The 121,896-nt window shown below is 36.6% G+C and overlaps 1 protein-coding gene across 2 annotated transcripts; it reads left to right on the top strand.

Annotated features, from left to right (window-relative positions):
* The first annotated feature begins 15,076 nt into the window (after nt 1-15,076).
* Nucleotides 15,077-80,528, top strand: SLCO4C1 (solute carrier organic anion transporter family member 4C1). Of its 2 annotated transcripts, XM_055299767.2 has the most exons (13): nt 15,077-15,854; nt 20,926-21,189; nt 42,597-42,779; nt 49,605-49,701; nt 51,343-51,464; nt 53,005-53,111; nt 55,539-55,683; nt 56,321-56,516; nt 64,467-64,617; nt 67,092-67,282; nt 73,775-73,839; nt 75,171-75,308; nt 77,530-80,528. In XM_055299767.2, exons 1-13 carry the CDS (start codon nt 15,500-15,502, stop codon nt 77,688-77,690), a joined length of 2,175 nt encoding a protein of 724 aa, XP_055155742.1. In that variant the 5' UTR covers nt 15,077-15,499; the 3' UTR covers nt 77,691-80,528. The 2 variants fall into 2 exon arrangements, with proteins under 2 accessions (XP_055155742.1, XP_063468908.1); XM_063612838.1 differs by lacking the exon at nt 20,926-21,189 and having other exon boundaries at nt 15,124-15,854.
* The last annotated feature ends 41,368 nt before the right edge of the window (nt 80,529-121,896 follow it).

Here is a 121,896-nt window from a genome sequence, read left to right as displayed (position 1 = left end):
CACTGTCTATATTCAAATTTTGTCAATTTTCCCACTAATATATTTTACATCTGTTTTTCCTGGTTCAGCATTCAGAATAAAATTCTGGTTTTGGATTTAGCTGTGATGTTTCTTTAGCTGCCTTCAATCTGAACAGTTTTTCAGTCTTTCTTTGCCTTTCCTTGACCTAAACAATTTTGAAGAATACAGGACAGTTATTTTGCAGAATGCCTCTTAATTTGAGTTTGATAATTTCTTATTATTTGATTCAGGCTATGCATTTTTGTCAAGAATGCCACACAGAGGCATGGTATCCTTCTCAGTGCATATCAAGACTCATCAATATTAGTTTGTTCCAATAATGTGATATTAATTTTGATAACTTGATTAAGATAATCACTATAGTATTTTTCCACTTTTTTTATAATTAGTATATAATTTGTGGAGGGATATTTTGAGATTATGTAATATCCTGTTCATCAATCTTTCACCCACTAGTTTTAGCATTTTCTAAGCCCATTTTTTTCTGTATTATTAATTGGCATTTTATTGTGCAGAAGGGCTTTCCCTTTTCCTTCATTTATTGTTTATTTACTTATTTATATTGGTATATATTCACAGATTTTATTTTTTATTGAATTATAACCCATTGTTAGAATTATTATATTGATATTTAAATGTTTCTCATGTTTTAAAAGGCTCACTATGAGTTTTGTGTGCAAAAACCAAAAACAGAAAAAAAAAAAAAAAAAACTGTAGAATTTAAGGAGCCATAAAAGGCTATTAGAGTAGTTTAAACAGAAGATGGGTAACTTAAAGAGTTTAATGGCAGTAAAGAGGGAACAAAGTATATGGATACAGGATATACTTTGGAGCTAGTATAAAAAGGGCTTGTTGATGGATTAATATATTAGTTAGGATTCTCTAGACAAAACCAATAGGATCTCTCTTTCTGTCTCTGTGTGTGTGTGTGTGTGTGTGTGTGTGTGTGTGTGTGTGTGTGTGTCTGTGTTGTGTATATAAAGAGGTTTATTATCAGGAACTGGCTCACACATTATGGAGACTGGCAAGTCCCATATCTGCCGGGTGGGTTCAGCAGGCTGGGGACCCAGGAGAGCTGATGCCCAGTTCAAGTCCAAAGGCAGTCTACTGGAGAATTCTGTGTTGCTTGAGATAGGACAGTCTTTTTATTCTATTCAGGCCTTCATCTGATTGGATGAGGCCCGCCCACATTGGGAATGACAATCTGCTTTACTCAGTCTACTGATTCAAATGTTAATCTCATCCGGAAACACTTTCACAGACACACTAGAATATTGTTTTTCCGAATATTTTGGCACCCCTTGGCCCAGTCAAACTAGGACATGGAGCCTCATAAAATTAACCATCACATGTGAGATATGAGGAAACATGAATAGTCAAGGGTTTTTTGTTTTTTTGTTTTTTTTTATCAGCTTTCTGGCTTTGGTGAGGCCATTTACTGAGATGACGCTACTGAGGGAAGACTTCACCAAAGTGACTGTTCAGCTGAAGCTCTTTTCTTATTGAAATGGGAAATGTAAAGAAGATGCAATTTTAAAATAAAGTGCCTAATAAATATTAGTTAAATTTTCTTGATTTTTAAGAGACTGAATTTATGGCTCTTTAGGCCTGACCTTTATCATGTATTTAAAAAGTAAATACTGAGTGTCCTTTTCTAGGAGTTTTAGTTCATGGGCCCAAATCATTTGCACATCTGTACCCCTGGTTTCACACTATTTTGGTTGGGGCATACTGTAAAACCTTCAGAACCTGGTAGAAAAAGGCAATATCCAAAGGAGTTCTTTCACCTGGAGGAAACTTTTCCCTTCTTTGTTCTTTCTTTCCTTCTTCGAAATGATGTTTTGCATGAGAATATTTAGCAAAAAGCCTTTGGAGTTTTGAAGTATCTTCCTCTTGAGCAATCTCAGAAATCCAGAATGAGATACAGAAAAGTTTGATTATTTCTCAAAACTGGTTCTAAACCAGTAAATATTAACTTTTGGGGGTAGAGATATAATCAAACTTTTCTGTATCTCATTCTGGATTTCAACACTTAAAAGTTTTGATGATAGGTACAAACCTGTTTTGAAAAAATTCACATAAATACAAAGTTTTTTATGTGACTTCAGGTATTTCCCAGACTTCTTGAATGCCTCTATGTACCTTGGTTACATAAGTCCATCAAAGGAAGGTGGAAGGCCTTGGAGCTAGGGTCAGCAGGAGGGCCTCTCCATTAGGAAGCCTGAAGGGTAATAGAGGCAGTAGTGGTAGAAACCTGCTAGAGCATTTAGCTGTTAGAAGGGCTACCAATAGGAACTGCATCCTTGGGTAAAGAAATGAATCCCAGTCCTCATTGTGGCGGGGAGGAAACTGACCTTGCTATCCTCTCTAAAAATATATTTTTGATGAAAGAGATCATTGTCAAAACCACTATTTAAAGAAAAGGCTAGCCCAGCAAGGCGGCTTATGGCTGTCCCAACACTTTGAAAGACTGAGACAGGCAGATCACTTGAGCCCAGGAATTCAAGATTTGCCTGGGCAACATGGTGAAACCCCATTTTTACAAAAAAAAAAAAAAAAAAATTAAAAATTAGCTGGGCGTGGTGGTGCAGACTTGTAGTCTCAGCTACTCAGGAGGCTGAGGTGGATCACCTGAGCCTGGGGTGGATGAGGCCACAGTGGACAGAGATTATGCCACTACACTCCAGCCTGGGCACAGAGTGAGACCCTGTCTCAAAAAAAAAAAAAAAAAAAAAAAAAAAAAGTGGAGGGGTGGGAGCAATCTGCTGTATAACACTATACAATCCCAAAGGAGAAATCTGCACACTACAGCATAGTTCCATTAGAAAGAAGAGGCCCACCCAGCAATCTTTCTTTCACCACCACTGTCAATCCTCCTCTTTTAGTCTAAGTTATTGTTATTTACCACCATCTTCTAAATATAATTTATCCTTTCTTCCTTTGTAATTGAAATATAGGTTATTAATGAGCCACATGGCTGCTTATAATAAACACTACCTTACAGGCTTTCCTTTAGCCAGGTGTGACTGATTTCTGGCTTAAACGATGTAAACAAATGTGGCGTATCCAACTTCCAGGTAGTGTCCTTTTTCATTTTTTTCCTTCTTCCTATTAGATGAAATTCAGATGTAATTTAATAGCAGGAGCTTCAGGAGTCACTTTGGGCCAAAAATTAATTTGGCAAGTGGAAACCACATATGGTAGAACAATAGAGTAGAAGGAGCATGAATCTCTGACTCCTTGGACTACCATACCACCATGAACTGGTTACATCTGGACCTCTTGAAAAGAAAATAAACTTATATTGTGTTTCAAAGTAATATGATTTTGTTTCTTTTCTGTAACTCACAGCTGAACCTAATACAATTTCCTGATAGATTCTTGGGCTTCCCAAATCCAGTGCCACGCAGGAGCCATGTTAGTATTCTAAAGCATGAATTAAATAGTCATTTATCTGCTTAAAAGCTTCCAAATGTTCCTGTGACCCTAATGGACAAAAACACAGTTTGCCTTGGCTAACAAATCCCTTCAGGTTTGTGCAGGCTGGCTTTAAATTTTCCCCATTCGGATCTCAGTTTCAGTGTTAGTTCCTAGACAGGCCTTTCCTTACCACTCCAACTAAAGAAACCATCTGGTCTCTCTCTACCATATGCACCTATTTCGATTGCCTGCCTAGCAAATACAGTTATCTTCAGGTACTTTCATTTTTACTATGAATAGTTTTCCCCCAAGCTAGGATATAGAGCTCCATAAGTGCAAGGACATATCTATCTTATCCTCCGCTGTATACCAAGGCCTTGGTAAAACAATTTCAATGTAGTAGATCATGAATTTAAGAGTGTATGAATAACTGAATGGAGTCCTTCTTATGTGCCAGATATTCTGCCAGGCATATTAATGAATTAACTCATTTAATTGTCACATCACGGTCCTATACCACAGCTGCTATTTTCTCCATTTTACAGAAAAGGAAATTAAGAGAAGTGGAATAACTTGCCCAATGTCACAAAGCCAACAAATGGCAAGGCATCAATGTTGTAGATATTGAGATAATGCATTAAGACCTTTTGAAATATATGTGCCTAGTTTGCCTTTTTTACTAAATTCAAACAGATTTTTAAAAATCTGTTTTATTTAGGTGTAATTTACACACAAAGCTCACCAATTTTATGGGTATAATTTGATGAAATTTGCAAGAATACAGCAGATCCTCGAATAAGGTCACTTTGTTCACCATCATTTTGTTATGACATTGATGAGAAACAAAGAAAAAAATAACTCCCTGCTGGAGCCCCTGTGTAGAGTTTGCTCATTCTCCCCTTGTCTGCGTGAGTTTTCTCTGGGCACCTCTGTTTCCTTCCACATCCAAAAGCTGTGCTGGTTAGGTGAACTGGAGTGTCTCAGTGGTGCCTGTCTAAGCGAGTGTGAGTGAACCTGCAAGCCCATTCTGCGGGGGGATGGGGTCCTGTCCAGCACAGGGCTGCTTCCTGCTTTGCCCCTGTGCTGCCAGGACAGGCTCTGCCCACTCACTACCCTGAACTGGAATAAGCTGTAAATAATTATCTTTTGTTTTTATTAATCTTTCTTATACATATGTATAACTCACTTTTTTTTTTCAGTATTTAACATTAGAAACATTTTGGTCTTTATTTAGAATTTTGTTGATGTTTCTGTAATCAGAAACATGGGCAGGAACTTACACTTGTTTATATCAACTAGCCTAAGGCAAAACTGGTTTCCTTATACCTCGTTTGGCTTACAGTCACGGTTTCCAAGGGCCCATGGACAACCCTAAGTGAGGATTTACTGTACAGTCATGTAACCACAATTATGACACAGAACATTTCCAACACCTAAGTGTATTGGTGAGTATTGATAAGTGTATAACTGCTAAATAAGTGTGTGTTATTGAATAGCTAGGCACAAAGACATGAAATTTCTTTCCTCCTTTTTTTATTGTTTAATTTTATTTTAAGTTGAAAATCAGTGAAATTGCTATTTGAGTGGTATATTTTACGTTCCTTGTGCAAATAGACCTGAGATTAAAAGAAAATTTTATTTATTAAGGTTTTTAAGTATTTGTGTTTTGCCTTCTATCAAAACAGCCATATTTTAAAAATCTTGACATTTTTATGTGAGGTTCAAATTATATGACGCCAAGTTGGTGTTACTCTCTTTGTTCAATCCGTTCTCTTAAAAATATCCAAACTGGTATTCTGGTCTTTATTCTTTTAGGACTCAAAAAACCCCACAACATTTCTGTATCTACTACATCAGAAACAGGGATCATAATAAATGGGTCCTTTTCTTTCTAAATATCCAGATACTAATTGCAAAAATGTTTGGAGATTATTGAAATTTTCTCCAGGGCACCTACTGGCAGTAGGAAACCATCTTCCAGGTCAGCCTCTCCTGGCTGCTATCATCCCAAGTATCCAGTGGGCAGTTTTATTTTGCTGCCTTAATTTCACTTTAGAATTTTGGCTACAGCCTTGATTTTTTTTTCCCCAAGGAAATACAGGTATAAACTTCTGAAACATGAAAACCATGAAAATCTTAAAACAGCATGTAATTGATTCCAAAACATTGACACAACAATCATGCTTGAATATTATGACAAATACATCACAACAATTAATTAATGTCCATGCTTACATTTTTTGTGCTCATAAAATTCTATACTCACTGATTTCCTTCGGAAGTCTTGCAGGACATCCATTTAGTATACCTTTTATATTCAGGCCTGTTATTTGGGAAAGTATTTGTTGGTGTCCAATTGTATGTGCCTTAGTGTTTTATGACATCTCATCCAATAGATCGGGGTCCCCAACTCCAGGCCAGGGACTAGTACTGGGCCATGGCCTATTAGGAACAGGACTGCACAGGAGGTGGTAGTGGCGGGAGTCCAAGCATTACTGCCTGAGCTCCACCTCCTGTCAGATCAATGGGGCATTAGATTCTCCTAAGAGCGGGAACCCTGAACCCTGTTGTGAACTGCATGTGAGATTGTGCGCTCCTTATGAGAACCTGATGCCTGATGATCTGAGGTGGAACAGTTTCATCCTCAAACCATCATCTGCACCCCACCCCCACCCACATTCATGGAAAAATTGTCTTCCACAAAACTGGTCCCTGGTGCCAAAAAGGTTGGAGACTTGGGGACCGCTGCCATGGATGATCTCAAAATTAGGTATTGTTTTCATTTGCTTCATTCTTGTTTTCTTACTTCCTACCCACCTCCCAGGACTGAATCTTTGTCTTTCTTTGCTAATATATACTTTGAATGCCTTGGATATACATAGAGAGCAAGAGTCAAGGTAAACAAACAGCACATCAGAAGACTGAGAGGTCTATGTTCGATTCAGTCAAGGAGTGCTGAGAAAGGAAGGTGATGGAAACCAACAAACATCTTAGACGCTGAGCTCATGAATGGTTCCAGTTAGGACAGAACAGTCTATTTGTTTGCCTGGCCAAGGCCTAGAGGTAGATGTAATGTTGATAACTAAAGGAATAAGATTTGGGGAAGGAATAAAAGTGGTGTAGTGGAAAGACAAGAGAATTCTAATTATGGCTCTGACACAGTAGATTTTTGACAAAAATTTTAACTAACTTTATGTTCTTATCAGTATTTTATAAAATGAATCAATGATTACAGTTTAAGCATCATTAAATTTTAGTTTTGGAGTAGGCTTCAGTGGCTTTCCAACCCAATTCCTATCGTATGCATGCCTCACACAATATCCCTAATAACTGACCAGCTAGCTACTCTAGTGATAGACAACTCATTATGTATTAAGGCAGTCAATCCTATTTTGTATAGCTCTACTTCGCTGGATTTTAGACTTTTTGGTCTCCATACCCCTTTTTACTCTTAGAACTTACTGAGTCTTTCCTAGCTCATGTTTTGTAAAGAAAAACCAAAACAAAACAAAACCAAAACTTATTGAAGATCCCAAAGAACTTTTGTTTAATGGAGTATAGCCATTGATACTTATTATATTAGAAATTAAATGAGTTGTTTTAATACTAAATTAATTAACTACTACTAATAAACCCATTATATATTTATACTTTTTAAATTAAAAAATTATATTTTCAAAAATTATAGCGAGAAGAATGGAATGGTTTACCTCTTGAAAAATCTTTTTAATTTCTGTCCTAATAAAGGGTTCTTATGTTTTCTTTTTTGTGACACAACATGTCAGGTAGCCTCTGGAAAACTCCACTGCACACTTGTAAGAAAGTGATTGTTTTGTTGTTTCTTTTTTTTTTTTTTTTTTTTTGAGACGGAGTCTCGCTCTGTTGCCCAGGCTGGAGTGCAGTGGCGCGATCTCGGCTCACTGCAAGCTCCGGCTCCCGGGTTCACGCCATTCTCCTGCCTCAGCCTCCCGAGTAGCTGGGACTACAGGCGCCCGCCAACACGCCCGGCTAATTTTTTGTATTTTTAGTAGAGACGGGGTTTCACCGTGTTAGCCAGGATGGTCTCGATCTCCTGACCTCGTGATCCGCCCGCCTTGGCCTCCCAAAGTGCTGGGATTACAGGCTTGAGCCACCGCGCCCGGCCTGTTTTGTTGTTTCTTAAAATTTTTTTTACTGCAGATACTACAGCGACTTATGTAAGAAAATGAGAGTCTAAAAGGCAAATAACATCCTAGTATTATTTTTAATATAATTATGAACTTGCAGACCCCTTGAAGGTCTTAGTTGCCTCAGGGGTTCCTGGATCACATTTTGAGAACAATTGCTCTATTTGTAAAGTAATTTTATTTATATTGAGCCCATATTTTCCTTCTATATACAAGGCACTTGTACTAATCTTAAGATTCATAAAAATATATGTCTGATAACTGTAATAAATGATGCCCCTACTCAAATATTTTACGAAAACTATCATGTTAACCACTACATATTTTCTTTAGGATAAAATTTCAAGTTATTTCAACTAATTTTCATATGACAAATTTCAATTTTTTTTCATTTTAACTACGTTATTATTGGGCTTGCTCCCATTAGTCAATGGTTCTTTTAGTGCAACATTTATAATTCAATATAATATTTTGGGATAGTCTGAATGGCACAGATAGAGAGAAAAATATTAACCTGGATTCGATACTTTAATTAATGTCCTTCACATTTATTTATTTTCGACCTATGTTTTAATTTGCTGATGTTTAGATAAATCTCTCTTATCTTACAGTTTTGATTTAAGTTGATTTGTAAAAATTTTTTAACCTATATCAGCTTGCTAGATATGAATCATGGCTTTAGCTTGTTTGGTCCTGATGCTGTCATACAAAGTATTCATAATATTTATGGCAGATACATTGCTATGTGTTGACCAAGTTATTTTACTTTCCTCCTGGCATACAGGACAACTACATAACCAACCCCTCTCATATCTTGGTAGGGCAAGGGACTAAGTTTTGGTCAGTGGCATATGGGCAAAAATACCATATGATATATTTCAGTGCTGGGCAGAAACATCTAGCATGAAGATCTTCACCCTGTTCCCAATTTACTTGCAGGGAGAAAATAACTCTGAAATGAGAGAATCAGAAAACGGGAAGAACATGGATCCATGAATTCATAATTTGAAGGAAAACGTTCCAGGAGAGCCATTATTTATTGTTTTTACCACATGGGATTGTTTGATAGCCTGTCCTTGAGAGCTTGTTTGGAGGTTCTAGCAGGGAAGCACAGCTACTCGTATATTCTTGAGGGAAGACCCGGCCTCCTCTACTGGAGACGGTTGTCCTCTTAGACCCAGGACACAGCTTCCAGAGCAACTCACATGGATCAGTGAGGGAGGAAGGGGACACCCCCCCAGCAAGCCACATCAGCCGAATCAACCCTGATGATCAATGGGGTGAAAGATGTTGCAGCCAGATGGCCCTCACATTCTTGATAGCTTATCCTAATACATGTTCTCAGCATTTATTAAAGTTCTTTCTCTATGTTGACACGAATCTGTTACTCAGTCATTGTTTTGTTATAGTCATTCAATCAAAAAGAATTATCTGTCTCAAGTATACTAATAGTTACTGTCAATTAATACACATTTATTTATCATAACCACAAGGATAAAAGGTAATTTGGGGTGGATACTATGATGAAGTCCAGACAAATGATGAGTAATTCTGGCACCATAGAATGAGTTGGAATCACTTCTGATTTTCTAAAAGAATTTGTTTAGAATTGGTATTAGTTCTTATATGCTTGGTAGAATTCACCACTAAAGTCATCTAGCCTAAGACTTTCTTTATGGGAAGGTTTTAAACCGAAAGTTCAATTTCTTTAGTAGATAAAGTCTTGTTTAGGTTCTATATTACCTCGAGAGATCTTTGTGATTTGTCTTATAAGAAATTTGTCCATTTCATCTAACTATCAAATTTCTAGGCCATTTTTAGTGTAAGCATGATTTCCCACTTTCTTTTACTTTTAGTCTATTAGCCTTTATATGTAAAATGTGTTTTTGTTGTTGTTGTTGTTGTTTTGTTGTTTTTTTTTTTCTGTGATGGAGTCTTGCTCTGTCATCCAGCTAGAGTGCAGTGGTGCCATTTCGGCTCATTGCAACCTTGGCCTCAGGGGTTCATGCAATTTTCCTGCCTCAGACTCCTGCGTACCTGGGATTACGGGCATGTGCCACCACCCTGGCTAATTTTTGTATTTTTAGCAGAGACAAGGTTTCACCATGTTGGCCACGCTGGTCTCAAACTCCTGACCTTAAGCAATCCACCCGCCTCGGCCTCCCAAAGTGCTGGAATTGCAGGTGTGAGCCATTGTACCTGGCCTAAAATGTGTTTCTTATTGGTAGTATTTAACTGGTTCTTGCATGTTATATCAGATCTGGCAATCCTTTCCGTTTAAATAAAATGTTTACACTGTTTACATTTAATGTGATTATTAATATGGTTAGGCCCAACTTATTGTCTTGCTACTGATTTTCTTTTTTTTCCAATACAGTTTTTGTTTCCTTTGTCCTCTTTTGCTGCCTTCTTTTGGATTACCTGAATATCTTTCATGACTCCACCTTATCTCCTTTTCTGACTGTTTTTTATTGTAGCCATTTTGAGGTTGCTCTAAGGCTTATAGTAACAATCATTATCATATTCTACCTTTGATATTATATCACTTCATTTATGAGACACATACATCACTTTCTGTAAAAGACATTTACAATAGCATACTTCTATTTCTCTTTTCCTGGCCTTTGCACTATTATTGTCACACATTTTACCTTTACATATCTTATAACTCCTGTAATAATTTATTATTATTTTTCAACAGTGAATTATCTTTTAAAGAGATGGAAATAATAAGAAAAAAATCTTACATATTTATCTATGCATCTTAAGCTCCATCTCCTCCTTTCTGATTCTCTTCATTCCTTCATATAGAAAAGTATTTCTACCTGGTATCATTTTCCTTCTGCCTGAAGGACTTCTTTTTAACATTTCTTGGTTGTAGGTGCTTTTGGTTATTTCAGTTTTTTTTTCAATGTCTGAAAACTTCTTTATTCCACCTTCCTAAGGCCCTGTGTGAGCCAGCACTAGCCACTATTCCTCTAATCTCTTAAGATGATTCTTTCCTTGGACTAGAACAGTCTCTTCACACCCATACGCTCTCTGTATCTGCTGAATACAGGAGGGGACACTCTGCACATCCCTCTATACAGCTTTCTCCTTTTAGGTACTCTGCTTTGCAAATTCTAGTTGTCTTAGTGTTGTTGGACTTTCAGCTCTGTCTGCTCAACTTGGAGAGTCTTCTGGGACTTCTGTAATTTTTACACTAGTGTTTTACTATCTACTTTGTTTGCTTTATTATAGGATTACTGTATTAAATGTTGACATGTTTTTGTTTCAGATAATTATTATCAGCCATGTTTATGTATGTATTTCTTTTTCTTTCTTTCTTTCTTTTTTTAGAGATCAAGTCTCGCTGTGTCACCCAGGCTGGAGTGCAGTGGTACAGTGGTGTGATCTTGGCTCACTGCAACCTCCGTCTCCCAGGTTCTAGCGATTCTCCTGCCTCAGCCTCCTGAGTAGCTGGGACTACAGGCACATGCCACAATTAATTTCTTGTATTTTAGTACAGATGGGTTTTCACCGTGTTGCCCAGGCTGGTCTCGAACTCCTGATCTCAGGCAATCCTCCTGGCTTGGCCTCCCAAAATGCTGGGATTACAGGTGTGGGCCACCGCGCCCTGCTTATGTATGCATTTCTTAATGATTTATGATTAATAAGATGAAAAGAAAAAGTACAGTTGCATTTCTTCTCAATATGATTATATATTTCTGTGTAAATGCAATTTAAAACAGTATTAAAAACAGTACAGTTCAGTGTTCATTTTTTTCTTAGATTTAACTTATTATTTTTAACTATATGTTTTGTGAAACATTTAAAATTGAAAAGATAAATCAATAATACTAAGATGGTCACTTAGACTGGTTGCTTTTATTCAGTTAATGTAAGCTGCTGTGATATTAATAAACCTTTAATACTAGGATTTGTAATTAACCTTAACAATATTCACATTTGACCATGTTTGTAATCAGCCACTGTCAAGATCCCTCTAATTTTAATATTCTATGAGCTTATAATGTTATACTGCTAAAGGGTTCACATTTAGTCTAAAACCAGAAGGGAACTAATAAAGCATTAACAACACAGAGGGGAAAATGATGAAGTACTCAAGATAGGCATATCAATACATTTTCATCCAGTATACATATCTACATGGAAGGCCCAAATCATAAGATCGCTCTTAAGCATGGAATCAGAGCAAGGGGAGTTAATAGGACAATCTTGAAAACTTCTGTCATTAAGCCACTTCACCTTGTTTCATCCAATTCCTGAAAGGAAAGACCTACTGCACATCCCAGAGAATGATATCCAGAGACAGGGACTGCTTCTGTTTACAGTGTTGTAGCCTTACCATAAATTTTGGACATTTTCTTTCTTCCATTCTCCACCCTTTAAAAACATAGCAAATAAAATGTACTATAAGAAGAGTAAACTATCAATTACCTTCTGAAATTTAAGATGGTATATTTTGACTGTGTTCATTAGAGGCAGATTTAACCTAGATTGACCAAATAATTAATTTTAAAATGTGCATTTTTCCATAGAATTATCAGAGATGAAAACTACCAAGTTTTCTTTTCTATTTTTGTTTTTTGGTTTTTGTTGCAAACCTGAGCCCCTTCCATCCCTGCAGCATAAAGAATGTAAGGGAACAGGAAATTGAAACTTTCAGTAAGAGCAAGATGTATTTAAGATGAAGCAATAGCAGTTTTGCTAATCTTTAACCAAAATTCTCTCTCTAACACTGTGAGAGTGGAGATTTCTCCTTAGTAAGAAATTAAGTGCACGATGATTACACTACTCTGATTTTGATAGTATAGCATGGATTTATTAAGTCACAGCTGCAAAATAGTCTTAAGCCATGATTGTATGTAACCACATCTCATCAAAACAAAATTTGCTGGTTGTGTAAATTACTTCGTATTCCATAGATAAAATGGTGATCAAAATAGTTACCTACTTTGAGTCCATTTTTGTAGAAAGCAAGCCCAGGAGGATTACATACCATGCTTAATTTGAATACCTCCAAAATCTGAGGTTTTCAGAGCAGCATTAATCTTCTAAGCCTCACAAATATCAGAGAATTTTGAATTTTGATCTCTTAAAATTACTATGCAATAATTTAACCTGATGGAGATACACTGTAGTTATTAAAAGACAGAAAATGCAAAGTTCAGGGAAGACTTCTGGCTAAGAGAGCTGAGTTCAGATCCTTAAGTGGCAGTTCACTTATTAGCTATGTGACTTTGGGACAGTTACTAATTCTTTATGAGATGTGGTTTCCTCAGTATGTAAACTATATATAACAGTGCAGCTGCTTTTGTGAAGATTTTAATAATGGGGCATATAGCAGACATTTTAAATGTTAGCTCCTACTCTACTCTTTCCCCATGTTTTAGGCCAATCTAGTATTTATTTTTATTTTTAATTCTTATTTTTTTGAGACAAGGTCTGGCTCTATGGCACAACTAGAGTGCTCATTGCAACCTCAGCCTCCCAGGTTGTAAGCGACCCTCCCACCTCAGCCTCCCAAGTATCTGGGACTACAGGTGTGCACCACCATGCCAGGCTAAGTTTTGTATTTTTGATAGAGACAGGCTTTTGTCGTGTTGCCCAGGCTGGTCTCAAACTCCCGCACTCAGGGCATCCACCTTGGCCTCCCAAAGTGCTGGGATTACAGGCCTGCACCTCTGTGCCCGGCTGGCCAGTCTAGAGTTTTTTCAATTGTGAGGGAACAGGCAACAGAATGTACCTCTGTCCAAAGTAAGATACATATTTTATATCTGTCTCTCAACCCAGTAAACACAGCATATATAATTGAAACAAAAGTTTCACGAAATAGTATTAATCATACTATGTGCCATGTACTATGTATTATTACTGTCTGTTTCCTATTAAAACACAAGCACCATAAGGGTAGGGGTATTTGCCAGTTTTTGTTCACTTGTGTACCCCTAGAACTTAGAACAATGTTTGGCACCCAGGACACAAGAATTTTTTGTGTCTGTGTTAAGTGAAAGAATGAATGACTAAATTGTACCTACCATGACACAATGGTGTTAAGCTCTTCAAAGTGTTTTTCTTATTTATTCCACAGGTAGAAATGTATTATTATTATTAAGAGACAGAGTTTCACTCTTTCGCCCAGACTGGAGTGAAGTGGCACAATCTTGGTTCACTGTACCCTCCACCTCCCAAGTTCAAGTGATTCTCCTGCCTCAGCCTCCCAAGTAGCTAGGATTACAGGCCTGCACCACCACACCTGGCTAATTTTTGTATTTTTAGTAGAGACAGTGTTTCACCATGTTGGCCAGGCTAATCTTGAACTCCTGACCTCAGGTGATCCACCCGCCTCAGCTTCCCAAAGTGCTAGCATTACAGGCGTGAGCCACCGCTCCTGGCCCAGTAGAAATTATTTACATGATTGTCGGGCCCGGTGCAGTGGTTCACGCCTGTAATCCCAGCACTTTGGGAGGCCAAGGAGGATGGATCACGAGGTCAGGAGATCGAGACCACGGTGAAATCCCGTTTCTACTAAAAATACAAAAAATTAGCCAGGCGTGGTGGCGGGCGCCTGTAGTCCTAGCTACTTGGGAGGCTGAGGCAGGAGAATGGCGTGAACCCGGGAGGCAGAGCTCGCAGTGAGCCAAGATCACGCCACTGCACTCCAGCCTGGGCAACAGAGCGAGACTCCGTCCCAAAAAAAAAAAAAAAAAAAAAAAAGAAACTATTTACGTGATTGTCATCACTGTCTATCTTGGATATGCAATATACAGCACAGAGACAATTTCTTGTCCTTCAGTTTCGAAGGAAAAGCAAAGCGGTGGTTATGCTGTGGTGTTCATCCTGGTAGTGATGGGGGTGGGGTGGGGTGCATTTCTTTTTCTAAGGAGGACTGAGGCAGGAAAATAGGGTCTGGAGGCAGGAAACATAAGGCCTATTCACACTTCCGCTATAACAGGAAATATCCTCTCCATAGGGCGTAGGCCATAAATGACTTTGTAACTTTACTTCATCTTCTCCCTTTACATAGGGCATACCCAAAGTAACCAATGGAATCCTCTAGGGGGTATTTAAACTCCCCAAAATTCTGTAACCGGGCCCTTGAGCCCCTATGCTCGCCCGCTCCCACACTGTGGAGTGTACTTTCATTTTCAATAAACCCCTTCATTCCTTCCTTGCTTTGTTTGTGCGTTTTCTTCAATTCTTTCTTCAAGATGCCAAGAACCTGGACATCTTCTACCAGTAACAGGATGACAGGCAAAAGTCTTATCAAGATGCTCATGAACCAAAGTATACCTCTGACGTCTTGATTCTTGTAGTCCAAGCCTAGCCTGGTTTGGTAAGCAGCAAAGGAAGAAAAACGCAAGATAGTTTCTTGAACAATCTCCTGATGCAACTGTTTACAGGTTTCCTGTCAGCACCCAGGGGGAGCTTTTGGCCAGAGACTCTCACAGTCTCTGGGTGTTCCCAGTGCTTGGGCTCAAGGGAGGCGCGCTGCGGGCTGAAGGCTCAGGTCAGAACCGCAGGGGCTCGGGCGGAGGCGGACTCCGGTCGAAGGCTGTGGGGTGAGAACACTCGCCCCCTCAGCTGCCGCCGGGTGGCACGCCCACGCCGCGCCTTCCGGTTGGCCCCTGAGGCGACGGGTGAGGCACAGCTGAGAGCCAAAGCCACAGGCTGGGGCGCTAACGCCCCCACTCCGCGCTCTGCGCTCCAGACAGCCGCGAGCTGGAGTAGGAAGGTTCAGGCCGTGGCGGAGAGCGCGCTGGAGGCTGGAGGGCCAAGAGGCGGGAAGCTTCCCGCCCGGGGGCGCTGTCACCTGCCTATGGGAGGAGCCAGAGAGGGACCTGGCTCTGCTGCTCTGAAGCACCGGAGTCGGGAGAACCCATCCAGACATGAAGAGCGCCAAAGGTATTGAGAACTTGGCTTTCGTCCCCTCCAGCCCAGACATCCTGCGCCGCTTGTCTGCGTCCCCCTCCCAGATCGAAGTCTCTGCCTCGTCCTCTGACCCCCAGAGAGAGAATTCGCAGCCACAGGAGCTTCAGAAGCCCCAGGAGCCCCAGAAGTCACCAGAGCCATCTCTGCCTTCAGCCCCTCCCAATGTCTCCGAAGAGAAGCTCCGGTCACTGTCGCTGTCCGAGTTTGAGGAGGGGCCTTACGGCTGGAGGAACTTCCATCCTCAGTGTCTCCAGCGGTGCAACACACCTCGAGGCTTTCTGCTTCACTACTGCCTCTTGGCCGTCACACAAGGTAAAGTCCAGCGCCCGCTCGAGGCTCGGGCCAGTGGAGAGCGAGGTGGGCACGGCGAGCCAGCCGGGGGAGAGGGCAGGTGAGCGGGGTACGTGGGGCGGTGGACGCGCCCTGCAAGGTGGCCCCGGGTTTGGAACTTGCGTGCGTTCTCACCAAGGTCAACCTACCGGCCCCAGCCAGCCTTCCAAAGTTCAGCTTCTCCTTTATCGCTGCAGTTCAAACTTGCTATACAAGCCTTTTTCTCTTTTGTATTTTACCTCAGTTTAGCGGATTCAAGACTTTCAGGGAAGATTACAAGAACCTTCCTTTGGGAAAGGTATACCCTGGGGGAGTTTATTTTACATTATAAAGACAAAAATTTACCTAGGCCCTCTTTAAAGGTATTTTACTTTTACATTTGTTTCATTGCCTCAGGGGAAGGAGTAATACCTTTGCAGGTGGGAGTGGGATGCCTTACAAAGAAGAAAGCTATGTAAAATCTATCGTATAAATTAGATACAAACATTCATGTTTTGTGAGTGTATTTAGTTTGGGAGTATGTGGGCACCAGAAGAGCCCAGTGAGTAAATTAGCAAAGGCTCCCAACTTTGTTGAGCCTTAACCTTCATTGTGTTACATTAGTTAGCCAGCATCTGTTTTGTTCTAGGATCTCTTTTAGGTTCTCTTGGGAGTTACAGATTCAGTTCAGATTTATACCCTCAGGGGTTTGCAATCTAAGCTCAGTTTGGAGGAGTGATATCCTGGAGGGAGAACAGCTCCCTTGAAAGAAGGCACAGAGAAGGTTAAAGCTGCTTCTGGTGTGTTCAGTACAGAGGTTGAACGAAAATAGGAAGTTAACCGGAGTTGACTTTAAGGAAGGGTGGAGAAGAGGTGGAGAGGAATCATGAAGGACATGCCGAAGCTTAGTTGAATTGGCACGTAGATATTTTTTGGTCACTTGAGGCATAGTCCCAGAATATTTTCTGTATAATCAGTCAAGGATTAATTGGAAGAAATACAACCTTAGAAATATATTTTTTAGAGGGTTGGAAACAGCTCATTTTTTAAAGTTAATAGAAAACTAAGTCAAAGCTTAAGTATACTTTTTGTTCTTATTCCTCCTCTTCAAGGAACCCAGGGCCCCTTGTTTTGCTAAGAAACCATTTATTGATTGCAAGTCAGCTGCAGGTCTTCTACTGAAGGTAGATTTGTGTTGAAGAATTATTTCCCTGTCCACTTTTCTTGTCCCTACCAAAGTTCCCCTCCATTAATGTCTTGATCATAGTTTTACAAAACTGGTAATTGTGAAGCATCACAGTGTCAAAGGAATGCGAAGATAAAAAAGTTGGACACAAGTAAAAAAGTCTTATCTTGTGTATTATCTTAAAATTCCTCTGAAATTTCTATATTATTCCAGAATATATCATTTTATATTTAATATAAAATATTGCCTAAAATTGTTGTCAAATATAATTGTCACTCGTGGAAAATTTGTCAGGTTTAGTCTGGAGCAGCATCTACCCAGAGGTCCCCAATTTAAGAAGCTTAATCTGAGATAAAAGTGACCTAATAGGCCGGGCGTGGTGGCTCACGCTTGTAATCCCAGCACTTTGGAAGGCTGAGGCTGGCGGATCACTTGAGGTCAGAACTTGGATACCAGCCTGGCCAACATGGTGAAACCCCCTCTCCACTAAAACTACAAAAAATTATGGCCGGGCGCTGTGGCTCACACCTGTAATTGCAGCACTTTGGGAGGCTGAGGCAGGCAGATCACCTGAGGTCAGGAGTTCGAGACCAGCCTGGCCAACATGGTGAAACCCCGTCTCTACCAAAAATACAAAAACTAGTTGGGCATGGTGGCACATGCCTGCAATCCCAGCTACTTGGAGGGCTGAGGTAGGAAAATCACTTGAACCCAGGAAGTGGAGTTTGAAGTGGGCCGACATCGTGTCATTGCACTCCAGCCTAGGCAACAGAGCGAAACTCTGTCTCAAAACAAACCACAAAAATTAGCCGGGTGCGGTGGCACACACGCCTGTAGTCCCAGCTATTCAGGAGGCTGAGGCAGGAGAATCACTCCAACCCGGGAGGTGGAGGTTGCAGTGAGCCGAGATGGCGCCACTGCACTCCAGCCTGGTGACAGAGTGAGGCAAGGTCTCAAAAAAAAATTATAATAATAAAAAGTGCGACCCAATAAATTATTAGTTTACATTTCAGTTTAAGTTTGAATGCCTGAAAACTATTGCCATGTTTCTCAAACACGATCCTTAAGATCATTTCCATGGTATATTTAAATATACATTTAATTGGAAAGAAAAACAAAATTTGTCAAATGGGTTTATTTAACCCAGCATTTCTCAAAGACAAACAGGGGTTCTCTAAGTACTTAATTTTCTTTTTTTTTTTTTTTTTTTTTTTTTTTTTTTTTTTTTTCTGAGACGGAGTCTTTCTCTGTCCCCCAGGCTGGAGTGCAGTGGCGCGATGTCGGCTCGCTGCAAGCTCCGCCTCCCGGGTTCACGCCATTCTCCTGCCTCAGCCTCCCGAGTAGCTGGGACTACAGGCGCCCGCCACCGCGCCCGGCTAATTTTTTGTACTTTTAGTAGAGACGGGGTTTCACCGTGTTAGCCAGGATGGTCTCGATCTCCTGACCTCGTGATCCGCCCGCCTCGGCCTCCCAAAGTGCTGGGATTACAGGCTTGAGCCACCGCGCCCGGCCAGTACTTAATTTTCTAATGTGCTTCCTATTGTCATTCATTTACAATAGAGAGTTGTAGTACGGAGCATTTCCTGATTTTTTTGTTTTTGTTTTTTTAAGTAATGTTCTTAGAACTTGTATAGCATAGAATTCACTCTGTAGTCCCAGCTTCTCGGAGAGGCTGAGGCAGGAGAATGGCGTGAACCCGGGAGGCGGAGCTTGCCGGGAGCCGAGATTGCGCCACTGCACTCCAGCCTGGGCGACAGAGCGAGACTCCGTCTCAAAAAAAAAAAAAAAAAAAAAAGAGTCATTGGATTAATGTGCTATCCTTCCTGAGGAGTTTACAAATTTTTTTTTTTCAAAGAGAAGTTTTACCATGAAGACAATGCTTTCTATTAACTAATTTTTAATCAGTATGGCAAGTGATAGAGAAGTTGATTTTATTGGATGCGGAAAATTTTGTATTATTAGATAACGTATAAAAATGTCATCCTAAGATATTTTAGGTACTTTATTTTGAAATCCCAAGAATTGTAAATTGGCTTATAGTCTTATGAAACTGGTACAAAAGTAAAAAATATGAGTTTTGAAACTTATTAAATTTGTTGAATTTATTTTTTTGAAATATATTTTAAGCTACGGTCTTAATCAAAATTTAAAGAGATTTGTGGAGATCATGACTTGTATGTATATACTCATTCTGGTATTGAATGAAAACAATTTATCATACCTAAATAAAAAGAGTATCTAGTTAATTCAATCAGATGTTTTTTATTTTCAATTTATAGTAATGTTTAAACTCCTGTAAGTTTAATCTATATCTGGACTGTTAATAAATGAAAACAATTTATCATACCTAAGTAAAAGGAATCTCTAGTTAATTCAATCAGATTTTTAAAATTGTCAGTTTATAGTTATGTTTAAAACTCCTGTAAGTTTAATCTATATCTGGACAGGACATTTTTAAGTAAGTCAAAATTTTCAGATTTTTCAGTCTTACCTTGTTTACCTTCTATTCCTTCGCTATAGTTATAATAAATGTATGTTTTTTCTTTTACTTTGGATATAATTTAGAATACAAATGGCTAAAAGACTTATGTTTACTTTTGCTCTAGAATCCTTTGCATGGTAACTTTAATATCTGTAAGAATGTTAGAAAAAAATAGGGGTTTGAGAGCTCAATTTCTTCTTCCTAAGACTAAATCAAGGTTATCTCTTTTTTTGGAGTTGGGAAGAGGAGGGAAGAGACAAAGTAATAGTCAAAGTTATCTCTTGTCATAGATAAATATGTTTAAGGATTGAATAATTTGGGAAGCAATTGAGCCTAACTGTAATGGCCTATGGGGTCTCTTGTACCTTTTGTAGTCTTCTGAGTGAGGTCCCTGGGAGTATGATATATTAATACTTGGAAACTCTAGCAAACTGGCTTCATGGGACTTTACCAGTTTGACTTCATCATTTAAAGAAAAATGAATTAAGGCTAGTTAACTATAATTTAGTATGCAGCAAGCATCAGTTTTGTTGGACACCTGAAAATTCACAAGTGTACAATTTAAAAAGCAAACTGGGCCAGGCGCGTTGGCTTACACCTGTAATGCCAGCACTTTGGGAGGCCAAGGCGGGTGGATCACCTGAGGTCAGGATTTCAAGACCAGCCTGGCCAACATGGTGAAATGCCATCTCTACTAACAAGATACAAAAAATTAGCCAGGTGTGGTGGCGCATGCCTGTAATCCCATCTACTCCAGAGCCTGAGGCAAGAGAATCACTTGAACCCTGGAGATGGAGGTGGAGGTGGCGGTGAGCCCAGATCGTGCCATTGCAGTCCAGCCTGGGCAATGAAAGTGAAACTCTGTCTCAAAAAAAAAATAAATAAAATAAAAATTAAAAATAAATAAATAAAAATAAAAAGCAAACTGATTTTCAAGGAAATATGTTTAGGTTGCCTAACTTTGAAACTTTGAGACTTTGAAAACTGGTACATTTAAAAAAACAAAAGAAACGAATAATCAAACTCTACTTCATTGTGTTAATAATCTTAATCGGCCGGGCGCAGTGGCTCACGCTTGTAATCCCAGCACTTGGGAGGCCGAGGCAGGCGGATCACGAGGTCAGGAGATCGAGACCACGGTGAAACCCCGTCTCTACTAAAAAAACACAAAAAATTAGCCGGGCGTGGTGGCGGACGCCTGTAGTCCCAGCTACTTGGAGAGGCTGAGGCAGGAGAATGGCGTGAACCCGGGAGGCGAAGCTTGCAGTGAGCCGAGATTGCGCCACTGCACTCCAGCCTGGGCGACAGACCGAGACTCTGTCTCAAAAAAAAAAAAAAAAAAAAAATAATAATCTTAATCATAGGGTAAAATTTTAATGATGCACATCAACTTTTCTGTTTTTTAGGTATTGTAGTTAATGGCCTAGTAAATATTAGCATTTCCACTATTGAGAAGCGTTATGAAATGAAGAGTTCCCTGACTGGCCTGATTTCATCAAGCTACGATATTTCATTCTGTTTGTTGTCTTTATTTGTATCATTCTTCGGTGAAAGAGGACATAAGCCGAGATGGCTTGCATTTGCAGCCTTTATGATTGGACTGGGAGCACTTGTATTCTCATTGCCACAATTTGTCAGTGGAGAATATAAATTGGGGTCTCTTTTTGAAGGTAAGTTTCTGTTGTGTTTATGTTTGTTTTAATCTAAAGAAGTGGATAAAACTAGGTCATTAACTTTATATTGCAATTCACTTATACAGTATGGTAAGGGTTTACATCTCTTCCATGGCTCACTGGTTTGTTCATTGTGTGAACTGTATGAGATAGGATATTAGAGAGACTGTACATTATTCATCGTTTCAGTGGTTCTCCAAGTTTTTAAGCCTCTGATTCTTATTCCCCATATTATACACAGTCCTCCTCAAAAAGAGATGACTTGTTTTCCTTTGCAGGTTGTGACCTCACTGGAGTTCTGAGATCTTTAGTTTTTCCCTTTGTACTTTTATTTGCTGTGTTTACAGCTCTGCACCCTGGACATGTTGATTCCTGATTTGAGACAAAGAGAGGTGACATTTAGAAAAGTGGAACTTTTCCTAAGAAATGAAACTAGCTCTACTTTTGGACCTAGATAAGAAACACAGAACTTCAGAGCAACCGTCATCGTAGGTTGCTCTCGTTAGATGGAGAAATGTATTATTCAAAGGCTCAGAAAGGAAATTTAATTATATACATATTTTTTCCCAATGACATTTTTAATAAAAAAACAAATATAGTAGAGCCAGAAGGGTGGACAAATGAAAGTAGACCTTAACATTTTAATGTCCTTCCTGGGACTTCTAATAGCAAATATTGAAATAATTAGGAATAAAATCAGATGGTTATAAACTCAGAGGCTTTATTCACTTACTTAACCCCTGAAAATGAAAGACAAAGGGTAATTGGAGCCTGTTATGCTATAGGTATTATTTTTAAAAAGTTAAGATTGTTAGATTTGTGTGTTAATATTGAAAATTAGTATTTGCTATAGTGTGGATGTTTGTCTCCCTAAACCTCATATTGGAGGGAGGTGTTTGGGTCATGGAGGTGGATCATTCATGAATACATTAATGCCCTGGGAATGGGGTCAGTGAGTTCTGTTTGTTCCCGACAAAACTGTTTGTTAAAGAGAGTTTGAGCTAGGCATGGGGGCTCACGCCTAAAATCACAGCATTTTGGAAGGCTGAGGCAGAAGAATCCCTTGAGCTCAGGAGTTAGAGACCAGCCTGGGCAATATAGTGAGACTTTCTACAAACAAAAAAAGATTCCGGCCCCTCCCCTGTAGCTCTCTTGCTTCCTCTCTCCCCATGTGATCTCTGTGATCTCTGGCTAGCTGCCCTCTGCCTTCTGCCCTGAGTGGAAGCAGCTAGAGGCCCTCACTAGAAGCAGGTGCTGGCACTAGGTTCTTGTACAGTAGAACTGTGAGCCAAATCAATTTCTTTTCTATATAAATGCCTCAGGTGTTCCTTTTTATTTATTTATTTTATTTATTTATTTATTTATTTTGATATGGAGTCTCGCTCTGTCGCCCAGGCTGGAGTGCAGTGGCGCGATCTCGGCTCACTGCAAGCTCCGCCTCCCGGGTTCACGCCATTCTCCTGCCTCAGCCTCCGGAGTAGCTGGGACTACAGGCGCCCGCCACCGCGCCCGGCTAATTTTTTGTATTTTTTTAGTAGAGACGGGGTTTCACCGTGGTCTCGATCTCCTGACCTCGTGATCCACCCGTCTCGGCCTCCCAAAGTGCTGGGATTACAGGCATGAGCCACTGCGCCCGGCCAGGTGTTCCTTTTTAGCAATGCAAACGGACTAAGACAATATTAAAGTATTAATCTTTCCCAAGATCAATTTTCCAATTCTAGAATGATAACAAACAGGAAAATATTCTCAATAACAAATTATATATTACATAGCATGGTTTTAGAAGTGCACTTATTAGGTAAGTAGGCTTCATTTTAGAAGTAAAAATAGAATATGTAAGTGGATGAATGGAGAGTATTTTTAAAATGTGGTAGAGTTTGGAATGAATAAGATAAGGAGAATAAGTTATCAGCAGAAAGAGCACTTACATAGATTCTAGCACATCCGAGATTGGACAAGACTGCACAAGGCAACTTGACATAATTTCACTGGGAGTAGTTTTAGGAACAAGCCACATATTGCAGCGTAGGCTTTAGTATAACACTATTGAAATCTAAATCGTAAGGGAATATCTAAATTTTAATCTGCCACACAAGAAAACATATTACTGATTCTGTGATAGTTATTTGTTCATAGCATTTAGGTGGTAATCTTTGTGCTGTTTCTAGGCCCTCAACCTTTCAGTTGCTCAGATGTCTTTCTTGTTCTTAAGTAAACAAACCTTGCTCAAAAATCTATGACTCTCTAAACTGAAACGTAAATACTTCTTCCAGTACAAAGCCTGATCTGTCTTCCACGATCTTCTCAGCTTCCTCTCTTGCCATTTATACCTGGAGTTATGGCCATTCTGAAGAACTTATTTTCCTTAAGGAAAATTGCCACAAATTAAGGTGTTTGTTGTGACCAGAGATGAAGCTAAGATTGCTGAAGCCAGATCATAAACTTTTAGTAGTGTACTGTGCAGGTTTTCACCAAGTTCTTATTGATCTAATTAACATTTTTCATTATTTTAGCAGATTATTGAAATAGGTTAGATAGAGGAATTGGCTGATCTAAGATTTTTACCATAAATTGACTCAATTTAAATAATAGCTTAAATGTAGCAAATGAAAGCAAAAACTCAGCTTGCCCTCCTGTTATTCTGCCATTCATATAATATATATTTATTGATATGGACTACATATGGTGTTGAGATAACACCAGTAAAACAGTTCCATGCCATCTGGATTTTATGTATTAGTGGGAAGAAATATGCAATTAATAAACAAATGAACAAGATAATTGAAAATTGAGGTGAGTGGGTAAAGAGACAAATAGAATGAAGTAATACTGTGTTAAAGGCTAAGTATGTTTGCCAAGAAAGGCTACAATGATAATATCTGGATAGTGAAGAGCTAACCTTGAAAGATAATTTCCAGGCTGGAGAAAAACATGGTTAAGGGCTTTGCAGCAGAGGAGGGCTTGGTAGGTTTTAGGAATTGTCAGTTTTGGTCAGCATTGTCAAAGCAAGGGAGGCTGTTTTGGAGAGGCAGGTAGACACTAGGGAGGCATTTAGATTGTGCTTGAAATGCAATGCAAAGTTGTGAAAGAGTTTTATACAGGGAAGTGCATGATCTTACTGGAGTTCAAGAGACAAGAGTAAATGGGAGCCAATCACTCTGGAAATTTTTATTGTAGTCCAGGTGAGAGATAAACGTGGCTGAGACTGGGGTGGTAGGAGTAGAGATCCAGAAGATGAATGATTCTCAGTGTGTTTTATAGGAAAAAGAAATAGGACTCTGTTGGATATATTGTGAAGGAGGAATGAAGGAGTCCTTGGTATTTGGCTTGATCAGCTGGGGCCATTTTTACTAGAAGGTGGAAGACTAGGTAGAACAGAATTGGAATGAAATTAAGAATTTGGGTTTGGAGTTTTTTAGTATGAACTGCATATTATATATCCAGTGTTGCAGTGTATATCCTCAAACATATGTGTTTACATAATCATGCAAGTCATTCATTTGGTTTGATTCCTAGAAGTGCAAATACTGGATTTGAAGGCCTTCCTCATTCTAGTTTTTGATAGATAATGTCACACTGACTTTCAGGAAGGGGTATATTAGTTACTCTCCCATTGTTGGTGAATGAAAATGCGTCACTGTTGTGTTGGATTTTTGCATTTTTTTTCCCCTGTGATTTTTCTTTTTTTTTCTTTTTTTTTTTTGAGAAGGAGTTTTGCTCTTGTTGCCCAGGCTGGAGTGCAATGGTGCGATCTTGGCTCACTGCAGCCTCCACCTCCTGGATTCAAGCGATTCTCCTGCCTCAGCCTCCTGAGTAGCTGGGATTACAGGCACGTATCACTATGCCTGGCTAATTTTTTATATTTAGTAGAGATGGGGTTTTACCATGTTGGTCAGGCTGGTTTCAAACTCCCAACCTCAGGTAATCTGCCCGCCTCAGCCTCCCAAAGTGCTGGGATTACAGGCATGAGCCACCGTGCCCGGCCTCCCTGTGATTTTTCTTAACAGAAGTGTCATTGTGGTGTGTGTAGGTGTTTATAATATGACAGACACAAAATTCAGGATTCAAATTGCATTACACATTTAAAGGAATCCAGGCATTTAGAAACGGAAGGGATGTTAGAAATGATAAAACCCAGCCGGGCGCAATGACTCATGCCTGTAATCCCAGCACTTTTGGAGGCCAAGGCGGGCGGACCATGAGGTCAGGAGTTCGAAACCAGCCTGGCCAACACAGTGAAACCCCATCTCTACTAAAGATACAAAAAAAAAAAATTAGCCGTGTGTGGTGGCACGTGCCAGTAGTCCCAGCTACTTTGGAGGCTGAGGCAGGAGAAATGCTTGAACCAGGGAGGCCGAGGTTGCAGTGAGCTGAAACCTTACCATTGCACTCCAGCCTGGGTGACAGAGCGGAGACTCCATCTCAAAAAAAAAAAAAAAAAAAAAAAAAAAAGAAGTGAAAAACCTCTTCTTCTTGCAGTGTAAGCCTTAGGGCAAGAGGTGAATTGATTTCATAGATGGTTAACAACAACTAAAACTAATCCTAATTTTTATGGTTTGTTTATTGTTTTTCAAATGTGTATGCTAAGTTATTAACTATATTGAATGATTTTAATACTTTTTATGAATTTCAACCATTTCTTCCCCAATTTCTAGTAGTCAGGTACAGTGGTCCGTATTAATCTACTTTTGCAAGTTAGGGAATCTGTAAGGAAAAATCTGAATTATTTGTTAAACTTTAGGGAGAGTAGAGAAGAAAACCTAGGAAAAGGAAACTGCAAAAGGAAAACAGATTAGTTGAAAGCTTCCTGTAAATTAATTAGAGGCAAGGGGATGTGTAATCTTCCTAAGTAACTTAACATAACATACAGCATAATATTAATAAATGATTTTATTAATTGAAATTATACGTGTAATTTAATTTAAAATGGACAGTGAGGAAATTAACATACCCTTCTGTGCTTTTTCTGTTGTTCTTGTGGGAAATCAAAATCAGGGCTCACTTTGGATGGAATAATCTCTATAAGAGGAGACTAAAGTAATGTAATATAGCTAGTAAGTAGAAAAAAACAAAACATAAAATACGATAAGCATGTATAATTTCTACAGGTGTGAGAATAACACAAAAGAACGTTAAGAACAAAAGTTAGGAAGATATGTTTGGAAACAGCTTGGACTTTCTATTGTGTTGTAAATAATAAATTTAAGTAGGTTGTAGAGAAAGTTTTTTTTTAAGGGAAGCTTTTAGAAAGACATAAGCATTAGAGGTGATTAACTTTGAATGGAGATGATCAAAGGGAAATTGTGGTTGTTATTGGACTAAAAAAAGAGGTAGTATTAAAATTAAGAAGAACAAATACATACTATTAAGGGCTAATTTTTTGTACAAGTTAACCCAAACATAGAATAGTGTCAAAACACTTTCAAATAAGTCATATTTGACATTCATTTTGACTTACTTCAACATAATATTAATATGACACAACATATTGCAATATGACTTTAAAATATTTAAAATGCAATAAATAAATCTTTACCATATAACATTGTTTTCATCTAAGCAACCTTAATTTCTTTTAGATGAGTGTTATTTTAATGTTACCATGCAAAATAATCTTTATGTCTCTTTGAGACTTTGGGAGAGAGGCATTATTAAATACTGAGGAATTGTAGAAAAGTAGTTACTTAAGCTAGTAAAGCTCTTTTTATTTATTGACCAATAATTAGATAATTTTTCCTACGTTGCACTATATCTTTGTTTCTCTTTTCCATCCCCTTTCCCTCAAAGAAACCTTAAATGATAAAAATTCACATTAGCTGTAGCACTACATTTCTAATTTTTTTTTTTATTGGCATTTCAGAGAGAATGCTTCATCAAAGGACTTCGGTTATGCTTGGTAACTACTTACAAAAGCTGTGCTAGGAAAATGATTAGAGTAGGACTCAAAGTGGACTTTACTTCTGGTTACTGTTTTATCTTTTTTTCTTAGAATATTTTTTTCTTTAATGGAATTCTTGCCTAGATTTGAGAAGACCTAGGGCAAAGAATCTTAGAGGTTTTCAAGCACAAATTCAATACAGGAAGCTTTAATTTTGCTTGGCCTCTGAGTGTTTTTTCCTTTTTTGATATTTTATTTTATGGAAATCACTTATTTTTCTTACATTTTACTTCTTTGTAACTGAAATGAATAAAGGAGTAATGAGAAGAGGTGATTTTTTTAGATTAGAAGCTATAATGGTGTAATAAACAAACAATTCACTTTTAAATTTAATACATACAATAAAAGGCCTAGAGCTACCTTTTAGCAATAGTCAATGCTCTAGATAAAACCATCACAATTTTTTATATCAGAGGCTTTTCAGTCTTTCTCATACTTCCTAGATAATACGAATTACCCTGAGCCAGGCTCAATGGCTCACACCTGTAATCCCAGCACTTTGGGAGGCTGAGGTGGGTGGATTCCTTGAGGCCAGGAGTTTGAGACTAGCCTGGCCAACATGGTGAAACCCTGTCCCTACTAAAAGTACAAAAATTAGCCGGGCATGGTGGCAGGCACCTGTAATCCCAGCTACTTGAAAGGCTAAGGCAGGACAATCGCTTGAACCCCAGGAGGCGGAGGTTGCAGTGAGCTGAGATGGGGACACTGCACTCCAACCTGGGCAACACAGAACAACACTCCATCTCAAAAAAAAAAAAAAAATATATATATATATATATATGTATATATATATATGTGTGTGTATCTATATGTGTGTGTGTGTGTGTGTGTGTGTATATATATATGAATTATCCTGGATAGTTGCTATTCCTGTTTAATACTGTCTCTTGGAGATCCTGATTCAGTAAGTTTGGAGTAGGACTCAATCAATATTTTTTAAAAATTACCCAGGTTATCTTAGTCTAATTTAGGACATACATGTCCATTTTAGTGTCTGATTACTTTGTAAAGATTTTAACTGTGGATATAGAGAGAAAGGTTTCTTTTCCTTTGCAGATTATTGCTTTATGTCTTCCTTTAAAATAGGAGTTTCACAATTATCATGAAATGCTAGGTGCTCTAATGCAGCCAGTTTTGTTGAAATGCAAATGACCAAACTTCTGAAATAGAGGAAACTTACAGAGAAAAATAAGTAGGAAAAAAATGTGTCAATGAAATTTTAGCACGAACTCAATTCTCCTTACAAGCTATAGTTTGCTGGTAGGTAGAGGTTTAAAAAATCCATGGCCTTCAGCAAGAGAAAAACATGTCCAAACATTTCTGAAAGTACTATCTACAGAGAACAGTTTCTAGAGGTATTAGGAATATGTTAAAAATGTGTTCAATGGTTGAATGAGTTTGGAAAAAAAAAAAAGAACACTAAGCAGGTGTCTTTACTGCAGCACTATAAAGCAAATGGATTTTGCAAATCTTTAGTTAGGGGTATGATATGTAGAGTTGATGAAGAGGCTCCGTTGTTAAACTTGTCCCCTTCATACTGCTTTCGCCCCTTACTTTGTCGTCCTCTAGGTAAGTGAGGCAGTGAACACACTTTGGTAAAATCTGCTCTATCTGCTTTAGGTTTAACTATGTGAATTTGAAAGCCCTTGTTGAGTTTAGAAACTTTATTATGATCAGCACCTAGAACAGCATGCGATATAAACTAGGTCCTTAAGAACTATTTGTTGAGTTGTCACATATATTAATGAATGGAGTCCTTTGATGAGGTATATTAAGAGCCTAATGCCTTGTCCTTCCACAGAAGACAGTAAGAGTAGGTAATGGCAGATAAAGGCAATTTGGGATTCTCTGTCCACATTTTCCATAAACTTGGGCTAAAAAAAATAGTGTAACATTTAAAGAGAATTTTCTCCTTCTCCATTTTTTTCCTCTGGCGACTGAATTAAGACAAATTATGTTGTTAGAGGCAAAAATTATTTTCCATAATCTTTTTGAGTAAGATTTGGGATCTGAAAAATTTGCAGTGTGAAAAGGAAGCTAAAATGAGAAGCATATTCAGAAATAGTAGCAGAATGCTTTGATATTCTACTTTTGGTTTTTGTCTTAATGACTTGCTAAGATGTTGATTTCACTTCAGTGCTTCTAAGAAAATTCTCTTTTAATGTTCCATTTTTTTTAGCCCAAGTTTATGGAAAATGTGGACAGAGAATCCCAAATTGCCTTTATCTGCCATTACCTACTCTTACTGTCTTCCGTGGAAGGACAAGGCATTAGGCTCTTAATGTTAAAATGTTAGCAATTCTCTTTTCATGGACTTTTTAAAATCTTCGTATATAAAATGAAATGCTCTGATAGGGCATTCAAGTGGCCAGAGGCGTAGTTGTGTCTAACCAGGTATATTGTGTGGAAGGTAATGATTAAGCAATGTCTTTTTTTTTTTTTTTTTCTTTTTTTTTTGTAGCTTCCTTAGAAAGGTTGGTGGTTTGTGGCAGGAAATAAATGAGGAAATTCTATTTTCTTAGTCACTGTTCTTAAAAACGCACAAATTTGCCAATGTGTGTTTTAATATATTTTTTCTGTTTCATTTTAATGCTATTAGTTAATCCGATTTAATGAAAGTATTCAGCACTTTAGCAGAGATATGAGAGTCAGAAATAAGTGAGTTTAAGTTTTTGCTCACACACTGTGATAGAACTATAGTGGTCCTGGAGATAAGTTTCTTTGACTATAAATTATGTTGATAATAATCAATGCCACATAGAAGAGTATACATATGTGGTGATAAGGCAGTGCCTGGTGTGTGATAAGTGCTCATTAAATAGTAGTAATGAATAATAAAGTCCTTTTTTTGTGTGTGTGGATGTCACTTGGTGTTGACATATCCCCAAAGTCTGACCAAACACTTTTGAACTAGTACATTAGAAAGGGTTTTAATTAGATATATTTCTAAGATCATATTGTTATGAGATAAAAAAAGAATTCATTTGGTGTAGCTCAGCTTAACTGGGTCCACTTAGAATAACACATTAAAATATTGCCTTTTAAATAGCCAAGTTGCCTTTTGAAAATATCTTGAATTTTTTGACTTCGAACATGATATGTACTTTGTAAAATGTTCAGAAAATAGGAACACACAAACAAAAATGGAATAAACAAAGAAAGAAAGAGTTTTCATGGTAACACACCTTGGTTATTCACTGTTAACACTGTTCAGTCTTTTAAAAATGTATATACGCATTCATACGTATATTGTCACACATAAACTACACTACACAGTCATTAACACACATTCATGCACACATTCACACTCACATAATTTTATTAACATTCACACATCTTTACATCACATTCGCACAAACACATTCAAAATCCTTGTTTGAAGGAAACAAGATTTTTAATCTATGAATGTTGACTTCTTTTTACTTGGAAGATGTATTGGACACATTTTATATTAGTAAAGATGGAGCTGCAGAATCTTTTTGCTTTTCTATTATTTCATTTTATAAATAACTTATTTAACCAACCCTCCTTTGTTATATTTTTTATTAATACATTTAATTTTTCTGGTTAGAGAGGTTCTATGGGTCATGCAGACAATTTGGGTAATACTAAGAAGTGGAAAGAGAAAAAAACCCAATTCACTGTTTTTCTTTTCTCAAGGAAAACAGCTTCAGTATTGTCTTACTGTTTTTCTGTGCCTATTTTTAATACAGTTAATAAAATATGTTGCAACCTGTGAGCATTTTCTTGCATAGCATTCTGTTTTACATTTTAAACATTCTCATAGAACTGAATTTTTACATATAAAAAGTTTTTTATTATAAATTAACTCATGATGAACATTTTTGTGTTTAAAGGTTTTACTATATTTCAGTAATTATACAGTACATAATGTTTTGGAATTGACTTTTTTTAGTCTGAGTAATTATCTGAATACTCATCATGTTGTTGTATATATCAATTGTTCTGTTCTTTCTACTGCTGATTAGTAATCCATGGTATGGATGTACCATAGTTTGTTTAACCATTTGCCTATTAAAGAACATCTGGTTTGTTCCCAGATTTTGGTTATTACAAATAAAGCTACAAACATTCATGTTCAGATTTTTGTGTGAACATAGTTTTCATTTTTCTGGAATAGATGCCCAGGAGTAAAACTGCTGGGTCATATGAAAATTCTATGTTTAGTTTTTTGAGAAACTGCCAAACTGTTTTCCAGATTCACTGTATCACGTTGTATTCCCATCAGCAATGTATGAGTGACTCAGTTTATTTGAATCCTTGCCAGCATTTGGTATAGCCATTCTGATAGGTGTACAGTGAAATCTCGCTGTGTTTTAATTTGTATTTCCCTAATGGCTGATAAAATTGAGCATCTTTGCTTGTGTGAATTTGCTATCTGCATATCATCTTTGGTGAAATGTCTTTTCATGTCTTTGGATATTTGTTTCTTTACTGTTGAGTTTTGAGAGACATTTATGTTTTCTGAGTACTAGGTCTTGTCACAAGCTAGTTTGCAAATATTTTCATCCAGTCTGTAGCATGTCTTTTCATCCTCTTAAAGGGTCTTTCAGAGAGTGAAAATTTTCAATTTAAAAAAGTCGAATTCATCAGTTTTTTCCTTTTATAGATTATGCTTTTATTGTGAAGATTAAAAACCCTTTGCCTAGCTCTGATCCCTAAGATTTTCTTCTATTTTTAAAAAAAGTTTTATAATTTTCTATTTTACATTTTAGTCTGTGATATATTTTGAGTTAATTTGTATAAAAGATGTGAGGTTTAAAGTTTGATTTTTGTTTGTAAGTGTCCATTTGCTCTAGCTCCATTTGAAAAGTCTTTCCTTTGACAATTGAATTACTTTTGTAGCTTTTCAAAAATCAGTTGGGCATATTTGTATAGCTACATTTCTGGGATCTCTACTCTGCTCCATTGATTTATGTATCTCTCTACCAGTATCACATTCTTGACTATTATACTTACGAAAGTCTTGAAATCCTATAGACATTCCTCTCACTTCATTGTTATTTTTCCATATTGGTTTGCCTCATTCCTTTTTATTTCTATATAAATTTTAGAATAATCTTGTCAATATCTACAAAATATCTTAATAGGATTTTGAGGGGAATTGTATTAAACCTTGATATGGTTTGGTTTTGTGTCCCCACTCAAATCTCATCTCAAATTGTAATCCCCATAATCCCCACATGTCAAGGGAGGGACCTGGTGGGAGGTTATTTGATCATGGGGGTGGTTTCCCCCATGCTGTTCTCCTGATAGTGAGTGAGTTCTCATGAGAGCTGATGGTTTTATAAGTGTTTGACAGTTCTTCCTTCACATGCTGTCTCGCCTGCCACCATATAAGATGTAACTGCTTCCCCTTCAGCCGTGATTGTAAGTTTCCTGAGGCCTAAATTTTTTTCTTTATAAATTACCCAGTTTCAGGTAGTATCTTTATAGCAGTGTGAAAATGAACTAATACAACCTGTGTATTACTTGGGATTAAGTTGATACAGTTACTATGTTGGGTCTTCCAATCCATGAACATATATGGATTTATACTCCATTTATTTAGACTTTCTTTAATTTTTTTCATCAGTATTTTGTATTTTTATCATACAAGTTATGTATATATATTTTGTTAGATTAACATCTAAGTATTTCTTTTTGCTTTTTTTGAATGGTTGTAAATAGTACTGTATTTTAAATTTCGGTTTCCATATGTTCATTGCCAGTATGTGGAAATATGATAGATTTTTGTATGTTTTATTGTGTATTCTGCAACGTTACTGAATTAATTGGTTCTTGATATTATTTTGTGAATTCCTTGGTGTTTTCTATGTAGACAGTCATGTTTTCTGTAAATAGGAATAGTTTTATTACTTGTTTACCTTCTGTATGACATTAATTTTTCTTTTTTTTTTTTTTTTTGCCTTATTGCACTGGTTAGAACTTCCAGTACTATTTTGAGTAAGAATGGTGAGAGTGATTGTTCTTACCTTCTTCCCTATATTAGGGAAAAAAGCTTTCAGTCTTTCACCACTGCTGCATGTTTTTATAAATACTCTTTATCAAGTTGGGAAAGTTCTACTCTGTTCCTTTTTTTCTGAGAATTTTTATCAGGAATCATTGTTGACTGTTGCCAAATACTTGTTCTGCATCAATTGTTCATGTGATTTCTGATTATGTGATCATGATCATGCGATTTTTTTCTTCTTCAATCTGTTAATACAATAGTTAACATTTTTTTATTTTTTGATTTTTTTGATGCCAGCCTTGCATCCCAGAATAAACCTCACCTGGCAATGGTGTACAATTCTTTGGATATATTTGTGAATTCTGTTTGGTACTATTTTGTTAAGCATTTTTGTGTCTATATTCAAAAGGGATATTAGTTTTAATTTTCTTTTATGTACTGTCTCTATTTAGCTTTGTAGATTTTGTGGATTTTAGGGGATTATAAACTTCATACAATAAATTGAGAAATGTTCCTCCTCCACTATTTTCTGAAATTGATTTTACTTTATATGTTTGTTAGAATTCTGCAAGTGAAACTATTTGAGCCTATAGATTTCTGTTTGGGGAGTTCCTTAATTTAAAAAGTTAATATTCTTAATAGTTATCTTTAATAGTAATTCAAATCTATTAGGTTGGTGCAAGAGTAATTGTGATTTTTGTCATTACTTTTTTTTTTTTTTTTTGATATTGAGTCTCGCTCTGTCGCCCAGGCTGCAGTGCAGTGGCGCAACCTCGGCTCACTGCAAGCTCCGCTTCCCGGGTTCAGGCCATTCTCTTGCCTCAGCCTCCCGAGTAGCTGGGACTACAGGTGCCTGCAACCACGCCCGGCTAATTTTTTGTATTTTTAGTAGAGACGGGGTTTCACCGTGTTAGCCAGGATGGTCTGGATCTCCTGACCTCGTGATCCGCCCGCCTCGGCCTCCCAAAGTGCTGGGATTACAGGTGTGAGCCACTGCGCCCGGCCTTGTCATTACTTTTAATGGCAAAAACTGCAGTTAACTTCTGCACCAACCTTATACTTCATTTTGGGTGAGTAGATATAATTTATCCTTTTAATGGATTTCATTTAAGTTGTCAAATTTATGTATATAAAGCTAACTGTTCCTAGTATTTATTTATTATATTTTCTTTGTCTGCTGGATCTGTTGTGAAATCCTTTGCTTGATTCCTGGTATTGACAGTATTTGTCTACTTTTTCTTGTTCTTTGTCAGTCTTGCTAGATGTAGCCAATTAAATTCATCTTTTCAGAAAATGAACTTTTAGTTTCATTAATTTTTCTCTATAGTTTTCTATTTTCCAATTTATTGATTTCTGCTCTTTATTTTCTTTCTTCTTATTTTAAATTTATTTTATTATTATTTTTCTCTAGGTGGCTGACATGGAAGCTTAGATTACTGATTTTATTTTTATTTTTTCTAACGTATGCATTTTAGTGCTATAAAATTTTCTTTCAGTACTGCTTGAGTTGTATTTCACAATTTTATATATTGTGTTTTCATTTTTACTTAATTCAGTGAATTTTTTTATTTCCTTAGAGACCTCCTTTTTGACCCATAGATTATTTGAAAGTGTGGGAGCATGTTGTTTAGTTTCCGATATTTGGAGATATTTTTGTTATCATTTTGTTAATGATGTTTCCTTAGATTCCATTGTAGTCAGAAAACATACTAGGTAGGATTTGAATTTTTAAAAATTTATTAAGGTTTACTCTATGGCGCAGGATGTGGTCTGCCTTGGCATATGTTCTGTGGGCATTTCAAAAGAAAATGTATTTTGCTATTGTTTGGCAGAGTGCTTAAAAAATGTTGGTTAGATCCTGTTGGTAGATGTGGTTGATAAGTTAGTTTATATCCTTGCTAATTTTCTGTTCTATCAGTTGCTCAGAGAGGGGTTTTGAAATCTTTCATTGTAATTGTGGGTTTGTCTGTTCCTCCTTTCATTCTATAAATTTCTGCTTCATGTTTTACAGCTCTATGATGGTGAAAACATGTTACTCTTCTTGGTAAATTGACTATTTTTCATTATGTAATGTCTCTCTGTGTCAAGTAAATTTTTTTGCTCTAAAGTCAGTTTCAACTGATATTAATATGGCTACTCCTACAATCTTTTGATTAATGCTTGGATGATATGTTTTTTTCCCCCAATCTTTACATTTCAGCCTGCCCACACTACTGCATTTGAAGTGAATTTCGTGTAGATGGCATAGTTGGGTTGTTTTTTTATTCATTATGTCAATATCCTTTAATTGTAATAGTCAGACCATTTACATGTAATGTAAATACTAGTATGTTAAAGGTTAAACCTGTACTTTTAATATTTTGTTTTGTGTTTGTTCTGTTTTTTGTTTCTCTGTTATCTGCTTCTTGCTTTCCTGAATGTGAGTTGCTTGAACGTTTTTAGAATTCCATTTTGATTTATCTATAGTGTTTTGAGTATATTTCTTTGTATAGCTTTTTGAGTGTTTTTTTCTAGATATTGCATTACATGTATATAAGTATAGTCTTTGTATTATATTATTAGACTCTGGTTCTTATTTAAATCTTCTGTCTTAACTACTTGACACTGCTCTGATGGCTTTGAGGTGGGGGTGGGTGATGTCTTATTTGCCGAGTGGCATCGAAGTCCAAGTTCACCTCTTGGCCTCAATTGACACCTAGTAGGAAGACAGGCTTCTTGTTACTGTTGGGTGGTGGTGGCAGTCCTGGATCTCCACTAGAACTCCACTGATATCATTCTGTCTGGGAAGGGTAGGAGTGACTTGCCACTCTTCTGCTGACACCACAGAGGAGAAGTATGGCCTAATTCCAACTAGACTACAGTGTAAGTTCTGACTCCACTAGGCTTCTTCTTGCACTAGCAGAGAGGGAGTGGGGGCGCTTCTGTTGCTACGTAGAGCTGGAAACCCAGGCTACCAGTGTAGATGTCACTGTCACGAGGGGTGGGGATCATTACCTCCTGATGAGGGTAGAAGTCCCAGATCCCTTCTCAGCCTTCTCTGACACCACCCTGGAAGGGGGGTGGGGCACCTTGTTACACCATATAGTGCAGGGGTGAGTGTGGGTGAGACTGCAGTTTTTCTCTGTGGTATTTGACTAGAGAGCATGATTACTGTATAATTTTTCTGCCTTGCCAAGCTGCTTCTTTCTTGATCTTTTGGCTAGAATGATGATAATTTTCTTGTGGCTCTTTTTTTTGTTTTGTATGCAGCCTTTGGCATTTGTGGGTTGCTAACTTATTCAGCTGCAAATCTGGGATAGATTAAGCAAAAATAAAACCCCAGAAACTCACCACTATGTTCGTTGGGTACTGTCTAGGGAACTAAGGAGCGGCAATGGATTGGTGCCTCTCACTACTATAGCTAATAATCCACTTAATGGAATTCTTACACCCTGCCTTGTTGAATTCTAGTACCCAAGGGATGCAAGTTTCCATCAAGGCACACAGTCATTATTCCCTTAAATCCAAAGCTTAACAATAACTGTTCACTAATCCTTTTTTGATCTCTTCATAGTAAATATTCAACAGGGAGAGTTCACTAAATTGACAGAGCTAATGGATCCTAGTTACCAAGGGAAAATTGAGTTGTTCCTTTCCAGTTGCAAGGAACAGTATATTTTTGGACTGCAAGATCCACTTAGGTGCCTCTTAACATTCCCATAGTCAATAGTACTTGTTAAAAGAAAACTTCAGTAACTCAACAGGGAAAGAACAGCTGGAGACTTGTAAAAGACTGTAAAATACCTGACCAGTTAAGGTATAGGCAGTGGTAAAGGGAACAAGAACTGCATGGTAGAAGGAAGCTATGCTTATCAGTTGGGCCCTCTGACCAACTATAGAAAGAGAACTATGGAGCTGGTTAATTGTCGCCCTGTTCTTGTTTTCCTCTGCCACCTTCGATGCAGACCACCGCTGGGGCTAACACTTCAGTGTTGCTTTCAGGTGGGAGAATAACTGAATGCATGATACCTCATGATGATATTTTGCTGATAGCTTTTTGTGGGTTTCTTATGTGGGAGACATACAGATTTTTAAATTCAGACAAAGATAAAAGTGGATGCTAAAGAAGGAGGGGGAGCTGTGTTGGATATTCTGTGTCCCTCCAGAGCCAATATTTACTATTTATCACTTTTGCTTTGTGCTTTATTAGAAAAATCCAACAGACTATGTCAAGCTGGCACTTTTCTCTGCCCTGGATTGTAGTTGGGTTAGCTAACAGGAGTTTGCATGTTGGGAAGAAAGAGGTCCCAAGTGTGCATTTTCCTGGTGTCCTCCCCACTGGTGTGGTTTGGAGAGGCTGTGTGCCACTGTAACCCTCTAGGATTTAAGTCTGTTTGTATAAGGGCTAAATTTAAATATTTTTAATGACCTAGGACTGTTTTGTTTCTTTTGACACTTTTGTTATACTTCTAACCAGTCTTCTTCAAAAGTGATTTATAGAGCGCTAGTTCTGGGAGATGTTAGACATTAATGAAGAAAAAAACTAACTTGAATATATGATAGATGATTTTTAAAGTTAATATTCTTTATCATGTTACATATAAATAAGTGGTTATTCCACTTGTTATTCTCCAAGAAGAAAAGATACAAAGCCTTTGTTTGCCTGTGCATTCTGAAATTATTTAGAAGTGCTTGTGACATGTGATATACAGTATACTGCTGGTGTTCTCTACAAAGAAGATTCTTAATAGTCCAAGTACATTTGCGACTTGGAGTCTCTCTTCAAAGTCTACTCTAAGCTATGTCCTGGTGATGACCATTCATGTCATAGTTTACTGGCCTCCAATTATGCAGGTTGACCTATAGAGATTTACATACATACTTTTAAAGTATAGTGATATTTATTTAAATTATATATTTAAGTATTTTGTTCTATGATTTTAGTTTTCTTTCTTAGGTACGTCAACTACTTCAACTATGTGCATATATGATCTTCTTTGGCCTCCTTATGTTAACATTTCTTCTTTTTTTATCATGAATTTTGCTCACTTTTCTCATTTGTATTCTATATGCCCATAACTATGTTTTCTCGGTCAGTTAACCCATGTGCCCCTTTCCGTTGTATCTTCTTTTCTATGGGGTTTTAGTTTTTCCCTTTTACTTTTTTCTGTCAGGATTTGATCTCCTCTTTCTTTCCTTCATCATTTCTTTTCTTTTACTTCATTTATTTATATAAACAATTGCCTCATCTCGTGATGAACTCTGTGTTCACATTTCTCATTTGCTCCATGAAAATATTTTTGTGGTCAGTGCCCTAATCTTAATTTTAATAAAATTATGCTGCCTTTTTTTTTCTTATGACATCTTTCTGTAAATGCCGTGGTAACCAGAGATGTGGTACCAGAGATGATAGGAGAGGAATGTAGGATTGAGCTAAATTCCCCAGGCCAGAAGATGCGTTTAGACTCGGGGTGGTCAACTATAAACAAAAGCAGCAGTTCTTTCTCCTTCCTCAGGGCAGTGGTTAGGAGGTTAGGAGATGAGGAGTGAGGCTGAGGGAAGAAAAGTACAGCTAACCCCTGGGAAAGGAGAAAGAGAGACTGTGTTTGTTTAAAGTTAGCCACCTCAAAGCACCTGATGCAGGTAACTGGGGAGACTGGGTTCCCTCAAAACTAAGCTTCTTTACTCCCCTCTCCAGGATGCATAGATACACATCTCCTGGGAATCTCATCAAATGTGTGGCTGGGGAAGTGGAATCACATCACAGCAGAGTCCATTCTGCCCTACCCCTGGCAGCAGGATAGGCCCAGGGGAAAAGAGGTACCTTTAGCCTCTAGGTCTTTAGGGCAAATGCTTGGAGAGCAGCAGGCTGTGGGTCTTTGGGGTTAAGCATTTGGCTGAGCTTGGTATGTTATGTGGATTTCCTTTTGTCTTTTTGTCACAGCCCTGCCAATATTAGTGGGTAAGACTGGCCACTTCTTTGTTCATTAGGTAAAGTTCTAATCCTTAATTTTATTGGCAATGTTCCTCTAAATTTATAAACGACATAGGAGCTTCCTCTTGTGGTGTATCATCAGATCGATCACATGCCTTTTAATTAATGTTGAAAGTGTAGTATCCATGGGGGATTGGTTCCAGGACCCCCATGGATAACAAAATCTGCATGCTCAAGTCTCTTCTATAAAATGGTGTGTTATTTGTATACAATCAACCTACATCCTCCTATAAACTTTAAATCATCTCTAGATTACAAATAATAGCTAATGCAGTGTAAATGCTATGTAAATAATTATAGTGTATTTTTATTTATATTTCTTTTATTGATATATTGTTATTTTTCTTCCCTGAATATTTTTCATCTGTGGTTGGTTGAATCCACGGATACAGAATCTGTTGATATGGAGGGCTAACTGTATTTGGTCAGAAATTGTTTGATTTTTCATTAGAAGTTGAAATTCTAGGTTCAAATGGTTTCCTCAACTAATAATCTCACAAAATTCATTGAATAGGTAAATCTAGCTATTTTATAAACTGTATTAAAGAAGTACAATTTGCTTCTGATTATCTTGAGGTACACATGGCATCTCTGAATGAAGTATTTCTCTATAGGCTAAAATGTACCCTTTAGTAGTGTTTTTCAGGGCAAGTTCATTTTATGAGATTTAATAGGTTTAAATAATATAGGTTTAAATATTTTTCTTTGTCTTTATATTTGAATGACAATTTGGCTAAGCATAAAATATGAGGGTCACATTATCTTGCACTGGTTACTTTTTTGGCATCCCTTTACTGCCTCTATGGGATTAATGTTGCTTTAGAGAAGTCTGAATGTAAGCTTATGTTTTTTATTTCCTTCTGCATAGTGACTTTATCTTCTTGTTTAGCTGTTCAAAGCAGTCTTTTCATCTTTAAAATTCACAAACTTTACAAGGGAATATTTTGGTTTTGAAAGTCCCGCATCAAATTTTCCTGGGATGCTCTATATCTTTTTAAATCATAGATCAATTTTTATTACAGAAAATTTTCCATAATTTTACCTTTAAACATACTTATTTTTCTATTTTGGTTGACTATACATATGCTTGATTGCATTTGCCTGAATTCTATATCTGTAATTTTCTCTGTAACCTTTTAAGTCTTGGTGTCTTATTTTTCCTTTATTTAATTTTGTTCATATTTCTCAAGTCTATTCTCTCTGTCATAATTCTCACAGTCTCTATTCTTTTTTGACCATTCCAGGGTGACCTCCATTTCTGATAGTTTTGTTCTTTTATGTTTTATAGAACAAAACATGATACTGAGTTATTTTAGCCCATGTTTGTGTTTTTTTCTTTTCTCTCTCTATTTCACCGCGTATTTCTTTCTTTCTTTTTTTTTTTTTTTTTTTTGAGATGGAGTCTTGCTTTTCTGCCCAGGCTGGAGTGCAGTGGCTCACTGCAACCTCCTCCTCCTGGGTTCCAGCAATTCTCCTGCCCTCAGCCTCCCAAGTAGCTGAGACTACAGAAGTGTGCCACCACACTCAGCTAATTTTTGTATTTTTAGTAGAGACGGGGTTTCACCATGTTGGCCATGCTAGTCTCAAACTCCTGACCTCAAGTGATCCACCCACCTTGTCCTTCCAAAGTACTGGAATTACAAGTGTAAGCCACCACGCCCTGCCTCAACACATTTCTATGAGCTTATTAAATCCCTGTTTTGAGCTCTGGATTTTAAGAGGCAATTGTTTCCATTCCTTTTTTAATATGGCAATATAGTAATTTAAAAATCTACATTAATGACAGTATTTTTCTGGAGACTGTTCTCCCTTACTAGCCATTTGTTTTTCTTTTCTGGTTATTATTCAACTTTGAATGAGGTGAATTATTCATTGTCAGCTTTTTGTGGGATGTTTGTATTAGATTTCATAATACAGGACCATCTGTATTACGAAAATGGATCAATTAAATGGAGCTTTTCATGAAACACTTTAAAATGGGTTATAGCTGGGTTGACATATTGATGCCTTTAAACCTTAGAAAGCTGAAGTAATAACAAGAGATTTGTGCTGGAGTGGGATTGCAGAGATTAGTGACACAAGATCAAACGGCCATAAATAAACCCCCAAATAGTCAAGTTAGTAAGAGATGTGCTTTTTGGTTAATGCAGTAGAATGCTGGATCTCTGTCTTCTCCCACTAACATATGAATTAACTTAGCACTTCACAGCCCTGCTTTCTTTCTCAATGTATGCCTGTATTATTCACATTTTCTACTTGGGGCCTGCCTGGATGCCTCTGCTTTCTCAAGGTAGCTAATTGACTGATTATATTCACCAGAGCTGATCTAATTGGCTTACTGCAATCACCTGGGCTGAGCTAATTGGCTTAATGTATTTACCTGAGTTGCAGAAGATGACCTCTGACCTACTTTTCTTCCGAGGCCTTTTTGGCAACATATACACACACATTACATAGACATAGCCACGTGATCCATTCTGTGTGTATATGTTTATCCACCTATCTTATATCTAAATAAAGTAGTAAAAATGCTAGGATAAAACCATTGTTTGTGTAATTATGGAATAAGGAGCAGTCATGTCTCAAACTCAGAACCTAGGAAAATTGAACTAATTGAAAAATTAGTTCAGAGAAAAAAATGCAAGTGACAATAAATGTATGGAAAAATGCTTAATGTCACTGATTTTAAAAACAAAATTAAAAAATTATATATATATATTTTTAACCAATGAGATAGGTAGTCATTTAAGTTTTATTATGTAAAGTGTTAATGAATTGTTGGTGGGATTGCATATTTGTATGACTTTTTGATAAAGTGGTTTGGCAGTATCAAAATATAAATATTTATTCACTTTGACCTAGCAGTTTCACTCTTTGTAACCTGTCCTATAGATAGCCTTGCCCAAAATGTGCCAGGGTAAACTTAAAAAAATATGTACATCATAACATTCTGATGGAAATAACAAAATGATCTAAACCTATGTATAATACAATATAATATTAATAATATTTATTATTAAATACATGTGCTGGACTAGGCAATAAAATTACAGGACATTTATGATGTAGAATATTATGACAGTGCCAATAAATAAATTTAAATATAGCTTTAAGTGCTAATATCAGAGCCGTCCGGGACATAATAAGTGAAAACTGGACATTGTTGAATATAAAGATAGCATGTTTTATTATGACTATAATTGTGTAAAAAAATTAAATGGGGTATACAACATGTAAATGTGTGAATAAATGTCTGAAAAACTGAAAAGAACTGTTAACAGTGGTTACCCCCATCTAAGTGACAGAGGTGAATAAGGGTTACCTTCATAAAGTGAGGGCAGGCTGGGGTAAGAAAGTATATTTTTCTTTTGATGTATTTTTAAATAGTTTAAATCAAAGTAAAATGATTGGAAGAAATAAATAAGGTTATATTATATTAGGCAAGTCTAATTTATATGATAGAAATTTAAATCATTAGCAAAATTTCTATAAATTCACAATTTTTTTTTTCCCCAAAGACACTTGTGTAACAACAAGGAATAGCACCAGTTGTATGTCTTCAACTTCTTCACTTTCTAACCACTTGTATGTCTTCATCTTGGGACAACTATTGCTGGGGGCAGGAGGAACTCCTCTTTATACTCTGGGAACAGCCTTTCTTGATGATTCTGTGCCCACACACAAGTCTTCTCTCTATATAGGTAAGTTTACTCTCTAAACTGTCTCAGTATCACTTTATCTTATTATTTGTCCACTTTAGAAGTAAAGTATCACATAGGCTTATTAAAAAGTTAGTTGTAATGCCATAGGTTTTCCCAATAAATAAACGCAGCATTACTTTTGTTTTATTTCCTGCCATATAATGTCAGTAAATATAAATTATAATGATTTTTGTTGATCCTCTGCTGTATTTCTTGCTGTAGGCATGCCAGCTTTGCAGGACAGGAATAGCCATTTAAGTAGCATTCTCTTTAGATTGCTTGAATCATAGGGTAACTTTCACAAGTGACATAGAGGCAAATCTCTACAAGGTGTAGAGATTGAGCTCTGCCATTCTGTGTGATTTATTACATCCTATATTGACTTACAGTCCACAAAAGAAAACATTGTTTCTCATTTGTGATCTAATTCCTGGTAGCATAAGTTTCTCTTAAATTCCTTCTCTTATGTTTTTGCAAGGTAAAGCTAACTAGACAATGCACAGCCCTACATCTAATTATTGAATATTTTATTTGCATATGAATTTTCTCTTTATCAGTCTGTTAATCTAACATAGGAGATTCATTACCATAGCATTTGGAAGACAGTATGTTCAGTGCAGCCTAAGCCACTGAAGAACTCACAGATACCATTGGTTTTGATTACAGCCAGAGTATTCAAATGGAGACTACACTGCTGCGCCCACCCAGAATCAAACCCAAAGGATACCTACCCAACCAACACCACAGATATATCTATAGGAATATGTCTTATCCTGTGAAAACTACTCAGTAAAATTGGAGGAGTGACTGTTACTCCAGCTGTGCAGATATCAATATAGTAACAAGGAAAAGCAAAAACATGAAAAAGCAAGGAAACATGGCACTTTGAAAGAAATACAATAATTATACAGTAACAGAACTAAAATAAAATAAAAATCTATGAAATGCCTAAAAAGGAATTTGAGCTAATGATCTTAAAGAAACTCAGTACGATATCAAGGGAACTCAGATAAACAACACAGGGAAATCAAGGAAACAATTCATGATCTGAATGAGAAATTCAAGAGAGATAGATATCATTAAAAATAACCCAATAGAAATCATGCAACTGATGAATTAAATGAATGAAATTACAAGTGTAGTTGAATGAAAAATTACAGTTGAGAGCTTTAACAATAGACTAGATCAAACAGAAAGAATTTCTGACCTCAAGGAGCGGTCTTTTGAAATAACCCAGTCAAACAACACAGCAAACAAAATGAAAAAAAAATAAAGAAAGCTTATGTGACATATGGGCACTATTAAGTATAAAAATATTTGAATTTTAGGAATTTCAGAAGGAGAAGAAATGGGAAAAGGTATAGATAATCCATATAATGAAATAATGCTGAAAACATCTCAAGTTGTGGGTGAGAAATTAGACATCCAGATACAGGAAGCTCAGTGATTCCCAAATAGACTCAACCCAAAGGGGTCCTCTTCAAGGTATATTATATTCAAACTGGCAAAAATCAAAGACAATGATAATTCTAAAAATAACAAAAGAAGAGCGTCAAGTCACATATGGAGGAATTCCCGTTAGAAAGATTTCTCAGCAAAAACCTTACAGGTCAGGAGAGAATTGGATGATATATTTAAGAATGCTCAAAGGCAGGGGTCTGGGGGTGGGGGGGACACAGCTGTCTGTCAAGAATACTATATCCAGCAAAGCTATTCTTCAGAAATGAAGGTGAAATAAAGTCTTTCCGAGGCAAGCAAAAACTGAGGGAGTGCATCATCACTAGACCAGCCCTACAAAAAATGTTTAGGGAGTCCTACATCTGGAAGCAAAAGGACAATAATCACCACTCTGAACACAAGAGACAGCATAAAACTCAATGGCAGAGCAGATACTTAAGAAAAAGAAAGAAATCAAATGTTATCACTACAGAAAACTGCCAAACTACTAAGATGAACAAGAGAGGAATAAATGAACAAAGGATATATAAAACAATCAGAAAACAATTAACAAAATGACAGAAGTCCTCACCTATCAATGATAACAACCTTGAATGTAAATAGTTTAAATTCCCTAATTAAAAATATAGATAGGCTAAATGGATTAAGAAAATATATCTAATTATATGCTGCCTAGAAGAAACTCATTTCAACTGTAAAGACACACTTAGACTGAAAGTGAAGGGATAAAAAAGATATTAGTGTAATTGTAAACCAAAAGCGTGTGACAGTAGCTATACTTAGACAAAATAGTCTAAGTCAAAAAATACAAGAAAGAGACAAAGAATATCATTTTACAATTACAAATTCATCAAGAATACAAAAATAAATTCACTAAGAAGATATAGCAATTATAATCGAATATGCGCCCAACACCAGAGCATGCACATATATGAATCAAATATTATTAGAGTTAAAGAAATGGACTCCAATATAATAACAGTTGGGAACTTTAATGCCCCACTTCCAGCACTGGGAAGATCATCTAGGCAGAAAATCAGTGAATAATATTGCACTTAAACTTCAGTATAGACCAAATTGACCTAACAGTTATTTACGGAACATTTTATCCAGCAGCTACAGGATACATGTTCTTCTTTTCAGCACATGGAACATTCTCCAGGGTAGACCACATGAAGCCACAAAATAAGTCTCAAAAAACTTTTAAATATTAATAATATATCAGGTATATTCTCTGACTATAGTGAAATAAAACTAGAAATCAATAATGAGGAACTTTGGGAACTGTACAAATAGATGAAAATTAATCATCATGCTCCTGAGCAACCAATACGCCAATGAAGAAATTAAGAAGGAATTACATGAAAATAGAAATACAATAAACCAAATCTTATGAGGTACAGCAAAAGCAATGCTAACAGGGAATTTTATACCAGTAAACACCTACATCATAAAAATAGATTTCAAATAAACCGCCTAATGATGTACCTCAAGGAAATGGAAAAGCAAGAAGAAACAAACCCAAAATTAGTAGAAGGAAAGAAATAATAAAGACTATAAGAGAACTAAACAAGAGTTAAAAAAGAAAACTACAGAAGATCAATGAAATGAAAATTGGTTTTTGGAAAAGATAAAATAAAGCCATTTGCTAGACTTAAAAACAGAGAGAAGACCTAAATAAGTGAAATCAGAAACAAAATAGAAGGCATCACAGCTGATACCACAGAAAAGCAAAGGATTATTAGTCTTACGAACAAATACATCCAACAAATTCAAAAACCTAGAGAAAATGGATAAATTCCCAGGCACATACAACCTACCAAGATTGAACCAGGAAGAAATAGAAAACTTGGTCCGACAAATAACATGTAATGAGATTGAATCAATAATAAAAAGTCTCCCATGAAACAAAAGCCCAGGGCTGGATGGCTTCACTGCTGAATTCTATAAAACTTGTAAAGAAGACCTTAGCACCAGTTCTTTTCAAACTATTCCAAATAGTTGAAGAGGAGAGAATTCTTCCTAACTTATTCTGAGACCAGTATTACCCTGATGCCAAAACCAGAGAAAAACAGAATGTAAAGAGGAGCTACAAGCCAATATCCCTAATGAACACAGATACAAAAGTCCTCAACAAAATTATAGCTAGCCGAATTCAGTAGCACATCAAAAAATAATATACCGTGATCAAGTGCAATGGATTTCAGTGATGCAAGAATTAGTTTGTCATATGGAAATCAATAAATATGACACATCACATAAACAGAATGAAGGACAAATATCACATGATCATCTCAGTAGCTGTAGAAATGTATTTGATAAAACTCAATATCCCTTCATGATAAAAACTTCTAAGAAATTAGGTATAAAAGGAACGTACATCAACACAGTAAAGGCCGTATATGGCAGAGCCACAGCTAACATTATACTGAGAAAAAGCTGAAAGCCTTTGCTCTAAGAACTGAAGCACAAGAAAGCCCACTTTCTGTTTTTTTCTTCTTTTTTTTTTTTGAGATGGAGTCTCGCTCTTGTCGCCCAGGCTGGAGTGCGGCGGTGCGATCTCTGCTCATTGCAACCTCTGCCTCCCAGGTTTAAGTGATTCTCCTGCCTCAGCCTCCCAAGTAGCTGAGATTACAGGCACCTGCCACCACGCCTGGCTAATTTTTGTATTTTTAGTAGAGATGGGGTTTCACCATGTTGGCCATACTGGTCTTGAACTCCTGACCTCAGGTAATCCACCCGCCTCGGCCTCCCAAAGTGCTAGGATTACAGGCATGAGACACCAGGCCTGGCTGAAGGCCCACTGTGATCACTCTTATTCAACATGGTACTGGAAGTCCTATTCAGAGCACTTAGGCGAGAGAAAGAAATAAGGGACATCCAAATTGGAGAAGAGGAAGCCAAATTGTCTCTCTCCACAGATGACATAGTCTTACATAAAAACATCTAAAGACTTCCACCAAAAAACTCTTAGAACTATTAAATAAATTCAGTGAAGTTTCAGGGTACAAAGTCACATTAAATCAGTAGTATTTCTTTACACCAATGATGAACTAGCTGAAAAACATATCAAGAAAGTAATATCATTTATAATGGTTACAAAGAAATACATAGGAATAAATTTAACCCAGGAGGCGAGAATCTTTAAAGGAAAACTACAAAACACTGATGACAGAAACTGAAGACAGAGAAAAAATGGAAAGGCATCCCATGCTCATGGATTCAAAGAGTGAATATTGTTAAAATGACTGTCTATACTACCCAAAGCAATTTACAGATTCAATGCAATCTCTATCAAAATTCCAATGTCACTTTTCACAGACATGGAAAAACAGTCCTAAAATTCATATGGAACTAGAAAAGATGCCAAATAGCCAAAACAATCCTGAGCACAAAGAACAAAGCCAAAAGCATCACACTATCTGATTTCAAACTATACAACAAAGGTTTAGTAATCAAAAAAGGATGGTGTTGGTATCAAAACAGACACATTGACCAATGGAACAGAATAGAGAACTCAGAAATAAATCTATGTATTTATGGCCAACTGATTTTTGCTAAAGATACCAAGGATATACACTGGGGACTCTTTAATAAATGATGCTGTAATAACTGGATGTTGATATGCAGAAGAATACAACTAGACCCCTAACTCACACCATATTCAAAAATCAACTCAAAATGGATTAGAGACTTAAATGTAAGACTCAAAACTATAAAATTACCAGAGGAGAGCATAGGGGAAACACTTTAGTACATTGGTCCAGGCAAAGATTATATGGCTAAGACTGCAAAAGCATAGGCAACAAAAACAAAATTAGACAAATGGGACTATATCAAGCTAAAACGTTGCTGCACAGCACATGAAACAATCATCAGGTTGTAGAGACAACCTGTAAAACAGGACGAATTATTTGCAGACTGTTCATCCAACAAAGGACTAATTTCCAGAATATATAAAGAACTTTAACAACTCAACAGCAAAAAGTCCAAATAATCTAATTATAAAATAAGCAAAGAATCGATATAGCCATTTTTCAAAAAAAGATATACAGATGACCACCATGTGTCCCTATGTTATTGTAGCATTTCCCACAATAGCTAAGAGATGGAATCAAGCTAAATATTCGTCAACAGATGAATAAAGAAAATGCGAAATGTATATACAACAGGATACTATTCAGCCATTAAAAAAAAGAATCCTGTCATTCATAGTAACATGGGTGAGCCTAGAGGACATCCTGTTAAATGAAACAAGTCAGGCACAAAAGATAAATACTGCATGTTCTTACTGATATGTGGGAGGTAAAAAGAAAAAATATCAGCTCATGGAATTCAATAATAGAATTATGGTTATTAAAGGCTGGGGAAGATATGGGATATGGAGAGATTTGTTAATGGATAGAAAACTACAGTTAGGAGAAATAAAATTCTGGTGTTCTATATAGCACTGTAGATTGAATATAGTTAAACGTTACTCATTGTGCATGTTCAAAAAGCTAGAAGAGGGAATGTTGAATGTTCCCCACATAAACAAGTCATAAATGTATGAGGTGATGGGTGTGCTAATTACTATGATTTGATCGTTACACATTGTATAGATGTATTGACACATAACCATGTACCCTCTAAACATGTACGATGGTTACATGTCAACTAAAAAAAGGGAAAAAAAGTGAAACTATATTCAACTGACTCCCCAAAATACTTGGGAGCTTAAATAAACAGCAACAACAACAATAAAAAGACATGAGTGGTCAAATAACTTTTGTTTTATGAAGATTCAGAGTTATATATGGCAACATTTTAAATATCTCACAGATAGAAATGAGCTCAATTTAATTCTACTGCAAGTAAAAATTGGGAGAGTCCCTACCCTAAGAGCAAGAAATCGAATGGCTTACTTTTAAGAAATAGACTTATCAGCAGATCCAGATTTGAAGTCAGCTGCTGTAGTGCAAAATACAAAATTCTGTATGAGTTGTGCAGAGTAGAAAAGGCTTCTTGTTTCACATTGCTTGCATTGTTTTCTTCCATGATATTGTAAAGAGTAACTATGATCACTATCAGTAAAGGATAAGTAGTAGATATACTACCTCTACTGCCAGTTAACAACACTTCTCATGGATTTATAATTTTTGGTTTTGTTCTAATTATTACTACAAATAGCTTTTACGTTGAGTTGTATGTTTTAGGCTTTTTGACTTGACTATCAATTCAAATGGTATTGTTTTAGTGAAAATATGTGTGATTTTGATATGTTTAATTGTTTAGATTTTTCAATAGTAAAACATTTGTTTTCACTGTTAGATATGCAAAGTGAAGTTGTACATATGACTGTATTCAATGTCTCTGTTCTTCTTCTAGGAACTGGTTATGCTATGTCAATCTTAGGCCCTGCTATTGGCTATGTATTGGGAGGACAACTGCTGACCATATACATTGATGTTGCTATGGGAGAAAGGCAAGGCAGTATCTATTTTTCTTTTATTTAAAGTCATTTTATTTTAATTATGCCAGCATCATAGACAGAACATTTTCACAGTACTTCCCTCAATATAGCATGAGGAATTATTCAGGAAACAAAATTGAATACAAAGAATTCCTATATAATATCTTATTTGGCTGCATTACCTTTTGGGTCAGTGCTATACCATCTTTTATTGTAATAACATATTTTCATAAATAACGATATTTAATAAAGTCATCTGGTGAAATTTTAAAAAATAAATATGTAGGACCCCATGCATTGTTCAAAAATAAGAATTCAATAAAAATTGGCAGTATTTTCCATAGATTTAGTTGGGACTAGATAGTCTGAAGAGTCTCAAGAGTCTATGATTCTCAGAAAATGTTCCATAGTAACTCTGATAATGTCAGAGATCACAATTACGCCACTTTAACAATGATGACAATGAAAGATAGTAATAGATAATATTTATTTGTCCTATACTATATACCAGACATCATATGTTTTGAGTGTTAACTTATTTTACGTGCTGTCTTATTTAATCCTCTCAAGTATACTACAAAGTAGTTGATATGCACAGGTTGGTAAGTGGCTAAGACATGAATTAAAGTAGATTTCTTTGACTCCAAAATTCAACACTGAGTTAGTTACCTTCTCCATTTCCTGATTAGAGAAATTTGTGCCTTTGCTGAGGTCATATTTTTTTTCATTTTGCCACTGGGAATAATAATTGCACAATCCTCTACATGACCATGAGCAGTGAATACAAAAATGTGGTCATAGGTATGTGATTTGTTCTCTAAAGTGTTAGTCCTAGGTTAATCTTTCACAACCTATACAAAGGCATGCAGAAGAACTCTTGAATTAGTGACCCAGAGATTTAAGAAAGGACATTTTAATTTCAGTGGAAAATTACATGAGTTGTAGGCATAGTATATTTTCGGAAAGGGCCAAAGTGTATTAAAATATGAGACCCCTGGCTGGGCACGGTGGCTCATACCTGTAATCCTAGCACTTTGGGACGTCAAAGTGTAAGGATCACTTGAGGCCAGGAGTGGCTTGTGCCTGAAGTGCTAGCTACTTGGGAGGCTAAGATGGGAGAATCACTTGAACCCAAGAGTTCAAGGCTGCAGTGAACTATGATCATGCAATTGCACTCCAGCCTGGGTGACAGACCGAGACCCTGTTTCAAAGAAATAAATAGACAAATAAATAGTCGCTTTAAGAATAATTTTACATTAATGAAATGCTCTAATTGAGGCACACTCTGGACTTTTAACATAGATCAGTGATTTGCTGTGATATGTATTTAATTTAATACAGTAGAGAAGAAAATTTAGCCAAAGTTAAAAGAATGTTGAGAAATTCTATGTATCTTTTCAAATATTTGTCATATTTACTATTAGATATTTTAAACTTTTGTGTCATATTTGCCATTTTTAAACATTTTGTAAACCATTATTCTTACAACTCTCATTATGTCTGCTACCTGTTTTCTGATTTTTTGCTATGGCACCATTAAACTGTTGGATATTCTACTATATGCACTTGAAGTATAAAGTATATAATTATCTTAACTGAGTTTTAATTAATAAGGTAGAGTTGACTTTTACCTCTTGTTTTTCTGTCATATAGCACTAATGTCACTGAGGATGATCCGCGATGGTTGGGAGCTTGGTGGATTGGGTTTCTTCTATCATGGATCTTTGCTTGGTCTTTAATAATACCTTTTTCTTGCTTTCCAAAACATTTACCAGGTAAACATGCTTTCTTTAAAACCAGAGAGGTTTATTTTAATTGTAGGCCAGTTGTTATTTTCTGTATGATTAATAAGAACTATAGATTCACCCTGTTTCTTTTATAGAATCTCAACTGTCTGCCTATGTAAACTTTTGTATTTTCTTCATTCTAGAAAATATTGGGTAACAATCTTAATATTAATATTTTTTTCAATTTCCAATTAATAATAAAACTATGAATATTTACCTCTTTAGTACTTAATAAATTTGTTTCTTATGTTTTATCTGGAATTCTGCTTTATGTGTATGCAAGGTATAACATCTTTTAAACTGTTAGTTTATATTTAGTTAGTCATTAATTTCAATCTGTCTTAAATCATTCATGTTAATTATTTGTAGTTAAAAGTGCAAGTACTTTTTTTTTTCAATTATCACTGAAGTCATTCTGTAGGGTACGTTTTTTTTTTTTTTACTGTATGTGAATATTAAACATTATTTTCTTTCTTTCTTTTATGTTTTTTGAGACAGAGTCTCTCTCTGTTGCCCAGACTGGAGTGCAGTGGCACGATCTCCGCTCACTGCAAACTCTGCCTCCCGAGTTCAAGCAATTCTCCTGGCTTAGCCTCCCGAGTAGCTGGGACTACAGGCATGCACCACCACACTTGGCTAATTTTTGTATTTTTGTTAGAGATGGGGTTTTGCCATGTTGGCCAGGCTGGTCTTGAACTCCTGACCTCAGGTGATCTGTCTGCCTCAGCCTCTCAAAGTGCTGTGATTACAGGCATAAGCCACCACACTCGGCTTGAAAACTAAACATTCTATATAAAAAGAAAAGGTTAATAAGAAAGAATATTCATTTTTCTCTATGAGCTCTTGCTTCTGTATAATCATGTAGTTAAAATACATACCTGTAGAAGTATTTTTCCTTAGGTTGAAGGTATTTAGTTGTTTACATTGTTATTTGCAGCAGGATAGATTATTAACTTTTGGAAATGGGTAAGAGAAAATCTGACAGACTGTGAGTAGGTAGACTCATTAATTTCTTTCTACCCTGAGCCATTGATTTATAGTTCCATATGTTAACTGTTTTCTCAAATTTATTGGCAGTACCATTATTAAAAATCAAAGGCACATGGTAATAAGATGACAAATATATTTCATTTGTCAAGCATGTTAGGATTAAGAGAGCAGAGGAAAAAAGCCACAAAAATACTTTAATATAAAAGATAAAAAAGAGAACCATTTGAAAGGAAGAAAAAATGTGAAGAGATTTTAAATGAAAAGCATAGCTTTGTGATTGGAACAAAATTGTCTCATTTTAATGTTTAGACTGGTTGGAACTTCCTAAGCTAGTAGTAATGAATACTAGTTCTTGGGGCATCCTGATTACAGACATAGATATTTAGATATTTGGACAATTTTATTAACAGAAAAACTAGCCTCTTATAGAATTTATATACTAGTGGAAGTATGTGTCAGTTAAAAAGTAAGCACTTTTTTTACATGAAGAATAAAATGATAGAGCACGTTTACTTACTATATATATATATTTTTTTAGGTACAGCAGAAATTCAAGCTGGAAAAACTTCCCAGGCTCATCAGAGTAATACTAATGCAGATGCGAAATTTGGAAAAAGTATTAAAGATTTTCCAGCTGCTCTAAAGGTAAAATAAAATTCTTCTCTGTCTCTCTCTCTCAGTCTCAGACACACACACGTATACACACATACAACTCTCATGTACATATGTGTAGATGTGTTTATATATTTTATATACACATATATATATATACACATACAACCACACATGTATATATACATATAAACATCCGCATAAACCCACACACACCAACACATACCCACACGTGCACACACACATGCCATCTTTTCATAGTACAATTTTGTTTGCTTGTTTACTACAATTCGAGCTCTTATAAACAACTCTTTGGATTCAGTTTTATTGTCTTTTGAGTGAATGAAAACTATTCCAGGGTAGAATGGTTGAAAGAGCGTGAGTTGTCTTATTGGCAATATCATATTCAGTGGTTCCTTGTTAACACTAATATCCCATTATTCCATGACATTTTTCTTATGAAACTGATTAGTCAATTATCACTGAATTGTAAATATATTTGAGAATTCTGAACCAATATTTTTCTTTTGTGAAAGAGGTGGTTAGTGGTAACTTGTTATGAATTTGAGGCTGAAGAACAAAAGTGTTATGGTCCATTAAGTTGTACTTGGCAGAAAAGTATTCTTTCTATTTAGTGTTATAAAAGTTTTATTCATAGGCCGGGTGCAGTGGCTCACGCTTGTAATCCCAGCACTTTGGGAGGCCGAGGCGGGCGGATCACGAGGTCAGGAGATCGAGACCATGGTGAAACCCCGTCTCTACTAAAAATACAAAAAATTAGCTGGGCGTGGTGGCGGGCGCCTGTAGTCTCAGCTACTCGGAGAGGCTGAGGCAGGAGAATGGCGTGAACCCGGGAGGCGGAGCTTGCAGTGAGCCGAGATCGGGCCACTGCACTCCAGCCTGGGCGACAGAGCGAGACTCCGTCTCCAAAAAAAAAAAAAAAAAAGTTTTATTCATAAAGGACTTTATAATTTTACCTTTTCAAGACGTGAAATTGTTTGCTTTTCATTGTTTTTGGTTTCTTGTCAAATAAAAGCCTTAAAATGTTTTTACTTCTCCACTCAGCCCATCTTTCAACTCTCCACACCATACATGCACATTCTTGTGTTTTGCTGTTATTGTTCATGCTTTACTTGCAGCTACTATTATTTTCTCTTACAGTAGTTCCGTTCTGTTTCATTATTCCTGTTTAGTTTATCTTATAAATTTTAATTTACATTACCATATAGAGTCATTACTGACCATTACTTTTTTTTATCCTTGTGTCCTCCTACTTAGAGATCTCTCTATTCTGATTTCAATCTCTGTGAATTCAACATTTTCTTGTTGGTTTTCCTTAGATAGGATACCACCTAGACATCCTTGAATGTCTGAATAATATATTTTACTAGGGGAATACTTTTGGATCATTCCTCTTTAATCCCAGTAGTCTGTGGATATTGTTTGCTCTTTGCTACTTAATTGTGTTGTATTTGAGAAGTTTTATGCTAGTGTGATTCTAACTTATTCTTTTCATCTGTATGTTGGTAAGTTTTTTCATTTATCTTTGATTACAGGAAATTTACTTAGTTATGCTGAAGTGTATGTCTTTTTTCATTAATTCTTGTCAAGATTTGATTATTTTCAATCTGAAGACAATTTTTTAAAATATTGCTATTTTTATTATTATTAATCATTTTAAATTATTGCATGTTTTTAGGTACTTTTTCCTCCTTTTGTCAGTCTATGTGGCTCTGACTTCTAAAGCTCCCATCCTGCTCATTTGTGACTCCGTGTGTGTGTGTGTGTGTGTGTGTGTGTGTTTTGCTTGGTTTTATGAAAAATTTTTTGGCATTTAATATTTGAGAACTATAATTTGGTTTTCACTTTGTGGTTAAATGTATTAACACAATTAACCTCCATACTCCCCTCTGTCAATAAGTAAGATTCTGAGAGGTCTAGCCATATAGACACCTATTTAAAGTTGCTTAACTGTGTTTCTAAAGTTCTTAATTGCTGAGTCTAATCATGGAACAATACTATGAATTTGATACTTAGAGACCATTCTCATCTGTGCTCATAGTGTCAAACTCTTTCTTTACTGTACATAGGAATTCAGAACACAATAAAATACCAAATAGGTGGTAGATTTATAGTGTGGAGATTTACAGTAACACTGGGGAAGGGAACTTTTCCAAGAAGGCTTTTACCTTCTTTCTGTAGCCCTTGGAATGCAATAAAAGCACAACCACCATGTTGAGGAATTATCTATCAATTTTCTAGGTATTCCACATATAAATTTTCTCATCATGTATGGGTAATTCTATTAATTATCCATAGTTATATTTTTATTTTGGAGGAAATGCTGAAATTTTACAGATGATTGTAAAATTTTGTTAATTCATCATGCTAACCTTCTAATTCTGTACTTTGCAGTACAATCATAGCTATTCATTTGAGGAACTGTATTTTTTTGTTTAGAATTTGATGAAGAATGCTGTCTTTATGTGTTTAGTTCTATCAACTTCTTCAGAAGCCTTAATTACTACTGGATTTGCTACATTTTTACCTAAATTTATAGAAAATCAATTCGGATTGACATCCAGCTTCGCAGCTACTCTTGGAGGTAAAACATTTTCTTTATCTTAATCTAAAAATTTTACTTTACTACATTAAATTTTTATGAGGATAGTGTATAATTTGAGGTAGCCCTCCTTGAAATTTAAACTAAAACTAGCCCGGTCAATGTGGTGAAACCCTGTCTCTACCAAAAAACATAAAAATTAGCCGAGCATAGTGGCACGCACCTGTAGTCCCAGCTCCTTCAGAGGCTGAGGTGGGAGAATCACTTGAACCTGGGAGGTAGAGGCTGCAGCGAGCCGAGACTGTGCCATTGTACTCCAGCCTGGGTGACAGAATGAGATCTTGTCTTAAAAAAAAAAAAAAAAAAAGAAAGACATTTAAACTTAATTTTGGTAAAAATTTCTGATTTTCTGACATTAGGCAGTCTATTGTATGAAGTAGAGAAAGACAAAGGCTAAAATGCCTAAAGAGAATATGTATTAATCTTAATGTTCAATACATTAATTTGACTAATTCCCTACTTGATGGACCTTTAAGTCATTTGTACATGTATTCCTATATCAGGTGAATAAATATAACTTCAAACCATATTGACACCTGTTTTTGACGTTTTCCAGTTGTCAGTATGAGTGAGTATATGTGTATGGTTTCTCACAATCTACATTCTTTTTTCTTATTAGGGGCTGTTTTAATTCCTGGAGCTGCTCTCGGTCAAATTTTAGGTGGCTTCCTTGTTTCAAAATTCAAAATGACATGTAAAAACACAATGAAGTTTGCATTGTTCACATCTGGAGTTGCACTTACGCTGAGTTTTGTATTTATTTATGCCAAATGTGAAAATGAGCCGTTTGCTGGTGTATCTGAATCATATAATGGGTAAATACATTTCAGTGCTTTTTGATATTAATACCAGAATAATAGACTAAGCATTTCCAAGCATATGTTTTCTTATATAAAATGGTGAGAAATTGGCTTTTTAAAAATTTGGAAGGCCTTTTTTCCTACTTAAGAACATTTGATTTTGTTTTTAGTTTAGATAATTGATGTCTTCTTAAAAGTTGGGGATATTTATACAAAGAACATTTAAGGAGCAAATTTCATATGCTGGGCACTATGCTTCCTCAGGGATACAAAGATTAATACAGTAGGATTTTTGCCTCTAAGCTATTCACATCCTAGGGAGAATTTCATATTATGTTTTTATTGATCTAAAGTTTTAAAAATGGAAATAACTCCCTATGATAAAAATTATCTTATTAGGTTGGTTGCAAACAGACAGGAAGAGAAATTAGAATAAAGCTAGTCCTAGCTAATGCTTATCATTATTGTATCTACTTAGAGGTTTATGTTTATTGTAGATAAATAAATAAATTGTTCTCACCTGTAGACATGTCTCTAGCTATAACTGATTTGACCATTTACATTTCTTTGTTTTCCTTTTTTGTTTTGCTTTGAAATTTTAAGCCATAAGTAGGTGGTCAGGCAGGAGGGTGTTGCACAGCAGTGCATTTTATACCTCACAGTGCTGCATTAATTGTTTCATTACATGTGTTTAAGGCTGTCAAGGAAGGTGGTACGTTACGTCAAGGACTCCATAATTTTGTATAATATGACATATAGGTGATATAAATATAATATAGTTGGTTCGGAAAAGTTTGCCAATGACAATTATCATGATTTGTAGTTGCTGCTAATATATCTGTGATTCTTTTTTTTTTTTTTTTTTTTTTTTTATTGAGACAGAGTCTCGCTGTCGCCCAGGCTGGAGTGCAGTGGCGCAATCTCGGCTCACTGCAGGCTCCGCCCCCCCGGGGTTCACGCCATTCTCCTGCCTCAGCCTCCCGAGTAGCTGGGACTACACGCGCCCGCCACCTCGCCCGGCTAATTTTTTGTATTTTTGGTAGAGACGGGGTTTCACCGTGTTAGCCAGGATGGTCTCGATCTCCTGACCTCGTGATCTGCCCGCCTCGGCCTCCCAAAGTGCTGGGATTACAGGCGTGAGCCACTGCGCCCGGCCTTTTTTTTTTTTTTTGAGACGGAGTCTCACTCCGTCACCCAGGCTGGAGTGCAATGGCGTGGTCTCAGCTCACTGCAAACTCCGCCTCCCGGGTTCACACCATTTTCCTGCCTCAGCCTCCCGAGTAGCTGGGACTACAGGTGCCCACTACCATGCCTGGCTAATTTTTTTGTGTTTTTAGTAGAGACGGGGTTTCACCGTGTTAGCCAGGATGGTCTCGATCTCCTGACCTCGTGATCCACCCGCCTCGGCCTCCCAAAGTGCTGGGATTACAGGCATGAGCCACTGCGCCCGGCATCTGTGATTCTTCTACATTAATGCTGAGCGTTCTGAAGCAGTGTTTAGTTAAGCTCCATTACATTTTTTCTTTTTTCTTTTTTTTTTTTTTTTAAGACAGACAGTCTTGCTCTGTCACCCAGGCTGGAGTGCAGTGGCACAATCTTGGCTCACTGCAACATCCACCTCCTGAATTCAAATGATTCTTGTCTCAGCCTCTGGAGTTGCTGGGACTACAGGCACATGCCACCAAGACCAGCTAATTTTTGTATTTTTAGTAGACATGGGGTTTCGCCCTGTTGGCCAGGTTGGTCTCAAACTTCTGACCTCAAGTGATCCACCCGGCTCAGCCACCCAAAGTGCTGGGATTACAGGTGTGAGCCACCGCGCCCGGCCAAGCTCCATTACATTTATTCAACATTTGTTGAATGCTTCCTTTGGCAGACCTTCATGGCAAAATACCTGTTCTAAAGGAGAGATTGCAAAAGAAAACAGTGAACAAAAGTCAATTAGGTAATGGGAGATAAACAAATTGCTATGGAATTGAAAAGAAGGTGAGCTTTTCAATTTTATTTCATTAGAATCCGGAAGAACTTCATAGCATAATAGCGAAATGGGGTTTAAAAATCCTTCAAGGATACAAAGAGTTTTGAGAAATAAAGATTTGAGAAGAGAGAAGGAGAGAGGGAATATGCTAAACCAAGGTTATAAATGCTATAAAATGTGAAGGCTAGTTTCAGAGACCAGGTTGAATGAAACTTAGATTATGTGTCTAGAAATAGTAGAAATATATTTTGGAATGTTGAAAAGTAGGTGGAGGTTAAGTTGTGTCAACCTGACTTTCACCCCTATAAACTTCACCCAAACTTATCCCAGTAAACTTTTTTTGTATGTTCCTTTTAGAAAAAAAAGGAAGTTCTGGATAGTTTAACACATAGTTTATCAACTTGAGCAACAAAGTACATGTGAATCCATTTAATATTGTCTACCTTAAATAATAGTTACTACCAGGTGTGCTGTCCTTAGTGTAATCAGAAAGGAAGGCATGTGTGATGGGGTAATTCTGAGGTTCATGTAGGGGTTGGCCATGAAGATATATTAAGATCTGGGATATAGTGTTTAATACACGTACACGTTTCTTAGTGATGAGAAAAACTGAAAGTAAATACACATAAATATCACTAAAGGTATATGTTTTTACTCATATTTATGTATATGTGTGTATATAGATAGAAATAGGGACAGAATTTAATGTCACAAAGTAGGTGTGACATTTTCAGATCATTTTTTTCTCATGGCCCCAAATTCTTGGTTTTAGCTTCTATACCCTGAGTATTAAAATGTGTATATTACAAACAGGTCAGTCAAACTAGTCTCATCTAAGAAACACGTATAAAAGAAAAGGTACAGGCACATGTTGAGGATATTGTGGGTTTGCTTCCAGACCACCAAAATAAAGCATATATTGCAATAAGCAACTCCAGTGGATATTTTGGCTTTCCAGTGCATATAAAGGTTATATTTACCCTATACTGTAGTCTATTACATATGCAATAACCTTATGTCTAGAAAAGTAATGTACAATGTGTATACCTTAATTAAAAAAATATTTATTGCTGAAACATGCTGACAGTCGTCTGAGCCTTCAGCAAGTTGTAACTTTTTTGCTGGTAGAGAGTCTTGCCTCAATGTGGATGGCTGCTGACTGACCAGGGTGGTGGATGCCAAAGGTTGGGGTAGTTGTGGCAGCTTCTTAAAATAAGACAATAATGAGCAGTCAGAACACACATCATTCATTGATTAAATTTTACTTCTTAAAGGGGCATGGTTCATGGTGTCCTGAAACAATTATTATAGTAACATCAAAAATCACTGATCACCACAACAGAAATGATAATGAAAAAGTTTGAAATTTTGCAAGGTTACCAAAACATGAAATAGACATAAAATGATCGTGTACTCTGGGAAAAATGGCACTTGATAGACTTACTGAATACTATCACTATCACTAGGTTGTCACTAACCTTCAATTTGTAAAAAACACAAGATTTGCAAAGTGCAATAAAACAAAGTGAAGTAAAGCTAGGTAAGCCTGTCTATGGAAAGAACAGACTAAGAAGCTCAAGAAATACCTTTTTAGGGAGTGAGAGACAGAAGAGGTTCTGAGGATGTAGGGTTTCTAGTAGAGGGGTGCGAAGAATCTTTGACCTTTGCCATGGTAAGCACAGATGGGTAAAAAGGTTTTGCATCCGTGAATTAATGAATTAGGTTCATTGATATGTTCTTTGAAAGTCCCTGTTTAATATAACAGCATATCCAAAAAATGTAAGATCAGGGGATATATATATATATATATATAAATAATTTCAACTTTTAGATTCAGGGGGTACATGTGCAGATTTGTTACCTGGGTATATTATATGATGCTGAGGTTTGGGGTACAATTGATTCTGTTACCCAGGTACCAAGCATAGTACTCAATAGTTTTTCTTTTCTTTTTTTTTTTGAGATAGAGTCTCCCTTGGTCACCCAGGCTGGAGTGTAGTGGCACGATCTCAGCTCACTGCAACCTCTGCCTCCTGGGTTCAAGCGATTCTCCTGCCTCAGCCTCCCGAGTAGCTAGGATTATAGGCATGCCATCACGCCCAGCTAAATTTTGTATTTTTAGTAGAGACAGGGTTTCACCATGTTGACCGGGCTGATCTTGAACTCCTGACCTCAGGTGATCCACCTGCCTCGGCCTCCCAAAGTGCTGGGATTACAGGTGTGAGCCACTGTGCCTGGCTAATAGTTTTTTAACCCTTGCCCCACTTCTTCTCCTCTCCCTCTTGTAGTCCGCCGTGTCTATTGTTGCCATCTTTATTCCATAAGTACTCAGTGATTAGCTCCCACTTTTAAGTGAGAGCATGTGGTATTTGGTTTTCTGTGCCTGTGTTAATTTGCTTGAGATAATGGTCAGGATATTTTTCAATAATATTTTAAAGTAATTTATTATTAATTCTTTAATTGGGCACAATGCTAAATTTGACTGCATGAATACTGTTTATTTTCCCACTGTTCCCCACTGCTCTTTTGTTGCCTTGACAATCTATAGGAACTTTGAGTCTTATTTTGGTGATCAGTGGTGGTAATGATGATTTGTGTTTTACTTAATACTTAAAACCTCATAGAATATAGAAATACCGTAGTGTATACACACGGTATTTTTTTTTTGTATCTGACCTTTAGCTAGAATTTTATTGATTATATGAAATAGCATCTTAAAGAGGCATATCAATATTTTGCAATAGTTTTAGGGAAATTTTAGCCTGTTACAGAGGCATAATTATAGAATAATACTTTGTATTTAAGAAATTAATGTTTGAAATCTACTTGTGGCAAACATAAAGATGTTTATATATGCACATTTATTTTATTATATTTTAAAAATTATTAAACATTTCAAAATAGGATATTTTAATATTTTTTAAATATTATGTATACACTAAGAAAATTTAATAAACTTCACGAGCATCTGCTGTTTTTCTACTAATAGTTTTCTAGTTACCTCAAGAAGTAAACCTTTGTAAAATATGTAGACTAATGTGACCAACCCTTGATATTAGGGAATATAAGCTACATTTCTTTGTTTCTACTATAATTTGCATCATGCTATCTTATACTTTGTATGATCTCAGTAATTATTTGTCAATAATATGAGAATTATGTATTGGGAACTTTAAAAATTGCTGTGTAAAGGCTATTTCTAGAGTTGCAGGGATGGTTTTACTCTGGTTATCTTATTTCTGCATCTGTGTTATGAGCTCTGTCAGCAGACACTCTGGTGATTGCTTTTGTGAATGTGATCAACCCTTGATATATCATCATACTTGATAAAGATAAATCTGGCAGCGTCTGTGGAATAGATTTGAATAAGATGAGACTGCAGGCCGAGTGGTAGATTACTATTGATCACTCTTTCCTTCAGACTCCCTACTGATTTAGTCGTTTTTTTTCTCTTTAATTTGTTTTCTTCATGACTTTCTTGTTCTCCGCCTACCAAGTTTGTATGTCATCATTTTCCAACACAGTGTCGATTATCTTCTAATACTTACAGAAATCACTCATTTACTGTGTTTGACCCCTGATGCAAGAAAGTTAGCTTCATGGTGGCAGAGGTTTCCTTCTCTTCCTCCCTCCCTTCTTCCCTTCCCTTTTCCTTCTTTCCCTTTCGTTATCTCTTTCCCTTCCCTTCCTCCCTTTTGCCCTTCCTTCTTTCCCCCGTCTCCCTTCCTTCTCCCTTTTCTCCCTTCTTCCCACTCCCTCCCTCTCTCTCCTTTTCTCCTTCACTCCCTCATTCCCTCCCTTCCATCCATTTCTCTCTCTCCCTCAATCTGTCATTTCTAGTTCTAACTCTAGCTCCTTCTTTCTTGTAAATATAATTCTACCACCTTGAGTAGTCTAGCACATAATTGGTGTTCATTGTGTGTTTATTAAATAAGTGGACTCCCAAGACTTCAGTACTCTTCTCATTCCACGTACTATATGACTGATCTTATAAGTGTTCGTGGTTTCAGCTACATCTATGTCCAAATGGTTATTAAGAAATATATCTCCATTCAAGATTTCCTCACTAAATTGGAGATAATCTTATTACGTACAATACCATACTCATCATTGTTCTCCTATACCTAAACACCAAGTTAGACATTAGGAGTCACCTTTGACTCTTCCATTCTTTTTTTTTTTTAGAAATGGGATCTCACTCTGTTGCCCAGGCTAGAGTGCAGTGGCACAATCATAACTCACTGCAGCCTCAAACTCCTGGGCTCGAGTGATTTTTCTGCCTAAGCCTCTTGAGTAGCCTCTTCCATTTTTAACAGGAAGAGTCATCTTCAACCAATCCATCACCAAATCTTACTGATTCTACATCCAAAAGTTTTCTTTAATCTGCTTCCTATCATCATACGTTCTATCTTAGCTCTCCTTTATATTGTCATCACCTACTATCTAGGGTATTGTAACTGGTCCCTTTCTTCAAATTCATACTCTGTACAACTCCTAGAATTACTTCTTTAAAATGAACTTTTGACAGTGTCACTTTCCAGCCTAAAAATACCTTAATGATTACCTTTTGTCAGGCCCATGTGGCTCTCAATTAAACTGGTCCTTTACTCCTCTCCAGCAACATTTCCTATCACTCTGTGCCTCAGACATCATTCGTATTTCTCCACAGGGGATGCTGTCTCTCTACTCTATGCCTCTGTACCAGCTTTTTCTGAAGTACATTTCCCCTTCCCCATTTGACTGGCTTACTTGTATTCATTCTTTATATATTTATTATTTTTTTTTTTGGGAGTCTCACTCTGTTGCCCAGGCTGGAGTGCAGTGGTGCGATCTTGGCTCACTGAAACGTCTGCCCCGTGAGTTCAAGAGATTCTCCTGCCTCAGCCTCCCGAGAACTGGGACTACAGGTGCCTGCCACCGTGCCCAGCTAATTTTTGTATTTTTAGTAGAGATGAGTTTCATCATGTTGACTAGGCTGGTCTCGAATTCCTGACCTCAAGTGATCCACCCACTTTGGCATCCCAAAGTGCTGGGATTACAGGTGTGAGGCACCGCACCAGCCTCTTACTCATTTTTTAAATCGCATCTCAGGCAGTAGCTCCTCCAGCCCCTTTTGTCTAAACTTTGGCTTGTGTTAGGTGTCCTTCCTTGTTGCTTCTAAAAGGCACTTTGCTGATATCTGTAACCACACTTAGCATATTAGTGAATAATTATCTAAGTCCCTCTCTACTTCTAAACTGTGAAATCCTTGAGGGCAGAGACTATCTTATGCGGCTTTGTATTCCCGTTACCCAGCATAGGGCCTAGCAGTTGCTCAATATATGTTGTTTGAATGAATAAATAAACAAATGAGGTATGAGGGATGAATTTTTGATTAGTGTAACCCTTTATATTAGGGAAGATGTTTTCTCTAAGAGGCAGCTTGAAATGACACTGAGCCTGGGGACTGGGAAAATTATGTTTGGTAAGGAAAGAAAAGTAACTTAATCTCCCCGGACCTCAGTTTTCCCATTGATGAGATGATTATGTTCAACAGCATGATTTTGTTCATCCTTCCAAGTTTAAAATATTTTCTGCATCCTGGAGATATTTGGCCCTGTATGGAGGTATTTTGGTTGCTGTAATGAAGGAGAGTGCTACTGGTATCTGGTGGAGGTCAGAGAAGCTGCCAAACATTCTACAGTCCACAGAACCAGCCCCACAAGAGAATTACCTGGTGCCAGATGAGAAACTCTTAGTTTTCTTCACTTATTCTGCCTTATATTTTTAATTACTGACAGATACTATACTATATGACTATTGTTTTTATTGCCTGTCTCCGACAAGAAGTTAAACTTTATGTGCAAAGGAAGACTTTTTATTTGTTTAGTAATTATGTGTTGAGTGAGTGAATAAATGACCTAATGGTAAGATATAACAGTGCTTTGAATCGTTAGTTAAAAGTTATGACATAAATCATTTACCCTTCTTTCATTTCTTATTTACAGGACTGGAGAATTGGGAAACTTGATAGCCCCTTGTAATGCCAATTGTAACTGTTTGCGATCATATTATTATCCTGTCTGTGGAGATGGAGTCCAATATTTTTCTCCCTGCTTTGCAGGCTGTTCAAACCCAGTTGCACACAGGAAACCAAAGGTAGCTTATGTGTCCTACTTTTCACTTAATGAGGCAATATGTTTATGGATTATCTTGACTTCTCTAATGGGGTTATGCAATGCCTGTTCTTGCCTTCCTGCTCCACTGCCTCCATTAAGCAGCCCATGATGTCTCCAGCTGAAATAGATTATTTTTCCTTCATGCCTCTTGCAGTTATCGTTGAAAAATCAATTTGGAAGTTACAAATATTTTAGTAACATCACTTTGTTGCAGTTATGAAATATCTTTTACCTTTTCCAATTGTTTTAGAGTCATCCCTCACAATACATGGGGGATGGGTTCCAGGACCCCTGCATATACCCAAATGTGCCATACTTAAGTCCTGCCAATGGCCTTGAAGAACTTGCTTTAAGTCAGCACCTCAGTATATATGGGTTTTGCATCCTGCAAATACTATATTTTTGATCCATGTTTGGCTGAAAAAAAAAAATCCGCATATAAGTGGACCAGTGCAATTCAAACCTGTGTTGTTCAAGGGTCAATTTTATTTTTCCTTAACTACTTAAGATCTTTGAAGGCAAGAGAGTTTTCCTATTTTCACTAGGTACAGTTCATATAATAGAAACTTAGTATTTGTTTTATTTGATGTACCATGAATACATTTAAAATATTCAAATCAATTTATTTTTAAATACAAATTCATATTTAATTCTGGATCTGAATACTAATCAGTGTGCCTAGATGTTATTTCTTTTTTGTACAGTTAAATAGTTTAAAAGAACTCAATACAATTTTATTGTACTATATCTTAGAATCTAAATACTTAATCTTAGCTAAACTTAAGAGCCTTGGAAATAAATAGTATTCAGATTATGAGTAGTACACACTATATTATGCATTAGTAGATAATGTGATAACTTTAAAAGGATCTGAGGGAAATATATACTGTGGTGTAAATGAAAACAATGAATAAGATGTGTGAGAGTTTTATGACAATTTTGAATATTTGAATTTTTTTCTGTATATATGACCAATAAATGCTATTGGCTAACTTTGATTAAAAGCAGATTATGACAAGGAGTTATTAGGAAGGGTTTTAGTCACATAACTAAATATATATAGACACAAATACCATCCTGTGCAAGGAAACAACACAGAAAATCTAATACCCAGAGCATACTTAAAATAGTTTTGGTTATTTTGATATGGTTGATTTAATATTTATATTTTTCACCAAATGCTAAGATAATTACTATCTTACACGGCAAGTTGTCTTCTAGAATATTTTAGGAAGAGCAAATGATTTTGACTTGCAAATTTTCTATTTGTCCTGACTTTTTTATGTCCAGTCAGCCCATGAAATAATCAATTGGTTCACAATATTTTTCTTATGAAATATTTCAGATAGGCAATATACATTTATAATACTTTTTTTTGTTTGTTTGTTTGAGATGGAGTCTTGCTCTGTCACCCAGGCTGGAGTGCAGTGGCACGATCTCGGCTCACTGCTAGCTCTGCCTCCCGGGTTCACGCCATTCTCCTGCCTCTGTAGCTGGGACTACAGGCGCCCGCCACCACGCCCGGCTAATTTTTTGTATTTTTAGTAGAGACGGGGTTTCACCATGGTCTCGATCTCCTGACCTCGTGATCCGCCTGCCTCGGCCTCCCTAAGTGCTGGGATTACAAGCGTGAGCCACCGCGCCCAGCTATAATACTTTTAATAAGCACCCATATACATTTGTTCACAGCAATACAGTTTTAATCTTACATTTCACACCAGTGACTCAAACTATGAAATCTGACCTTGACTAACTGCTGTATTGCAGGCGAATGAGAGTTGTAAAGTTTCATTAGGATAGAAAATACTGTTCTCAGTTTCTGTCCTTAAAATTTTTAAAGGCTGAATTACCTCATTATTTGATATAACTGACTGCTGAATATGTAATAGTCAATTTTGGAGGTGTCATCTGCATATTTGGTTTTCCTGAATTGGTACCAGTGGTCTTAGAGTGGCTTTAGCACCAAAAAAAAAAAAAAGTTTCTGGCCTTTGGAACAATGAAAGCACTGCTTCTCTTTGATTTCTCTGGCTCTGCTGTGATTTCATTGAGGCCTTCATGTCTAAAAAAGATTTATAGTAAGGATAAAGGAAATGGAAGGATGGAGTTGAGATGTAAAATGCCTTTACGAAATAATTACTGTTGAAAGAAGTGTAGAATGTGCAAGATCATGTAACTTACATTCCCGTTAAATTGTTTTGTAAGTCAATAATTACTATAGCAGGTTACAAGCTGAAGTAATGGCCACAAAAATCAAATACAGATAATTCCACATCATAAATATGGTTTGTTTCCACTTGCTTAATTTCTTAAGGGTTAAATATTCTCTCAGCATAATTTGTTGTATATGGATTAAGACAGTATGAGAGCGTTTGCCATGTCTAGAGAATACCTAATTTACAATAATTTATTTTCTAAATGATCACTTTCATTGTTTTTATGTCTAATATTTTTAGGTATATTACAACTGTTCCTGTATTGAAAGGAAAACAGAAATAACATCCACTGCAGAAACTGCTGGTTTTGAAGCTAAAGCTGGAAAATGTGAAACTCATTGTGCAAACCTGCCCATATTCCTTTGCATTTTCTTTATTGTAATTATTTTTACCTTTATGGCCGGTACTCCTATAACTGTGTCTATCCTAAGGTATGTAGTATGTTGAGAAATTTTCATTCCCTGAGGCAACATGTTGATGGAAAGCAAATGGACTCGGGGTTCATTTGGGGTTCATACTGACCATTGGTTCAATACCAATCATCCCTTACAAGATCATTAGTTCTGTGGCATTGGATAAGCGCCTCCATAGAACCCCAGATGTAGGAGATTTAAATGATATGCACGTGAAAGTGTCTTCACATTGCCTGCCTGGCTTGTGCTTGGTGTTTTCTCTGCTTCTTTCATGAAGCTTCAGCTGTGAACTGGAGAAATGTCAGTTTTGAGTATCGCAGAAATAAAATGCATTCCAATATGCCAGAATCAGAATGGCATGCATTCTACCTTATGCGTTAGGCACTGTGACATTAAATCTTCCTTAAGCGGTGCTAATCAATAAGAAACTGGTTATTACCTGTGTAGTTCACCTGTGTTTTGTTTCCAGTAGCTCTTCCTCCTTCTATCCCACTGTACAAACACATTTCATACCTCCATTTCATAGCTGTCCTTCCATAGAATCATCAGTCTTTGTATATCTTTCCTAATGAATTCTAGCTTTTTTTCTTTTTTTTGTTCCTTAATATTTACTCACTACATTTTCTTTTTTTACTGTTTATTTAATTTTTATTTTAAGGTCAGGGGTACATGTGCAGTTTTGTTCTTTTTACTTGGGGTAGCTTTGGCTTTTCTGCACTGAAGCCATTAGGTCCTGGGCTTTTCTTTACTGGGAGACATTTCATTACAGCTTCAATCTTGCTACTTGTTATTGGTCTGTTCAGGCTTTGGATTTTTCTTGATTCCATCTTGGTAGGTTGTATGTATCTAGGAATTTGTCCATTTCTTCTAGATTTTCCAATTATTGGCATATTGTTGCTCATAGTAGCCACTCATGATCCTTTGAATTTCTACAGTATCACTTGTAATGTGTCCTTTTTTATTTCTGATTTTATTACTTTGCATCTTCTCTGGTTTTTCTTAGGCTAAAGGTTTGTCAATTTTGTTTAATTTTTCATTGATCTTTTGTATTCTTCATTTCAATTTCATTTATTTCTCCTCAGATCATTATTTCCTTTCTTCTCCTAATTTTAGGTTTGGTTTCTTCTTGTTTTTCCAATTCTTTAAGATGTATCATTAGGTTATTTATTTGAAATTTTTCCTCTTTTTTGATGTATAGCTATAAACTTCCCTATTAGTACTTCTTTTGCTATATCCCATAGATTTTGGCATGTTGTTTTCATTATCACTTGTTTCAATAAATTTTTCAATTTTCTTCTTAATTTCTTTATTGACCCACTGGTCATTCAGGAATATATTGTTTAATTTGTATGTATTTGTATCGTTTCCAAAATTCCTCGTTATTAATTTCTTGTTTTATTCCATTGTGGTCAGGGAAGATGACTGATATTATTTCAGTTAGTTTGAATGTTTTAAGACTTGTTTTGTAACCTAACATATGGTCAATCTTTGAGAATGATTGCACATGTGCTGACAAAATGATTGCACATGTGCTGACAGCACGTGTGCTAACGAAAAGAGAGTGTATTCTGTAGCTATTGGATGCAATGTTCTGTAAATATCTATTAGATCCATTTGGTCTATAGTACAGGTTAAGTCTGATGTTTCTTTCTTGATATTCTATCTGGAAGATCTGTCCAATGCAAAGCATGGGGTGTTGAAGTCTCCAGCTATTATTGTATCAGGGCCTGTCTCTCTCTTTAGCTCCACTAATATTTGCTTTGTATATCTGGGTGCTCCAGTGCTGGCTACATATATATTTAAAATTGTTATATCCTCTTGCTGAATTCAACCCTTTATCATTACATAGTGACTTTCTTTGTCTCTTCTTATAGCTTTTGTCTTGAAATCTATTTTTTTCTAGGTATAGTGACTCCTATTCTCTTTCGATTTCCATTAGCGTGGAATATGTTTTTCTATTTCTTTATTTTCAGTCTATGTGTGTCTTTATAGGTGAAGTGTCTTGCTTGTCGGCAACAGGTCAATGGATCTTGTTTTATCATCCATTCAACCAGGCTTGTGTTTTTTGATTAGAGAGTTTAGTCCTTTTAGATTCAGTGTTATTGATAAAACAAACAAGTAAAAAGAAAACTAATAAAAACTCTACACCTTAACTTTGTCCCCTGGCTTTTTATCGTTTTGTTGTTTCTATGTATATCTTATTGTACTATGTCTTGAAAAGTTGTTGTGGTTATTATTTTTTATTGGTTCATCATTTAGCCTTTCTACTTAGGATAAGGGTAGTTTACACACCACAGTTCCAGTGTTAGAATAGTCTGTGTTTTTCTTTGTACTTATCATTACCAGTGAGTTTTGTACCTTCAGGTGATTACTTGCTGCTCATTAATGTTCTTTTTCTAATTGAAGTACACCCTTTAGCATTTCCTATAGGACAGGCCTGGCATTGATGAAATCCCTCAGCTTTTGTCTGGGAAAGTCTTTATTTCTCCTTCATATTTGAAGGATATTTTAACCAGATATACTATTCTAAAGTAAGAGTTTTGTTCCTTCAGCACTGTAAATATGTCTTGCCACTCTCTCCTGGCCTGTAAGTTTTCCACTGAAAAGTCTTCTACCAGATTTATTGAGGCTCCACTCTATGTTGTTTCTTTTCTCTTGCTACTTTTATGATCCTTTCTTTATCCTTGATGTTTGAGAGTTTGATTATTAAATGCCTTGAGGTAGTCTTCTTTGGGTTAAATCTGCTTAGTCTTCTATAACTTTCTTGTACTTGGATATTGATATCTTTCTGTAGGTTTGGGAAGTTCTCTGTTATTATGCTTTTGAATAGACTTTCTTACCCATCTTTTTCTCTACCTCTTTATGACCAATAACTCTTAGATTTTCCGTTTTGAGGCTATTTTCTAGATGCTGTAGGCATGCTTCATTGTTTTTTATTCTTTTTTCTTTTGTCTCCTATGACCGTATATTTTCAAAAAGCTTGTTTTCAGTCTCACTAATTCTTTATTCTGTTTTATCAGTTCTGCTACGAAAGGACTCTGATGCATTATTGAATATGCCAATTGCATTTTTCAGCTCCAGAATTTCCACTTCATTATTTTTTTGTTTTGAGATGGAGTCTCGCTCTGTTGCCCAGGCTGGAGAGCAGTGGCCATGATCTTGGCTCACTGCAACCTCTGCCTCCCAAGTTCAAGTGATTCTCCTGCCTCAGCCTCCTGAGTAGCTAGGATGACAGACGTGCACCACCATGCCCAGCTAATTTTTGTATTTTTAGTGGAGACAAGGTCTCACTATGTTGGCCAGGCTGAGTCTCAAACTCCTGACCTCAAGTGATACATCTGCTTCAGCCTCTCAAAGTGCTGGGAATTGCAGATGTGAACCACCATGCCTGGCCAATATTATTTCAGTCTTTTTGTAAAATATATCTGATAGAATTCTGAATTCCTTCTCTGTGTTTTTTGAATTTATCTGAGTTTCCTCAGCACAGCTATTTTAAATTCTCTGTCTGAAAGGTCATATATTTCTGTTTCTCATATTGGTCTCTGGTGCCATGAGCTCATTTGGTGAGTTCATGTTTTCCTAGATGGTGTTGATACTAGTAGATGTTCTTCAGCATCTAGGTATTTAAGAGTTAAGTATTTATTATAGTCTTCATTGTCTGGGTTTATTTGTAGTCTTCCTTCTTGGGATGGCTTTCCACATATTTGAAATGACTTGGGTGTTCTGATTCTAGTTGTATCTGCTTTAAGGGGCACCCTAAGGCCAGTAATGCTGTGGTTTTTGCAGAGTCTCTCTCTCTGTGTCCTGAGTCACCTAAAGCTGAAGGTGGAGTGATGCAAACACCTCTGTGGCCACCACCACTGTGATTGCACTGGGTCATACCTGAAGCCAGCACAGTTTTGGGTCTTTTCTAAGGCCTTATGTAACCACTCTCTGGTTACTGGTTATGTTTACTTAAGGAACTGGGGCTCTACAATCAGCAAGTGGGAAAGCCAGCCACGCCTGTGTCCTTCCCTTGGGTGGGGAGGTCTACAGGCACTGGTGGGTCTAGAAGTGCCCCCATAAGTCAGGGACTAGAGTTAAAAACCTTAGAAGTCTACCTGGTCTATTGTATTGCCGCTAAGCCGGCATGGAAACCACACAATGTAGTCCTTTCCATTCTTCTTTCCCCTTTGCAAAGGCAGAGACACTTCACCCCATAGGCACCTCCAACCCAGACCACAAGGACTGCTGCCAGACTGCCACCAACGTTCCCTTACAGCCCACTGCCTCTTTAAGTCAGCTTGTCGTGAATGCTGCCTGGCCTGGGACTCACCCTTCAGGGCAGAGAGCTCCCTGCTGGCCCAGGACAGGTCCAGAAATGTCGAAGAGTCAAGTTCTGGAATTGGGGACTCCAATAACCTGCTTGGTGCTCTACCCCCCTGTGGCAGTGATGGTACCTAAAGTGTAAGACAAAGTCCCCTTTACTTTTCCCTCTGCTTTTCTGAAGCAGAACGAGTTTGCCCCATAGCCACCAAGCTGGTAATGTGCTGAGTCTTATCAGAAGCCAGTAAGTCTCAGAGTTCTCACCCAAGGCCCTCACTGTACTACCTGGGTATTGGTGCTGGTTATTCAGGCCCAAGGGCTCTTCACTTAAAAGGATATGAATGCTGTCAGGACTGGTGTCTTTCCTTCAAGGCAGCGAGCTCCCTTCCGGCCCAAAGTGTGTCTAGAAATGTTGTTTGGGACCTAAGGCCTGAAATGGGAGGGCCTCACAACTCTGACTGGTGCTCTGTCCTCCTGTAGCTGAGTTGGTATCCTAGATGCAAGACAAAATCCTCCCCACTCTTCCCTCTCTTCTCCTCAAGTGGCAGGAAGGGGTTTCTTTTGGAACCTGGAGCTGTGCAGCCTGGGATTAGTGGAGGAGTAATACCGGGACTCCATTGTCTGTCCCAGCTGTTGTCCCAGTATGTCACGTGTACCTCCAGTCCACTGTCTTTGAGCCTAATTCAGCAATAAGACTTGCCCAAGAGTTGCAGTTCCTATGGTCTAGACTGCCTTTCAAGTTAACTTGGAGACACAGTGCTGTAGCCCTTGGTGGTGAGTTGTTTTGTAAGCACCCAAGTTTGGACTGCTGCATAGGAGATTAACCTCTGTGGCTAGGGCTGGTTTAAATGCTCCTTCTGTGGACAGGTGTCAGGTGAGTTGGACTGGTTTTCCTTTCTGCTCTAACAGGACAGCAGTGATTTTATTCCTCACAATTGCCATATTCTCCCTCCCCACCCCCACAGATTCTCTCTGTACTACACTGCCACTGCCTGGGTCGGGGAGGTGTGGTGTCTGAGATTCAGGACTGTTTTTTTTTTTTAATCTCTTCAGTGCCTCTTTCAGGAATATAAAGTTCAAACCACGTATTATAAGTGCTTACCTGACTTTTGATTCTTGTTAAAGTGTTTTGTTTTTTTTTTCTGTGTAAATAATTATTAACTTGGAGCTTTTCAGTCCATCATCTTGTTCCACCCTCTGGCTGTTTTAGCTGTTCTGGATTTTTTTCGTCCCATATGAATTTTAGGATTGTTTTTTCAATTTCTGTGAAAGATGCTGTTGGAATTTTGATGGAAATTACACTGAATTCTGTAGATCACTTGATGTAGGATAAATATTTTAAAATATTTATTCCTCCAATTCATAAACAAGGGATATCTTTCCATTTATTTGTGGCTTTTTCAATTTCTTTCATCAGTGTTTTATAGCTTTCAGTGTACAAGTATTTTACCTCTTTGGTTAACTTTATTCCTAAGTATTTTTCACTGCTTTTGTAAATTTTGTTGTTTATTTGATTTCTTTTGTTCATTGTTGGTGTATAGAAGTGCAGCTGATTTTTGTATTATGATTTTGTATACTGAAACTTTACCAAATTCATCTGCTAGTTGTAGTGCTTTTTTGGCAGGATCTTTAGTGTTTTCTACATATATGACCATGTCATCTTCACAGAGATAATCTTACCTTTTACTTTCCAATTTGGATACCTTTTATTTTTCTTGCCTACTTACTCTGGATAGGACTTGTAGTACTATGCTGAATAGAATTCATGAAAGTGGGCATCCTTGTCCTGTTCTTCATCTTAGAGGAAAGGCTTTCAGGTATTCACCACTGAGTATGATGTTAGCTGTGGATTTGTTATATTTGGGCTCTATTATATTGAGGTACACTCCTTCTATACATAATTTATTGATGACTTATGGAAAAATTGTATTGTTAATGAATACCCTTTCTCCTTTACATTTATTAAAATTAATAAAGACTAGTGACTCTGGTGTTATTTGGAATATTTTAGGTCAGATAACATTTTTCTTCTTTTATAATTCCAGGAAGATTAAACCATTTATAAGCTCTTACAAATACATTATTTATTTTGTGTTTACAACATTTACTTTAATATAGGAATGCTAAACTCTTATAAATGTGAACTTGCTCAAAGAGTGAATATAGTATACCACCTTTTTTGGTCTCATATGTTAATATTTCCAGGTGTGTTAATCACAGACAACGGTCCCTAGCCTTGGGAATACAATTTATGGTCCTTCGATTATTAGGTATGCCATTTTTCTTTATTCATTGCTAACTGTTGGCCATTTTGGTTCATTAGTGTTATTGATTTTTTAATTTATGGCCTGTGGCAAAAAAAATTATAGTGGAAGGCTGCATCATTCTCACTGAAGGAAGCCATTTTCCAGTGTTTCAGATATAGGATTATTTACATATTGCATACTTTTAACCTACCTGACTGGTTACCTGTTCCAACTCTGTTGCTAATAAAACCTTAAAAGGTGTATCATGTCTATTTCAAATATAAAATATGATCACCAACACATAATTCCTTTTCTCTCTGCTTGTGTCTCTATTTGTGACACTATTGTATTACATTAGCAATTAAAAATGATGTTAAAACGTTTCAATAGCAACTGTGGTATGGATATTGCAACTAGTTAAGAATTATTGGAAGAAAGAATTTATACCAGAAAATTTTATAAGGTTCCAGATACAGGACAAATTACAAGAAAGACAGACATAGTAAACATAATATTAAGGTTATTTATTAAAGCAAAATCAAAAAGTTGGGGCATTAGAGATCACCTAGTCCAACTTGCCAATTTTTTCAGATGAGTAAATTAAGTCCCCGAGACGTGCAGGGTTTTGCCCATAGTTACACAACTAGTGATAGAAATGAAACTAGGAAAATGATTCCTAACTCTTGAGTCTAGTACTCTGACTGTATCATGCTACAGGTCATGAAAGAACAGACTGGATGTAGCTGAAATCTTTGTCTAAAAATTACAACCGCAAATAATTGGAAGTTCCGTAACTATATGGAAGTTGAGTACCTCATGGCCTCTTGGAAATGGTGACGGGTATATAAGATAGTGATATTCCTAGATATGGTATTATAAGACTATATATTTGTATATACATATACTAATACATACAGAAGCCCATGTTAGTTTATATACACATGCATACCTACATAGATACAACATATACTATAGTTCAGCCGGTTTATTTGTGCATCATGAATAATTTATTTTGATTTTTAAAAAGTATAATAGCTAATTTCAAAGGCATATTTATTCATTATATTAGAAAAGCGGTGAATTAAAATATTAACTTTTAGCCCCATATATATTGGATATTTCTATTGAAATACTTTTTTGAATTGATTAGAAATACATAGTAATTACATATAATTATTTTAGAATATTGTATCTGTGCTTTATATTCCTTTGACTTGTACATGAATTAATTTGCATGTGGACAGATGAATACCTATTTTTATTTCCATAAAATATATGTATGATCATGTATAAAAAGATCTGTAATTCTAAACTGTAATCTTTACCCTTGTATATTTCACCCATAATTCTTTTAGGAACAATACCTGGACCAATTATATTTGGTTTCACAATAGACAGCACATGTATTCTTTGGGATATAAATGATTGTGGAATTAAAGGAGCTTGCTGGATTTATGATAACATCAAGATGGCCCATATGCTAGTAGCCATAAGTAAGTGGTGACTTCTTGATAATTTTAGAGTAAACTAAGGATGTAAAAAAAAAAATCTCATTGTTGGTTACTTAGGGTCACAGGTATTTTGAAATGTTCAGTCCATGTTGTTGAACCATCCAGTAGTCTTCCTGAAGCAGAGAACACTTATCACAGCATGTTATGAAAGGCTTTGAACAGATGGAGTCTGCAAGGCTCAGTATTAAATACAAGAAGATAAAATTCTAGCTTTCATTACGTCATACAGTATATACTTTTTTTTAATAACTTATCTCAAACATTTTTGAAAAATATACTTGAAAGCTAAAAGAGAATTCTGAGAAACTCCCTGGAATGATTGTCATCTTGGTATCTAGGTGTTGCAAACACATACAGCTCAGGCAGGGAAGTATCCTTTGTCTCTAAGGCACATTGTAAGGAATATTTTTATAATCTAGAAGGTTAGCTGTGATGTTTAATTCTTTTTGCCTTTTGCAGTTTGTAATGTCTTGGTTAAGCAATGAATGAAATTTAAGGCAAGATTAAGATTAAGTAGAACAATGTATCTAGTTTATACTAGTAAAATAAAAGTTGAAATTTAAAAATTTAAAATTTGAAAAATAACCTAAGAAACTAAAATATCTTAGAGAAATCCTGAATGTATGTATACATATGTAACTAATATAATGTGTGATTTTCATTGTGATTATTTTGACACAGGTATCAAGATAGGCTTATTATTACTCTTACATGCATGTAAATCCAGAGTATACTTTCTGAGTTGATAGAGTAATAGAATATTTGCTGAAGAAATAATGTATACATTCATATAGCACTTGGGGAGTAAGTATTGACAAGTATAGGCAAAATTAATCATCCCATTACTTTACCTGTTGTTAAAAACCATTTTTTATTCAATTTTTTAAATTATATGTTTTTACCACAATCATGCCTACATACAATGTTTTTATGTTTAAAATTTATTTAATTCATTTTCTTTGTACTTTTTGGTCAAAGATGTAGATAGATAACAAATCGTTCATTTTCCTAGTCAATGATGAATGTGGGAATTCCCCCACAAAATATATAAAAACCTTAAAATTTTCAGAATGAAACAAATAAAAAATGTTGTAGTTGTACCTATGTAACTAATCATTCTATAATCTAGTAATGCCTAGATGAATGAGCATTCCTGTTTTTCAAATACATGTTTTTAAACAAAATATTAATAATCAACAAAAAGAAACCAGCTACTGCAAGAACTATACTGTGAGACCACGTTGAATTTATTAGGCTGGCAATTATTAAATGGTTATACTGTGGTTGGAACTAGTTTCTCTTCATATAACTGAACTTAAAATCAGATTTACTTGAAAATAAATCAAAGTTTGTGAAGTGAGTCTTAATGTTTCACATTTTTAGCTGATAAGAAGAGTAGATTTGGTTAAGTATTGAGTATGATATCCTCCCACAGAGGCTTTTTCTTAAGAACTCCAAAACCTTTTTAATTTTTAGAATTATTTCCTGTCCTGGACGGGAATGTTCTTCAATTTATTCAGGTTCAAGAATGTTACAAACTACTTTCCCTCATTACTGACTTTTGGTTGCTTGCAATTTTTTATAGATATGATATTGTGTTAACAAATTTATTTATTTGTTTTTGAGACAGAGTTTCTGTCTGTCACCCAGGCTGGAGTGCAGTGGTGTGATCTCAGCTCACTGCAACCTCCACCTCTAGGGGTCAAGTGATCCTCTCACATCAGCCTCCCAAGTAGCTGGGACTACAGGCTCATACCATCATACCTGGATATATTTTGTACTTTTTTTTGGTAGACACGGGGTTTCCTATGGTGCCTAGCCTGGTCTCGAACTTTTGGGCTCAAGACATCCACCTCTGTCAGCTTCCCAAAGTACTGGGATTATGGGTTGTGTTAACAAATCTAGATGGTGGCCCAATTCCTATTTAGTCCTATACAACACTTATTTTACAAGAATGCACAAGCATAACCAAGAATAAGTTAATTATTGTACTCTATTACTGCTTAGAAAGAAAATAAGTACTGGTGCCTTGAATTGTATACAAATGTTTTTTCTTTCCCCTTAATGTTTCAAAAATTTTAAACATAGAACTATAAGGGTTATGTAATTATTCTCTTTAAAAATGTTCTATTCATGAAGATTTTTCTCAGTGACAATTTTTATCATAATTAAAAACAAAAACACATAATTTTTTTTCACTTAGGTGTTACTTGTAAAGTTATCACCATGTTCTTCAACGGATTTGCAATCTTTTTGTATAAACCACCTCCATCAGCCACAGATGTGTCATTTCATAAAGAGAATGCAGTTGTGACTAATGTTTTAGCAGAACAGGATCTCAACAAAATAGTAAAAGAAGGGTGAAATGGGAAAAGAGAAGACTGTTTTACACCTGGAAAATTTACCTCGATTTTTAAGAACACACATTGCCATGGCAGCATTATCTATCCAATATGGACAATCATATTTACAAAATTGATGTTTTTATAATCAAATGTATTTTTTTACATATGTAGTTTTTGTTTTATGCAAGAAACAGACCTGTGCCTTCAAAGCCCACCTAAAGCCTCAAAACACAGCACACACACACACACACACATGAACACACACACACTTATTTCCCATTCCCATTCTCTAGGTATGAAATCCTCAAGTAATAACAAGAAATAAGGCCTACAATTAGAAAAATTTACATTTAAAAAACAATGATGTTTCTATCCCCATTACAACTTGTTTAATTTTAATTTTCATTGCCAATATTTTGAGCTTAGAACATTTATGGCGTAAAAATTTAAACTAATCAAAGTTGTGTGATGATTTCCAGGAATTATTATTGAAAGCCTATGAATTTAAAACCAGGTTTATCGTGTAATTTGTTTTTAAATTTACATATACTAGTCTGGCTTTTCTCCAAGCAAATTATTGAACTATTAGAATATGTTAGTTATCATCCTTGTGTCCTGGTATATAGTGAATACAGAAACATCAGCATTGTATACATATATTTTCACTTTAACTCAAGAATTCCAGGAGGTAATTTGTTGATATTATAATTTTTAACACATTTATGATTCTGTGATAGTATTATTCAATTACATATATTTCAGAGGAAAGTACCAGTCAGTAAAGAAAAATGCCGACTAAACATGAAACTATCGATCAATACTTATATGCCTTTAATTTTTCTTATTTGAAAAGCCAATTACTTAACACATTACTCATAGCACCTAAAACAGTGTCTTGCATAGTGTAGTCATCTATTATTATTGTTTAATTAAAACATTAAACCCTACCCTTTAATTCAGCAGTCCCCAACCTTTTTGTATCAGGGACCATTTTTGTGGAAGACAATTTTTCCATGGGGGAAGAGGGTATGGTTTTGAGATGAAACTGCTCCACCTCAGACCATCAGGCATTAGTTAGATTCTCGTAAGGAGAATGCAACCTAGATCCCTTGCATGTGCAGTTCCCAATGGGGTTTGCACTCCTATGAGAATCCAATGCTACTACTGATCTGACAAGAGGCGGAGATCAGGCAGTAATGCTCGCTCACCTGCCTCTCAGCTCACCTACTGTGTGGCCCGATTCCTAACAGGCCACACACAGCCCAGGGTTGGGGACCCCTGCTTTAACTGATGCTTTGATTTGATAAAGTATTTTACAAGCCTGATAATGTTATAACCCTATTTATTCAGGTCAGATTTATGCCACCTTTGCTGAGAATATGGAAGGTATAGGTGAGTGAACATCAACAAACGTAACTTCTACCATGGTTAAGAATTTTACTTAAGAAAAGTATTGAAGTTCAAATCCAGATAGTATTACATTTGAAATTTTTATAAGGGTTATTAATTTAATAAAATTCATTATCAGGTTTCCCCATAAGCTTTCTCCTAGGTTAGTTTTCCACAAGCATTTTTTTATATACACTGTAATCAGTGTATATAAAAACAAGTGTATAAAAACAAGCTTAGTGTTAGATCTTGTAGGAAACCAAGATTAGAAACATTAGAAATTTGCAGAATTTAAGAAATTATGTTTTGTGGTAATCTATGGCCGACGATGATAGAACCTAGTGCAATTGTAAAGTGAAATTCAAGGAGAAGGAATGAGGAGTTAGGCAAGCAGCAAACTTGAATATTAGAGAAGGAGAGGAGCTGTGAGTCAGGAATCAGAGAGACCTGCTAAAACCAGACTGATATAAACACCAAAGACGGAAGCCAAATAGGTAGCCAAAAATCCAGATATTTGAGAGGCAGGAAATTTATAGCAACCAAAGAAATAGGGCAAGATAGGCAGGTGAACACACGATACCTCAATTGACAATCTTCCTCCCACCAAGCCAGACACGTTGTAAATGCTGCTTATTGGAGCCCAGAAAAAAGGAAAGTTTAGGCTTTCTGTGTCCTATATGTGGAAGCAGGGAATTGGATTGAAGACTTTCATAGTTGTAAAATAAAGGCAAATCCTGAGGAACTCACTGATAGAGATGTGAAATGAAGTAAGGAAGAAAACAGAGTAACTATACAAATATATTAATCTAGGGCCACTTAATTTAGAGGAAGAAAAAAAATCACCCCTCCATAGAAATAGTTTGATAAACAGGTCACTAAATAATTGGCATTTATAAAGATTCTTAGTTATCAAGGGCTGCATTGTATTTTATATACTCAGTTTTATAAGGTGATACTTTTTAAATAAGCGTTTTAATGAAAATGGTTAAACTGAAAATCATTTTGGTCCTTAAAAGGAGTCAGGAGCTTTTATATATAAGGTACATATTTTAAAAGAATACCTCCTTTATAACAGGGATTTACAGACACTACTGTAATTTATAATCATTATTTTTTACTTTTGGGTTCACCTAGATCATATGAGCTGGTATGAGACTTCTAGAACAAAATTATTCATAATGTGTTTTTTGTAATTTATGATTTTTAAGTGAGCTTGACTTATAAATTGACATTGTAATTTTGTACATAATTGGATATATGTGTTAAAATTTAACATTTAGATTTATTTAATTGTAGAAAATACAGATGTAAAACTTATACATGGAAAGAACTGTATTCAATTGACTTTACTATGTAAACTGGAGGGAAACAAAGTTTTAGATCCATTTTCTTTCAAAATTTTCTTCATTGTAAAGTATGCAAAATAATACATTCATATCATTTATTAAATCAGAATGTTTATACAAAATTGTTGTGTTTGAGCTCATTAAATGACACAGGTTTGAAACTTGCCTTATCTCTGTGAACATAAGCATGGGAAAGGGAAATTAGTATACTTTTGAACTTTGTGAATGTATTAATAATTTAATCCAGTGATTTCTCGTATCTCAACAGATGTTTTTAATTCAATACAAACCACATTTATTATGAAATATATATTAGGGAAATTCTCTTACATGAGTTTCTATATATGACAGATTAATATGTAAGAATTATATAAGGATACATTTTACAGATGGTTTATTTGTAAAATATCTGATAAAAAAAGTGTGGGATGTATTTAATTTATCTCAGTTTATTATAATAGTAAAATATTTTAAGGAAATAATATTAGATGTTAATTTGAAATATAATGTTCTTTTCCCCCTAGGCTCCTTCAGCTTTTTTTTCAGTAAAGTCCAATAAACACTGAATTTTACAGCACATATGTGTAATCAAAAATAGATGAAAGATAATCCACTTTGAAAAACTCAATGGGTAAATTGGATTATAACATTTTAGTGCTTCAGCTAAAATTAATTTAGCTTATAAAAATTATCAAGAATTGGATCTTTTTTCTTTTCAAATTTAGTGCATCTGACTTTCCATTTAAAATTTTATTTTGTAGTGCTTTTAGACTTTGTAAAATAGTACACATAAAATTCCTCTATAAGCTTTCTCTAGTGTTAATGTTTTTAAAATCCATAGAGCAATTACCTAAAACTAAAAACAATTACAAAGAAACTAGCATTGGCATGATACTATTAACTAATCTACAGATTTTATTATAATTTTGCCAATCATAACCCTAGTGGTGACAAGGACAGGAGGCTGGGAAATTCTGGGCAGAAGAGAGTGAGTCCTGGTAAAGGCCCCACCCTCAAGCCTGGAACCACAGCCCAAAGTGAGAACATGCATTCCTGTTTTCCTGCTCAAGTATTGCCTTTTCCAAAACCACCCATTGCCCACTCCACCCCCCTTCCTGTGCCATTCCAGGCTCTGCCAGCAGAGCAGGAGAGGAGAAGATGAAAAGCAGCTGGACATTGGAAACCATGGTTTGGGGTTGGAGAGAAGAAGTCCAGGCCACTGGACTTCGGGAAAAGATCACTTTCCTGCTCCATCCCTTTTCCAGCTCCCCTTGCGGCTGAGAGCCACTTTCATAGGCAATAAAGTCCTTCACATTCACCACCCTTCAATTTTTTCATGCAACCTGATTTTTCCTGGATGTTGAACAACAGCTCAGGTGCCACGGGTGCGAATGCGAGGCTATCACTCTGACCCTCTGCCCTCACTGGTGGAGAGCAACTGCCTCATGCCAAGAGGCAGAGGGCATACTGAGCTATTGCACACTTAAGCCATCAGCAGATAGCAAAGCTAAAAGAACGCCGTAAAGCATGCCCTTGGGGCTTCGGGGGTCGCGGGTACTCCGCATTAGATGCTTCCATGGGGCCTGCACGAGTTTCCTGTTGGTGCCCACCCTGAAAGCCTGGAGTTTCCAGGGTGCACTCACCCTGGCTCCTGCATCCACTCACTCAGGTACTCTCTTCCGCAAGGGGTTGAGCACAGCAGGTTCTAGTGAGTGGAGTTTACCCCTGCCGGCACCAAAGCAACCAGCTAGCTCCAGTGCCCACACTCCAGTTCCTGCCTGCAAAGGGATCAGGGTAATTTCCTGCTTCAGTGGTCTTTATCTGATCTGAACCCAGTCAAGGATCCCACGTTAAATTTATTTATTACTGCTTCTTAATCTTTTCCAATCTGGAATGGTTCCCCAGTCTTTTTTCTTCATGATATATTTCCTCTCTATTTCTATGTGTCAAATAACTCAGAACTTCAGTGGCTTAAATCAGGGAACATTTATTATCCTACCATTTCTGTGTGTTAGGATTTCAGGAGCAGCTGTGCTGGGTGGCTCTGGTTTGAAGTTTCTCAAGAGGTCTCAATAAAGATACTGGCTGGGGCTGTAATCATCTGAAGGGTTCTCTGGGATTGAATAATCTGCTTGTAAGAAAGTGTGCTCACATGTTTGTTTGAAAAAGAACTTCATTCCTCAACATGTGAGCCTCTTCATTGGTCTTGTGACATGGCAGCTGACTGCCCCCAGGGTGAATGACACAAAGGAGAGTGAAAGGAACCAAAACTGAAATCACAGTGTCTTATATGATTTAATTTTAGAAGTGACATATCATCTTTTCTACCACAGTCTACTGGTCATACAGATGACCTTAAGTCCTTAAAAGGATTTAAAAGAACTTTGCAGTAAACTACAGCACCTTGATTCATATTTGGTTGAATAAGCCAGGGAGGAGAAGAGGTCTTTACAATTCTGCCTACCATGCCTGGTATAGTGTGGGAAGAAAAGACAAAGGTGAGTACCAAGAGGCATGAATATTGTGATTATCATTGGGATGATATTGGGGGCTAGCTAACATATATTACTTTGACAATTTTGAGAAGGATTGGCCAATTATTTTGTAGAATATCTATCAATTTGGATGAGTCTGATGTTTTCTCATGATTATATTAACATTATACTTTTTTTTGCAAAAATGATATACTCTTCTCAGCGCTCATATTAGCGAGTACATGTTGTCTAAATATGACAGAACTTTGACCACTTGGTTAAGGTATGTATCTGCCAGCAATGACCACTCTAATTTTATTTTCTCCTTTGTTATTAATAACTAGCTCTTGAAGGGATACTTTGAGACCATGCAAATATTCTGTTTCTCAAAAAACTTTAGTCCACTAATTTTAGCATCCATTTTTGATTCTTGCATGCTTAATATGGTTTTTGCTAATAGTGATTTTCTGTATTCATCACTTCTTTAACATGTATTAATTGGTATCGTAATCTAAGAAAGAGCTGTCCCTTTCTGTTTATTTAAAGTTACTCTATTATTTGAATAAATATAAATTAATTGACTAGGTTATTATCCACTAGTTTTTTTTTTTGTCAAATTGTTTTATATGTAGACATTGGAGCCCCATTATGTTGGCTTCTGTGTTTTTTGGGCATATTTACATCATTATTTGAGGACGTCCTTACTTTTTAGCACCACAAGATACTCCAGGCTCCTCTTATACTTTCCGTTATTTAAGGAGTGAATAATTGAAAACCAAGACGTGCATGTTAACATACATAACGTCTATTTCTATGTTAGTTTATGTGTGCATGAATATGGATTCCTCCAATTGCAATCCAACGTCATAGAGTTCATGTTAATCTTCCTTTTCCTCATTTGTAAATACTTTCTTAAAGAGTGAGAAAACTGGCTTTTGTTATCCACAACACATCATTTGTCCAATACTAGATAGAGTATTAGTTTCTATTGCTGACATGACAGATTACTACAAATTTTATGCCATAAAATAATATCTATTTACCTCTCACAGTTTTGTAAGTTAGAAGTCCAGGAATAGTGTGGTTCAGGTAATTCTCTGCTCCAGGATTCACAAGTTGAAATCAAGTTGTTGTCCAAGGCTGTATTCATTTCTGGAGGCTCTGGGGATGAATTAACTCCCAAGCTTATTCAGGTTGTTGGGCAAATTCAGTTGCATGATGATATGGTTTGGCTGTGTCCCCACTGAAATCTCATGTCAAATTGTAATCCCCACATGTTGAAGGAGGGGCTTGGTGGGAGGTGATTGGCTCATGGAGGCAGTTTCTAATGGTTTAGCATCATCCCCCTAGTGCTGTCTTATAAGTGAGTTCTCACGAGATCTGGTAGTTTAAAAGTGTTTGGCACTTCCTTCCACCCTTCTGCTCCACCATGGTAAAACGTATTTGCTTCCCCTTCACCTTCTGCCATGATTGCAAGTTTTCTGAGACTTCCCAGTCAGTTTCTGTTAAGCCTGTTGAACTGTGTGTCAATTAAAGCTCTTCATAAATTACTCAGTCTCAGGTAGTGCTTCATAGCAGCGTGAAAACAGACTAATACACATAGCAATGTAGGACTAAGGTCCTGTTTTTTTTGCAGCAATGGCTGGAGGTTGTTCTTGGGCCCTAGAAAACATCCACATTTCCTGGTTTATGTACCTCCCCCAATTCCTCCATCTTCAAAACCAGCAATGGCATGTGAAATCCTTCTCAAGATTTGAATCTGTCTGACTTCCCCTCTGTCTCATCTTCCCTGCTCTCTCTTTTGCTGCTTCTTTATGACCCTAGCTGGATAAAATTATCTGCTTTTAAGAGCTCAAGTAATTAGATTGGGCCAATCTGGACAATTCAGGATAAACTCTACTTTAAGATCCATCATCTTAATTACATTTACAAAGTCTCTTGACCACAGTGTCCAGTTAAGAGCTTCTTTGAGAAGCCCAGGGTGTGGCATGTTGGGGAAGAAGCATCTTTAGAATTCTGTCTAATACACCTTATAAACATGCAAATTAGTTTCAGTATTTCTGCACATACACTGTAAAAAAACCTGATCAACTGGAGTGATGGAATGAGGGGTTCATCAATTCCTCTCCTAAAATGCAGCAATACAACAAAACTATACAAAATTGTCAAAAACAATCACTTCAGATCCCTGGAAATCAAACACAGGCATATGACAGACTGGGAAATATTTATTCACCAAAAAAACCTACTAAATCTCGTTTAAGAAAAGCAGACTTTGCATGGTGGCTCATGTCTGTAATCCCACCAGCTTGGGTGGCCGAGACGGGAGGATCACTTGAGCCCAAGAGTCTGAGACCAGCCAGGGCAACATAGGGAGACCTTGTCTCTACAAATAACATGAAAAATTAGCCAAGGATATTGCCCACGTCTGTGGTCCCAGCTACTTGGGAGGCTGAGGTAGAAGGATCATTTGAGTCTGGGTAGTCCAGGCTGCAGTGAGCTGTGATCACCACTGTACTCTAGCCTGGATGACAGAGTGAGACCCTGTCTTGAGGGGAAAAAAAAGAAAAAAGATAGGAGTCTCTGATGTATTTTAGCCTGGGGATGCTCTTGTTCCTTCACCACCTTCATCATCGTGGTGGTACTATAAGGGTGTCAGACTGTGAAAACTAGCAGTTTTGCAGGTGGAGAAGGCTGACTTGATTTGGAGTGGAATACAGTGAAACTCAAGGCCCACGGGCATTTTCTCAGTCACTGGCAATCTCAGTGGCCAGTGTTGCAGCTAGTGTGAGGTTGAGATGCTGGTTGAAACATGCAGTGCTAGCAGACTAGCAAGAAATTTAACAGGGATCTCTGGACTCACCCAGCGGGGAAAATGAATTCAAAGTTTGCTACAGTATATTTTCTTCAGTGTCTGCATTTCAATAAAAAATTGTGAAGCATCTAAAGCAGGAAATCATCACCCATACTCAGAGAAAATAGTGAAACCTGTGTTGAAGGTGAGCAGATATTAGCTTTATAATGCAACGACTTCAACAGAACTATTACAAATATGCCCAAATAACTGAAGAAACCATGTTTAAAGAGTTTTTGAAATTATGATAAAAATACCTCAAAGAGAATATTAATAAGGAGTAATTATAGAAAAGAAAGGGGAATTTTGGAATTGAAAAGTATAATAACTGTAATGAAGGAGAAATTGACTGGGGAAACAACATCAGATTAGAAATGTCAGATGAAATAATCAGCAACCTTGAAGATCTCCCAATTATTCTATCTGAGGACTAGAAAATAAAAAGAATAAGTAAAAATAAGAGCCTCAGCAACTATGGGAAACCATCACACATACCAATATATAAGGTAATAGGAATCATAGAAGGAAATAAAGAGACAAAAAATGTTTTAAGAAGTAATGGCTAAAAACTTCCCAATTTGCTGAAAAATTTAAATTACATAGCCAAGAACATCATCAAAGTCCAAAGAAGGGTGAACACAAATTCATAGCTACACGCATCTTATTCAAACTATTGAAAGAGAATATTTTGAAAACAGCAAATGGAAACCCAGTCAACATGCACAGAAGGAAAACAGTGCAACTAATGACTGATGTTTTTCCAAAATAATTGAGGCTAGAAAGTAGGGGGGAATGACAGAATCAAAGTATTGAAAGAAAAAACAATTATAAAATATATATTTAGCAACTATATACTTCAAAAGTGATGGTGAAATGACATTCCTAGATAAACTAAGACTGAAAGAATTTCCTCCTGTCATACCTACCTTACAAGAAACACTCAACTAAGTTCTGAAAGAAATGAAATGACGTGCTGAAAAGGCTGAAAAGAAATGACGCTAGATTGTAACTAATTCACATGAACAAATAAAGAGCACTAGAAAAGGTAAGTACATGGGTGAATATGAAAGACTATATATATATATTTTTTTCTCATATTTATCTTAACTGATTTAAATGATAATTTATCCATATGCAAAAAAAAGAAGTTAGACCCCTACCTCACATCTATATAAAACTAAATTCAAAATAAACCATAAATTTAAATGTAAGAGCTAAAGTTTGTAAGTATTTCTTCTAAAACATTTAGAAGGAAAAAAAAGGTAAATCTTGATGATCTTGGGTTAGACAATGGTTTCTTAGATATGACACCAAAAGCACAATGACAACATTAAAAAATGGAAACATTTGACTTAACATTAAACACTTTATGCTGTAAACAATACCATAAAAATTAAAAAGGTAACCCAAAAGTAGAAGAAAATATTTTCAAATTATATATCTGATAAGGGACTCATTTGCATCCAGAACATATAAACAACTGTTACAACTCAACAATAAAAAGATAAATGGGCCAATGAATACACAGGCAAAGCATCCGAATTGACATTTCTTCAAAAAAGATACACATGACAAATAAGCATATGAAAAGATGGAATAGACTCTGTTTGTCGAAGAGGCAGAGATACTGGTAATCCAGCAGTAGTGAGCACATGTAAGCAGACAGATGTTGCTTTCCAAACAACAACCATTCTTTATTAAAAAACAAACAAACTAACAAAAAACAAAACTAGAGCTCTCTGGCGATATGGCTAATGCTTCATTGGAGAATGGCACAGCAGTGATGGCAATGTTTGTGTCTTTTTTAAAAATCATTGAACTGTGTACTTAAAAAATGGTGCATTTTGTGATAATGTATTTTTTCTTTAATAACACTGATTTGAACATTTTAGAATGTAATATTAGAAACAATGATTTTTTAAAAAAATAAGCTATTTAAAAAAAAAACAAAAACAAACAACCACAACAACAACAAAAAAACAGCTGTTGATGGGTTCCACCAAGTTGAATGAGAAATCCCTAGTGATGAAGGCGTAAGAGAGGAGGCTGATAAAATATTTCTAGTTGGATGCTTGTTGAATTGCAGTCCAGTCAGAATGGAGTATGAACCCCAATATGTTGAAGTGTAAAGGAACTTTGAAATGGGTTACTGTCTTAAGCCTAGGGCCCCCAATGCAAAGAGAGGGAGTCTTACAGGAATAGCTGCATTCCTAACATCTGAGGATGAGAATTTCCCATGCAATAAGATGCCATGAGGCATTACTATACTTGATGGAACTCTGCCTCAGGTGCTCCTTGCTGTGAGGTCCTTCCTACTAAAGTAAGGAACAAAGGAGGATAGTTCTGTAAGAGCGTCAATCTTTCTGGGAATTGATCAGTTCAGAGGTAAACATGGACCTAATATTGCACCTCATAAATGAAGCAGTCTTTGAAGCCATGCCATAACGGAGGGTGTGGAAGTCAGCCAGTGTCTGCCAAGAGAAGATGGTGTAGGCCTTGGTCATGTAAGGATTTTGTCCCTCTTCCTGTATTTCTTTCATCCCTTTCCTGATGCAAAGAGAACAGAAAACAAAACAGACTAATGAAGAACTACCCTCTCTTCCCTTATTGGTACCTTTTTCATGAGTGAGTTCTAATTTGGGGGTATAAGAGAAATGAGACTTTTCTAATGCCTAAAATTACCATATAGTTATGAAATCTTAGACTGTTGTCAAGGGAGTGGGGAAGGTAGATCCTACAAAATATACTTGAAGATAGCAATGGGATAAAAATAAGGCCCTTTATAGATTGAATCCTATCAGCCCCACCTCTTCCAGTTACTATCTTTGTATTCTTGCTTTACTTATACAGAGAAAATAAACATAATTTTAGTACAGTTCTCCCTTCCAAACCTATGAAAAAACTTATTTCTTACCTCGTGAAATTTATTAACTAGGGTTTGGGTTGAGGATTGGCAACAATGTCTACAATTGAAATCACTTGTGGAATTTTTAAAATTAACATGTTCAAGCTCCATCCAGGACAAATTAAATTAACTTGTTAAAAGTTTCCCAGGTGATTCTAAAGTTAGGATTGCAAACTGCTGAATATAAACTATCGCATTGAAGAAGATGCAGTGCGGGTGGCAGACATGACTCACTTTTTGTTGTCAGTGATTTAATAATGATTTCTTATTTCTAACTTTAGTCTCAGAGAATAAACATTTAGTTTTGAAAGTGAAAGAGACATGAAAAATAATGGGGTAATTTTGAGGTTAAGACATTACTTGGGCTTCATCTGAAAATATGGAAGCATGTGTTCTTTAAGATGGATGAGGTTAATTGGAGAAGAAAGGGTGTCAGAAAATTGGGAAACAGTAAAGAGAAATTTCTTTGTTTTTAAATTTTGCCCAGGGCTCTTCCTTTCAGAAATAACCACAACAACAAATTAGAGAACACCGCTTGGTAAATTCCTTCTTTCTCTGCATTCGTGAGCTACTTCAGTAATAGTATGAACATAACACTACTGGATATTTCATGAATAGATCCAGAGGTAGTTTGGCAGAGTACAGGCAGCATATGGTGATAGTAATACGAGAAATTCTGATAAGGAAAACGGGGCAGATTTGGCATAACTAAGGTGCAGGTGCTAAAGACACTCTACTCAGACATAAAAAAAAGACATCCTAGGACATACTCTGCTAGTAATATGGAAATAACTGATCCATCTGGCTGCACAATGACACAATATTTTGACTGGTCTCTGACTGTTGTCAGCAAAGCTTACCCAAGGAAAGGGAACATAAATCACAATATCAGATATGTTCTAATTTTTTCCTTCTTCCCTCTCTTTTCCTTGTCCTATATACATCCTGTTTGGGGCCAGGTAAGATTAAATAAATCTGTTATTGGCTTTCTTTTTATATAAGTAAATAATGTATTGATAATTACCATATGTCTTTATTTATTTATTGAGACATGGTCTCACTTTGACACCAGTCTGGAGTGCAGTGGCACCCTCATCGTTCACTGCAGACTAGAACTCCTGGGCTCAAGCAATCCACCTGCCTCTGCCTCACCAATAGCTAGGACAACAGGTATGCTCCACCACGCCCAGCTACCAGGTATCTTTGACAGCTGATTTGAAGATCTGAAAATTAATTATAAGCAGTAAAACCATGTTGAATAACATTATCCATGAAAACACTTTCAAAAAAAGTATAGCAGAAATCAGGTAATTCTAATGAAAATAAGGTAGTTATCAGTTATTGCTTATCTACTTGGTGTGACAAAATGTACTAGATGTATCATACATTTTATGCTCACGACACCACTATTGTTTTGCATGTGAAACAACTGAAACCCAGGGAAATTAATTTGTCAAGGCCACAAAGGTAGAATCAGAGATAGAATTTGAATCCAGGTATCTGTGGCTCCAAAGTTCAGGCTTTCTCTGTTCACTCGTATATGCTGAAGTTCACTTTATAGATTAAAAGGAACACAACCCACAACTTTTAGTCATGGGTATTATACAGTATCTCTTTTAATCCTAAAAATCATATTTAATTAAGCAATTGAACAAATTTGAGGCCCTAGACATAAAAACGTGATATTCTCAAGAAAAGAAAATGTTCGCTAAGTTCTGGACCATCAACAAATAAAAAAAAGAAAAAAGAAAAAAAGAAAAAAAATGTGTTAAATGTCCTTTCAGTCTTTCTGGGATTGCAATTTCTATTTTTACCAGAAGGTGACGGTGTTGCTTCTATAATACTAAGACAACAAGGTGCTTTGTTTGCTACACTTTTTCTCTGTTCTTGGAGTAAAAATTGCATTTGCATTTCATTTGTTCATTTTCTTTGTTCCCATACTCCTACTAATTTTGCAAGAATTCTTTTCTCATTGCAGATCATTGGAAAAGATTTCCAGTTAAAAGAAAAACTAGTAACGAATGAGAATTATTTTGTGGATGCAGTTTTTACTATTTTCACTTCCTTTCTAGATTGGAAATAGAATAGCACATGTTTCTCATTTCACAAGTTTCACTGTAGATATTGACCAAAAGCAAACTTTTGTACTATTCTCTAGTTTATTTTAAGATACTGAATAGCTATTTATATTGTCATCCATAGAAAGAATTTGGAAAAATGTACTAAAAAATAAAAAACTTCAAAATTTTTACAAGATTGTCTTCTCACTGATGAGCATGAATTCTGTATATGCTAAAAATATTAACATGTTCTACTATTAGTACTAGCATTTCCTCCCATGAATATCAGTAAGACTGCTTCAAAATAAAATTTAAAAATCAAATCTGTAAAAATTGATATGTTCTTATATAATTTCGATTAAAAATATGTCAATTGTGCTTACAATTCTCAAACCATTTTTCGCTAGCCATGGGATGAATTATGTAATGTGATTTTCTTACAAAATGCCTCTTCCAAAGTTTTCTTTTTAAGTCAATTCAGGCTTTAATATGGCATGTTGTAACTAGAGTTACTCTCCTCAAAAACTTAAAATCTAATTGGTGAAATAAAGCATAAATATATGAAAAGTTTAAAAGTAAAGCAATACAACATTTAAACAAAAAGTCAAAGACAATACAGTCATCTTCCAGAAACATTTATTGACCCTTTACTTAATGCAAAGAACGATTGTGAGCTCCAAAAATGATTGAGCAATGGGAGATAGAAAAGATATTGACAGAGACGGAGGTACTCTGTCAATATTTATTCTCAGAGCCCCATGGATTTCTGTAAATACAGGCATACCTCAGAGATACTGTGGGTCTGGTTCCAGATCACTGCAACAAAGCAAATATTGCAATAGAGCAAGGCACACAAGTGTTTGTGGTTTCCCAGTGCCTATAAAAGTTAATGTTTACACTACACTGTAGTCTACTAAATGTGCAGTATTATTTCTAAAAGTTGGTAAACTTAATTAAAAATAGTTTATTGTTAAAATAATATTAAGAATCATCTGAGGCCTCAGGAAGTTGTAATCCTTTTGATAGTCAAGGTTCTTGCCTCAGTGTTGATGGCTGCTGAATAATTAAGGTGGTGGTTGGTTGCTCAAGGTGGGGGTTGCTGTGACAGTTTCATAAAACAAGACAACAATCAAGTTTGCTACATGGATTGACTGTTTCAGAAAGATTTCTCTGCAGCATGTGATGCTGTTTGATAAGCATTTGACACATGGTAGAACTACTTTCAAACTTAGAGTCAATCCTCTGACTCCCTGCTGCTGCTATTTTACCAACTACATTTATGAAATATTCTAAATCCTTTGTTATCATCTCAGCAATGTTGAAAGCATCTTCACCAGGAGTAGATCCATCTCAAGAAACCACTTTTTTTGCTTGTCTATAAGAAGCAACTCCTATTCCTTCAAGTTTAATCTTGAGATTATAGAAATTCAGTCACATCTTCAGGCTCCATTTCTAATTCTTTTGCTGTTTCTACCACATCTGTAGTTACTTCCTTCACTGAAATCTTGAATGTCTCAAAATCATTCATGAGGATGACTCCATTAGAGCCCTTGGGTGACTCGGTGCATTGTCAATGAGCAGTAACATTCTGAAAGGAAACTATCTGAACAGTAAGTCTCAACAATGGACTTAAAATATTCAGTAAACCAGGAGCTTTTTCTGTCTATGTGTTGTGATCCAGGCTTTGTTGTGCCATTTGTAGAGCACAAGCAGAGTAGATGTAGCATAATTCTTTAGGAACCTAAAGAATTATGAAATTCATGAAATTATGAAATTGTTTATGAAAAATCAGAAAGGTAAATGAGCATTGGCTTCAATTTAAAGATGCTGGCTACCTCTAACAAGAGAGTCAGCCTTCCTTTTGAAATTTTGAAGCTAGGCATTGACTTCTTTATAGCTAGCACAGTCTTAGATGACATCTTTTTCAATAGAAGGCTGTTTTGTCTACATTGAAAATCTGTTGTTTATCTTAATGTAATAAAAGCCAGCTATGACAAACCCACAGCCAACATTATATTGAATAGGGAAAAGTTGAAAGCATTCCCCCTGAGAACTGGAACAAGATGAGGATGCCCACTCTCACCACTTCTATTCAATATAGCACTGGAAATCCTAGCCAGAGCAATCAGGCAAGAGAAAGAAATAAAGGGCATAAAAATTGGTAAAGAGGAAGTCAAACTCTTACTGTTTGCTGATGATAGAATTGTATGCATAGAAAATCCTAAAGACTCCTCCATAAAGCTCCTAGAACTGATAAATTAATTCAGCAAAGCTTCAGGATACAAAATAAATATTCACAAATCAGTAGCTCAGCTATATATCAATAGCAATCAAGCTGAGAATCAAATTAAGAACTCAACCCCTTTTGCAATAGCTGTAAAAAAAAAAAAAAAAAAAAAAAAAACTCCAAAATACTTAGGAGTGTACCTAACAAAGGAGGTGAAAGACCTCTCCAAGGAAAGCTACAAAACACTGCTGAAAGAAGTCTTGGATGACACTAACAAATGGAGACACATCCTATGCTCATGGATGGGTAGAATCAATATTGTGAAAATGACCATAGTGCCAAAAGCAATCTACAAATCCAATGCAATTTCCACTAAAATACCACCATTATTCTTCACATAACTAGAAAACACAATCCTAAAATTCATATGGAACCAAAAAAGAGCCTACATATCCAAAGCAAGACTAAGCAAAAATAACAAATCTGGAGGCATCCCATTACCTGATTTCAAATTATACTATAAGGCCATAGTCACCAAAACAACATGGTACTGATATGAAAATAGACACATAGACCAATGAAACAGAATAGAGAACCCATAAAGCCAAATACTTACAGCCAACTGATCTTCAACAAAGCAAACAGGAACATAAAGTGGGGAAAGAACAACCTATTCAACAAATGGTGTTGAGATAATTGGCAAGCCACATGTAGAAGACTGAAACTGCATCCTCATCTCTCTAAAAAAATCAACTCAAATGGATCAGGGACTTATATCTAAGACCTGGAACTATAAAAAATCTGCAAGATAACATTGGAAAAACCCTTCTAGACATTGGCTTAGGCAAAGACCTTATGGCCAAGAACCCAAAATCAAATGCAGCAATAACAAAGATAAATAAATGAGATTTAAATAAACTAAAAAGCTTCTGCACACCAAAAAAAAAACAATCAGCAGAGGAAGCAGATAACCCACAGGGTGGGAAAAATTTTTGCCATCTATACATTTGACAAATGAATAATATCCAGAATCTGCAAAGAACTCAAACAAATCAGCAAGAAAAAACAATCCATTAAAAAGTGGGCTAAGGACATGAATAGACAATTCTCAAAAGAAGATATACAAATGGCCAATAAGCATATGAAAAAGTGCTCAACATCATTCATAATCAGGGAAATGCAAATAACACTCACCTTACCCTGGTGAGAATGGCCGTAATCAAAAAATAAAAAAAAAATAGGTGTTGGCATAGATATGGTGAAAAGGGATCACTTTTACACTGCTGGTGGGAAGGTAAACTAGTACAACCACTATGGAAAACTGTAGATATTTCTCAAAGAACAAAATCAGAACTACTATTTGATCCAACAATCCCATTACTGGATGTCTACCCAGAGGAAAAGAAGTCATTGTACAAAAAAGATAGTTGTACATGCATGTTTATAGCAGCACAGTTCTCAGTTGCAAAATTGTGAAACCAGCCCAAATGCCCATCAATCAATGAGTGGATAAGGAAATTGTGGTATATACATACCATGGAATACTACTTAGCCATAACAAGGAACAAAATAATGGCATTTGCAGCAACCTGAATGTAATTGGAGACCATTGTTCTAAGTGAAGTAACTCAGGAATGAAAAACCAAACACTGTATGTTCTTACTCATAAGTGGGAACTAAGCTATAAGGACACAAAGGCATAAGAATGATTCAATGGACTTTGCAGACCTGGGGGAACGGGTGGGAGAGGGGCGAGGGATAAAAGACTACACATTGGGTACAGTGTAGTTTGCTCAGGTGATGGATGTACCAAAATCTCCAAAATCACTACTAAGGAACTTATTCATGTAACCAAACACAGCCTGATTCCAAAAAACCTATTGAAATAAAAAAATGAATTATTAGATGTTAAAAAAAGAAAAAGAAAATCTGTTGTTTAGTTTAGCCACCTTCATCAATGATCTAAGCTAGATCTTCTGAGTAGCCTGCTGCAGCTTCTACGTACTTGCTGCTTCATATTGCACTTCTAAATAGGAAGATGGCTTATTTCTTTAAACCTCACTAACCAATATCTGTTACTTTCTAGACATTGGTTTAGGCAAAGACCTTCAAACATTTCTTCTGCAGTTTCCTCACCTCTCTTAGCCTTCATACACAAACTTTCTCCGTATCATTAATAAGGCTGTTTTGCCTTATTTGAACTATACAACTCTAAGATGGCAAACAATAAACAAATACTGTGTGTGTTCTGACTGCTCCGTGACAGGGCGTTCCCCCATCTATCTCCCTGTCCTTGGGTCTCTCTATTCCCTGAGACACAACAATATTGAAAATAGGCCAATTAATAACCCTACAATGGCCTCTATGTGTTCAAGTGAAGAGTCACGTATCTCTCACTTTAAATCAAGAGCTAGAATTGTTTGAGCTTAGTGAAGAAGGCATGTCAAAAAGTGAACATAGGCTGAAAGCTAAGCCTTCTGCACCGAACAGCCAAGTTGTCAATGCAAAAAGAATTAGCTTTTGAAAGAAATTAAAAGTGCTACTCCAGTGAACACACAAATGATAAGAAAGCAAAACAGCCTTATTAATGATATGGAGAAAGTTTGAGTGTTCTAGATAGAAGATCTAACTAGCCACAACACTCCCTTAAGCCAAAGCCTAACCCAGGGCAAGGCTCAAACTCTCTTTAATTCTGTGAAGGCTAAGAGAGGTGAGGAAACTGCAGAAGAAATTTTAATAGTCACGTCCAAGAGCACTGACTACAGATCACCAGAACAGATAATAATGAAGAATTTTGAAATACTGTGAGAATTACCAAAATGTGACACAGAGACACAAAGGGAACCTATGCTGTTGGAAAATGGCACTGATAAGAGTTGTTCAACACAGGTTTGCCACAAACCTTCAATCTGTAAAAACTGCAAAACTTGCAAAGCATGATAAAGTGAAGCACAGTAAAGAAGATATGTCTGCAGATATGGAATTAGTCAATTTTATTAAAACAATTCAATTTTTCACAAGGTATTTTATTGAGGAGGTGTTTAGAGAGTCAAGCTTAACACCAGTTATACACAAGTATACTCCACCCCTGCCAGCCAGTGCTTCATACAGTCAATAAGGCAGTAAAAGCATACAATAGAGAGGGTTCAAATCGTCACCACAACACATGATGGAAGTGACCCACCAAGTCAGATTTTTATGCAGGACAGTGACAGCTGTGTTAGTGATTTAGAAAGTGATGAACTGACATAATGTTACAAAGCAATGCCTGATCACAAATGACTTGCACGGCTCTATGCCGAAACTGGTTTAGTTAGAGCTATCTCCATAATGGAGCAGACGTCTAGAAGCTTCTATTGTGCTTTGCATCCTAATATTATTTGCCATGGATGGTATTACTTCTTACTTCAGAGAGAAAAGACAGATTATTAAATAGGATCATTCTCAGCTTTCATTTACACCACTTTACCTCCCATTTACAAATTAACATATATCTATTATTTCATCTCATCTCAGTGGCAAAGAGGTCCCTTCTAACCTAGTCCTTTCATTCTATTATGAATCTTCCTGATCATCTTCTTTGGGATCTTGCTCAGTTAATTTCTCTCTGCTCTCTAGAATATATTAATCTCTTCTCTCTTTCATCTTTTTCCATCTGAAGACTTCGAGTTCTCTCTTCTGTAGAATATTCTCCCCCTTCCCTCATGCTTGCCAAATGCCCAATTCCAAGCCTAATCTGTCTTCTCATGTCTTTGCTCATAGCAGACATCTCTTTTGGGGTAAATCATAAGCATCACAAACTCAATTTGTCAGCAACTGAACTCAACATCTAACTTCCCTTCCCACCATTCTACCTTGCTTGCTTTCTTCTTTTTGAGTAACGGCAGTACCTTACCTGTTGCCTTTGCATTCTAAACCCGTCAGCAATCCCTATGTCAACAGTGAACTGTAAACTAGCATGAAATATTGCATGTAGTGACTATAATTTCAAAGAAAGGATAATATATAAACATCATTTAAAATTCCTTCATTGAATAGATACTGGATTTTACTACGTAAAAGCAGAATAAATGGAATGCCATATGTAGATATAGACTAAACATTTTCCTTTATTACCTATATATATATTCTCAAGAAATAATTAGAGAAAAATCAAGAGTGACAAAATATTTAATTTCTTGGTTTAATTTTTACTTTCAAGCATTATTTCTCTCATGAATATATGACAGTTTAATAATCTTCAATATGAATCACTTTCTGATGTAAACTGGAAATGGAAATGCTTGTTCTTTTTGAATTCTTATTTTCCAGCTTTACAATACCTGGCTGATAGCCCAGAACCAGTCCCAGAAAAAGCTATAAAGTAAAACTTGTAGTTTAAAAAATTTTTGTAATTTTGGTGTCAAAGCAAAAACTGCATCAAGCAAAGTTAAATAGACAAGGAAGACTTTATTCAAGGTTATTTGCAATAGAAGAGGAAGACCAGAACTCAACTCTGCTCAAAAAAAACCAGGTAGAGTGTTTAGGAGGTGGAGTAAGAGAAAGCTCATAGGCCATCTGTGTTTGCCAGCTGGCTTTAATCCAAGAAAAAGTAAACTTTTTTATTTTTTTTTTATTTTCAAGACAGGAGGTAGTTTTACAACTTAGAGCGAGGAGCCCACTGAAGTTGGGCTCCTATTCTCTTGCAAAAACTGGGAAATAGGAGCACTACCTTCCTTTATGATTGAATTTTCACGGGATGGACCCTAGCTATTTGAGAAAAACATTCCTGAATTGTAAAATCAGCAAGAGACCTTTAAAAGTATTTACATCTCGAAGGGGCAGGGAAAGAGTGAATTACAAGCTTTTCAGAGTAAGTGCTCTAGGAAAAGAGATGTCAGGTGCCTAGAATCAGGAAAAAGCAAGTCTAAAGTTTAGTGAAACTGAGGGAAATGTGAAAGCTGTTAAGAGAGTAACGGGGATGCAAATTCTTTAGCTTGGTTTCAATTTGTCTGAAGTTTCTGTAAGCACGTTTTGTGTAGCTTATCCCGTGGTTGCTAGGTTTTTGATTTTGGATTCAGGGACTCACTAACATAGAAGCCCTTCTTAAATTTCAGTCAGGCTTAGCCTATTTTTTTTTTATTAAACAGCATATCTGTCAATGGATTTGTGGTTTTAATCGAATGAGTATAACAGAGCAATTAGTTGCTAGAAACTGAAAAACTAAGCCACAGTGTCCTCGACAGACATTGATCCTATTTTTCTGCTTTGAATTCTGATAGAAGAGTACTCAGAAAAGACTACTGTGAACAGAGCAGGCTGAGATAACACAGGCTCAGACACACTAAAGCTACAGTAAATGGTTTGAATGTGGGCCAATAAGAGATTGGGGAGTAAGCATATTAAAACCACTATAATAGAAGACATGAAATGAGACAAAAGAAATGAGGGATGGAAATGTGATGCACGAAAGGAAACTCATAAAAGAGATTAAGAAAATTACTTTGCTATTGTGTTTTATTCCAGTTAAAGTGAATGACCTTCTCTGGCAATGGTTCATGAATCTAGTACTTATAAAAGAACACAGAGTCATACAATAGTTGATAGCATACAGGTTAACTTCTTTTTTCTTTTTCTTTTTTTTTTTTTGAGACGGAGTCTCGTTCTGTCCCCCAGGCTCTCGGAGTGCAGTGGCGCAGTCTCGGCTCACTGCAAGCTCTGCCTCCTGGGTTCACGCTATTCTCCCGCCTCAGCCTCCCCAGCCGCCAGGACTACAGGCGCATGCTGCCACGCCCGGCTAATTTTTGCATTTTTAGTAGAGACAGGGTTTCACCGTTAGCCAGATGGTCTCAATCTCCTGACCTTGTGATCCGCCCACCTCGGCCTCCCAAAGTGCTGGGATTACAGGCGTGAGCCACCGCGCCTAGCCAACTTCTTTTTTCTTTTCCTTGTTTCTTTCCTTATCTATTTCCCTTTATGGGTTGGATAATTAGCTACATTGCAGATACACAATGTATATACATAAAATCACCAAGAATGGAGATGCAATGGGCTATATTTATCTAGCTGCAGATTGGACTTCTCCAATGTCATATCCTCCTCACCAGTCACAAAACTGCTGTACTTACACATTAATAACTATTTGGTTAATGAAGGGATGTGTTTTGAGAGCATTTTCCCAATTTTCAGTGAATTACTAGGCCCAGGTGGTCTGGTGCTCTGTTGGATGGATGTTTCTATTTTGGTGGAAAGTTATTTTTTCATAAATTCACTCCCATGCACATATAAATGTGAATAATAAGCCTTGTTATTCCCATGACAATAAAGCAGCGGACCCCTGCTGGGGGTGGGGAGTGTAAACAAAGCGTAAGTTAGGCGCCATCTTGGATTTGTGTTTTTTTTCCTCCCAGGTGAAAAGATTGTCTTCAAATTATTCCCATTCTAATGAATATAACCTTAGCTCTCAGAGGATGGGAGGGAGAAAATATCTTTCTGCCATTAATATGAAGAAAAGGGCCGGGCGTGGCGGCTCACGCTTGTAATCCCAGCACTTTGGGAGGCCGAGGTCAGGAGTTGAAGAGCAACCCGGCCAACATGGCGAAACCCCGTCTCTACAAAAATACAAAAATTAGCCGGGCATGATGGCAGGTGCCTGTAATCCCAGCTACTCACGAGGCTGAGGCAAGAGACTTGCTTGAACCCGGGAGCGGAGGTTGCAGTGAGCCGAGATCATGCCATTACATTCCAGCCTGGGTGAAAGAGGAGACGCCGTCTCAAAGAAAAAAAAAAAATGAAGAAAAGGCGTACACAATGAGGTGAGTTTACTGTAACCCTATAAATTAGTACAGCAGTTTTGCATAGATTAGATACTAGTCCAGGGGTTCCCACATTTTCTCTGGTCACAGCAAACTTAATGTTTCCGTCATTTTTTTTCCTGGAATACCTAGGCCCTAAGAAATGGCTAACATTTCTTTTTTTATGAACTAAATAGGTCCAAAAATTAGTAAATATTTATTTCCTAAAATTGGATAGTTATAGGAAAACAATACTCATAAAGTATATTTATTAATATATTTTTATTTCATTCTTAAATAATCGCAATTACTAATGTGTGTACCTGTCGGAGACTGCACAACTTAAACCTCGAAATTGGATTGGATACCGACTTCCTCCTTTTATATCTCACATTGATTTTCACAAGTAATTTCTTTTTATCATAGTGATTGTTGAAGACCCAGCTTTGCAAAGATACGACGTCACCTAAGGAATACAGTACAATTAAATATTAAGATGCTGTATTCCTCAATCTAGCAGTTTGTACGAAGTTCAACAGATATGAAGTATTGCTTTGCTTTTCTAAAAATTTTTAAAATATTCCACAGGGCTTTTGTGGGTTTGTTACTATACGATGGGGTGTGTAAAGGCAAATGCAAATTAAAAATAAAAGGTTTAATTCTCCCTGTTGAAAATAAGGAAAGAGACTTCTCTCCCGTCCCTTTGCTTAGAGCATTTATTTTAGAAAACCTGTAATTGTAACTTATTTCTGTATCTTTGAAATGTATGTAAATCTTTTCAAAAGCTAAAAGAGCCTCTTGCCCACTTAATGACCCAGGAATGTCTTTTTCTTCAAAACCTGGGAACCATCTCTTTGAAATGTAATCATCAAGGAAGATAAAGCCCCTATCTCCCAGGTTGTATGGAAGGGAAGGAACCTAAGGTAGTCAGGTCCTTGGTCTCAAACTACCTCCTGTTATAAAGATATAAGAAGTTTATTTTTCCTTTGGATAAAGCCAATTCAGTTACTAAGTAAATTTACAAATCTTAATTCTACGTATAACAGATGGTGCTGATAGGTCGTCTTACTGGGGAACTAGTTATTGTTTATTCTGAGAATATGCATGTGAGTTGTATCTATTTGGCTGTATAACTGGGATAATCCTTTCTGCTCTTGCAGTCTCTTCAGTGGATTATGCTATGATGCACATCACATTCTGGTTTTAATGCTTATTAGATAATAAAATTGCTTTATTTCTCTTTTACCTTTGTGAAGAAGTTGTCTGGACGGGGACGAGATTTTATTTTAATTATATTTTCCCAAGAAGTGCTTTTAGCTTATTATGGGAAAATGGTCCTGTTTCAGGAAAAACTGTCCATGGTTCAAAAATAAGTAACATGCAAGTAAAAAAAAAATTGCCAGGCAAACACTACCACAAGGGTCGACAGGAAAGACACATAGTTGTAATATACTTATTTGGTGAAGAAATATGTGGTAATACAAACAATACATGAATAAATAGAGATTAGGCAAAACTTATATTATGGTGGGTAGATGAGTGGAGGGCAAGATAGACTGTAAGGGACCTGATATTTTCACTTACTATAATGGGAAGCAAAAGGATAATGAGCTAGAAATTATCAACAAAGATCTGACAACAAATATATTATTTAGTAATAGAGAAGTAAATAAATAACAAGAAAGAGACAGTAAACATGAAAATGGTTGCCTGTGGTCAGTAGGATGGTGTTTGTGTATGGGAGAGGTGAAGAGGTAGGGATACGTGAAAACTTGTTTTTGTTACGCTTTCAGAACTATTTGACATTTCAAACTCTTTGAATATTTTTTGATAAAGACTAAATTAAAGTTAAATAACCTCTTGATTCTTAGAGCAGAAGTGATTATTTTAAAGGGAAAAATGACTTACAAGGATTTAGTGAATTTTTTAGTGCAATATCTAGAATGTTCCTTCAGTTATGATTGCTGAAGCTTTGAGACACCTTTCGTAGGATATCCTCTTTCACTGTACTTCTCATGTGTACTTAAGAAGAGGTTGCCCAAAAATTGATGGATCTCAAAGTGAAACATGGAGTTTGAAGACATTGTCCAAGTGCCAATTTGTGAGAACTGTGATTTGTCTGGAAATTTAGAATAGACAGAATACTAATACTCTTGTCTACACTCTACATGATGCCAGAATAATCAGCTCCAAAGTGAAGAATTTAGGCCATCAAGGGAATGCAAAAAGTCTTTTGTCTCATTGCCAAGTTTTTTTTTGTCTTTTATAGACATGCATTTAGTCATTTCTAGCATCTATGCAAAGGTTTTGAAAGTAAATCTGCTTTGTAATTGATTAAATATTATAACTTCTAGCTTTTGTACATACGCACAAAATCCTATAGGAGTAAACATTTTTAAACAAAGTAATAAAAATATGTGGAGACAGAATACTTTATGGTCAGAAGCATGACCTTAAATTTATTTGATTGAAAACTAAATATTGTCAGCTTGTGGCATGAAAATAATCAGGAATTGGTCAGAAAGACAAGTTCTGTGATTTTTTAATGTGAGATCAATTTTGGCTCAATATGGGCTTTAAGAACTATGTGCTCCACATGGCTTTGTTAACCTAATATCTGTGGATAAGTTACCATCAAACACTCTGACGAAAGTAATCATTATTTTTCCATTACTGATAAGCAGGCTTAAGCTAAAAGTCTGAAAAAATGAGAACTAATTTACTAAAATTATCACTGAGTTCATTTAATATCTGGATATTAGAAGTTTTAACGTTAAACAAAAAAAGAAAACCAGTTCTTTTTGCTGCTAAGATACTACAATGAGAGATCATAAGCCTGAAGAATCTCTCAAAAAGGACCTCATTGTCTTTTTCCTCTTTCTTCCTGCTAGCACATTTCTGGCATGCTTTTATTGCCTTATATTTTCTGTAGTCACAAAACTGCTAGGCACCTGGACCTGAAGTACGGTATCGATTAGGAGAGCAACATTTGCAATCCTAACAATAGCTAACTTTGCAGTGGCAGTGCCATTTTAAGTTCTTTCTGAATTAGGAAAATATGGAAACAACTTTCTTATTAAACAAAGGCAAAAGTTGTTTGGACCAAATGACTATATTACGGGTATCTAATAATGAATACAATAGCTAGGATTATAAACTAGCTTTTCACAAAATATGATGTCTTTAATTTTAAAAATTTCCTAATCATTGATTTGTGTGTGTGTGTGTGCGTGTGTGTGTAATGAGAACATTTAAGGTCTACTCTCTTAGCAAATTTTAAGTGTACAATACAGTACTGTTGACGATATTCACATTGCTATATGTAAGGTCTCCAGAACTTGAATAACTGAGACTTGCATAACTGAAATTTCAGACCTATCATTCACATTTCCTCATTTTTCCCTTCCACTACCAGTCCCTGGAAATCACCATTCTACTTTCTATTTCTGTGAGTTTGGTTGTTTCAGAATCCACATATAAGTGAGATCATGCAATATTTGTCTTTTACTGTCTGGTTTATTTCAGTTAGCACAATGGCTTCTGGATTCATCCATATTGTCACAAATGTCAGGATTTTTTCCTTTTAAAGACTGTATAAGATTCCATTGTGTATATATACCACACTTTCTTTATCCATTCATTCATGGATGGACGCTTAGGTTGATTGCATATCTTGGTTATTGCGAATAATGCTGCAGTGAACATGGAGTGAAGGTATCACTTAAAGATGTTGATTTCATTTTCCTTGTGTTTATACCCAGAAGTAGGATTCCTGGGTTGTAAGGTAGTTGTACTTTTAAATTTTTTGCGGAACCTTTGTACTGTTTTTTTATGTCTGTTTTTATGCCGTCACCATAGTGTTTTGATTACTTTACTGTAGCTTTGTAACATATTTTGAAGTCAAAAAGTGTGATGCCTCCAGGTTTGTTTTCCTTACTCAGGACTGCTTTCATTATTCAAGTTTCTTTAGATTTCCTATGAATTTAATACTTTTTTTTCTATTTCAGTAGAAAATGGCATTGCGATATTGATGGGGAGTGCATTGAATCTGTAGACCACTTTCGGTAGTGTGGAAATTTTGACAATACTAATTCTAATCCATGAACAATAAATGCCTTTCTATTCATCTGTGTCTTCTTCAATTTCCTTCAGTAATGAAATTTATAATTTTCATTGTACAAGTATTTCACCTCTTTTGTTAAGTTTATTCCTATTTTATTATTTGTGTTGCTATAATGAATTATTTTCTTAATTTGTGTAGTTTGTTATTATTGTATAGAAATGCTATTGATTGGCTGGGCATGGTGACTCACACCTGTAATCTCAGCATTTTGGGAGGTCAAGGTGGGTGGATCACTTGAGCCCGGGAGTTCGAGACCAGGCTGGCTAACATGGTGAAACTCCATCTCTACCAAAATTACAAAACTTACCTGAGCATGTTGGCACACGCTTGTATTCCTAGCTACTTGGGGGGCTGAGGCAGGAGAATTGCTTGAACCCAGGAGGCAGAGGTTGCAGTGAGCCATAATCATGCCACTGAACCACTGTACTCCAGCTTGGGTGACAGAGTGAGACTGTTTCAAAAAGAAAAAGAAATGCTACTGATTTTTGTATCCTGATTTTGTATCCTGGAACTTTACTGAATTTTCCTTAGTTCTAATAAAATTTCTGTTTAGTCTTTAAGGTTTTCTGCATATATTGTTATGTCAACTGCAAACAAAGATAATTTCATTTCTTCTTTTCTGAGTTAGATAACTTTTGTTTCTTTTTTTTTTTTTCTGTCTAATTGCTCTGCTTAGGACTTCCAGTACTATGTTGAGCAGAAGTGGTGAGAGTGGGCATACTTGTCTAGTATTGAATCTGAGATAGAAGGTTTCCATTTTCCCCATTGATTATACTAGCAGTACTTTTTATATATGGTCTTTGTTGTGTTAAGGTAAGTTCTTTCTGTGTTTATTTTGTTAAGGGTTTTAATCATGAATGAGAATTGAACTTTTCAAATGCTTTTTCTTCATTTATTGAGGTGATTTTCCCCCTTTCGTTTTGTTAGTGTAATGTATCACTTGATGGATTTGTGTATGTTGAACCATACTTGTATCCCAGGAATAGATACCACTTGGTCATGGTGTATGTTCCTTTTAATGTGCCATTGAATTTGACTTGTTAGTATTTTATTGAGAATTTTTGCGTCTATGTTTATCAGGGATATTGGCCTTTAGCTTTATTTACTTGTGTTGTATTTTTCTAGTTTTGGTATAAAGGTGATGCTAGCTTCACAAAAAAAGTTTTTTTAAAAAAATTATTTTATTTTAAGTTCTGGGATACATGTGCAGAATGTGCGGGTTTGTTACATAGGTAAATGCATGCCATGGTGATTTGCTGCACCTATCAACCCATCACCTAGCTATTAAGCCCCACATGCATTAGCTATTTATCCTGATGCTCTCCCTTCTCCCACCCTCTGGACAGGCCCCGGTATGTGTTGTTCCCGTCTCTGTGTTCACGTGTTCTCATTGTTCAGCTCCCACTTATGAGTGAGAATATGCAGTGTTTGGTTTTCTTTTCCTGAGTGAGTTTGCTGAGAATTACGGCTTCCAGCTGTATCTGTGTCCCTGTAAAGGGCATAATCCTTTTCCTTTTTATGGCTGCATAGTATTCCATGGTGTGTATATACCACGTTTTCTTTATCCAGTTTATCATCGATGGGCATTTGGGTTGATTCCATGTCTTTGCCATTGTGAACAGTGCTGCAGTGAACATACACATGCATGTATCTTCATAATAGAATGATGTATATTCCTTTGGGTATATACCCAGTAATGGGATTGCTGGCTCAAATGGTATTTCTGGTTCTAGGTCCTTGAGGAATTGCCACACTGTCTTCCACAAAGGATGAACTAATTTACATTCCCACCAACAGTGTAAAAGTGTTCCTGTTTCTCCACAACCTCGCCAGCACCTGTTTGTTTCTTGACTTTTTAATAATCGCCATTCTGACTGGTGTGAGATGGTATCTAACTGTGGTTTTGGTTTGCATTTCTCTAATGATGAATGATGTTGAGCTTTTTTTCATGTATTTGTTGGCCACATAAATGTCTTCTTTTGAGAAATGTCTGTTCGTGTCCTTTGCCCACTTTTTGATGTTTTTTTTCCTGTATATTTAAGTTTTTTTTTTGCAGATTCTGGATATTAGACCTTTGTCAGATGGATAGATTGCAAAAATGTTCTCAGATTTGTAGGTTTTCTGTTCACTCTGATAATAATTTCTTTTGCTGTGCAGAAACTTTTTAGTTAGGTCCCATTTGTCAATTTTTGCTTTTGTTGCAGTTGCTTTTGGTGTTTTCATCATGAAATCTTTGCCTGTGCCTATATCCTAAATAGTATTGCCTAGATTTTCTTCTAGGGTTTTCATAGTTTTGGGCTTTACATTTAAGTCTTTAATCCATCTTGAGTTAATTTTTGTATAAAGTGTAATGAAGGGGTCCAGTTTCAATTTTCTGTATATGGCTAGCCAGTTTTCCCGGCATGATTTATTAAATAGGGAATCCTTTCCCCATTGGTTGTTTTGGTCAGGTTTGTCAAAGATCAGATGGTTGTAGATGCGTGGTCTTATTTCTGAGATCTCTATTCTGTTCCATTAGTCTATCTGTCTGTTTTGGTACCAGTATCATGCTGTTTTGGTTACTGTAGCGCCATGTAGTATAGTTTGAAGTTGGGTAGCATGATGTCTCCAGCTTTGTTCTTTTTGCTTAGGATTGTCGTGGCTGTTCAGGCTCTTTTTGGATTCCATATTTTAAAGTAGTTATTTCTAATTCTGTGAAGAACGTCGATGGTAGTTTGATGAGAATAGCCTTCAATCTGTAAATTACTTTGGGCAGTATGGCCATTTTCACGATATTGATTCCTCCTATCCACAAGCATGGAACATATTTCCATTTGTTTGTATCCTGTCTTATTTCCTTGAGCAATGGTTTGTAGTTCTCCTTGAAGAGGTCCTTCACATCCCTTGCTAGCTGTATTCCTGGGTATTTTATCCTCTTTGTAGCAATTGTGAACAGGAGTTCATTTGTGATTTGGCTCTCTGCTTTTCTATTGTTGGTGTATAGGAATGCTTTCGATTTTTACACATTGATTTTGTATCCTGAAACTTTGCTGAAGTTGCTTATCAGCTTACGGAGATTTTGGGCTGAGATGATGTGATATTCTAAATATAGAATCATGTTGTATGCATACAGAGACAATTTGACTTCCTCTCTTCCTATTTGAATACCCTTTATTTCTTGCTTTTGCCTGATTGCCCTGGCCAGAACTTCCAATACTATGTTGAATAGGAATGGTGAGAGAGGGCATCCTTGTCGTATGCCAGTTTTCAAAGGGAATGCTTCCAGCTTTTGCTCATGCAGTATGATATTGGCTGTGGGTTGGTCATAAATGGCTTTTATTATTTTGAGATATGCTCCATCAATACCTAGTTTATTGAGAATTTTTAACATGAAGTGATGTTGAGTTTTATCAATGGCCTTTTCTTCATTTAGTGAGATAATCATATGGTTTTTGTCATTAGTTCTGCTTATGTGATGAATTACATTTATTGATTTGTATATGTTGAACCAGCTTTGTATCCCAGGGATGAAGCCGACTTGGTTGTAGTGGATAAGCTCATAAAGTAAGTTTTGAAGTGTTCCTTTTTTTTATTTTCTGAAAGAATTTAAGAAGGGTTAGTACTAATTTTTCTTTGAATGTTTGATAGAATTCAGCTGTGAAGCCATCTGGCCCTATGCTTTTCTTTTTTGGAAGATTTTTAATTACTAATTCAGTCTTCTTCTTTGTTATTGGTCTGTTCAAGCTTTATTTTTCTTCTGGATTCAGTTTTGGTGGGTTGTGTGTTTCTATGAATTTTCCTGTTTCTTCCAGCTTATCTAATTTGTTGGCATGTGTTTGTTAGTAATGGTCTCTTATGATTCTTCATATTTCTCAGGCATCTGTTGTAATGTTGCCTTGTTTATATCTGATTCTATGAATTTGAATCCTCTTTCTTAGTCTAACTAAAGTTATGTCAATTTTATTTATCTTTTAAAAAAATATACAGTTTTATTGATTTTTTTATTCTTTATTTATTTGTGCTCTAACATTTATTATTTCTTTCCCTCTGCTAACTTTGGGCTTAGTTTGTTCTTCTTCTAGTGCCTTAAGGTAAACATTTAGGTTGTTTGAGGCCTTGTTTCCTTTTTGTGCAGGCATTTATACAAACTTCTCTCTTTTTTTGTTAATTTCAAGTGATTTAAAATAATGCGTTTAAGGTAGTGTTAAAACTAGGTTTGAATTTAGTTAATTCCGAGTGGTTAAAACCTTGTTTAACTAAAATAAAATCAAGTTAAAATCTAGTTGTAAGTTTTTGACATTTGTTCTATGGATGTCCTGAGGATAATATTTCTGAAGGTGGAAAAATATTGAGCAGTACTAGAAAACTGACTCTCAGGAAACAATGTCTATTTTAGTAAATATTAATCTGTATATTTCATCTTATTGCCATTCTTAAATCAGCAATAGGTGCAACTTAATATCCTAAAATTTAATATTCCATAAACTTTGGTACATCTCTGAATTATTATTGGTCCAAATGTAATTGTGGCTTTTGCTATTACTTTCAATGGCAAAAGCCACAACTACTTTGCCCCAACCTAATAATAGTCAAAGAAAATTAACTTGGATAAAAATTCTATGTTACAAAATTTGCATAATGCTATTAGTTCAATGCCACTAAAATCTGGCTCTCTTTCAATCTTTATGCTTATTTTTTAGGGGGTCTTTTTTCTTCTTGCCTCCTAGGTGTCAGTTTTTCTACTGTTACCAACCTCAGCCTTGTTCATGCTGTGTATTACCCATATCAGTTCTCAGGTTTCAGACACATGTTTCTGATTGTCCCAATAGCCTCACTTGCCCAGTGCTACTGAGACTAGATTTAGAGTCCAAACACTGCTGTTCTTTTTGACTATACTTATTCCATTACTTGCTTCTCAGTCACACAGATTCAAACAATCTTAAATGTTTTTGACTCATTAGCATTGACAGAGCAGGAACATTGCCATGAATGTTGCTTCTATCTCATCCAATTAGACCAATTAAGAAATGCTGCTGAAAAACTTAAAGAAAGGGTTAAAATGCTAAAAGAATACCGAAACAACCAAATAGATTCTTGGTTTGGGAACAAAATCATATCATGGGTCATCCCATTCCTGGGCCATCTCTTAATAATATGCCTAGCACTAATGTTTTCACCCTGCCTAATTAACCTTTTTCAAAGATTTTTAACCAACGGGATCATGACCATTTCACAGACAACTACCCAAAAACATCTACAGGCAACGTTACTCCTACAGTCAATTTGAGACCAAAGAATTCTCCCTCCCCACCTCAGCAAGAAGTAGCCAGAAAGAACACACTGCCCTTTGTCCTGTTATAACTATAGGGTCTGGATTGACAGAGCAGGAGCATCACCATCTTGGGCAAACACCATCATTTTAAGTTCCCCCTCGATTAAAAACCGTCTAAATCCAGCCCCAAAACAGCCTAATGGCTAATGTCAGCATGGCCGGAAACATTCCAACCCTGAGATAAACCTCCCTCTGACCAGAAACATGCCAATCCTAAGATAACCTCCCCTCTGACCAGAGACATTCCAACCCCTCAATCAAACTCTCCTTCACAAAGAAACATTCCAACCCTGAGATAAACCTCCCTCTGACCAGAAACATGCCAATCCTAAGATAACCTCCCCTCTGACCAGAGACATTCCAACCCCTCAATCAAACTCTCCTTCACACAGAAACATTCCGAGCCTGCAGTAAGTTCCCACCCTCTAAACCCTTAAATACCTTTAATCTGTAAGAGGGAATGCTCCTGATTGAAATCAGCCAGAAGCCCCTCTCAGATTTATTCTCCAAAATAAACTTGTCTTTGACTGTTAAGCTGCTTTTCATGTTTCTTTTCTCTTTCTTTAACTCTTACAAGCATTCCTTACTCTACCAAGATACTGTCAATGCCCAACCATATCCCTTCAGTTCATCCCATGAGGAAAGTCCCTAAGTCTCTGATTGTGGGAGTATGCTTGTGTCATGTATAGTGCAAGCTGGAAATGTCAGAAGGTTGATGGCTTAAAGTTTAAGCTAACTTTTAAGATCTATGAACTTTGAAAATATTGAAGTTAATCACCTAAAGAAAGGTTTCTGTGATTTTTTCCAGAGATATAGAATCATAATTTTATATACTTAACTACTGATTTATGAAAACATTAGAGAGAAACTTGTAAAACACTTGTCATAAAATGAAAAGAAATGTCAACATGTCCTTATGATGCTAGCATAACACATACATTTATTTTATTGTGTTGCTTAATCTTTTGAAGAAGATGTGGACATTCTTGCCTTAAATAAATCACAAAAATTACACTCATTGTCACACAAATCTAGCAAATGGGTTACCTATACCCCTAGTTCCTACAACAGGATATTATCTGTCAGTCATCTTGTTCTATGGCATATCTATTATGAGGCTCCTATTTCCTATGTGGCTTACCTATGACCTGGTAGAAATTTTGCCCTAAGCAGTAAAGCAAGGTCATGACTGGAATGATAGTGTAGGACCGTGGGTCAGGGAAGAGAAACATGGTGGAACTAGAGCCAGGGTGCCTTATACAGACCTCTAGCCCAGCAAGAATCTTCATGTGCTGCAGATGATGCTGGTATGGCTGACTAGTCAGTGCTGTAATAGTTCTGAGTTTCTGGTAGAAAGCCTCCCGATAGCCTAGGTAGGAAGTACATAAAGGACTTCTCACAAACCATTGTTAGGGACAGAATACTAGTATGTAACAAGGTTGCTGGGTCATGCTTCAGGTTCTGCTACTGACCTAGTCATGAATGTGCCTCAGAAATTTAGAGTATGAAATATTCCAATATATCCTTGCCTACTTCATAGTGGGCACTGAATGAATCAATAAAGATTAGGTATATTAGAAACCTGTTTTGTGCCTGAAACTGGTTCAAGTGTCTTCACATATACTAACTTCTTTAGTCTGCATAACTGTTCCGGGTGGTTTTAACAGATGAAGAAATAGAGATTTGAGAAGGTTAAATTGCTATTTGTTATCTAAACTTACTACTATAAAATGAATGAAAGAATATACTTTACAGCTGTATAGGTACAATAACATCAAGATTCCACTCCCTCTTCCCTCCACACAACGCACAGAAAAGATGTCTTTGAGCAATTTTGGGTCTAGTAAATAATTGTTCTTAACAACTATAACTAAAGTTCGTCCAGGAAGTGAGCTTCAATACTTTAATAGCAACATCATAAAATTTACTGTATACTAATGGAAACCCTGAATAAGTAGAAAACAATAGAAATAATCTAGATTTTTTAAAAAAACATTTTTGACTTTTTCTGGTAATTAAAAAGAAACAACAAAATGAAATACATTAGTTGCAATAACTATATTTTATATTTTGTAACTTTTACAAAATATATTTTACAAAAAATATTTAACTTTCACTGGGCCATCTCCTAATAATATGCCTAGCACTAATGTTTTCACCCTGCCTAATTAACCTTTTTCAAAGATTTTTAACCAAAAGGATCATGACCATCTCACAGACAACTACCCCAAAACATCTACAGACAACGTTACTCCTGCAGTCAATCTGAGAGCAAAGAATAAAGATAGCCCAGGAAATGAGTTTCAAGACTTACAATTAATAGCATATATCATAAAATTTACTGTATAGTAATGGAAACCCTGAATAAGTAGAAAACAATAGAAATAATATAGATTTTTTAAAAAATATTTTTGATTTTCTGGTAACTAAATAAAAAGAAACAACAAAATGAAATACACCAATTGACAATTGAACTGGTTTCAAGCACAAAACAGGTTCATAACATAACTAATCTTTATTGATTCATTAAGTGCCCACTATGAAGTAGGCAAGGATATATTGGAATATTTCATACTCTAATATATTGTATTTTGTAACTTTTACTTTTCTTCATAAAATAACTCAGAAATTAAGTTATATCGGTATCAAAGACATCTGGGCCAGCATTGCCCCTGCAGGGAATTCATAATAGAAATGTGAATGCTACTTTCTCTACTAGACATCTCTTCACCCTCCTCTAATCTACGATTGACTCCTTCCTCACCCTCTCAATCCATTCTTTTGGCGTTTATTGCCACTGGCAAACATGAAGAGCTGGGAAATTGTGAAACATCCCTAGGGAAACTCTGCAAGGTTGCTGTCTCAGAAAAAAAATGACTGCATTAGATTTTTCTCCTTTTCTTTTGATTTACTTCCCAATAATCTATTTCTCAGTATCAAGGGTCATAATCCTCTAAAAACTTTGGTTCTTTCTGTCCCCACTAATCACACTTAAAATAATCTCTTCATTATACTAATATTTCTCAAAAATCAGAAAAAAGTCTTAACTTCAAGAATATTTTGTTTTCCTTCCTTGAAAAACTCTCTTAGGAGTGAAATATTACAGATCTACTTATACTTGTTAAGAGTTTATCCTTTTCTACTATCAAGGAGATAAGTACATTGACTTGTTTTTATTTATCTCACAAAAAATATTGCTTGAAAATTCTGAGTTCAAAACTTAAAGGTTTGTTGATTGACCTTTTTTCCTCATGATTAGACACATTTTACTCTATGGAATTAAATAGTTAAAAGAAATAAATATTAGGAAATAGAGGTCTCAAGAGTGCTCTTTTATTTTTAATTAAGTACATCGTTAATTTAAAGGAACTCTTAAATACAGTCGTTCTTCTTCATTCAGTCGTAAGATTTAATGAATATGTTGAAAGTATCCATAGATCAGAACCTGGATGCTTGTATACCTCTTACTTACCCTTCAATTAGAAATTGTCAGGAAAAATATAGATTTTTATAATTAAATATGGTATTACTTCTTAATATCTGATTTACTACTTTGTTTTGAACATTCAACCCTGCTTTTTCACACACTGTTAGTTACATATAACCTTGAGGATCTGTTCTTTCCATTTCTCACAATATTCTGAGCGAGAATCTCTGTTTTCGAGAATGAGGCGTCTATTAATGTAAAAAAATTGCAGGGACCTTTGCAAAAGCTTTATTGTAGTAACATAATAATAGGCATGGGGTTTCTGGAAAGGCTTTTCACCTCATTGACTGAGGCTTTAAAGAAGTATCCTAATAGAAATGCTTTAGAACTAATGAAAAAAAAAACCAAAATTTTAATTCTAAACCGGCCATAATGCCAAACTCTTGTACTTAACCTGTCACTGATATTTTGGAAAAGTCATCTGGGAAAATGGAGCTCAATTTTTGTCTTTGGTTATAATATTTTAGAAACTGGCATGTGACTACAATAAACAGCTAGAGGAAAGTTGCCTTTAGAATAACATGGATCAACTCTGTGTTTTGTTCCCAACTACCACCACTGTGATACAAAGATGACATGGGATAGTCTTCAGGGGTTCTTAATCTAAAGGAAGAGCAAGTCTACCTAGGACGGAAAAGCTACTGTTACCAAGTCAAAATTTCTCTCTGTTTATCACTCAGTTTGGATTGAAGTCATATATTTAAAAACTGTTCAGTCATTGGTAGTATTCACAAGTTGGCATTTCATCATTTGAAATTTGGAAGTAGACAAACTAATATTAAGGTAAAGTAAAGCAAATTTCTAACCTTACAAGTAAAACCAGCTATTTGAATTTTTAGAACATTTTTCTAGTCGCTTCCAAGGCTGAGTAGGAACAGCTTTGGTCTGCAGCTCCCAGCATGATCGATGCAGAAGACGGGTGATTTCTGCATTTCCAACCAAGGTACCTGGTTCATCTCACTGGTACTGGTTGAACAGTGGGTGTAGCCCACAGAGGGTGAGCTGAAGCAGGACAGGGTGTCACCTCACTCAGGAAGTGCAAGGGATCGGGGGATTTCCCTTTCCTAGCCAAGGGAAGCAATGATAAACTGTATCTGGAGAAATGGTACACTCCTGACCAAATACTGCACTATTCCCACTGTATTAGCAACTGGTAGACCAGGGGATCCCCTGCGTGCCTGGCTCAGCAGGTCCCACACCCACGGAGCCTTGCTAACTGCTAGCGCAGCACTCTGAGATCCACCTGTGACACTGCAGCTGGACGGGGGAGGGGTGTCTGCCATTGCTGAGGCTTGAGTAGCTCACAGTGTAAACAAAGAGGCCTGGAAGCACGAACTGAGTGGAGTCTGCCACAGCTCAGCAAGGCCTACTGCCTCTATAGATTCCACCTCTGGGATCAGGGCATAGTAGAACAAAAGGCAGCAGACAGCGTCTGCAGACTTAAACATCCCTGTCTGACAGCGCTGAAGAGAGCAGTGGTTCTCTCAGCATGGCGTTCGAGCTCCGAAAATGGATAGACTGCCTCCTCAGGTGGATGACTGACCCCTGGGTAGGCTGACTGGGAAATACCTCCAAGTAGGGGCCGACAGACATCTCAAACAGGTGGGTGCCCCTCTGGGATGAAGCTTCCAGAGGAAGGATCAGGCAGCAATATTTGCTGTTCTGCAGACTCCTCTGGTGATATACCCAGGCAAACAGGGTCTGGAGTGGAGCTACAACAAACTCCAACAGACCTGCACCTGAGGGGTCTGACTGTTAGAAGGAAAACTAACAAACAGAAAGAAACCAGCTATTTGAATTTTTAGAACATTTTTCTGGTCGCATCCAAGATGGCTGAATAGGAACAGCTCCGGTCTGCAGCTCCCAGCGGGATCGATGCAGAAGACGGGTGATTTCTGCATTTCCAACTGAGGTACCTGGTTCATCTCACTGGTACTGGTTGAACAGTGGGTGCAGCCCACAGAGGGTGAGCTGAAGCAGGACATCAACATCAACAAAAAGTATATCCACACCGAAACCCCATCTGTAGGTCACCAACATCAAAGACCAAAGGTAGACAAAAACCACAAAGATGGGGAGAAACCAGAGCAGAAAAGCTGAAAATCCCAAAAAACAGAGTGCCTCTTGTCCTCCAAAGGATTGCAGCTCCTCACCAGCAAGGGAACAAAACTGGATGGAGAATGAGATTGACAAGTTGACAGAAGTAGGCTTCAGAAGGTCGGTAATAACAAACTTCTCCGAGCTAAAGGAGCATGTTCTAACCCATCGCAAAGAAGCTAAAACCTTGAAAAAAGGTTAGATGAATGGCTAACTAGAATAAACAGTGTAGAGAAGACCTTAAATCACGTAATGGAGCTGAAAACCATGGCACAAGAACTTAGGGACACATGCACAAGCTTCAATAGCCGATTCGATCAAGTGGAAGAAAAGATATCAATGATTGATATCCAAATTAATAAAATAAAGTGAGAAGACAAGATTAGAGAAAAAAAGAGTGAAAAGAAATGAACAAAGGCTCTGAGAAATATGGGATTATGTGAAAATACCAAATCTACATTTGATTGGTGTACTGCAAAGTGACACAGATAATGGAACCAAGTTAGAAAACACTCTTCAGGATATTATCCAGGAGAACTTCCCTAACCTAGCAAGGCAGGCCAACATTCAAATTCAGGAAATACAAAGAACACCACAAAGATACTCCTCGAGAAGAGCAACCCCAAGACACATAATTGTCAGATTCACCAAGGTTAAAATAAAGGAAAAAATGTTAAAGGCAGCCACAGAGAAAGGTCGGGTTACCCACAAAGGGAAGCCCATCAGACTAACAACAGATCTCTTGGTAGAAACCCTACAAGCCAGAAGAGAGTGGGGGCCAATATTCAACATTCTTAAAGTAAAGAATTTTCAACCCAGAATCTCATATCCAGCCAAACTAAGCTTCATAAGTGAAGGAGAAATAAAATACTTTACAGACAAGCAAATGCTGAGAGATTTTGTCACCACCAGGCCTGCCTTACAAGAGCTCCTGAAGGAAGCACTAAACATGGAAAGGAACAACCGGTATTAGCCACTGCAAAAACTTACCAAAATGTAAAGATCATTGACGTTATGAAGAAACTGCATCAATTAATGGGCAAAATAACCAACTAGCATCATAATGTCAGGATCAAATTCACACATAACAACATTAACCTTAAATGTAAATGGGCTAAATGCCCCAATTAAAAGACACAGACTGGCAAATTGGATAAAGAGTCAAAATAATAAGAGCTATTTATGACAAACTCACAGCCAATATCTTATTGAATGGGCAAAAACTGGAAGCATTCCTTTTGAAAACCAGCACAAGACAAAGATGCCCTCTCTCACCACTCCTATTCGACACAGTGTTGGAAGTTCTGGCAAGGGCAATCAGGCAAGAGAAAGAAATAAAGCATATTCAGGTAGGAAGAGAGGAAGTCATTGTCTCTGTCTGCAGATGACATGATTGTATATTTAGAAAACCCCATCATCTCAGCCCCAAATCTCCTTAAGCAGATAAGCAACTTCAGCAAAGTCTCAGGATACAAAATCAATGTGCAGAAATCACAAGCATTCCTATACACCAATAGTAGACAGACAGAGAGCCAAATCATGAGTGAACTCCCATTCACAATTACTACAAAGAGAATAAAATACCTAGGAATCCACCTTACAAGGGATGTGAAGGACCTCGTCAAGGAGAACTACAAACCCCTGCTCAATGAAATAAAAGAGGACACAAACAAACGGAAGAACATTCCATGCTCATGGATAAGAAGAATGATTATCATGAAAATGGCCATACTGCCCAAAGTAATTTATAGATTCAATGCTACCCCGATTAAGCTACCACTGAGTTTCTTTACAGAATTGGAAAAAACTACTTTAAAGTTCATATGGAGAAAAAAAAAAAAAAAAAGCCTGCATAGACAAGAGCATCCTAAGCAAAAAGAACAAAGCTGGAGGCATCACGCTACCTGACTTCCAGCTATACTACAAGGCTACAGTAAACAAAACACCACGATACTGGTACCAAAAAAGATATGTAGACCAATGGAATGGAAGAGAGGCTTCAGAAATAACACCACGTATCTACAACCATCTGATCTTTTGCAAACCTGACAGAAACAAGCATTGGGGAAAGGATTCCCTCTTTAATAAATGGTGTTGGGAAAACTGGCTAGCCACATGTAGAAAGCTGAAACTGGATCCCTTCCTTACACCATATACAAAAATTAACTCAAGATAGATTAAAGACTTAAATGTAAGACTTAACACCATAAAAACCCTAGAAGAAAAGCTAAGCAATACCATTCAGGACATAGGCATGTGCAAAGACTTCTGAGTAAAACACCAAAAGCAATGGCAACAAAGGCCAAAATTGACAAATGGGATCTAATTAAACTAAAGAGCTTCTGCACAGCAAATGAAACTATCATCGGAGGGAACAGGCACGCTACAGAATGGGAGAAAATTTTTGCAATCTGCCCATCTGACAAAAGGCTAATATCCAGAATCTACAGGGAACTTAACAAATTTACAAGAAAAAAATGAACAACCCCATCAAAAAGTGGGCAAAGAATATGAACAGACACTTGTCAAAGAAAGACATTTATGCAGCCAACAGACATGCAAAAATGCTCATCACTGGTTGTCAGATAAATGCAAATCAAAATCACAGTGAGATATCATCTCATGCCAGTCAGAATGGCGATCATTAAAAAGTTAGGAAACAACAGGTGCTAGAGAGGGTGTGGAGAAATAAGAACACTTTTACACTGTTGGTGGGAGTGTAAATTAGTTCAACCATTGTGGAAGACAGTGTGGCAATTCCTCAAGGATCTAGAACTAGAAATACCATTTGACCCAGCAATCCCATTACTTGGATATACCCAAAGGATTATAAAGCATTCTATGATAAAGACACATGCACACATATGTTTATTGCGGCACTATTCACAATAGCAAAGACTTGGAACCAACCCAAATGTCCATCAGTGATAGACTGGATTAAGAAAATGTGGCACTTATACACCATGAAATATTATGCACCCATAAAAAAGGAAAGTTCATGTCCTTTGCAGGGACGTGGATGAAGCTGGAAACCATCATTCTAAGCAAACTATCCCAAGGACAGAAAACCAAACACTGCATGCTCTCACTCATAGGTGGGAGTTCAACAATGAGAACACATGGACACAGGGCAGGGAACATCACACACCAGGGCTGGCTTGGGGGTGGGGGGCTGGTGGAGGGATAGCATTAGGAGAAATACCTAATGTAAATGATGAGTTGATGGGTGCAGCAAACCAACATGGCACATGTATACCTATGTAACAAATCTGTATGTTGTGCACATGTACCCTAGAATTTAAAGTATAATTTAAAAAAAAAAAAACAACATTTTTCTGTGGGACCATACTATTTGTTTGATTTTTGTCTTCCCATTAGAATTCAAGCCATGTAACAATCTTTGACTTAAGGGTGAAAATTGCATTGGGATTTTTTTCCTATCTTGATATACAGGAAGGGTACACAATTGTCAGTATAGCCACTGAACTAACGTCTTTTCTTCACAAAATTAGTTTTCTAGGAACAAGAAATATTCTATGTGAAATCATGTGTAGTAGGGTTAAATATTTATTTTTGATACTTACCTATTCAAATAAAAAGGTTTCTTTTCATCCTATAATTTATATGATCTTTTCTTTTTTTTATTTTATTTTATTATTATACTTTAGGTTTTAGGGTACATGTGCACAATGTGCAGGTCTGTTACATATGTATCCATGTGCCATGTTGGTTTGCTGCACGCATCAACTCGTCATTTAGCATTAGGTATATCTCCTAATGCTGTCCCTCCCCCTTCCCCCCACCCCACAACAGTCCCTGGAGTGTGATGTTCCCCTTCCTGTGTCCATGAGTTCTCATGATCTTTTTAATGCCTTGACATTGTAGGGTGGAACAGAGTCCCCATGTCCTCCCATCCACACCTCACTATGTTCATTTGCAATACAGTAAACTCTTCAAATCCAGCAATTTAAGTCCTTTTATTCCAGTTAACTTGGAAACTTAATTCTTTTGGGGATGACTTAATTTCTCAAATGTTTTTTCTGTCATCCTCAGCTGTTTGCCAGCATGCCTTCTGGTAATATGATATGGGGTTTATATGTCTCCATAGTGGTATCAGGATACAAGGTCTGTGGAATCCAGTGATTTTCTTTGACCTCTGCTGTTGGTGTGACTAGGTGACTAGTTATATAGATTCTTTGAACTAGTGATTGCTGTGCTGGGTCAATGGATGCTTGGGCATTGTGCTGACATTTACTATTGAAATACACGGACACCACCTTTTGCCATCGATAAGAAAATAGGTACTCAGAGCATTCTCTTTATCCCAATCCTATATTCTTCCGAAGTTCCACTATATCTCTTTAGGAGGGTTTAAGAAAACTATTTAAAACTCTTTAGGGTCCCCACAATTGGAAGGGAGCCAGAGGAGAGGGCAACCTTAGGCTATCTCTTTAACCATGTCCTGCTGCCAACCCTATATGATTCCTGACATGTCATGTTGAACGTGGCCACATACAAGTCTTCTGTGAGAACAGGGGTATGCAAACTACAGCCTAGAGGCCAAATCCGCTTGCCACCTGATGTGAAAAAGTATTGTATTTGAACTCAGCCACACATTCATTTATATGTTATCTATGGCTGCTTTTGTGCTAGGAGGACGAAGTTTGAGTAGTTGTGACAGAGGCCACCTGGGTCACAAAGCCTAAAATTATTATCTGACCCTTCATAGACATCGGTTGACTCCTGCTCTAGAGACTTACAGCCTTCCCAGGGTATCTTGGATAAAATGTGTCACTATCCTCTCTCCCTCTCTCCTGTTCCCAAGATTCACCATGCCCATTAGGATTTTTCCAGAAAGGAAAAATGAGGTCATGGGTTGACCTCTTTCACCATCATCTTTTCTTCTTGGGACCTCAAGGGATACCTCTCTATTCTCTTCTTGTGTGCCAGCAATTCCCTTAAGTCAATATGTCCTTTCTTAATTGTATTCTCTCTTTTTCTTGATATCCAGATCACAGGCAGGGAGTATGGAGGGGGGAAACAACTTCACAAAGAGGATAATATAAATTGGGAGATATTTCAACAGATGTTATTCTTTGATTTTCCTACTTGTGTAAGTTAGTACCAATAAACAGGTGCTTGGAAGACTAAATTGTTACTTTGTTTTTCCTAGTAATGCTAAAATATTCACATCACATCTTTCTTTTTTCTCAAATAAATTAAGTAAAACATAATGATCATGAATGATTTAAGTAAGTGAAAAACTAATCAGAAAGACAGTTTAGGAATAATATTGTAGCATTAGCAACTATGTGCAGTGCTCAAATTTTGTTTACACCACACATGGTGTATCAGCTTCTAAAATTTATAGTTTATATTCTTCCATCAAAACATACTTATTTATATATTTCTTAACCTCACGTCAAATTGGGTTGACTAATGTTTCAATTCTTAATAGTAGCAGGGTTTTGTTATAATTTTTGCATCAGAAATTACTCACAAGGCATCATGTTTGGATGCTTGGATTCAGATGTTACCTGCTGTCTAAGGTTTCCATGAGCTGATCAAAAGCTATTTTGATTTGTCAGCATATGCTGTATTGTCTCCTTTGTGAGGGTTCAACTTAACATGGTTTAAAAACTTCAAGATGCTTGTACATAGTATACCTGAGGATGCAGCAAACTTATGAATATTCATATGACATGTAAATGCTATGTTTATCTGATGTGTGTGTGTGTGTGTGTGTGTCCGTGCATGCATACAAGCAGTGAGTTGCCAGGGTAGTAGGAAGGATTGGTGATGATTAGCTACGAGAATCAGAAGTACAGGAGCATCTAACTCCCTTGCTTTTTTCTCCATCAATTGTACTCGTTCAGCAAAAGACTCTTTAAATCCGAATTTCTATCCACTAGCTGCTTGCCCCCAACTAGCTGAATGTGGTTAGAGAAAAACATCCAATTATTGCTCTCATTTTAAATTTATGATAATAAATGTTAAGTGGTCCTCAGGATTGTCTAGTGAAACCATTACCCAGTACAGAAGAAGACATTGAACATGCTGAGGAGCAATGGTCTAGTTTGATTCTTGATGTCAGAGTGGATGGTATCCACTGGTCACAGGATGGGCAAGACTTGAGTAAGGGCATGAACTATGTAACCACAGTTACAGAAGTAAAGGCAGAGTGTCCACTCATTCTTCTATTTCCAAGAAAACTATTTGCCCATTTCATCCCATCTCAAAGGTCTAGACTAACTCTCCCTCATCTTAACTCTTTGCTGATTTTATCTCTACTTTTCCCAAGAAAATCTGAGCAATCCTAAGAAACGATGTCATCTTTGCACCTCCAACTCTGCACACTGACTTGCATCATCATGTTTTTACTCTGTCTTCTCTTCTATAACTGTGGTTGAATAGTCTGTGCTTCCACCCAAGTATTGCTCATTATGTGACCAGTTGATAACATTCACTCGAACAGCGTGAACCTCCTGCAATTAGCCCACTGCTTCTCAGCATCTGTATTAGTCCATTTTCACACTGCTGATAAAGACACACTGGAGACTGGGAAAAAAAAGAGGTTTAATGGATTTACAGTTTCACATGGCTGGGGAGGCCTCACAATCATGGCAGAAGGCAAGGAGGAGTAAGTTACATCTTACATGGATGGTGGCAGGCAAAGAGAGAGCTTGTACGGGGCAACTCCCCCTTTTAAAACCATTGGATTTTGTGAGACTCATTCATTATCATGAGAACAGCATGGAAAAGACCAGCTTCCATGATTTAATCACGTCCCATCAGGTCCTTCCCACAACACATGGGAATTCAAGATGAGATTTGGATGGGGACACAGCCAAACCATATTAGCATTTGTTTCCTCCTGTAATCTTAAATGATGTGTCTCATTTAAAACTATTTTTTCTTATGTATTTCTCCTTGACCTAAAACTAGAAAGAAAAAAACAGCTATGAAAGAAACAAAACTAAAAACAAAATATGTGATAAGAATTGATGGTATCAGTATGTGAAGATTCTGTGAGTGATTAGATCTTGAGGGTGGGGCCTTCATGAATTACATTAATGCTCTTATAAAAAGAGAATACAGAGACCTAGCTAGTTCCTTCCACTGTGTAAGGACACAGTGAAAAGGTGCCAACCATGAACCAGAAAATGTGCCCTCGTAATA

This window comes from Symphalangus syndactylus, chromosome 11 (assembly GCF_028878055.3).
Source record: "Symphalangus syndactylus isolate Jambi chromosome 11, NHGRI_mSymSyn1-v2.1_pri, whole genome shotgun sequence".
NCBI lineage: Eukaryota > Metazoa > Chordata > Mammalia > Primates > Hylobatidae > Symphalangus > Symphalangus syndactylus.
This window is presented reverse-complemented; position numbering and strand designations above follow the sequence as displayed.

Coding starts and splice junctions, on each gene's coding strand:
- SLCO4C1 (XM_055299767.2), top strand. CDS start 15,500: ATGAAGAGCGCCAAAGGTATTGAGAACTTGGCTTTCGTCCCCTCCAGC. Junction 51,465..53,004: donor CTTTCCAAAACATTTACCAG/GTAAACATGCTT, acceptor ATATTTTTTTAG/GTACAGCAGAAATTCAAGCT. Junction 75,309..77,529: donor CCATATGCTAGTAGCCATAA/GTAAGTGGTGAC, acceptor TTTTTCACTTAG/GTGTTACTTGTAAAGTTATC.